Source organism: Heptranchias perlo, chromosome 24 (genome assembly GCF_035084215.1).
Source record: "Heptranchias perlo isolate sHepPer1 chromosome 24, sHepPer1.hap1, whole genome shotgun sequence".
In the NCBI taxonomy this organism is placed as follows: Eukaryota; Metazoa; Chordata; class Chondrichthyes; order Hexanchiformes; family Hexanchidae; genus Heptranchias; species Heptranchias perlo.
In genome coordinates, this window is record NC_090348.1 from 49,813,084 (window position 1) to 49,939,039 (window position 125,956).

At 48.7% G+C, this 125,956-nt stretch overlaps 2 protein-coding genes across 2 annotated transcripts; one reads left to right on the top strand and one right to left on the bottom strand.

Moving 5' to 3' along the window:
- Positions 1-40,227: 40,227 nt before the first annotated feature.
- sco2 (synthesis of cytochrome C oxidase 2) lies at positions 40,228-46,816 on the top strand. The gene has a single exon (XM_068005271.1). The coding sequence runs from the start codon at positions 40,533-40,535 to the stop codon at positions 41,520-41,522; it is 990 nt and encodes a 329-aa protein (XP_067861372.1). The 5' UTR covers positions 40,228-40,532; the 3' UTR covers positions 41,523-46,816.
- Positions 46,817-49,037: 2,221 nt separating this feature from the next.
- Positions 49,038-120,173, bottom strand: ncaph2 (non-SMC condensin II complex, subunit H2). The gene is made up of 21 exons (XM_068005270.1): positions 120,013-120,173; positions 115,313-115,440; positions 112,809-112,910; positions 112,408-112,463; positions 110,950-111,031; positions 101,609-101,680; positions 98,074-98,153; positions 92,668-92,822; positions 88,393-88,479; positions 86,676-86,761; positions 86,271-86,342; positions 77,000-77,066; positions 70,688-70,792; positions 70,096-70,149; positions 67,188-67,258; positions 66,284-66,401; positions 55,171-55,239; positions 54,997-55,052; positions 52,618-52,719; positions 51,832-51,981; positions 49,038-51,347 (listed from the first exon to the last, which is right to left on the bottom strand). Exons 2-21 carry the CDS (start codon positions 115,418-115,420, stop codon positions 51,207-51,209), a joined length of 1,833 nt encoding a protein of 610 aa, XP_067861371.1. The 5' UTR covers positions 115,421-115,440; positions 120,013-120,173; the 3' UTR covers positions 49,038-51,206.
- Positions 120,174-125,956: the final 5,783 nt, after the last annotated feature.

Genomic DNA, 125,956 nt, shown 5'->3' on the forward strand with positions numbered 1-125,956 from the left:
TTCAGACAATGATTAAATCCCAATAAACTGACAGAAAACACTGAACACCAGGAATGGGTTGGACTGCTGGCCTGTGACCAGTGACTTAGGAACAGGAGGAGGCCATTCTGCCCCTCGAGCCTGTTCGTCATTCAATTAGATCATGGTTGATCTGTATCTTAACTCCATTTACCTACCTTTGTTCCGTAACTCTTAATCCCCTCACCCAACAAAAATCCATCAATCTCAGTTTTGAAATTTACAATTGACCCCCTCATCAGTTTTTTGGGGGAGAGAGTTCCAGATTTCCACTCCCCTTTGTGTGAAGAAATGATTCCTGACATCACCCCTGAACGGCCTAGTTCCAATTTTAAGGTTCTGCCCCCTTATTCTGGACTCTTCCCCCACCAGAGGGAATAGTTTCTCTCTATCGACCCTATCACATCCTTTAATCATCTTAAACACCTCAATTAGATCACCCCTTAATCTTCTATACTCAAGGGAATACAAGGCTAGTCTGTGCAACCTGTCCTCATAACTTAACCCTTTAGCACTGGTATCATTCTGGTGAATCTGCGCTGCCCCCCCTCCAAGGCCAATATATCCTTCCTGAGGGGCGGGGCCCAGAACTGAATGCAATCTCCAGATGGGGTCTAACCAGAGCTTTAGATAACTGGAACATAACTTCCTCCACTTTGTATTCCAGCCCTCCTGAGATAAAGGCCAACATTCCATTAGCGTTTTTAATTATTTTTTGTATCTGTCCACTAGCTTTTAGTGATTTCTGCACTTGGATCCCTAAATCTCTCTGCTGATCCACAGTTCCTAGCTTCTCGCCACTTAGAAAATATTCTGATCTATCTATCTATCCATTGGCCACAGTTTTGCCCACTCACTTAATCTGTCTATGTCTATGCTAAACCTTTATGAAACACTGGTTAGGCCTCAGCTGGAGTATTGTGTTCAATTCCGGGCACCGCACTTTAGGAAGGATGTCAAGGCCTTAGGGAAAGTGCAGAAGAGATTTACTAGAATGGTACCAGGGATGAGGGACTTCAGTTATGTGAAGAGACTGGAGAAGCTGGGGTTGTTCTTTTTAGAACAGAGAAGGTTAAGGGGAGATTTGATAGAGGTGCTCAAAATCATAAACGGTTTTGACAGAGTAAATAAGGAGAAACTGTTTCCAGTGGCAGAAGGGTCGGTAACCAGAGGACACAGATTTAAGGTGATCGGCAAAAGAGCCAGAGGCAACATGAGGAAAAAATTTTTTACGCAGCGAGTTGTTACGATCTGGAATGCGCTGCCTGAAAGGGCGGTGGAAGCAGATTCAATAATAACTTTCAAAAGGGAATTGGATAAATACTTGAAGGGGAAAAATTTACAGGGCTATGGGGAAAGAGCAGGGGAGTAGGACAAATTGGATAGCTCTATCAAAGAACCGACACTGGCACGATGGGCCGAATGGCCTCCTCCTGTGCTGAACCTATTATGACACTATGTCCTTTACAACTTTCTGCTCCCATCTATACTATTCACTGTCCCTCCTAACCTAGTGTCATCTGCAAACTTGGATACACAACTCTCTACTCCTTTTTGTATACAGGAGCAGGAATGTCTTACTGCAATTATACAGGGCCTTGGTGAGACCACACCTGGAGTACTGTGTGCAGTTTTGGTCTCCTTACCTAAGAAAGGATATACTTGCCATCGAGGGAGTGCAGCGAAGGTTCACCAGACTGATTCCTGGGATGGCAGGGCTGTCGTATGAGGAGAGATTGGGTTGACTAGGCCTGTATTCTCTAGAGTTTAGAAGAATGAGAGGGGATCTCATTGAAACGTATAAAATTTTGACAGGGCTGGACAGACTGGATGCAGGGAGGATGTTTCCCCTGGCTGGGGGGGTCCAGAACGAGGGGTCAGTCTCAGGATACGGGGTAGGACATTTAGGACTGAGATGAGGAGAAATTTCTTCACTCAGAGGATGGTGAACCTGTGGAATTCTCTACCACAGAAGGCAGTGGAGGCCAAGTCACTGAATATATTTAAGGAGATAGATAGATTTCTAAACATAAAAGGCATCAAGGGGTATGGGGAGAGAGCGGGAATATGGTATTGAGATAGAGGATCAGCCACGATCATATTGAATGGCGGAGCAGGCTCGAAGGGCCGAATGGCCTACTCCTGCTCCTATTTTCTATGTTTTTATGCTTCATCCAAGTCATTAATAAATTGGTGAAAAGTTGTGGCCCCAGTACTGATCTTTGGGGAACCCCACTTGTCATATCCCATCAATCAGACTACGTTCCCTCTGTTCCCACTCTCTGTCTCCTACCTCCCAACCAATTTCCAACCTAAATCAAAAGGCTACCTCCTATTCCGTGCGCTTTCATTTTTGCCAATAATCTCGTGTGGAACCTTATCAAAGACCTTCTGGAAGTCCATATAGAAAACACTCAGACACCCCCTTATCTACCTTATTGGTGACCTCAAAATATTCAACTAGTCAAACAAAGCCAAGTCGGCTCTCTCTGATCTGCTCATATTTGTCTAAGTGCTCAGTCACTCTATCCTCAATGTCAGATTCTGGTAACTTCCCCACGCTGAACTGACAGGCCAGTAGTTACCTGGTTTCTCTCTACCACCCTTCTTAAATAATGGAGTGTCATTAGCAATTTTCCAGTCTAACGGCTCAATTCCCGAATCAAGAGAGCTTTGGAAGATTATGACTAACGCTTCTGCAATTTCCTCACCTACTTCTTTTAATATCTGGGAGTGGAAACCATCAGGTCCTGAAGATTTATTTATTCTAATTCCATTATTTTTAACTAATACTGAATCCAATAAGTTCCTCCCCTTGATTTATTTTTAGTTTCCCTTTTATCACCAGTGTTTTATCCTCTTCCCCTACTGTGAAAACGGGTACAAAGTACTGGTTTAATAAATCTGCCATTACCTTGTTATCTATAACGGAACACCTGTTTCTGTCTTTAATGGGCCCATTGGCCAGTCTCTTACTCTTAATCTATTTATAAAAACCAATACTATTAGTCTTTATATTACTTGCAAGTTTTTTTTTATATTCCCATTTTGCAGCTCTTAATATTTTCTTTGTGTCCCTTTGTTATTTTATATATTTCTCCTAGTCTGCTGGATTACCACTTTTCTTGGCATTTCTGTAAGTCACCCTGTGTCTTACCTCATATGTTAACTATGGTTGTTTGACTACAAGTGGAAGTTTTGCGCTTTAGGGGTATGTATTGGTCTTGTATTGTACTAAATACCCCTTTGAATACCCCCCACTGTTTATCTCTTAACAGCTCATCCCAGTTTAACATGTTCAGCTTACATCTCAAGCCACTGAATAAACTATTCCTCCCCATGTAACTCAGTCCAACGCAACTTTACTCCTATCTGTGTGAGGCACAGTGCCCCCACCTACCGCCTGGGCTGCCCTTTCTGCATGTTTAAGAGAGATGTATGTGTCAGCGAAGTTAGTGACATTTTTAGTTCCTCTGTTTTATGTCTCTGAACGTCATATCAATCAATCTGGTACAGTCCTCACGACCCAATTGTTTGAGTCCCTGATATAACGTCTCAATCGTCACTGGGTAGTTCGTCAACACGAGTAAAGTGGGCGACCAGTGAGTCTGCTTAGCCACAGCTAACAAGGCTTCGATGTCATGACTGGTGCAATCTGCCAGCTGCTCCATTAACCCTTTCCAGTGCTGACTGAGAGGATGTGATGGGTCCAAATGGCTGCAAAGATCTTCCAAGGTCCCGTGCATCAACCATCGCACACTGGCCTTCCACTGCAGACACATGAGAAGTGTGGCATCATAACCTGCCATTAACATGTCCCAGGGGTCTTCCTCAATGGCCAGAAACTTCGAGCAAAGTGTTAGCCCATCCCGTTCTGCTTGCAGGATCTGGTCTAGGGTGTAGGATGTTAGGTCTGAATGGGAGCCGTCCATCTTGTTACATAAATGCCTGGGACTGGAGTAGAATCTGCCCCACTCACAGTCAACATTGGTCTCTCGAAGCAGCCTCTCTATGTGGTCGGAGATTCCTTTGAGCAACTCGAAGCACTTTGGCCTAGTGTCTAAAGCTTGGCTGTTGAGGTTGGGAGGCCGGTACCCTCTGACACTAACACTGAGAGGGAGACCATCACTAGATACTTGCACCAGAGCCTCTGCCCGGTCAGTGCATTTAATCCCACCCTTCCAAATGACAAACAGTTCGTCCTGCTGGCTGTGAGCTGCTCTGCTCTCGCTGGCAGTCGAGGCCTCTCTTGTAAAATACTTCATTAAGTGCAGTTGAAGCCTCAGGAAAAAGGCTTGTGAGAAGAGGCCGAGCTGCCCGTTCAACCTGTACACCACTCCTCGGGACAGATTGAAGCAGTCCTCTCTCACCCATGCATCATTGGGTTTCTCTTTCCAAAGCCAGGCTGGGATAATAAACTGATCAGAACCAGCGTTAAAAATCAGCTCCAGCTTCACCAGGAGGTCCACAATCAGATGGAGGCACTTGTCCTGCTCCAGGTGCAGCTCGGACTCCAGTTCCTTCCGGCTCCATTTTTCTTTATTGTAGCACACGGGCGAGAAAGTGTAAATCCCGAACTTTCCAAAGATGTCCTGACAAAGCCACTGCAAGTTCAGGATAACCAGTCCTTCGTCCCACAGGGAGGATCCAGCCCCAATACGTGGGAAATATAACAACTGTTGGGCAGAGGAAAGGGACCAGGTTACACTTTAACCTGAGCCTTTTCATGCCTGGGATCAGACTGCTCCTCATTCACAGCCCCTCCCCCGACACAAGACCCCAGGGCCCCTCCCGGATACACTGACCAGATCCCAGATCCCTCCCCCCTCCCCGGGTTCACTTTGGTTAGTGTTCCATGACATTCGATTCCCTTTTTCTGCGGTCGTTTTGTGACCAGCCTCAAGACATAGCTAAGGGCTGGGGTTTGAGTGAGTGTTGAGATGGGCCTCCATACCTCGCAGACACTGTGCAGATACTCAATGTCTTCACAAACGTTTTCTCGCACAGCTGCATAGAACTCAGTCCAGGGCACAAACCGTGTCTGGGGGGAGAATAGAAAGTAGCAACAGCTGTTAACCCACATCCCAGATATAATGTGCCAGCACCTCTGGTCTCCTCTGCAGCGCACAGGCAAAGGGAGAAGGTTCCTCCATCACACAACCTCCCTCGCAGAGAACAATATCTGCTACCCACCCAAGACCCAGGTCCCCCATCAGAGAGTTGGAGACCTTCATCCTCCCCCTTGTCTGGGGCGAGATTTGACCCCAGGTCCCAGAAGTTGAAAAAGTCAGTGTCTGATCCACCCGAGTGCTGACAGCAAAGGATGGTGTTTATTTGACAGTGAAATATCTGAGAAATATTTGCTTCATACCTCCTTACTCCTGATGAAATTGACTTCGGTCAGAATTCTGCTGCAAAGTGTTGGGATGTGACTGACTGTGTCCTGAGGGAGGAGATTCAGAGACTCATTACCATCAGTCAAACAAAAAAACACCAAACACACACAGCCAACCATGGCCAGCGAAGAACAATCATCTCAACAGTTTACAAAGTAGTCAAACAGACATTTATCTGTCGCTGAGGGAGACGTGGCTAACCACCATGTCAGCCATGGCTCAGGGGTAACACTCTCAGAAAATCGTGGGTTCAAGTCCCACTCCAGAGACTTGAGCACATACTCTAGGCTGACACTCCAGTGCAATAGTGAGGAAGCGCTGTACTGTCGGAGGGTCAGTACTGAGGGAATGCTGCACTGTCGGAGGGTCAGTACTGAGGGAGCGCTGCACTGTCGGAGGGTCAGTACTGAGGGAGTGCTGCACTGTCGGAGGGTCAGTACTGAGGGAGCGCCGCAGTGTCGGAAGGTCAGTACTGAGGGAGTGCTGCACTGTCGGAGGGTCAGTACTGAGGGAGCGCTGCACTGTCGGAAGGTCAGTACTGAGGGAATGCTGTACTGTCGGAGGGTCAGTACTGAGGGAATGCTGCACTGTCGGAGGGTCAGTACTGAGGGAGCGCCGCACTGTCGGAGGGTCAGTACTGAGGGAGCGCTGCACTGTCGGAGGGTCAGTACTGAGGGAGTGCTGCACTGTCGGAGGGTCAGTACTGAGGGAGCGCCGCAGTGTCGGAAGGTCAGTACTGAGGGAGTGCTGCACTGTCGGAGGGTCAGTACTGAGGGAGCGCTGCACTGTCGGAGGGTCAGTACTGAGGGAGCGCTGCACTGTCGGAAGGGCCGTCTTTTGGATGAGACGTTAAACCGAGGCCCCGTCGGCCCTCTCAGGTGGACGGAAAAGATCCCACTGCACCATTTCGAAGAAGAGCTGGGGAGTTTTCCCTGGTGTCCTGGTCAATATTTATCCCTCAACCAACATCACTAAAACAGATGATCTGGTCATTTATCTCATTGCTGTTTGTGGGATCTTGCTGTGTGCAAATTGGCTGCCACATTTCCTACATTACAACAGTGATTACACTTCAAAAGTACTTTACTGGCTGTAAAGCGCTTTGCGACATCCTGAGGTGGTGAAAGGTGATATATAAATGCAAGTCCTTTCTTTTATTTCTTTACCACAACAATAATTTGCATTTAAAGAGCACCTTTAAGGTAGAAAAATGTCCGAAGGTGCTTCAAAGAGGCACATGGGGATAACAACACTGTCTGGTACTGGACACTTCAGTTTGGTAGCCAGCCTCCTGAGTGAACTCCAATCAGAGCAGCAGACAAGTTTTCGCAGGCAGTTTCCACTATAAATGTGGACATAGGAATTTAATAATGGGAATATTAAAAAAAAAGAACAGAAGGTATGACTTTAAAATGGGGACTCAGTTACGTCTGTGTTCCTTGGTCCAGTTACCCCTCCACCTGCCCCCACCCCAACCTTCAAACCCCACTTCCCATGAGACTACACTACAGGAGTGAGCTAACCCTGCCCCCTAACACTCGACTGTTACTCTTTGTGTTACTATCAGGTTTGTGTCCTGATTTCCTGCTCTGTTTTCTGTATCATATTTGAACTCAAGCTGAAATGTCCTACTTATTTCACTGTTACTGGGAGTCCAGAGGGATGGGTTTTGATGGGAGAGTTAGGGGACTAGAGGGATGGGTTTTGATGGGGGAGTTAGGGGACTAGAGGGATGGGTTTTGATGGGAGAGTTAGGGGACTAGAGGGACAGGTTTTGATGGGGGAGTTAGGGGACTAGAGGGATGGGTTTTGATGGGGGAGTTAGGGGACTAGAGGGACAGGTTTTGATGGGGGAGTTAGGGGACTAGAGGGATGGGTTTTGATGGGGGAGTTAGGGGACTAGAGGGAAGGGTTTTGATGGGAGAGTTAGGGGACTAGAGGGATGGGTTTTGATGGGGGAGTTAGGGGACTAGAGGGACAGGTTTTGATGGGGGAGTTAGGGGACTAGAGGGAAGGGTTTTGATGGGGGAGTTAGGGGACTAGAGGGAAGGGTTTTGATGGGAGAGTTAGGGGACGAGAGGGACAGGTTTTGATGGGGGAGTTAGGGGACTAGAGGGAAGGGTTTTGATGGGAGAGTTAGGGGACTAGAGGGATGGGTTTTGATGGGGGAGTTAGGGGACTAGAGGGACAGGTTTTGATGGGGGAGTTAGGGGACTAGAGGGACAGGTTTTGATGGGGGAGTTAGGGGACTAGAGGGATGGGTTTTGATGGGGGAGTTAGGGGACTAGAGGGACAGGTTTTGATGGGGGAGTTAGGGGGCTCGAGGGACAGGTTTTGATGGGGAGTTAGGGGACTAGAGGGACGGGTTTTGATGGGGGAGTTAGGGGACGAGAGGGATGGGTTTTGATGGGGGAGTTAGGGGACCAGAGGGACAGGTTTTGATGGGGGAGTTAGGGGACTAGAGGGATGGGTTTTGATGGGGGAGTTAGGGGACTAGAGGGACAGGTTTTGATGGGGGAGTTAGGGGGCTCGAGGGACAGGTTTTGATGGGGGAGTTAGGGGGCTCGAGGGACAGGTTTTGATGGGGAGTTAGGGGACTAGAGGGACGGGTTTTGATGGGGGAGTTAGGGGACGAGAGGGATGGGTTTTGATGGGGGAGTTAGGGGACTAGAGGGATGGGTTTTGATGGGGGAGTTAGGGGACTAGAGGGATGGGTTTTGATGGGGGAGTTAGGGGACTAGAGGGATGGGTTTTGATGGGGGAGTTAGGGGACTAGAGGGATGGGTTTTGATGGGGGAGTTAGGGGACTAGAGGGACAGGTTTTGATGGGGGAGTTAGGGGACTAGAGGGACAGGTTTTGATGGGGGAGTTAGGAGAGCAGAGGGATGGGTTTTGATGGGGGAGTTAGGGGACTAGAGGGACAGGTTTTGATGGGGGAGTTTGGGGACCAGAGGGACGGGTTTTGATGGGGGAGTTAGGGGACTAGAGGAACAGGTTTTGATGGGGGAGTTAGGGGACTAGAGGGACGGGTTTTGATGGGAGAGTTAGGGGACGAGAGGGACGGGTTTTGATGGGGGAGTTAGGGGACCAGAGGGATGGGTTTTGATGGGGGAGTTAGGGGACTAGAGGGACAGGTTTTGATGGGGGAGTTAGGGGACTAGAGGGACAGGTTTTGATGGGGGAGTTAGGGGACGAGAGGGACGGGTTTTGATGGGGGAGTTAGGGGACCAGAGGGATGGGTTTTGATGGGGGAGTTAGGGGACTAGAGGGACGGGTTTTGATGGGGGAGTTAGGGGGCTAGAGGGACAGGTTTTGATGGGAGAGTTAGGGGACGAGAGGGACGGGTTTTGATGGGGGAGTTAGGGGGCTCGAGGGACAGGTTTTGATGGGAGAGTTAGGGGACTAGAGGGACGGGTTTTGATGGGAGAGTTAGGGGACGAGAGGGACGGGTTTTGATGGGAGAGTTAGGGGACTAGAGGGACGGGTTTTGATGGGAGAGTTAGGGGACGAGAGGGACGGGTTTTGATGGGAGAGTTAGGGGACGAGAGGGACGGGTTTTGATGGGAGAGTTAGGGGACGAGAGGGACGGGTTTTGATGGGGGAGTTAGGGGACGAGAGGGACGGGTTTTGATGGGAGAGTTAGGGGACTAGAGGGACGGGTTTTGATGGGAGAGTTAGGGGACTAGAGGGACGGGTTTTGATGGGGGAGTTAGGGGACGAGAGGGACGGGTTTTGATGGGAGAGTTAGGGGACTAGAGGGACGGGTTTTGATGGGAGAGTTAGGGGACGAGAGGGACGGGTTTTGATGGGAGAGTTAGGGGACTAGAGGGACAGGTTTTGATGGGGGAGTTAGGGGACTAGAGGGACAGGTTTTGATGGGGGAGTTAGGGGACTAGAGGGACAGGTTTTGATGGGAGAGTTAGGGGACGAGAGGGACGGGTTTTGATGGGGGAGTTAGGGGACTAGAGGGACGGGTTTTGATGGGGGAGTTAGGGGACGAGAGGGACGGGTTTTGATGGGGGAGTTAGGGGGCTCGAGGGACAGGTTTTGATGGGAGAGTTCGGGGGCTCGAGGGACAGGTTTTGATGGGAGAGTTAGGGGACGAGAGGGACGGGTTTTGATGGGGGAGTTAGGGGGCTCGAGGGACAGGTTTTGATGGGGGAGTTAGGGGACTAGAGGGACGGGTTTTGATGAGAGAGTTAGGGGACTAGAGGGACGGGTTTTGATGGGGGAGTTAGGGGACTCGAGGGACAGGTTTTGATGGGGGAGTTAGGGGACTAGAGGGACGGGTTTTGATGGGGGAGTTAGGGGGCTCGAGGGACAGGTTTTGATGGGGGAGTTAGGGGACTAGAGGGACGGGTTTTGATGGGGGAGTTAGGGGACTAGAGGGACGGGTTTTGATGGGGGAGTTAGGGGACTAGAGGGACAGGTTTTGATGGGAGAGTTAGGGGGCTCGAGGGACAGGTTTTGATGGGGGAGTTAGGGGACTAGAGGGACAGGTTTTGATGGGAGAGTTAGGGGACGAGAGGGACGGGTTTTGATGGGGGAGTTAGGGGACGAGAGGGACGGGTTTTGATGGGGGAGTTAGGGGGCTCGAGGGACGGGTTTTGATGGGAGAGTTAGGGGACTAGAGGGACGGGTTTTGATGGGGGAGTTAGGGGACTAGAGGGACGGGTTTTGATGGGGGAGTTAGGGGACGAGAGGGACGGGTTTTGATGGGGGAGTTAGGGGGCTCGAGGGACGGGTTTTGATGGGAGAGTTAGGGGACTAGAGGGACGGGTTTTGATGGGGGAGTTAGGGGACTAGAGGGACGGGTTTTGATGGGGGAGTTTGGGGGCTCGAGGGACAGGTTTTGATGGGAGAGTTAGGGGGCTCGAGGGACAGGTTTTGATGGGAGAGTTAGGGGACTAGAGGGATGGGTTTTGATGGGGGAGTTAGGGGACTAGAGGGATGGGTTTTGATGGGAGAGTTAGGGGACTAGAGGGACAGGTTTTGATGGGAGAGTTAGGGGACTAGAGGGACAGGTTTTGATGGGAGAGTTAGGGGGCTCGAGGGACGGGTTTTGATGGGGGAGTTAGGGGACCAGAGGGATGGGTTTTGATGGGGGAGTTAGGGGACTAGAGGGACAGGTTTTCATGGGAGAGTTAGGGGACTAGAGGGACAGGTTTTGATGGGAGAGTTAGGGGACTAGAGGGACAGGTTTTGATGGGAGAGTTAGGGGGCTAGAGGGACAGGTTTTGATGGGAGAGTTAGGGGACCAGAGGGACAGGTTTTGATGGGAGAGTTAGGGGACCAGAGGGACGGGTTTTGATGGGGGAGTTAGGGGGCTCGAGGGACGGGTTTTGATGGGGGAGTTAGGGGACCAGAGGGACGGGTTTTGATGGGGGAGTTAGGGGACCAGAGGGATGGGTTTTGATGGGAGAGTTAGGGGACTAGAGGGACAGGTTTTGATGGGAGAGTTAGGGGACTAGAGGGAAGGGTTTTGATGGGAGAGTTAGGGGACCAGAGGGACGGGTTTTGATGGGGGAGTTAGGGGGCTCGAAGGACAGGTTTTGATGGGGGAGTTAGGGGACCAGAGGGACGGGTTTTGATGGGGGAATTAGGGGACTAGAGGGACAGGTTTTGATGGGAGAGTTAGGGGACTAGAGGGACAGGTTTTGATGGGGGAGTTAGGGGACCAGAGGGACAGGTTTTGATGGGGGAGTTAGGTGACTAGAGGGACAGGTTTTGATGGGGGAGTTAGGGGGCTAGAGGGACAGGTTTTGATGGGGGAGTTAGGGGACTAGAGGGACGGGTTTTGATGGGGGAGTTAGGTGACTAGAGGGACAGGTTTTGATGGGGGAGTTAGGGGACCAGAGGGACGGGTTTTGATGGGGGAGTTAGGGGGCTAGAGGGACAGGTTTTGATGGGGGAGTTAGGTGACTAGAGGGACAGGTTTTGATGGGGGAGTTAGGGGACTAGAGGGACAGGTTTTGATGGGGGAGTTAGGGGGCTAGAGGGACAGGTTTTGATGGGAGAGTTAGGGGACGAGAGGGACAGGTTTTGATGGGGGAGTTAGGTGACTAGAGGGACAGGTTTTGATGGGGGAGTTAGGGGGCTGGAGGGACAGGTTTTGATGGGGAGTTAGGGGACCAGAGGGACGGGTTTTGATGGGGAGTTAGGGGACTTGAGGGACGGGTTTTGATGGGGAGTTCGGGGACTAGAGGGACAGGTTTTGATGGGGGAGTTAGGGGACCAGAGGGACGGGTTTTGATGGGGGAGTTAGGGGACTAGAGGGACGGGTTTTGATGGGGAGTTCGGGGACTAGAGGGACAGGTTTTGATGGGGGAGTTAGGGGACCAGAGGGACGGGTTTTGATGGGGGAGTTAGGGGACTGGAGGGACAGGTTTTGATGGGGGAGTTAGGGGACTAGAGGGACAGGTTTTGATGTGGGAGTTAGGGGACTAGAGGGACAGGTTTTGATGGGGGAGTTAGGGGACCAGAGGGATGGGTTTTGATGGGGGAGTTAGGGGACCAGAGGGACGGGTTTTGATGTGGGAGTTAGGGGACTAGAGGGACAGGTTTTGATGGGGGAGTTAGGGGACCAGAGGGACGGGTTTTGATGGGGGAGTTAGGGGACCAGAGGGATGGGTTTTGATGGGGGAGTTAGGGGACTGGAGGGACAGGTTTTGATGGGAGAGTTAGGGGACCAGAGGGATGGGTTTTGATGGGGGAGTTAGGGGGCTCGAGGGACAGGTTTTGATGGGGGAGTTAGGGGACCAGAGGGATGGGTTTTGATGGGGGAGTTAGGGGACCAGAGGGACGGGTTTTGATGGGGGAGTTAGGGGGCTCGAGGGACGGGTTTTGATGGGGGAGTTAGGGGACCAGAGGGACGGGTTTTGATGGGGGAGTTAGGGGACCAGAGGGATGGGTTTTGATGGGAGAGTTAGGGGACTAGAGGGACAGGTTTTGATGGGAGAGTTAGGGGACTAGAGGGAAGGGTTTTGATGGGAGAGTTAGGGGACCAGAGGGACGGGTTTTGATGGGGGAGTTAGGGGGCTCGAAGGACAGGTTTTGATGGGGGAGTTAGGGGACCAGAGGGACGGGTTTTGATGGGGGAGTTGGGGGACCAGAGGGACAGGTTTTGATGGGGGAGTTAGGGGACCAGAGGGACAGGTTTTGATGGGGGAGTTAGGTGACTAGAGGGACAGGTTTTGATGGGGGAGTTAGGGGGCTAGAGGGACAGGTTTTGATGGGGGAGTTAGGGGACTAGAGGGACGGGTTTTGATGGGGGAGTTAGGTGACTAGAGGGACAGGTTTTGATGGGGGAGTTAGGGGACCAGAGGGACGGGTTTTGATGGGGGAGTTAGGGGGCTAGAGGGACAGGTTTTGATGGGGGAGTTAGGTGACTAGAGGGACAGGTTTTGATGGGGGAGTTAGGGGACTAGAGGGACAGGTTTTGATGGGGGAGTTAGGGGGCTAGAGGGACAGGTTTTGATGGGAGAGTTAGGGGACGAGAGGGACAGGTTTTGATGGGGGAGTTAGGTGACTAGAGGGACAGGTTTTGATGGGGGAGTTAGGGGGCTGGAGGGACAGGTTTTGATGGGGAGTTAGGGGACCAGAGGGACGGGTTTTGATGGGGAGTTAGGGGACTTGAGGGACGGGTTTTGATGGGGAGTTCGGGGACTAGAGGGACAGGTTTTGATGGGGGAGTTAGGGGACCAGAGGGACGGGTTTTGATGGGGGAGTTAGGGGACTAGAGGGACGGGTTTTGATGGGGAGTTCGGGGACTAGAGGGACAGGTTTTGATGGGGGAGTTAGGGGACCAGAGGGACGGGTTTTGATGGGGGAGTTAGGGGACTGGAGGGACAGGTTTTGATGGGGGAGTTAGGGGACTAGAGGGACAGGTTTTGATGTGGGAGTTAGGGGACTAGAGGGACAGGTTTTGATGGGGGAGTTAGGGGACCAGAGGGATGGGTTTTGATGGGGGAGTTAGGGGACCAGAGGGACGGGTTTTGATGTGGGAGTTAGGGGACTAGAGGGACAGGTTTTGATGGGGGAGTTAGGGGACCAGAGGGACGGGTTTTGATGGGGGAGTTAGGGGACCAGAGGGATGGGTTTTGATGGGGGAGTTAGGGGACTGGAGGGACAGGTTTTGATGGGAGAGTTAGGGGACCAGAGGGATGGGTTTTGATGGGGGAGTTAGGGGGCTCGAGGGACAGGTTTTGATGGGGGAGTTAGGGGACCAGAGGGATGGGTTTTGATGGGGGAGTTAGGGGACCAGAGGGATGGGTTTTGATGGGGGAGTTAGGGGACCAGAGGGATGGGTTTTGATGGGGGAGTTAGGGGGCTCGAGGGACAGGTTTTGATGGGGGAGTTAGGGGACCAGAGGGACAGGTTTTGATGGGAGAGTTAGGGGACTAGAGGGACAGGTTTTGATGGGAGAGTTAGGGGACTAGAGGGACGGGTTTTGATGGGAGAGTTAGGGGACTAGAGGGACAGGTTTTGATGGGGGAGTTTGGGGACCAGAGGGACAGGTTTTGATGGGAGAGTTAGGGGACTAGAGGGACGGGTTTTGATGGGAGAGTTAGGGGACTAGAGGGACAGGTTTTGATGGGAGAGTTAGGGGACTGGAGGGACAGGTTTTGATGGGGGAGTTAGGGGACCAGAGGGACAGGTTTTGATGGAGGCGTTTGGGGACTGGAGGGACGGGTTTTGATGGGGGAGTTAGGGGACTGGAGGGACAGGTTTTGATGGGAGAGTTAGGGGACTAGAGGGACGGGTTTTGATGGGAGAGTTAGGGGACTAGAGGGACAGGTTTTGATGGGAGAGTTAGGGGGCTAGAGGGACAGGTTTTGATGGGAGAGTTAGGGGACTAGAGGGACAGGTTTTGAGATAAAAATCTGGTAACGTAAACGTATCCACAAAGCTATCGGACTGTCATAAAAACCCAACTGGTTCACGAATGCCCTTTAGGGAAGGAAACCTGCCATTCTTACCCGGTCTGGGCCTATATGTGACTCCAGTCCCACAGCAACATAGTTGATTCTTAACTGTCCTCTGAAGTGGTCCAGCAAAGCACTCAGTGGCGCAAGAAGGGTAAGTGGGGATGGGCGAAAAATGCTGGCCTTGCCAGCACTGCCCACATCCCGAGAATGAATGTAAAACATGGTTTTTGTGGTGGGATTGTACAAACCTGCGGTATGTGAGCTGCACATTCCGCCAGCCGGTGTCTCAAAGGTTCTACATCTCTCACAGACGCACAGTTAATGTAAAACGCAGTAGGATCGATGTCCAGGTGTCTTAAAATCCTTCGCTCGACCGTTTATAATGTCAAAAAAACAGTTTGCTGCAAACTATTTTTAAAAAAATTTTTGTATCATTAATTATTTCTGCATTTTTCTTCTGCACATTCATCTCATTCCCATCAGCTCTCAGCTCCAGTGAACGCCCATCACTGGGAGGTAGGTGCTGAGTCCCCATCTTGTCCCAAAGCTCACTCACTCCACCTGGCTGTTGTCTTGATCTCTGCCTCACCTCATTCTCCAATTCTCACCCACCTGACCTGTGCCTCACTCTCTCCACTCCCTGCCCTGTGCCTCACTCTCTCCTCTCCCTGACCCTGACCTGTGCCTCACTCTCTCCTCTCCATGCCCCTGACCCGTGCCTCACTCTCTCCTCTCCCTGTCCCTGACCTGTGCCTCACTCTCTCCTCTCCATGCCCCTGACCTGTGCCTCACTCTCTCCTCTCCCTGTCCCTGACCTGTGCCTCACTCTCTCTTCTCCCTGTCCCTGACCTGTGCCTCACTCTCTCCTCTCCCTGTCCCTGACCTGTGCCTCACTCTCTCCTCTCCCTGTCCCTGACCTGTGCCTCACTCTCTCTTCTCCCTGTCCCTGACCTGTGCCTCACTCTCTCCTCTCCCTGCCCCGTGCCTCACTCTCTCCTCTCCCTGCCCCGTGCCTCACTCTCTCCTCTCCCTGCCCCGTGCCTCACTCTCTCCTCCCCCTGCCCCGTGCCTCACTCTCTCCTCTCCCTGCCCCGTGCCTCACTCTCTCCTCTCCCTGCCCCGTGCCTCACTCTCTCCTCTCCCTGCCCCGTGCCTCACTCTCTCCTCTCCCTGCCCTGTGCCTCACTCTCTCTTCTCCATGCCCCTGACCTGTGCCTCACTCTCTCTTCTCCATGCCCCTGACCTGTGCCTCACTCTCTCCTCTCCCTATCCTGACCTGTGCCTCACTCTCTCCACTCCCTGTCCCTGACCTGTGCCTCACTCTCTCTTCTCCATGCTCCCGACCTGTGCCTCACTCTCTCTTCTCCATGTCCCTGACCTGTGCCTCACTCTCTCCTCTCCATGTCCCTGACCTGTGCCTCACTCTCTCCTCTCCATGCCCCGACCTGTGCCTCACTCTCTCCTCTCCCTGTCCTGACCTGTGCCTCACTCTCTCCACTCCCTGTCCCTGACCTGTGCCTCACTCTCTCCACTCCCTGTCCCTGACCTGTGCCTCACTCTCTCCACTCCCTGTCCCTGACCTGTGCCTCACTCTCTCCTCTCCCTGTCCTGACCTGTGCCTCAATCTCTCCACTCCCTGTCCCTGACCTGTGCCTCACTCTCTCCACTCCCTGTCCCTGACCTGTGCCTCACTCTCTCCTCTCCCTGTCCTGACCTGTGCCTAGCTTCTATCCCTTACCGATCTCTGCTCTGTTCTGCACGTCCAACCTGTCGAAGTGACTGCCAATCACAAACACTTTGGGTCTTTGTTCCGTGCTGCACGTGGTGATGTTCAGGAATCTCAGCCAATACAGAATCTGTGAGTTTAAAACAAGGAATGATCTCACTCGAAGGTCTCAGACACACAACTCTTTGATAGTGAGAAGTTCAGGAGTAAAACACCTCAAACTGCACGAAGTCACAACTCCCTGCCGTCACTGGGCCGTGTTACATCCCCTCAGACACGCACTGAGCCGGCAGCAGCTTAAACGTCCAATGGGAGAAAGTCCCTTGAGTGTGTTTGACAGCCCAGCATGCAACACTTCCCTAGGTGTCCTTCCCTTCATTAACACCAGGTCCCTGAAATGAAAGGACATTGTGCAGGCCCCAGACTCAGTAAAGAAGTAATGAGAATTGTGTACAAAGCACTGGTTAGCCTACAGTTATCGGCCCCGGTATAGAAAGGACATTAAAGCCATAGAGAGCGTACAGTGTAGATTCACCAGGAGTGGGAAACTATAGTTATGAAGAAAGACTTGAGATACTCGGACTATTTCCACTGGAGCAGAGACGGTCAAGGGGAGAGTTAATGGAGGTTTTTAAAATGATTGTACAATTTTAAAGAGAGTACAGGAACACAGAGACCTTGGGGTGTACGTACACAAATCTTTGAAGGTGGCAGGACAAGTTGAGAAGGCTGTTAAAAAAGCATTTGGGATCCTGGGCTTTATTAATGGAGGCATAGAGTACAAAAGCAAGGAAGTTATGCTAAACCTTTATAAAACACTGGTTAGGCCTCAGCTGGAGGATTGTGTCCAATTCTGGTCACCGCTCTTTAGGAAGGATGTGAAGGCCTTAGAGAGGGTGCAGAGGAGATTTACTAGAATGGTACCAGGGATGAGGGACTTCAGTTATGTGGAGAGACTGGAGAAGCTGGGATTGTTCTCCTTAGAGCAGAGAAGGATAAGGGGAGATTTGATAGAGGTGTTCAAAATCATGAGGGGTTTTGATAGAGTAAATAAGGAGAAACTGTTACCAGTGGCAGAAGGGTCAATAACCAGAGGACACAGATTTAAGATAATTGGCAAAAGAACGAGAGGGGAGATGAGGAGAATTTTTTTTACCCAGCGAGTTGTGATGATCTGGAATGCGCTGCCTGAAAGAGCAGTGGAAGTAGATTCAATAATAACTTTCAAAAGGGAATTGGATAAATACTGGGCTATGGGGAGAGAGTGGGGCAGTGGGTTTAGTTTGTGATTGATACAGGGCTATGGGGAGAGATGGGCAGTGGGATTAGTTTGTGATTGATACAGGGCTATGGGGAGAGAGTGGGGCAGTGGGATTAGTTTGTGATTGATACAGGGCTATGGGGAGAGTGGAGCAGTGGGATTAGTTTAGAATTGCTCTAGCAAAGAGCAGGCACAGACAAGATGGGCTGAATGGCCTCGATCTGTGCTGTAAACTCCTTTGGAAGCATTCCCAATTGGATACACCTCTTCAAACACCAGATTCAAACATTAGATTTTTTTTTAAATGAGCTTTTAAAGGTGTGGAATTCGAAAGACAGAAGAAGGTCCTTCCACCGCTGGGCAGCTGCTAGTCTCCGTACCTGCCCCAGTGCCCGAGATTGGCTCTGTCCCAGTCACTGTGGTCTCCGTACCTGCCCCAGTGCCCAGGACTGGCTCTGTCCCAGTCACTGTGGTCTCCGTACCTGCCCCAGTGCCCGAGATTGGCTCTGTCCCAGTCACTGTGGTCTCCGTACCTGCCCCAGTGCCCAGGACTGGCTCTGTCCCAGTCACTGTGGTCTCCGTACCTGCCCCAGTGCCCAGGACTGGCTCTGTCCCAGTCACTGTGGTCTCCATACCTGCCCCAGTGCCCAGGACTGGCTCTGTCCCAGTCACTGTGGTCTCCATACCTGCCCCAGTGCCCAGGACTGGCTCTGTCCCAGTCACTGTGGTCTCCGTACCTGCCCCAGTGCCCAGGACTGGCTCTGTCCCAGTCATTGGCCATCTTCTCCAGGCTGAATACAATGCAGTAGATGACATTCTGATTGGCTGCAACCAGAAGCAACGAGTGAGTGAAGTAATATTCCATCTGACCCGCAAAATCCCAGATCACCAACTTCCCATCTGCAATCAGGAACAATCCCAGATTAACTTCCCATCTGCAATCAGGAACAAGCCCAGATTAACTTCCCATCTGAATCAGGAACAATCCCAGATTAACTTCCCATCTGACCACAAAATCCCAGATCACCACCTTCTACTTGGTTGGATGGACCAGTGTACCTGGTCAGTTGGAATCTGGTGGATCAGAATTCTTTCTCTTACTTCCTAACATCTCTTCTACTCACCTGCAAGGTCCGTGTGACTTATATCAACACCTCTAGTGGGAGCTGGTGCTGGTGACTTTAGGATTAGGGACTGAAATGTGGTCGGCAAGAGAAGGAAGCCTGAGAATCAAAATGTGGACAATAACCAGAACATTTCTTTGTTAGGTTTAATATAGGTACTGTGAGTCTCAGTATGTGTGGGTGCAACTATGAGCCAGAGACACATGCGTGAGGCCCACACCTATTATGGTATTGAGACCGTACTGATGCTCCTGTTAGAAGATACATTGCTGAGAGATGCAATGAGTTGCAGGAATACCCACCATCTGCAAAGTCTTACACAAAGTGGTTTTCCCGACTCCACAGTGGCCACAGACGAACAGCTTCACCTTCCCGCTGCTGAGCTCTCCACCAGTCTGCAGCAATCGGTGTTTCTGCATTTCCTAAAGGAGGAACAAAAGAAGTTAAGGACAATCTCAACAGGAGACACCATTTAACCAGGAGTCACTGCACCAATGCTGAGTGTAGAAAGCTGTGTTTCAGTGCACACATCCTGGAATACATTCTTTCAAAGTCCTGAAACACACTGCTGACTCACAGATACACCGGCACCTTTCCCACTACTTCCTATCCAAGAACCTCTAACCAGCTTCCACCCTGCCCGCAGCACAGAGACTGAACTGGACCAATTCGCAAACACTATCCTATGACTGATGTCCTTCATCCTCAATCTCTTGGTTGCCTTTGACACCAATGACCATTCTGTCCTTCTCCAAATCTTCCCCTGCAGTCTACCACCATGGTGCTGCTCTCCCATGCAACACCATTTGTCTCTAATGGTTTCTCCTCCCATACTCAGACTGTTACCTCCAATGCACGAAGGGATGAACCTTCATCATCATTATACCAACCCCTGTCAATATATTCCTGAAGCACAGCATCAGCTTCCACCAGTTTGCCGATGACACCCAGCTCGATCCTTCGGTCCCTCTCCCAAATTCTGCCATTCTCCCTTTCGATTCTCCTCAGTGCCCATGATAGTTACCTACACTTTGAGACATCGCTGTATGTGAGAAATGTAACTTGTTGCAAACTCAGCAGCAAGGCAGGGTCCTGTCACAGTGCCACTTGGATAAACCAAGCGACCAATATAACCAAAGCACCAAGGAGGTAAAACATGCAACACGCTGGGGTACAGTTCCTCAGACACTGACTCCCACTGGAGTACAGTTCACAGGGACTGACCCTCACTGGGGTACAGTTCCACATGCACTGACCCTCACTGGGGTACAGTTCACAGGGACTGACCCTCACTGGGGTACAGTTCCACATGCACTGACCCTCACTGGGGTACAGTTCCACAGGGACTGACTCTCACTGGGGGACAGTTCCTCAGACACTGACTCCCACTGGGGTACAGTTCCTCAGACACTGGCTCCCACTGGGGTACAGTTCCACAGGGACTGACTCCCACTGGGGTACAGTTCCACAGACACTGACTCTCACTGGGGTACAGTTCCACAGGGACTGACTCCCACTGGGGTACAGTTCCACAGACACTGACTCTCACTGGGGTACAGTTCCACAGGGACTGACCCTCACTGGGGTACAGTTCCACAGGGACTGACTCCCACTGGGGTACAGTTCCACAGGGACTGACCCTCACTGGGGTACAGTTCCACAGGGACTGACCCTCACTGGGATACAGTTCCACAGGGACTGACTCCCACTGGGGTACAGTTCCACAGGGACTGACCCTCACTGGGGTACAGTTCCACAGGGACTGACCCTCACTGGGGTACAGTTCCACAGGGACTGACTCCCACTGGGGTACAGTTCCTCAGACACTGACTCCCACTGGGGTACAGTTCCTCAGACACTGACTCCCACTGGGGTACAGTTCCACAGGGACTGACTCCCACTGGGGTACAGTTCGACAGGGACTGACCCTCACTGGGGTACAGTTCCACAGGGACTGACTCTCACTGGGGTACAGTTCCACAGGGACTGACCCTCACTGGGGTACAGTTCCACAGGGACTGACTCTCACTGGGGTACAGTTCCACAGGGACTGACCCTCACTGGGGTACAGTTCCACAGGGACTGACTCTCACTGGGGTACAGTTCCACAGGGACTGACTCTCACTGGGGTACAGAATTATAGAAAATTTACAGCACAGAAGGAGGCCATGCGGCACATCGTGTCCGCGCCGACTAAGGAACGAGCCACCCAATCTAATCCCACTTTCCCACATTTGGTCCTTAGCTCTGCAGGTTACGGCTCTTCAGGTGCACATCCAGGTATTTTTTAAATGAGTTGAGGGTTTCTGCCTCTCCCACCCTCTCAGGCAGTGAGTTCCAGACCCCCACCACCCTCTGGGTGAAAAAATTTTTCCTCAGCTCCCCTCTAATCCTTCTACCAATCACTTGAAATCTATGCCCCCTGGTTATTGACCCCTCCACCACGGGAAATAGGTCCTTTCTATCCACTCTATCTAGGCCCCTCATCATTTTATACCCCTCAATCAAATCTCCCCTCAGCCTCCTCTGTTCCAAGGAAAACAACCCCAGCCTATCCAATCTGTCATCATAGCTAAAATTCTCCAGTCCTGGCAACATCCTCGTAAATCTCCTCTGCACCCTCTCTAGTGAAATTACATCCTTCCTGTAATGTGGTGACCAGAACTGTACACAGTACTCAAGCTGTGACCTAACCAGTGTTTTATACAGTTCCAGCATAATCTCCCTGCTTTTATATTCTGTGCCTCGGCTAATAAAGGAAAGTATCCCATATTCCTTTTTAACCACCTTATCTACCTGTCCTGCTACCTTCAGGGATCTGTGGACATGCTCTCCAAGGTTCCTTTGTTCCTCTACACCTCTCAGTATCCTCCCATTTATTGTGTACTCCCTTGCCTTGTTTGCTCTCCCCAAACACATTACCTCACACTTCTCTGGATTGAATTCCATTTGCCACTTTTCTGCCCATCTGACCAGTCCATTGATATCTTCCTGCAGTCTACAGCTTTCCTCCTCATTATCAACCACACGGCCTATCTTCGTGTCATCCGCAAATTTCTTAATCATGCCCCCAATGTTTAAGTCCAAATCATTAATATATACCACAAAAAGTAAAGGACCTAGTACCGAGCCCTGCGGAACCCCACTGGAAACAGCCTTCCAGTCGCAAAAACACCCGTCGACCATTACCCTTTGCTTCCTGCCACTCAGCCAATTTTGGATCCAATTTGCCACTTTCCCTTGGATCCCATGGACTTTTACTTTTTTGACCAATCTGCCGTGTGGGACCTTGTCAAAAGCCTTGCTAAAATCCATGTAGACATCAATTGCACTACCCTCATCGACCCTCCTTGTCACCTCCTTGAAAAATTCAATCAAGTTAGTCAGACACAACCTCCCCTTAACAAATCCATCCCCTCTGTCCTTGATTACTCCGTGCCTTTCTAAGTGACAGTTTATCCTGTCCCTTCGAATTGATTCCAATAATTTACCCACCACCAAGGTTAGACTGACTGGCCTGTAATTACTCAGTCTATCCTTTGCTCCCTTTTTAAACAATGGTACAATGTTAGCAGTCCTCCAATCCCCCGGCACTATGCCCGTATCCAGTGAAGTTTGGAAAATGATTGGTAAAAGCCTCTGCTATTTCCTTCCTGGTTTCTTTTAACAGCCTGGGATACATTTCATCCGGCCCTGGTGATCTGGCCACTTTCAAAGATGCTAATCCCCTGAATACTTCCTCTCTCACGATGTTTATCCCATCCAATATTTCACACTCCTCCTCCTTAACTTCAATCTCTGTATCATTCCTCTCCTTTGTGAAGACAGACTCAAAGTATTCATTAAGAACCATTCCCACATCTTCCACCTCCACACATAGGTTACCTTTTTGGTCCCTAATAGGCCCTACTCTTTCCTCAGTTATCCTCTTGCTGTTAATATATTTATAAAACATCTTTGGGTTTTCTTTGATTTTACCTGCTAATATTTTTTCATGCCCTCTCTTTGCTTTCCTAATCTCCTTTTTAACTTCACCCCTGCACTTTGTATACTCCTCTAAGCTTTCTGTAGTAGAAGGGATTGACGATTCCACAGGGACTGACTCCCACCGGGGTACGGTTCCACAGGGACCTGACTCCCACCGGGGTACGGTTCCACAGGGACCTGACTCTCACCGGGGTACGGTTCCACAGGGACCTGACTCCCACCGGGGTACGGTTCCACAGGGACTGACTCTCACCGGGGTACGGTTCCACAGGGACCTGACTCCCACCGGGGTACGGTTCCACAGGGACTGGCTCTCACCGGGGTACGGTTCCACAGGGACCTGACTCTCACCGGGGTACGGTTCCACAGGGACCTGACTCTCACTGGGGTACGGTTCCACAGGGACCTGACTCTCACCGGGGTACGGTTCCACAGGGACCTGACTCTCACCGGGGTACGGTTCCACAGGGACCTGACTCTCACCGGGGTACGGTTCCACAGGGACTGGCTCTCACCGGGGTACGGTTCCACAGGGACCTGACTCTCACCGGGGTACGGTTCCACAGGGACTGACCCTCACCGGGGTACGGTTCCACAGGGACTGACCCTCACCGGGGTACAGTTCCACAGGGACTGGCTCTCACCGGGGTACGGTTCCACAGGGACCTGACTCTCACCGGGGTACGGTTCCACAGGGACTGACCCTCACCGGGGTACGGTTCCACAGGGACTGGCTCTCACCGGGGTACGGTTCCACAGGGACCTGACTCCCACCGGGGTACGGTTCCACAGGGACTGACTCCCACCGGGGTACGGTTCCACAGGGACCTGACTCCCACCGGGGTACAGTTCCACAGGGACTGACCCTCACCGGGGTACGGTTCCACAGGGACTGACCCTACGGTGCCCCCACTCTTCCTCCTCGCACTGTTGGCTTCTGGACTAAGAGTGGCAGGGCTATAGTGATAGGGGATTCAATTGTAAGGGGAACAGATTGGCGTTTCTGCGGCCGCAAACGTGACTCCAGGATGGTATGTTGCCTCCCTGGTGCTAGGGTCAAGGATGTCACGGAGCGGCTGCAGGTCATTCTGGAGGGGGAGGGTGAACAGCCAGTAGTCGTGGTCCATATCGGTACCAACGACATAGGTGAAAAAAGAAATGAGGTTCTGCAAGGTGAATTTAAGGAGTTAGGAGATAAATTAAAAAACAGGACCTCAAAGGTAGTGATCTCAGGATTACTACCAGTGCCGCATGCTAGTGAGTATAGGAACAGGAGAATAGACCAGATGAATGCGTGGCTGCAGGGATGGTGAAGGAGGGAGGGATTTAGATTCCTGGGACATTGGGACCGGTTGTGGGGAAGGTGGGACCTGTACAAGCGTGACGGGTTACACCCGAGCAGGACCGGGACCGATGTCCTCGCGGGGGTGTTTGCTCGTGCTGTTGGGGAAGGTTTAAACTAGAGTGGCAGGGGGATGGGAACGTGAGCAGGGAGACAGAGGAGGGGGAAACGAGGATAGAAACAAAAGACAGAAAGGGAAGATGCAATAGTGGAAGGCAGAGAAAACAAGGGTGAAAAACAAATAGGGCCATAGTGCAAAATAAAATTAAGATGACGAGCAATCTTAAAAAGACAAGTCTAAAGACATTGTGTCTAAATGTGCGGAGCATTCGCAATAAGGTAGATGAATTAACAGCGCAGATAGATATTAACGGTTAGGATATAGTTGCGATTACGGAGACATGGCTGCAGGGTGACCAAGGATGGGAACTGAACATCCAGGGGTATTCAATATTTAGGAAGGACAGGCAAAAAGGGAAAGGAGGTGAAGTAGCGATGTTAGTAAAGGAGGAAATCAATGCAATAGTGAGGAAGGATATTGGCTCGGAAAATCACGATGTGGAATCTGTATGGGTGGAGCTAAGAAACACCAAGGGGCAGAAAACGTTGGTGGGGGTTGTCTATAGGCCCCCAAACAGTAGTGGAGATGTAGGGGAGAGCATTAAACAGGAAATTAGAGACGCATGCAAGAAGGGTACAACTATAATCATGGGTGACTTTAATCTAGATTGGTCAAACCAAATTAGCAATAATACTGTGGGGGAGGAATTCCTGGAGTGTGTACGTGATGGTTTTCTAGACCGATGCGTTGAGGAACCAACCAGAGAACAGGCGATCCGAGACTGGGTATTGTGCAATGAGAAAGGATTAATTAACAATCTTGTTGTGTGGGGTCCCTTAGGGAAGAGCGACCATAACATGATAGAATTCCTCATTAAGACGGAGAGTGAAGTAGTTGAATCAGAAACTAGGGTCCTGAATTTAAATAAAGGAAATTATGAAAGTACGAGGTGCGAGTTGGCTAGGATAGATTGGGGAACTTTACTAAAAGGGATGATGGTGGATAGGCAATGGCTAATATTTAAAGAACGTGTGCAGGAATTACAACAATTATTCATTCCTGTCTGGCGCAAAAGTAAAACAGGAAAGGTGGCTCAACCGTGGCTTACAAAAGAAATTAGGGATCGTATTAGATCCAAAGAGGAGACATATAAAATTGCCAGAAAAAGCGGCAAGCCTGAGGATTGGGAGCAGTTTAGAATTCAGCAAAGGAGGACAAAGAGATTGATTAAGAGGGGAAAAATAGAGTATGAGAGGAAACTAGCAGGGAACATAAAAACCGACTGTAAAAGCTTCTATAAATATGTCAAGAGAAAAAGATTAGTGAAGACAAATTTAGGTCCCTTACAGTCAGAAATGGGGGAAATTATAATGGGGAACAGAGAAATGGCAGAACAATTAAACACATACTTTGGTTCTGTCTTCACAAAGGGGGACACAAATAACCTCCCAGAAATGTTAGGGAACCAAGGGTCTAGTGAGAGGGAGGAACTGAAGGAAACCAGTATTCGTAAAAAAAATAGTGCTAGGGAAATTAATGGCATTAAAGGCTGACAAATCCCCAGGGCCTGATAATCTACATCCCAGAGTACTAAAAAGTGGCCCTGGAAATAGTGGATGCATTGGTGATCATCTTCCAAAATTCTAGAGACTCTGGAACAGTTCCTACAGATTGGAGGGTGGCAAATGTAACCCCACTATTTAAAAAAGGAGGGAGAGAAAAAACAGGGAATTATAGACCAGTTAGCCTAACATCAGTAGTGGGGAAAATGCTAGAGTCTATTATAAAAGATGTGATAACAGAACACTTGGAGGGCATTAACGGGATTGGACAAAGTCAGCATGGGTTTATGAAAGGGAAATCATGCTTAACAAATCTACTGGAGTTTTTTGAGGATGTAACTAGTAGAATAGATAGGGGAGAACCAGTGGATGTGGTGTATTTGGATTTTCAGAAGGCTTTTGATAAGGTCCCACACAAAAGATTAGTGTGCAAAATTAAAGCACATGGGATTGGGGGGAATATACTGGCATGGATTGAGAATTGGTTGACAGATAGGAAACAGAGAGTAGGAATAAACGGGTCTTTTTCCAGGTGGCAGGCAGTGACTAGTGGGGTACCGCAGGGATCAGAGCTTGGGCCCCAGCTATTCACAATATATATCAATGATTTGGATGAGGGAACCGAATGTAACATTTCCAAGTTTGCAGACGACACAAAGCTGGGGTGGAATGTGAGCTGTGAGGAGGATGCAAAGAGGCTCCAATGTGATTTAGACAAGTTGGGTGAGTGGGCAAGAACATGGCAGATGCAGTATAACGTGGATAAATGTGAGGTTATCCACTTTGGTTGTAAAAACAGAAAGGCAGATTATTATCTGAATGCTGATAGATTGGGAAAAGGGGAGGTGCAACGAGACCTGGGTGTCCTTGTACACCAGTCGCTGAAAGCGAGCATTCAGGTGCTGCAAGCAGTTAGGAAGGTGAATGGTATGTTGGCCTTCATTGCAAGAGGATTTGAATACAAGAGCAGGGATGTCTTACTGCAGTTATACAGGGCCTTGGTGAGATCACATCTGGAGTATTGTGTGCAGTTTTGGTCGTCTTATCTGAGGAAGGATGTCCTTGCCATGGAGGGAGTGCAACAAAGGTTCACCAGACTGATTCCTGGGATGGCAGGACTGACGTATGAGGAGAGATTGGGTCGACTAGGCCTATATTCACTAGAGTTTAGAAGAATGAGAGGTGATCTCATCGAAACATATAAAATTCTAACAGGACTAGACAGACTCGATGCAGGGAGGATGTTCCCGATGGCTGGGGAGTCCAGAACCAGGGATCACAGTCTCAGGATACGAGGTATACCATTTCGAACCGAGATGAGGAGAAATTTCTTCACTCAGAGGGTGGTGAACCTGTGGAATTCCCTACCACAGAAGGCAGTGGAGGCCAAGTCATTAGATGTATTCAAGAAGGAGATCGATATATTTCCTAATGCTAAAGGGATCAAGGGATATGGGGAAAAAGCGGGAACAGGATACTGAGTTAGACGATCAGCCATGATCATTTTGAATGGCGGAGCAGGCCCGAAGGGCCGAATGGCCTACTCTTGCTCCTATTTTCTATGTTTCTTTGAATGTTATGGACAAAGTGACTACCTACAATCAGAGATTGTGTGACCTTCCTTCGACTGCAGCCTGGGCTGGAATGTTGCAGAATCAGTAACATGCTGTGGTATCCTGCCGGCCCAAGGGACAGGGCCCATTGCACAGCCCGTGAGGTGCGGGGTAAGTGGGCAAGGATGTCCAGCCCACCTCTTCTTACCTGAATTTTCAGCTGAATCTTTGTCCTGATTTACAGAGGAACTCTGAGCTGCAGAGCAACTTCCAGAACCGTCAATCCCTGCTGCAAAATCAAACATCATGTCAATGTGTGCGACCCGGAGCTCATGCCAGCGCTGACCCTACACAGCTATTTGCCATTCTGACCCTAGACATGTCCCCCGGAGCCCACAATTGGGCTTATATCAGGGCCAGGAGCGGGCTAATACCAGGGCCAGGAGCGGGTTAATATCAGCACCAGGAGCGGGTTAATATTAGCCCAGGGCAGTGGTCAACTCAATGAACAACATGCAGGTAACCTAACATTGAACTCACACAACTAGGGGGTCCTTTGCTAACGGTGGCAATGCCAAATGATTTGGCTGTGAATAGAAGTGTTCAGTGGAAATGTCCAGTCGATGGGATTCTTCTGTTAACAAGCTCAACTGTAGCCCCCCCCAGCCATGGCTGAGTAAGCCCAGTGCCTGGGGTGTTACTGGACCATTCAGAGCGGGAGGGCCATGAGGAACAAGTGCTGGGAGTGAGTCAGGATTCTGTAAAGTAATTGTGAGTTGAGGGTAGTACAATTCCTGTACACACACTGGTGAGCACTGTGTACAATTCCTGTACACGCACTGGTGAGCACTGTGTACAATTCCTGTACACGCACTGGTGAGCACTGTGTACAATTCCTGTACACGCACTGGTGAGCACTGTGTGCAATTCCTGTACACGCACTGGTGAGCACTGTGTGCAATTCCTGTACACGCACTGGTGAGCACTGTGTGCAATTCCTGTACACGCACTGGTGAGCACTGTGTGCACTTCCTGTACACACACTGGTGAGCACTGTGTGCAATTCCTGTACACGCACTGGTGAGCACTGTGTGCAATTCCTGTACACGCACTGGTGAGCACTGTGTGCAATTCCTGTACACGCACTGATGAGCACTGTGTGCAATTCCTGTACACGCACTGGTGAGCACTGTGTGCAATTCCTGTACACGCACTGATGAGCACTGTGTGCAATTCCTGTACACGCACTGGTGAGCACTGTGTGCAATTCCTGTACACACACTGGTGAGCACTGTGTGCAATTCCTGTACACATACTGGTGAGCACTGTGTGCAATTCCTGTACACGCACTGGTGAGCACTGTGTGCAATTCCTGTACACGCACTGATGAGCATTGTGTGCAATTCCTGTACACGCACTGGTGAGCACTGTGTGCAATTCCTGTACACGCACTGGTGAGCACTGTGTGCAATTCCTGTACACGCACTGGTGAGCACTGTGTGCAATTCCTGTACACGCACTGGTGAGCACTGTGTGCGATTCCTGTACACGCACTGGTGAGCACTGTGTGCAATTCCTGTACACACACTGGTGAGCACTGTGTGCAATTCCTGTACACACACTGGTGAGCACAGTGTGCAATTCTGGTACAAGTGTTAAAGACAATGCTACAGTTTGGCTTTTCCCACACTTTCTCCTTGCAATGACAATCAGACTGAAGCTGCTAGGAACTGAAACCTGTATCGTTATTCCCAGTTGTGTTGCCCAGGTCTAACAGCTTACCTCGAATTGGAATAAATCGCTCTCTGGAGATTACTTAAGATGCCGACCACTCTCTCCTGTCACCTCAAACATTGGAAAATACCCCACACAAGAGCCAGTGGAAATAGTGGGTAGGCCCCATCTGATTAACGGGGCATTTACAGGGCACAAAGTTCAAACTGCTTTGTCCTGATGCTAAAATGCTCCACCTCTTCGTTCACATCTGTCTCGCCTCCTTCACATCTGTCTTGCGAGTCTCTGCACATTCATTACTGTCTTTGTCATAGACAGCACTGATCATTTAGGATTTCAAAACTGAATTAAGGGAATGAGTGTCCAGGTTGGGATTTGTCCCGACTAACGGGAAGATTAGGAAGGAGGAGAGCTCGTTACACTCCAATCTTCAATATTTCCGAAGCAGGCACTAAGGCTTTAGGCTGTTAATAACCACATTCCCTAGACTGTAGACATGGAAATTCTCACCTTGTGTAAGATGTCCAGGGGCTGCTGCAAAAGACATTCCATCAGCTGACTGTGATTCTGCCTGTTTCTACCATCAATCCCTCGCACTGCACTGAATAAAACTGTCTCCTCATTCTGTTCCAGCGTGAAAACAAAGTTAAATCTGACAGTCACAGAGAAACAAGCAAAGAAAGACCCAGGTGAGCCAGCCAGCTGGGAATGTGCTGGAACCTTCCATGCTCTATCAATAAGATGGGGGAGATGGGGAGCGGGTAGGGTGGGGGAGACGGAGGGGCGCGGGGGAGACGGGGGGGCACGGGGGCGAGCGGGGGAGACGGGGGGGGGGGCGGGGGCGAGCGGGGGAGACGGAGGGGCGCGGGGGAGACGGGGGGGCGCGGGGGCGAGCGGGGGAGACGGGGGGGCGCGGGGGCGAGCGGGGGAGACGGGGGCGAGCAGGGGAGACAGGGTGGTGCAGGGGAGACGGGGGGGCGCGGGGGAGACGGGGGGCACGGGGGGGGAAACGGGGAGGTGCAGGGGAGACGGGGGCGCAGGGGAGACGGGGAGGCGCGGGGGAGACGGGGAGGCGCGGGGGAGACGGGGAGGCGTGGGGGAGACGGGGGGAGACGGGGAGGTGCGGGGGAGCGCGGGGGAGACGGGGAGGCGCGGGGGAGACGGGGAGGCGTGGGGGAGATGCGGGGGAGATGGGGAGGTGCGGGGGAGACCGGGAGGCGCGGGGGAGACGGGGAGGCGCGGGGGAGACCGGGAGGTGCGGGGGAGACCGGGAGGCGCGGGGGAGACCGGGAGGTGCGGGGGAGACCGGGAGGCGCGGGGGAGACCGGGAGGCGCGGGGGAGACGGGGAGGCGCGTGGTTGATGGGGAGGTGCAGGGGGTGCGGGGGAGACAGGGGGTGACGGGGAGGTGCGGGGGAGACAGGGGGTGACGGGGAGGTGCGGGGGAGACGGGGAGGTGCGGGGGAGACGGGGAGGTGCGGGGGAGACGGGGAGGTGCGGGGGAGACGGGGAGGTGCAGGGGGTGCGGGGGAGACGGGGAGGTGCGGGGGAGACGGGGAGGTGCAGGGGGTGCGGGGGAGACGGGGAGGTGCGGGGGAGTGCGGGGAGTCGCAGGGGAGACGGGGAGTCGCGGGGGAGACGGGGAGGTGCGGGAGAGACGGGGAGGTGCGGGGAATGGGGGGTGGGAAAGGTGCTCTGGAAGGAAGAGATGGAATGAGTTAAAAGACCATCTTCACCTGCCACTTTCTTGAGAGCGTTTGATTGGTGGAAGTTTCTCCCTGGGGGAATCCCTGCTGCTTGAGCTGAGGGTTTTCGCCAGTTGCGGGGAGGATGGGAGGTAGTTGGCAGGTTGGACTGCCATGTTCTTTACACAAGGTACCAACCACTGACTGCCTGAGAATCCCCATCACACTGACTGCTGCCGGCTTATCAAGATTCCAGTTCCACACCCCCCCCCCCGCCCCCCCCGCCCCCCCCCTCCCCCCCCCCCCCCCGCCCCCCCCGAGCAGTTCTGGGCACTGCACTTCAAGAAGGACATATTGGCCTTGGGGGCGGCTGCAGCTCAGATTCACCAGAATGATACCACGGCTAAAAGGTTTAAATTATGAGGAACTCTCTCCCCGTAAAGGCTGTGGATGCTGGGGGTCAATTTGAAATGTTCAAGACTGGGATCGATAGATTTTTGTTAGGTAGGGGTATTGAGGGATATGGAGCAAAGGCGGGTAAATGGAGTTGAAGTACAGATCAGCCGTAATCTAATTGAATGACGGAACAGGCTTGAGGGGCTGAATGGCCTCCTCCTGTTCCTATCAGACTAAGTGCAGAGTAATGGGACAGGGGCAGCAATGGGGAGGCAGGAGTAGGTTACTCTGATGCAGTTAATGCCTGTAGTGTTTCCATACCTTGTTTATGGCATTGAGTGAAGCTCCATTCTGGATGAGAAGCTGAGAGATGTGGAGAGAACCCTGGTTCACTGAGAGGTGCAGGGGGGAGTTTCCACACTGTGGAAAGACACAGAACAGAATCACAACATGGCCTACAGCTGAGGCTTTCAAACTGGGGTCCCCGAACCCTGCAGGGATTCCAAGAGGTCCTGTCGACATCAGTTTCTAGCTGTCCTTCAGATCTCCGTGTTTCTTTGTATTTGTTGCTGTATATTTCTGTTCCTGGTTATCAATTAAAACTGCTTTCTGCAATGATAGCAGAAAGATGCTCCTTCGGGTAACCGAAACAGTTACTTTCCGAAGTTAGGGGTCCCCAGGAGTATGCCTTTCCCCCACCCCCCTCAACAGTGTTTGAAAAGCTCTTACCTATATCCACTCCCAATCCCTTCAGAATTCCATCAGAAAACCACGAATCAATCCCTGAATACTCATTCCCAGGAATCAATAAGGATTTAATCCCCGGAATGTCACAGCCATTTTAAGGGTATCAAGGGACATGGAGCAAAAGTCGGGTAAATGAAGTTGAGGTACAGATCAGCCATGATCTAATTGAATGGTGGAACAGGCTTGAGGGGCTGAATGGCCTCCTGCTGTTCCTATAACCTCACAATTTAATCTTTAATTGAAGATCACTCATCAATTACTCGGATCTTGAGTTCAACACCCATACTTGGAGAAACAAGGAATGCTCTCAGTATCAGACCCACTGTACAGGGGACACCCAGTAAAGATTGTCAGTCCAATTCAGTCTGAGCTGCCACCCTGATTGTCGTTCGTTCCCAGGACTGGCCACACAGAGCGACCCTGTACCTCATTCTTTAATTCCACACGGGCCCCTTTATCGACTAGAATGCAAGAGATGCTCTCGGACCCCCCGAAGGCGGCAATGTGCAGCGGAGGAACAACCTTCCTGTTAAAGAAATAGAGGAATGAAGATCAGTGTCCTGGTGGTTAAAGGTCGATATGAACGACACAAAGCCCCATTCTCAGGTACCACGGCCTGCGTACGATAAACCTAACACACACGCAGGTTTGATCTTAACTCTGAGTAGCCAGCAGGAGATGTTCACACCTCAACATCCCATAACCAGCGGGAGGGGCTCACACCCCAACATCCCATAACCAGCGGGAGGGGCTCACACCCCAACATCCCATAATCAGCGGGAGGGGCTCACACCCCAACATCCCATAACCAGCGGGAGGGGCTCACACCCCAACATCCCATAACCAGCGGGAGGGGCTCACACCCCAACATCCCATAACCAGCGGGAGGGGCTCACACCCCAACATCCCATAATCAGCGGGAGGGGCTCACACCCCAACATCCCATAACCAGCGGGAGGGGCTCACACCCCAACATCCCATAACCAGCGGGAGGGGCTCACACCCCAACATCCCATAACCAGCGGGAGGGGCTCACACCCCAACATCCCACAGCCTGGAATTGCCAGGAGGAATTGAGCACTCTCTGTGGGATCCTCGGTACACAAACATCACTGAAACCCACTTCACACGGCCCCTGGGCCAGGAGTGCTCAGGTACCTTACTCCAGCCCTGGCTGCGATCAGCTAACTCACCACAGTCCAGGGATTGAATAGGGACCTTCCTGGTGTGTGTGCCTCAGGACCACAGCAGACATCTTTATTATCTGAGTGTGACTCTCTGTTGAAACTGCTCTGCTCAGCTTTAATTGTTAAGGTCACGTTTCCCAGTTGCAGGAACACATGATGATACTGACCTGATCCAGCAGATTGGGGTCAGCGTTCTCACTCAACAGGGTCTTAGCTGCACCAAAGTTCTTCCCACTCACTGCTTCATGCAAAGGCGAGGAGCCACACTGTGGGTTAGAACGGATTCTGATCAAACTTGGTATTATTCAGCACTTGGAAAACAGCAATCTAGTCAAAGTCATCCATTCAGTGTGGAGAGAAGGCTGGTACAGTATTGGTGCTCCGACACTAGGTCGCTAACGGGTGTGAGAACCTACAGAACATGCTGGCAACACCAGTCTGATCACTACAGGTGGCTGCACCTCAACACATCTGACCCTCTCCTGTCCACCAGCTGATCATTGGACACATTAGCAGAGTGAAGAAGGAGTCATCAATAGAGCCAATCAAAACTATCAATACGGCGAATCAATCAAGACTATCAATAGGGTCAATCAATCATAAGACCATAAGAGACCATAAGAGATAGGAGCAGGAGTAGGCCATTCGGCCCCTCGAGCCTGCTCCGCCATTTAATGAGATCATGGCTGATCTGATTTTTACCTCAACTCCACTTTCCCGCCCTTTCCCCATATCCTTTGACTCCCTTGCTGATCAAAAATTTGTCTAACTCAGCCTTGAATGTATTCAGTGACTCAGCCTCCACAGCTTTTAGGGTAAAGAATTCCAAAGATTCACGACCCTCTGGGAGAAGAAATTCCTCCTCATTTCCGTCTTAAATGGGCAACCCCTTATTCTGAGACTATGCCCCTAGTTTTAGATTCCCCCATGAGGGGTAACATCCTCTCAGCATCTACCCTATCGAGTCCCCTCAGAATCTTGTATGTTTCAATAAGATCTCCTCTCATTCTTCTAAACTCCAATGAGTATAGACCCGACCTGTTCAATCTTTCCTCATAAGACAACCCTTCCATACCCGGAATCAACCTAGTGAACCTTCTCTGAACTGCCTCCAATGCAAGTATGTCCTTCCTTAAATAAGGGCACCAGAACTGCACGCAGTACTCCAGGTGTGGTCTCACCAGCACCCTGTACAGTTGTATCATGACTTCCCTGCTTTTATACTCATCCCCCTAGAAATAAAGGCCAATATTACATTTGCCTTCCGAATTATCTGCTGCACCTGTATGTTAACTTTTTGCGTTTCATGTACGAGGACACCCAGATCCCTCTGTACCGCAGCATTTTGTAGTATTTCTCCATTCAAATAATATTTTGCTTTTTTATTTTTCCTCCCAAAGTGGATGACTTCACATTTTCCCACATTATATTCCATCTGCCAAATTTTTGCCCATTCACTTAACCTGTCAATATCCCTTTGCAGACACTTTGTGTCCTCATCACAACTTGCTTTTCCACCTATCTTTGTATCATCAGAAAATTTGACCACAAGACACTCTGTTCCTTTATCCAAGTCATTGATATATATTGTAAATAGTTGAGGCCCCAGCACTGATCCCTGCGGCACCCCACTAGTTACAGATTGCCATTTTGAAAATGATCTTTTTATCCCGACTCTTTGTTTTCTGTTAGTTAGCCAATCCTCTATCCATGCCAGTATATTACCCCCAACACCATGAGCTCTTATCTTGTGCAGTAATCTTTTATGTGGCACCTTATCGAATGTCTTTTGGAAATCCAAATATACTGCATCCATTGCTTCCCCTTTATCCACCCTGCCCGTTACTTCCTCAAAGAACTCTAATGAATTTGTCAGACATGATTTCCCCTTCGTAAAACCATGTTGACTCTCCTTGATTGTATTATGAGTCTCCAAATGTCCTGCTACTACTTCCTTAATAATGGATTCTAGCATTTTCCCAATGACAGATGTTAGGCTAACTGGTCTATAGTTACCTACTTTCTGTCTCACTCCCTTCTTGAATAGGAGTGTTACGTTTGCGGTTTTCCAATCCGCTGGGACCTTTCCAGAATCTAGTGAATTCGGGAAGATTACAACCAATGCATCCACTATCTCTGTAGCCACTTCCTTTAAGACCCTCGGATGCAAGCCATCAAGTCCAGGGGACTTGTCAGCCTTTAGACCTATTAGTTTACTTAGTACTTTTTCTCTGGTGATAGTTGTTTTTAGTTCCTCCCTCCCTTTTGCCCCTTGATTTTCTATATTATTGGTATATTATCAGTGTCTTCTACTGTGAAGACAGATACAAAATATCTGTTCAATTCCTCTGCCATTTCCTTGTTTTCCATTATTATTTCCCCAGTCTCATCCTCTAAGGGACCAATGTTTACTTTCGCTACCCTCTTCCTTTTTATATACTTGTCGAAGCTTTTACTGTCAGTTTTAATATTTCTTGCTAGTTTACTCTCATAATTTATTTTCTCCCTCTTGATTATTCTTTTAGTCATCCTTTGCTGGTTTTTAAAGTTTTCCCAATCTTCGGGCTTACCAGTAATCAATCAAAACATTAATAGGGTCAATCAATCAAAACTATCAATACAGCCAATCAATCAAAACTATCAATAGGGCCAATAAACCAAAACCATCAATAGAGCCAATAAACCAAAACCATCAATAGAGCCAATAAACCAAAACCATCAATAGGGCCAATAAACCAAAACCATCAATAGGGCCAATAAACCAAAACATGAATAGGGTCAATCAAAACATGAATAGGATCAATCAATCAAAACCATCAATAGGATCAATCAATCAAAACAGCAATAGGACCATCACTTCAAGAATTTCTGAAGTGTGTTCAGGAGAACTTTCTTGATCAGTGTGTTTCCGACCCAACGAGAAAGGAGGCATTGCTGGATCTTGTTCTGGGGAATGAGATGGGTCAAGTTGAGCAAGTGTCAGCGGGGGAACATTTAGGGAACAGTGATCATAATATCATAAGGTTTAGATTAGTTATGGAAAAGGACAAGGAGCAATCTAGAGTAAAAATACTTAATTGGAGGAGGGCCAATTTCAGTGGGTTGAGAACGGATCTGGCCCGAGTAAACTGGATTGAAAGATTGGCAGGCAAAACTGTAATTGAACAATGGGTGGCCTTTAAAGAGGAGATGGTTCGGGTACAGTCTAGGTACATTCCCATGAGGGGGAAAGGTAGGGCAACCAAAGCCAGAGCTCCCTGGATGACAAAAGAGATAGAAAGTAAGATGACGCAGAAAAAGGGGGTGAATGACAGATATCAGGTCATTAATACAAATGAGAACCAGGCTGAGTATAGAAAGTTCAGAGGGGAAGTAAAAAAGGAAACAAGAGGGGCAAAGAGAGAGTATGAGAATAGACTGGCAGCTAACGTAAAGTCTTCTATAGACGTATAAATAGTAAACGGGTAGTAAGAGGAGGGCGGGGCCGATTCGGGACCAAAAAGGGGATATACACATGGAGGCAGAGGGCATGGCAGAGGTACTAAATGAGTACTTTGCATCTGTCTTTACCAAGGAAGAAGATACGACAAAGCCACAGTAAAAGAGGAGGTAGATGAGATACTGTATGGGATAAAAATTGATAAAGAGGTGCTAGAAAGGCTAGCTGTACTTAAAATAGATAAGTTACCCAGTCTGGATGGGATGCATTCTAGGTTGCTGAGGGAAGTAAGGATGGAAATTGCAAAGGTACTGGCCATAATCTTCCAAACATCCTTAGATACGGGGGTGGTGCCAGAGGACTGGAGAATTGCAAATGTTACACCCTTGTTCAAAAAAGGATGTAAAGATAAACCCAGCAACTACAGGCCAATCAGTTTAACCTCGGTGGTGGGGAAACTTTTAGGAACAATAATCCAGGACAAAATAAACAGTCACTTGGGCAAGTGTGGATTAATAAAGGAAAGCCAGCATGGATTTGTTAAAGGCAAATCGTATTTGACTAGCTTGATTGATTTTTTGATGAGGTAACAGAGAGGGTTGATGAGGGCAATGCGGTTGATGTTGTGTATATGGACTTCCAAAAGGCTTTTGATAAAGTGCCACATAATAGGCTTGTCAACAAAATTGAAGCCCACAGAATAAAAGGGGCAGTGGCAGCATGGATATGAAATTGGCTAATTGACAGGAAACAGAGAGTAGTGGTTGTTTTTCAGACTGGAGGGAGGTATACAGTGGTGTTCCCCAGGGGTCAGTGCTAGGACCACTGCTTTTCTTGATATATATTAATGACTTGGACTTGGGTGTCCAGGTAACAATTTCAAAATTTGCAGATGACACAAAACTCAGAAATGTAGTAAACAGTGAGAAGGAGTCTAAGACTAGTGTTATAAACTTAAATAAGGGCAATTATGAGGGCATGAAGACAGAGCTGGCTAAAGTGAACTGGGAACTTAGGTTAAGGGATAGGTCAGTAGGGATGCAGTGGCTGACATTTAATGAGATATTTCATAACACTCAGCAAGAAAGATTCTAGTGAGAAAGACTCTAGGGGAAGGACGTACCACCCGTGGCTAACTAAGGAAGTTAAAGATAGTATCAAATTGAAAGAAAAAAGCATACAATTCCACAAAGATTAGTGGCAGGTCAGAAGATTGGACAGAATATAAAAAACAGCAAAGAATGACTAAAAGAATAATAAGGAGGGAGAAATTAGAGTATGAGAGAAAGCTAGCTAGAAATATAAAACAGATAGTAAGAGTTTCTACAGATATTTAAAAAGGAAAAGAGTAAGTAAAGTGAGTGTTGGTCCTCTAGAGAGAGTCTGGGGAATTAATAATGGAGAATAAGGACATGGCGGATGAATTGAACATATATTTTGTGTCCTTCTTCACTGTAGAGGATACAAATAACATGCCAGAAACAATTGTGAATCAAGAGGTGAAAGGGAGGGAGGAAGGAACTTAAAACATTTACAATCACCAGGGAAAGGGTTCTGAAAAAAATATTAGAACTAAAAGCTGACAAGTCCCCAGGTCCTGATGGACTTCATCCTCGGGTCTTAAAAGAAGTGGCTGCAGAGATAGTAGATGCATTGATATTAATTTTCCAAAATTCCCTAGATTCTGGAAGGGTCCCATCAGATTGAAAAATAGCAAATGTGTCTCCTCTATTCAAGATGTGGAGATGCCGGTGATGGACTGGGGTGGACAAATGTAAGGAATCTTACAACACCAGGTTATAGTCCAACAGTTTTATTTGAAAATCACAAGCTTTCGGAGCTTTTCTCCTTCGTCAGTTGTGTGAAGGTTTCCATAAAAGCACCGCATATATAGTCACAGAACAATGCCTGGTGATTACAGATAATCTTTCCAACTGCCTGTTATCACACCTCTGCATGGATGGTGTTCAGACAGGGGAACATTACACCCAAGACCACTGAATACGCAAGTGGTCAGATTACAAAGACAGAGAGAGAGAGAGAGAGAATGACCAGTTGTATTAAAAACAGATAACTTTTTTCCCCCCCTAGTGGGGTTACATGTAGCGTGACATGAACCCAAGATCCCGGTTGAGGCCGTCCTCATGGGTGCGGAACTTGGCTATCAATTTCTGCTCGACGATTTTGTGTTGTCGTGTGTCTCGAAGGCCGCCTTGGAGAACGCTTACCCGAAGATCGGTGGCTGAATGTCCTTGACTGCTGAAGTGTTCCCCGACTGGGAGGGAACTCTCCTGTCTGGTGATTGTTGCACGGTGTCCGTTCATCCGTTGTCGCAGTGTCTGCATGGTCTCGCCAATGTACCATGCTCCAGGGCATCCTTTCCTGCAATGTATGAGGTAGACAACGTTGGCCGAGTCACAGGAGTATGAACCATGCATCTGGTGGGTGGTGTCCTCTCGTGTGATGGTGGTATCTGTGTCGATGATCTGGCATGTCTTGCAGAGGTTACCGTGGCAGGGTTGTGTGGTGTCGTGGACGCTGTTCCCCTGAGAGCTGGGTAATTTGCTGCGAATGATGGTCTGTTTGAGGTTGGGTGGCTGTTTAAAGGCGAGTAGTGGAGGTGTGGGGATGGCCTTAGCGAGGTGTTCGTCATCATCGATGACATGTTGAAGGCTGCGGAGAACATGGCGTAGTTTCTCCGCTCCGGGGAAGTACTGGACGACGAAGGGTACTCTGTTGGTTGCGTCCCGTGTTAGTCTTCTGAGGAGGTCTACGCGATTTTTTGCTGTGGCCTGTCGGAACTGTCGATCGATGAGTCGAGCATCATATCCCGTTCTTACTAGGGCGTCTTTCAGCGTCTGTAGGTGTCCATCGCGTTCCTCCTCGTCTGAGCAGATCCTGTGTATTCGCAGGGCCTGTCCATAGGGGATGGCCTCTTTGACGTGGTTAGGGTGGAAGCTGGAAAAGTGGAGCATCGTGAGGTTGTCCGTGGGCTTGCGGTAGAGTGAGGTGCTGAGGTGCCCGTCTTTGATGGAGATTCGTGTGTCCAAGAAAGAAACTGATTCTGAGGAGTAGTCCATGGTGAGCTTGATGGTGGGATGGAACTTGTTGATGTTATCGTGTAGTCTCTTTAGTGATTCCTTGCCGTGGGTCCATAGAAAGAAAATGTCTCGAGGGGATGAGGGGGGGGGATGAGGGAGGGGGGGGGGGGGATGAGGATGGGGGGGATGAGGATGGGGGGATGAGGATGGGGGGGGAGGGGGGGCTTTGGGCGCTCTCTCCTCTCTCCCCTCCCCCTCACTCACTCACTCTCTCCTCTCTCCCCTCCCCCTCACTCTCTCCTCTCTCCCCTCCCCCTCACTCACTCACTCACTCTCTCCTCTCTCCCCTCTCCCTCACTCACTCTCTCCTCTCTCCCCTCCCCCTCACTCACTCTCTCCTCTCTCCCCTCCCCCTCACTCACTCACTCTCTCCTCTCTCCCCTCCCCCTCACTCTCTCCTCTCTCCCCTCCCCCTCACTCACTCACTCACTCTCTCCTCTCTCCCCTCTCCCTCACTCACTCTCTCCTCTCTCCCCTCCCCCTCACTCACTCTCTCCTCTCCCCCTCACTCACTCTCTCCTCTCTCCCCTCCCCCTCACTCACTCTCTCCTCTCTCCCCTCTCCCTCACTCACTCTCTCCTCTCTCCCCTCCCCCTCACTCACTCTCTCCTCTCTCCCCTCCCCCTCACTCACTCACTCTCTCCTCTCTCCCCTCCCCCTCACTCTCTCCTCTCTCCCCTCCCCCTCACTCACTCACTCACTCTCTCCTCTCTCCCCTCTCCCTCACTCACTCTCTCCTCTCTCCCCTCCCCCTCACTCACTCTCTCCCCTCCCCCTCACTCACTCTCTCCTCTCTCCCCTCCCCCTCACTCACTCACTCTCTCCCCTCCCCCTCACTCACTCTCTCCTCTCTCCCCTCCCCCTCACTCACTCTCTCCTCTCTCCCCTCCCCCACTCTCTCCTTTCCCGCTCTTACTGCCCTGGTGTCCGAGTCCCGCCGCCCTCTCACTGCGCCTGCGCGGCCGCGAAGCATCCTGGGATTTGTAGTTCGCTGGTACTGCTGGGTAAAGATTCACCTTCCCAGGTGCCGGGGAGAGGCCGAGGCCGAGGCCGGGCTCAGGTGCCGGGGAGAGGCCGAGGCCGAGGCCGGGCTCAGGTGCCGGGGAGAGGCCGAGGCCGAGGCCGAGGCCGGGCTCAGGTGCCGGGGAGAGGCCGAGGCCGAGGCCGGGCTCAGGTGCCGGGGAGAGGCCGAGGCCGGGCTCAGGTGCCGGGGAGAGGCCGAGGCCGAGGCCGGGCCCAGGCCCCGGGGTTCCGCCGCCTGCAGTCTGGGCGCTGAAGGTTCTGGCGATGCCGCTGTTGTGGGGAGTCGGTGCTCGGTGGCGGGAGCTGGCGGCCTGGAGCAGCCTGAGGCGGAGAGCGGGCGGATTGAGCGGCGGTGCGGGAGCTGCCCTGAGACGCGCCAAGTGTCCGGGAGAGGAGAGGCCGCGGGCCGGGGGCTCGGCTCACCCTCCTCCCCCCTTTGTTCCGCTGTTGTCAGTCACAGCGCTGACGGGAGAGACGCGGCTCCAGAGCGGGGCCTCCGGCCTGCAGCAGGTGGTAAAGACCCGCCGCTCGCCCGGTGCCTGCCTCCCAGCTCCGGGCACTCTAACCCTGCAGAGCCGCAGACTCTGCTCCCAGGCCTCGGACAGCAGCCCTCGGCCCAGACTGCGGACTAAGTTGCTGGTGAGCTGCCTCCTCGGGGGTGCGCTGATGGGATTGTGGTTCCTCGTCCACTTGGAGAAGGAGAGGCGGCGGCGGGAGCGGCGGCTGCAGCAGCTCCAGGAATTGGCACTGGGTCGAGGCGACTTCAACTTGCTCGATCAGACGGGAAGACCCAGAACCAAGAGCGACTTCTTTGGCCACTGGGCCCTGCTGTACTTTGGGTTCACCCACTGCCCTGACATCTGTCCAGATGAGCTGGACAAGATGTCCAGTGTGGTGCAGATGTTGGACAAGGACAGAACATTACCTCCAGTCCAACCCATCTTCATCACGGTGGATGCGGAGAGGGACGGGGTGCAGGAGATGGCGAGGTACATCAAGGATTTCCACCCTCGCATGATTGGGCTGACTGGGACCCCAGAACAGATCGAGGAGCTGGGGAAGGCGTATCGGGTGTACTACAGCGCCGGGCCCAAGGACCAAGATAATGACTACATTGTGGACCACACCATCATCATCTATCTTCTCAATCCAGATGGGCTGTTCACTGATTACTACAACAGGAGCAAAAATGACCAGGAAATTGCTGAGAGTATCCGGAACCACATGAAAACCTACATTAAACTCTTCAGTTAATGAAAATTGGGAGGTTATTTGAGAATGTTTGTGTCAGCATCCGTTACTGGAGTGGAATTTGTTAACTGGTGCCCCCCCCAAACACATTTGTGTACCTTTGACCCCATCCCTGCAATGGCTGACCCTGCTCACAACCTTTCACCTTATGCTCTAACACTGTCAAACCACACCCTAAATCTAACCCAAACCCTCGGTCCCACCCCGACACTCGACCTGTGCAGCATGATTAATGATCCTTCATTTACTCTTTAGAGTAAATCTGGATATCGACCTGCAGTACAGTGCGGGATCGGTTTCATGATCAGAAGTGTGAACGTCAGTCACTGCTGCTCACACTCTTACACAAGTGAGTGGGGCCAAGTAGAATCATAGAATGGCCCGTGCCAACCCGAGCAGCGTAAAAATGTTTTTCCTCATGTCGCCTTTGGTTCTTTTGCCAGTCACCTTAAATCTGTGTCCTCTGGTTCGCAACCTTTCCGCCAATGGGAACAGTTTCTTTTTATTTACTTTACCTAAATCCTTCATGATTGTGAACACTTCTATCAAATGCCCTCACAACCTTCTCTGTTCCAAGGAGAACAACCCCAGCTTCTCCAGTCTATCCACGGAACTAAAGTCCCTCATCCCTGGAATCATTCTAGTAAATCTCTTCTGCACCCTCTCTAAGGCCTTCACATCTTTCCTAAAGTGCGGTGCCCAGAACTGGACACAATACTCCGGTTGTGGCCAAACCAGTGTTTTATAAAGGTTCATCATGACTTCCTTGCTTTTGTACTCTTTGCCTCTATTTATAAAGCCCAGGATCCCGTATGCTTTTTGAACTGCTTTCTCAACTTGTCCTGCCACCTTCAAAGATTTGTGCACGTATACCCCCAGGTCTCTCGGTCCCTGCATCCCCTTTAGAATTGTACCATTTAATTTAGATTGCGACGACTCATTCTTCCTGCCAAAATGTATCACTTCGCATTTCCCTGCTTTAAATTTCATCTGCCATGTGTCCGTCCATTCCACCAGCCTGTGTCCTCTTGAAGTCTATTACTATCCTCCTCACTGTTTACTGCACTTCCAAGTTTTGTGTCATCTGCATATTTTGAAATTGTGCCCTGTACACCCAAGTCCAAGGCATTAATATATATCAAGTGGTCCTAGTACCTAGTAATTTTGTTGTCAAGCCATCAAACGCCTTTTGAAAGTCCATATACACAGCATTAACCACATTGCTCTCATCAACCCTCAATCAAAAAAAACCTCAATCAAGTTGTGAGGATAGAAGCAAAGTATTCATTAAGAATCATACCCACATCTTCTGCCTCCACACATATTTTCTATGTTTCTAAAAGGTAAACTAGGAGCAGGAGTAGGCCATTCGGCCCTTCGAGCCTGCACCGCCATTCAATATGATCATGGCTGATCCTCTATCTCAGTACCATATTCCCACTCTCTCCCCATACCCCTTTTGTGTCTCGAAATTTATCTAGCTCCTTCTTAAATATATTCAGTTTTTTTGGTCCCTAATAGGCCCTATTCTTTCCTTAGTTATCCTCTTGCTTTTTATGTATTTATAAAACATTTTTGGGTTTTCCTTAATTTTACTTGCCAGTATTTTTTCATGCCCTCTCTTTGCTTTCCTAATTTCCTTTCTAATTTCACCCCTGCACTTTCTATACTCCTCTAGGCTTTCTGTAGGTGTCTGACATAAGCTTCCCTTTTTTGCTTGATCTTACCCTGTACTGCTCCTTGTCATCCAGGGGGCTCTAGATTTGGCAGTCTCGCCCTTTTTCTTTGAGGGAACATGTTTACTCTGAATCTCTTGAATCTCCCCCTTGAATGCCTCCCACTGCTCTGACATTGATTTACCTTCAAGTAGCTGTTTCCAGTCCACTTTTGCTAAATCACTTCTTAGCTTAGTAAAATTGGCCTTTCCCCAATTTAGAACTTTTACTCCTGTTCTATCTTTGTCCTTTTCTATAACAATGCTAAATCTAACTGAATTATGATCACTACCACCAAAATGCTCTCCCACTGATACTCCTTCCATCTGCCCAGCTTCATTCCCTAAAATTAAATCCAGAACTGCACCCCCCCCCCCCAACCTTGTTGGGCTTGTTACGCACTGGCTAAAAAAGTTGTCCTAAATGCAATTTAAGAATTCTGCATTCTATACACCTCTTGCACTGATTGTATCCCAGTTAATATTCGGGTAGTTGAAATCCCCTATTATTACTGTCGTATTGTTTTTGCACTTCTCAGAAATCTGCCTACATATTTGCTTTTCTATCTCCCTCTGACTGTTTGGGGGTCTATACACTCCCAGAAGTGTGACTGCCCCTTTTTTGTTCTTCAGTTCAACCCATATGGCCTCATTTGATGAGCCTTCTAACATATCATCCTCCTCACAGCTGTTATTGTTCCTTTAACCAATATTATGACACCCCCCCTCCTTTTTTATCCCCCTATCTTGTCTGAAAACCCTGCAACCAGGAGTGTTGACATGCCATTCCTTAAGCCATGTTTCAGTAATAGCTAAGATATCGTACTTCCACGTATCTATCTGTGCCCTCAGCTCATCTGCCTTATTCACTATTTGCATTGAAGTATATACCATTAACCACTGCCAATCTTCTTTGTTGTCTAGTTTCTACCTCTGCCTTCCAAACTCACATACTAATTTTCTGCCTTCCGTTCCCAGCTCTGCTTCTCTCCCAAATCTACGCTCAGGTTCCCAACCCCCTGCCAAGCTAATTTAACCCCTCCCCAACAGCACGAGCAAACCTCCCCATGAGGATATTGGTCCCGACCCTGTTGAGGTGCAACCTACCTGGCCTGTACAGGTCCCATCTTGCCCAGAACTGCTCCCAATGCCCCAGGAAACTAAAGCCCTTCCTCCTGCACCATCTGCAGCCACGCATTCATCTGCTCTATCCTCCAATTTCTATACTCACTAGAGCGTGGCACTAGGAGTAATCTGGAGATTACTACCTTTTGAGGTCCTGCTTATTAATTTCTTTCCCAGTTCCTTAAAATCTGCCTGCAAGACCTCATCCCTTTTTCTGCCTATGTTGTTGGTACCGATATGGACCACGATCTCTGGTTGTTTCTCTTTTCTCCCCCCCCCCCCCCCCCCTCCCGAATGTTCTGCAGCTGCTCAGTGACAGCCTTGAACCTGGGGATGATGCAGAGATTGTAGTTAAGGAGGAGGAGTGTGAAATATTGGCTGGGATAAACATAGTGAGAGAGGAAGTATTAAGGGGATTAGCATCTTTGAAAGTAGATAAATCGCCAGGCCCGGATGAAATGTATCCCATGCTGTTAAGAGAAGCAAGGGAGGAAATAGCGGAGGCTCTGACCATCATTTTCTGATCCTCACTGTCTACAGGCGTGGTGTCGGAGGATTGGAGGACTGCTAACGTTGTACCATTGTTTAAAAAGGGAGAAAGAGATAGACCGAGTAATTACAGGCCAGTCAGTCTAACCTCGGTGGTGGGCAAATTATTGGAATAAACTCTGAGGGACAGCGTAAATAGTCATTTAGAGGCACGGGTTAATCAAGGACAGTCAGCATGGATTTTTTAAGGGAAAGTCGTGTCTGACTAACTTGATTTAATTTTTTGAGGAGGTAACAAGGAGGGTCAATGAGAGTAGCGCGTTTGATGTAGTCTGCGTGAATTTTAGCAAGGCTTTTGACAAGGTCTCACATGGCAGACTGGTTAAAAAAGGTAAAAGTCCATGGGATCCAAGGGAAAGTGGCAAGTTGGATCCAAAATTGGCTCAGTGGCAGGAAGCAAAGGGTAATGGTCGACGGGTGTTTTTGTGACTGGAAGGCTGTTTCCAGTGGGGTTCCGCAGGGCTCGGTACTAGGTCCCTTGCTTTTTGTGGTATATATTAATGATTTAGACATAAATGTGGGGGGTGTGATCAAGAAGTTTGCAGATGAAATAAAAATTGGCCATGTGGTTGATAGTGAGGAGGAAAGCTGTAGACTGCAGGAAGATATCAATGGACTGGTCAGGTGGGCAGAAAAGTGGCAAATGGAATTCAATCTGGAGAAGTGTGAGGTAATGCATTTGGGGAGGGCAAACAAGGCAAGGGAATACACAATAAATGGGAGGATACTGAGAGGTGTAGAGGAACAAAGGGACCTTGGAGTGCATGTCCACAGATCCCTGAAGGTAGCAGGACCGGTAGATAAGGTGGTTAAAAAGGCATACGGGATACTTGCCTTTATTAGCCGAGGCATAGAATATAAGAGCAGGGAGGTTATGCTGGAACTGTATAAAACACTGGTTAGGCCACAGCTTGAGTACTGCATACAGTTCTGGTCACCACATTACAGGAAGGATGTGATTGCACTAGAGAGGGTACAGAGGAGATTTACGAGGATGTTGCCAGGGCTGGAGAATTTTATCGATGAGGAAAGATTGGATAGGCTGGGGTTGTTTTCTTTGGAACAAAGGAGGCTGAGGGGAGATTTAATTGAGGTGTATAAAATTATGAAGGGCCGAGATAGAGTGGATAAGGAGGACCTATTTCCCTTAGCAGAGAGGTCAATAATCAGGGGGCACAGATTTAAATAATTGGTGGAAGGATTAGAGGGAAGTTGATGAGAATTTTTTTTCCCCCAGAGGGTGGTGGGGGTCTGGAACTCACTGCCTGAGAGGGTGGGAGAGGCAGAAACCCTCAACTCATTTAAAAGTACCTGGATGTGCACCTGAAGTGCTGTAACCTACAGGGCTACGGACCAAGGGCTGGAAAGTGGGATTAGGCTGAGTGGCTCTTTTTCGACTGGCACGGACACAATGGACCGAATGGCGGCCTCCTGTGCCATAAATTTTTCTTTGTTTTTGAGTTAAACACAATTTGCCTTTAACAAATCTGTGCTGGCTTTCCTTTATTAATCTGCTTGTCCAAGTGACTATTAATTTTGTCCTGGATTATCGTTTCTAAACGTTCCCCACCACTGAGGTTAAATGGACTGCCCTGTATTTGCTGGGTTTATCCTTGCACCCTTTTTTGAACAAGGGTGCAACATTTGCAATTCTCCAGTTTTCTGGCACCACCCCTGTATCTAAGGATGTTTGAAAGATTATGGTCAGTACCTCCGCAATTTCCACCTGGACTTCCCTCAGCAATCTAGGATGCATCCCATCCGGACCGGGTAACTTATCTACTTTAGCCCTTAATAAACTGCACTGGAACTGCTTCGAACAGCCCTGTACTGAAGCAAATTATTAATATCTCAACCTACTTTAACCTCTAAGAACAATAAATATTAACACATTCGCTGGGTAAGTGTATTTAAGAGTGTCAGAATGATTATTAATTTAAACCAGTGTAGGTGGCCATATACTGCACTGGAGTTCATTACTGCTCTGGCTCCTGGTCAGTGCTGGTTTATTTATTATGTGAATGGGTCAATTGTTCACAGCACACTCCTCATATCTATCCAATGGAGATACAATGCACTAAAGCGGACCCGAGAATCGGGAGTGATAGAGATCACAGCTCCTATATGGAATGGACTTTAGTAACAGGCAGCTTATTGGTCAGACAGAAATTGGCAACAGTTCCAAGATACTGAAGCAAACCTTTAGTTCCCTTCTGCACTGATCACAATTTCTGCCCGTGTGTACAGGTATTTAGTGCGAGCTCCACCCAGACCCCGAAACCTGATCAAAGGTGAAGTACATTTCCCAGCACTTTTAACATGAAATCACTAGCCAGGGAGCACAAGGCAGTGAACGAAGAGGCAGGGGTGAAACCCAGCACAGGGAGGTGAAGATTTACACTCCAAGGTTGTTGTTTGCAATCCAGCTCTCCTTTCACCCGCTTTCGAACCCTGGATTTGAAGTTGAACAATTGCGGGAGGTACTGTGCTACACTGTTTATGCAGGTTGGAGTATGTTCGTCCCGACTCAGACAGGAAGGCTGGCTGTTCCAACGCTGAGCAGACCACTCTCTCCAGATCTTTTGTTATTTCAAAAAGAAAGTTGTTTTAATAAATCTAAACAGAATCATGAATGTAACAATCCCAACATTAATAATGTGAACTTGATCAGACTAGTGTGTGACACGTTTATATGAAGGCTGCTTTCATCCAGGGTTTGTACACAGAATAAACAGAGCACAGATTTCAAATAACGAAGTAAAATGGTGAATTATGTAGAAGATGGAGGTTGAGGCAACAGATAATGCTTTTGCCAGGACGGTGACTGTGTTCCCAGCACCCAATTCTCACTCTGAGGAGTTTGGGAACAAGGCCAGGGCATCTCCAGTCACAGGAATTAATCCTCGTCGTAACCTGGTGTATTGTTTAAAGCAGATGTAAGTCCTGACTTCTAATACTGCTGTATTTCTACACTGACTAGCCTATACTGCATGTTTCTGCTGAAATTTCCAAATCAAACCAAGTGATCAAAGATAAAATGAGAAATGACAGCACAAGAGGGCATCTTCCAGCCTCTCTCTCCCACCCACGCAGTCCCCTTCCCCTACATGTTATCTTGTTTTTCAAATACTTATCCAGCTGGAGTATGGTGTACAATTCTGGGCACCACACTTTAGGAAGGATGTGAAGACCTTAGAGGGTGCAGAGGAGATTTACTGGAATGGTTCCAGTGATGAGGGACTTCAGTTATGTGGAGAAGCTGGGGTTGTTCTCAAGATTTAATAGCAGTGTTCAAAATCATGAAGGGTTTTGATAGAGTAAATAAGGAGAAACTGTTTCCATTGGCAGGAGGGCCGGTAACCAGAGGACCCAGATTTAAGGTAATTGGCAAAAGAACCAGGAGAATTTTTTTTTTAAAAAACGAGTTATGATCTGCATTCAATAATAACTTTCAAAAGGGAATTGGATAAATACTTGAAAAGGAAAAGTTTACAGGGCTATTAGGAAAGAGCAGGAGAATGGGACTAATTGGATAGCTCTGAGTCGGCACAGGCACGATGGGCTTGTGTATATCCTAAGATTACCCAGTTCCATTTGTTCTCATGATGTCAATGACTAGTTACTGAATCGCAGACCAATAGTCCTAAAATCTTCCGGTTCTGTAAGCCTCTTATTAGGTCCTTTTCTGCTTAAACTTCTCTTTTCGGGAAAAAAAGTTTTTTTTTTAAAAAAAAGAATTATTTTCTCTCACTCATAATTCTACTGAATCTTCACTGTCCTCTTTCACTGGCTCGAGTACCTTTTCTATAATGGGGTACAGAACCCAAGCAATAATGTAGCTGTGGCCTAACCAATGTACAAATTCAGTACCACCTTGTTTTTATATTCAATGCCCCTTTCTATAAAACCCAGAATCCCATTTGCCTTTTTATGGCCTTTTCCAGCTGTACTCCCACCGTTAACGATCCCTGTATCCCTAAATCGCTGTCTCCACTGTGTTATGGGTCTTATTCCTTTTCACTCTTTCGCTCCAGAGTGTGTTACTTCACAATTTCGCATGTCACTCATCTCATGACCTCTGTACCGCAGTGAATAGTTCATCAGTAATGGATAAATCAGCAACACCGCTCTTTCATTTTATTAAATTGCATTTTATTTGAGCAGTAAAGGGTACAGCTCAGCTACACAGTGAAAGAAAGACACTGCCTTGTTTGCTCCCCTGGAAGTAAAGTTCACTGGCCTGCACCAGAGGGAGAAAGTTCACTGGAACTGACACTGCACCAGTGGGGAAAACAAGCACCGTTATTTAACATATTTTGCTCTGTGTCTTAATTTTTTTAAAAACACTTCCATCCCCCTGAAAGCTGCCGCCTCCCAGCTGTGAGTTATCTTCTCAAGGGCCAGGAACCCTGTGGTACCTCCCTCAGATGCTCATTTATTTGTGTGTGACTAGTGACAGCAGAATATTCTATCCCGTCCCCACACACTCTCCAGAAGGAATTCCCTGGACAATGGCCCATTTTCCCCTGATCTTCCAATCCCAAATTGATTTTAAAAGTTTCAAACACACAAACATTGCGAGTGGGATCCATCCCAGTGATCCCCAGCACACGGCTCTTTACCATCCCAGTGATCCCCAGCTCACGGCTCTTCACCATCCCAGTGATCCCCAGCACACGGCTCTTCACCATCCCAGTGATCCCCAGCACACGGCTCTTCACCATCCCAGTGATCCCCAGCACACGGCTCTTCACTATCCCAGTGATCCCCAGCACACGGCTCTTCACCATTCCAGTGATCCCCAGCACACGGCTCTTCACCATCCCAGTGATCCCCAGCACACGGCTCTTCACCATCCCAGTGATCCCCAGCACACGGCTCTTCACCATCCCAGTGATCCCCAGCACACGGCTCTTCACCATCCCAGTGATCCCCAGCACACGGCTCTTCACCATCCCAGTGATCCCCAGCTCACGGCTCTTCACCATTCCAGTGATCCCCAGCACACGGCTCTTCACCATCCCAGTGATCCCCAGCACACGGCTCTTCACCATCCCAGTGATCCCCAGCTCACGGCTCTTCACCATCCCAGTGATCCCCAGCTCACGGCTCTTCACCATCCCAGTGATCCCCAGCACACGGCTCTTCACCATCCCAGTGATCCCCAGCACACGGCTCTTCACCATTCCAGTGAGCCCCAGCACATCTCCCCCAAAAACAAATAAAACAGGACAAGCCCCTCCGTCTACAAAGTTACACCCATCGCCAGATTAGACATTGGCACTTTGAAGTGTTTCCCTACTTCCCGAAGTCCCGCTGGGGGAGCTGCGGGCAGTCAGAGCCGGTAAACCTCTCAACGAACAGAGCAAGTGTCAGCTTGGCTCACTTGGGAACATTTTTGCTTCAATCAGAAGATCATGGGTTCAATCCCCACTGCAGAATGTGAGCATGTGATCCAGGCAGACACTCCAAGGCAGTACTGAGAGAGACAACAAACTCAAACCCACCTCTTCGACCAGGAATCCAAAGTTCACCAGCCTCAAAGACTGGGTTGGGAGATAAAAACAGAAGTTCAAATCGTGCTCCCCACCCCCCGGCCCCCCAGGTTTAGGAAAGTTGAACTTTATCAGAAAGCTAAATATCCACACTCAGGATAGTTAAGGGCAGGTGGAAAGAGAGTGAATGGAACCAGTTTGTACATAAACACAGTACAGGAGCAGCCCAAGGAACTGTACCCCAACTTCTGCCTGAGACACACAGGATATACTAACCATAATTAGAAAGAATATCGAGTAATTCAAATCACAATCCAGGAATTGTTTTTAGTGGGGGGCAGGAAAGAGGAAAAAGAGACAGAATCCACCAAAACATGAACATCTTGGCACGATACGCATTACTAGCCCGAGCAGTACAGGAAGGAGATACGCATTACTAGCCTGAGCAGTACAGGTAGGAGATACGCATTACTAGCCTGAGCAGTACAGGTAGGAGATACGCATTACTAGCCTGAGCAGTACAGGTAGGAGATACGCATTACTAGCCTGTGCAGTACAGGTAGGAGATACGCATTACTAGCCTGAGCAGTACAGGTAGGAGATACGCATTACTAGCCTGTGCAGTACAGGTAGGAGATACGCATTACTAGCCTGTGCAGTACAGGAAGGAGATACGCATTACTAGCCCGAGCAGTACAGGTAGGAGATAGGAGCACAGCCCTCTCTAAGCATAGCCATGTCTGATGGGTGTCAGTTAGAATTTGTAGTTACAGGGCTGTGAAAGCTGATCAAAGGTCTATGACTTCATTTGCTCGAGATGGATGGAGCCATGTACATCTTGAACCGATCATGAGCTCTTTGTTTGCTCAACAGCATGAGTTCCATCGTGTCGACTGATTCGTGCAGCCCGTCTTTCTGCCATATCTCCACCGTATAGTCATTGGCCTGTGAAGGAGAAGGGACAGATCTCACTATACAGGTGAGAAATAGACGAAGCAAATAATCCCAACCTGGCAGGTAAACTCCGCCACCAGACTAGATGAAAAGTCTCCTGACTCCTGAAATGTCACTCATGGGAGATTCTCTCTACTTCTAAACATTGCTAAGTTACAACACATTTCTCAGTCCTTGTTCATTGAGTTACCTGAACCATTTACTTGAGCTAGGACTGTAACTCATATCTGACTGGTTTATAAGATGTTCTCCGTCCCCCACCACCTCTGCACTGAGCTTCCTTTCAATTGCTACATTTAATATTTAAACATGTTCCTGTGTTGCAGTGTCGGAAGCCCGAGCTTTTGTCTGGCCCCTTGGAGCGCACACTCACCAGCTGTAGTGAGGCCAGCATGTATCGACACACCTCAGAGCGCACACTCACCAGCTGTAGTGAGGCCAGCATGTATCGACACACCTCAGAGCGCACACTCACCAGCTGTAGTGAGGCCAGCATGTATCGACACACCTCGGACGATTCCTTCCCAGCCACGATGCTCGCGAACGAACGCCTCTGTCTGACACAGTCAAATGCATCCATAATTGTATCCCCATAATCACGGATGTCAAAGGCAGCTCTCTCCTCCTGCAGGAGATCAGAAACATTAAGGGCACGTTGCAGCTGATCAGAATGTAGAAAGGGAGGGCAATCAGAATAGAATCATACAGCACGGAAGGAGGCCATTTGGCCCATCATGCCTGTGCCGGCTCTTTGAAAAAGCTAGCCAATTAGTCCCACTTCCCTGCAAATCTTTTCACTTCAAGTATTTATCCAATTCCCTTTTGAGAGTTTTTATTGAATCTGCTTCCACCATCCTTTCAGGCAGCGCATTCCAGATCATCACAACTCACTGCATAAAAACAATTCTCCCCCATGGCTTTTTTTGGCTAATTATCTTAAATCTGTTTCCTCCGGTTACTGACCCTTCTGCCAGCCCTTCGAAGAACTACCACAACTGAAAAGAGGAAAAGGTTCAGAGAGGAAGTCTTCAAAAGGAAAACCTGCAGTAAATGGAAATCAAACAAAACCTGAAATGCTGCAAACACACAGCATCAGAAAGACTTACGGTGGGTTCATGTTTCATAGGAACAGGAATAGACCATCCAGCCCCTCGAGTCTGTTTGCACTCTGAACCATCGGAAATGTTAAGCGATCTCCCATCATCGCCACAACCCCCAGCAATATTGCTACCTGCATTAGACCCAATTGAATCACTATTACCTGTTCCTCCAGTCTAGGGACAATCTTCTCCTCCCAGTCCTTCACACGGATGGAGAGTGCTGTCTCCTGGGCGTACTGCTGGGAGTTAGCGATAAACAGCTCCTGTAATACAAGAATGGGTCAATGCCAGAACATAGCTTAATCCAACAACCAGCATTCTAGGTGGAACTGCAGTGAATCCAGGTCAGGAGTTAACACTGGCCTCTTATATACAACGCAAGGCTTGCCTATGGAGCACGCAAGCAAATTGGAAAGGTAAAAACACCCCTTTACTCCTGAGAACATTGTTTCCTCCCCCACTATATAAAGTACAGAGTAAGGGGTATGTTATTCCAATACTCCCGATAACACTGTTTTCCACCCCCTCCCTCCCCTGTATAGAGAATCATAGAAAGGTTACAGCACGCTAGGAGGCCATTCGAGTCCGTGCCGGCTCTATGCGAGAGCAATCCAGCTAGTCCCACTCCCCCGCCCTATCCCCGTAGCCCTGCAAATTTTTTCCTTTCAAGTACTTATCCAGTTCCCTTTTGAAGGCCATGATTGAGTCTGTCTCTACCACCCCCTCAGGCAGTGCATTCCAGATCCTAACCACTCGCTGTGCAAAAAAGTTTTTCCCCATGTCACCTTTGGTTCTTTTGCCAATCACCTTAAATCTGTGTCCTCTAGTTCTTGACCCTTCCACCAATGGGAACAGTTTCTCTCTATCTACTCTGTCTGGACCCTTCATGATTTTGAATACCTCGATCAAATCTCCTCTCAACCTTCTCTGTTCCAAGGAGAACATCCCCAGCTTCTCCAGTCTATCCACATAACTAAAGACCCTCATCTCTAGAATTGTTCTAGTAAATCTCATCTGCACCCTCTCTAAGGCCTTCACATCTTTCCTAAAGTGCGGTGCCCAGAACTGGACACAATACTCCAGTTGTGGTTGAACCAGTGTTTTATAAAGTTTCACGATGACTTCCTTGCTTTTGTACTCTATGTCTCTATTTATAAAGCCCAGGATCCCGTATGCTTTTTTAACCACTTTCTCAACCTGCCCTGCCACTTTCAACAATTTGTGTACATATACCCCAAGATCCCTCTGTTCCTGTACCCCTTTTAGAATTGTGCCCTCTAGTTTATATTGCCTCTCCTCGTTCTTCCTACTGAAATATATGATTTCACATTTTTCTGCATTAAATTTCATCTGCCACGTGTCCACCCATGCCACCAGCCTGTCTCTATCCTCTTGCAGTCTATCACTATCCTCCTCACTGTTCACTACACTTCCAAGTTTTGTGTCATCTGCAGATTTTGAAATTGTGCCCTGTACACCCAAGTCCAAGTCATTAATATATCCCAAGGAAAGCAGTGGTCCTAATATCGACCCCTGGGGAACACCACTGTACACCTTCCTCCAATCCAAAAAACAACCGTTCACCACTACTCTCTGTTTCCTGTCACTTGGCCAGTTCTGTATCCACACTGCCACTGCCCCCTTTATTCCATGGGCTTCAATTTTGATGACAAGGCTATTATGCGGCACTTTATCAAACGCCTTTTGAAAGTCCATATACACCACATCAACCGCATTGCCCTCATTGACCCTCTCTGTTACCTCATCAAAAAACTCAATCAAGTTAAACACGATTTGCCTTTAACAAATCTGTGCTGGCTTTCCCTAATCAATCCCCTCCAAGTGACTGCTAATTCTGTCCTGGACTATCATTTCTAAAAGTTTCCCCACCACCGAGGTTAAACTGACTGGCCTGTAGTTGCAGGGTTTATCCTTACACCCTAGAGTACAGAGTAAGGGGTATATTACCCCTTTACTCCTGATAACACTGTTTCTCCGCCCTCCCCTCCCTTATAGACTACAAAGTACAGGGACTCTGAACCGCTCTCTGAAGGGTCTTACCAAGCCACTCAGTTGTACCAAACCGCTATAATGAATTTCGATCCAAGGCGGCCCACCCCACCTTCTCAGGGCAACTAGGGATGGACAATAAATGCCGGCCTTACCAATGATGCCCACCTCCCGAGAATTAATTTTTAAAAGTTTAGCTACTGGATCTATCCTGTTCATCACTCGTGGAATCCATCGCTGGCTGAAGATTCTAGTGGACTCCGTGCAGCTCAATACCCTCAAATCACTGTTCTGGGCTTCCTGGATTATAACTCTCAGCTACATTGAGACGGCATTGCACAGAATGCAGATTACCACACGTTTTGGTTCAGAACCCAGAGACCAGACTGTCCTTGAAACATTTATGCTGATTTAGGCTGGGGATATCGATTGTAAATACAGCAGGATATTAAACCTTTCCTGTACCATGACTGAATTAAAGAAGCTAAAACAAGACAAAGATATTTCATTAACACAGAATCTTTACATACCACATTCCTTCTGACGAGCTCCTCATAACTCACACATCCAGCTTCTACAAGAGGCTCTGCAAATAAATTAGAAAATCTAATTACAGGACATAAAAATGGGGCAAGGTTTAACTCCAGGGGCTGGAGCTACAGGGGGGCAGGGAGTTACCCGGAGTTACGGAGTTGGGGGGTTACCTGGATTTGGGGGGCCAATGTTGTCCAGAGCTGCGTCGGCTTCTTGTTCCAAGTTCAAGTCATAATCATCTAAAATAGAAGAAATACAGGTTAGAAATCATAGTATCTCAGTACGTTACAGCGCAGGCGGCCATTCGGCCCATTGTGCCTGTGCCGGCTCTTTGAAAGAGCTATCCAATCAGTCCCACTCCCCTGCCCTTTCCCGATAGCACTGTAAATGTTTTCCCTTCAAGTATTTATCCAATTCTCTTTTGAAAGTTATTATTGAATCTGCTTCCACCGCCCTTTCAGGCAGCGCATTCCAGATCAGAACAACTCGCTGCGTAAAAAAATGTTCCCTCACATCGCCTCTGGCTCTTTCGCCGATCACCTTAAATCTGTGTCCTCTGGTTACTGACCCTTCTGCCACTGGAAAGTTTCTCCTTATTTACTCTGTCAAACCCCCTCATGATTTTGAACACCTCGATCAAATCTCCCCTTAACCTTCCCTGTTCTAAGGAGAGCAATCCCAGCTTCTCCATCTCTCCACATAACTGAAGTCCCTCATCCCTGGTACCATTCTAGTAAATCTCCTCTGCACCCTCTCTAAGGCCTTCACATCCTTCCTAAAGAGCGGTGACCAGGATTGGACACAATACTCCAGCTGAGGCCGAACCAGTGTTTTATAAAGGTTGAGCATAACTTCCTTGCTTTTGTACTCTATGCCTCGATTAATAAAGCCCAGGATCCCATATGCTTTAACAGCCTTCTCAACTTGTCCTGTCACCCGCAAAGGTTTGTGTACGTACACCCCCCCCACCGGTGTCGCTGTTCCTGTACTCACTTTAAAATTCTACCATTTAGTTTATATTGCCTCTCCTTATTCTTCCGACCAAAAAGTATCACTCCTCCCGATATTCTCATCATCACAGAAACCAGTCTTCAGCTATTTCAATTCACTCCATGTGATATCAAGAAACGGCTGAGTGCACTGGATACAGCAAAGGCTATGGGCCCTGACAACATCCCAGCTGTAGTGCTGAAGACTTGTGCTCCAGAACTAGCCGCGCCTCTAGCCAAACTGTTCCAGTACAGCTACAACACTGGCATCTACCCGACAATGTGGAAAATTGCCCAGGAACGTCCTGTCCACAAAAAGCAGGACAAATCCAATACAACCAATTACCGCCCCATCAGTCTACTCTCAATCATCAGCAAAGTGATGGAAGGTGTCGTCGACAGTGCTATCAAGCGGCACTTACTCACCAATAACCTGCTCACCGATGCTCAGTTTGGGTTCCGCCAGGACCACTCGGCTCCAGACCTCATTACAGCATTGATCCAAACATGGACAAAAGAGCTGAATTCCAGAGGTGAGGTGAGAGTGACTGCCCTTGACATCAAGTCAGCATTTGACCGAGTGTGGCACCAAGGAGCCCTAGTAAAATTGAAGTCAATGGGAATCAGGGGGAAAACTCTCCAGTGGCTGGAGTCATACCAAGCACAAAGGAAGATGGTAGTGGTTGTTGGAGGCCAATCATCTCAGCCCCAGGACATTGCTGCAGGAGTTCCTCAGGGCAGTGTCCTAGGCCCAACCATCTTCAGCTGCTTCATCAATGACCTTCCCCCCATCATAAGGTCAGAAATGGGGATGTTCGCTGATGATTGCACAGTGTTCAGCTCCAGTCGCAACCCTCAAATAATGAAGCAGTCCGAGCCCGCATGCAGCAAGACCTGGACAACATCCAGGCTTGGGCTGATAAGTAGCAAGTAACATTTGCGCCAGACAAGTGCCAGGCAATGACCATCTCCAACAAGAAAGAGTCTATCCACCTCCCCTTGACATTCAACGGCATTACCATCGCCAAACCCCCCACCATCAACATCCTGGAGGTCACCAGTGACCAGAAACTTAACTGGACCAGCCATATAAATACTGTGGCTACAAGAGCAGGTCAGAGGCTGGGTATTCTGTGGCGAGTGACTCACCTCCTGACTCCTCAAAGCCTTTCCACCATCGACAAGGCACAAGTCAGGAGTGTGATGGAATACTCTCCATTTGCTTGGATGAGTGCAGCTCCAACAACACAAGAAGCTCGACACCATCCAGGATAAAGTAGCCCGCTCGATTGGCACCCCATCCACCTCCCTAACCATTCACTCCCTTCACCACCAGCACAACGTGGCTGCAGTGTGTACCATCCACAGGATGCACTGCAGCAACTCGCCAAGGCGTCTTCGACAGCACCTCCCAAACCCGTGACCTCTGACCTCTAGATGCACAAGGGCAGCAGGCACATGGGAACAACACCACCTGCACGTTCCCCTCCAAGTCACACACCATCCCGACTTGGAAATATATCGCCGTTCCTTCATCGTCACTGGGTCAAAATCCTGGAACTCCCTTCCTAACAGCACTGTGGGAGAACCTTCACCACACGGACTGCAGCGGTTCAAGAAGGCGGCTCACCACCACCTTCTCAAGGGCAGTTAGGGATGGGCAATAAATGCCGGCCTCGCCAGCGACGCCCACATCCCATGAACGAATAAAAAAATAAAAACATCCCCTTTACGTCAGTGTTTGCTGCGTCTAATGAAATCACCAACTCTCACAGGTGATTGGACAGTGACCGGGGGGAACTAGCTATCCCATGGCTGACCCGGTTTAACTGTAGTGTCCCAAATGAGATCAGGTGACTGAGCATACACCAAGAATCACTCCCAGATTATTTCGGGTTTGTGTATCTCGGTGCTGAATCAGGAATCACTCCCGGATTATTTGGCTTTGGGTATCTCTGTGCTGAATCCGGAATCACTCCTGGATTATTTGGCTCTGGGTATCTCGGTGCTGAATCCGGAATCACTCCTGGATTATTTGGCTCTGGGTATCTCGGTGCTGAATCAGGAATCACTCCTGGATTATTTGGCTCTGGGTATCTCGGTGCTGAATCAGGAATCACTCCCAGATTATTTGGCTCTGGGTATCTCGGTGCTGAATCAGGAATCACTCCTGGATTATTTGGCTCTGGGTATCTCGGTGCTGAATCCGGAATCACTCCTGGATTATTTGGCTCTGGGTATCTCGGTGCTGAATCCGGAATCACTCCTGGATTATTTGGCTCTGGGTATCTCGGTGCTGAATCAGGAATCACTCCTGGATTATTTGGCTCTGGGTATCTCGGTGCTGGACTCGATGTGACCAGTTTCTCCACACCTTAAGTGAAGTGGCTTTTGTTGCTCTTGTCTCTGAACTCGAACGTCCTGTGTCAGAGTTTGGAGTTGTGGCCAAGCACAGCCTCAATTCATCAGCGATAGTTTAAAATTTCTAACTCCCCAGTTTTGTTTGTACTCGAGACGGGTAAAGAAGAATCCCTTCCATTCTAGTTCAGGCCGCTACCTGCTGCTAACCGGTGGTAATCAGCGCTAACCATTGGTAACCCAGCCCTAACTGGAGAGCATTCCTGACTTTTACTTTCTTCCCACGCTGCAATTAATTTGCATTTGCAATTCCAGTGAGTCAGAGAGAGATTCGGAGAAGCCTCCTGACATGATTGAAGTTCTGTTTCTGCCACTGAGTTGAGGCTGAGTGGGGGAGGAAATTCATCCCACCTCCTACACAAATAAATTATGAAAATACAACAAATGCAGAACAACAAAATATGAAATTATTGCTCTGCAGCCCCAGCCGGGTCACTGTGTGGAACATCAACAAGTAATTATGCAGTCGGAGGATTACCTACAGCAGATCGGGCCAAACAGGACCAGCAGATATTGTTCTGGGCACGGCCCTTAAAAACACACACACAGCTGATCCCAGTCACTTCATCTTGGTAGGTACAGCATAGGAGGAGGCCATTCGGCCCATCCTGCCTGTGCTGGCTCTTTGAAAGAGCTATCCAATTAGTCCCATTCCCCTGTTCTTTCCCCATGGTCCTGTAAATTTTTTCCCTTCAAGTATTTATCTAATTCCCTTTTGAAAGTTATTATTGAATCTGCTTCCACCGCCCTTTCAGGCAGCACATTCCAGATCATCACAACTCGCTGCGTAAAAGAATGTTTCCTCATCTCGCCTCTGGCTCTTTTGTTGATCACCTTAAATCTGTGTCCTCTGGTTACTGAATCTTCTGCCACTGGAAACAGTTTCTCCTTATTTACTCTGTCAAAACCCTTCATGATTTTGAACACCTCGATTAAATCTCCCCTTAACCTTCCCTGTTCTAAGGAGAACAATCCCAGCTTCTCCAGTCTCTCCACATAACTGAAGTCCCTCATCCCTGGGACCATTCTAGTAAATCTCCTCTGCACCCTCTCCAAGGCCTTCACATCCTTCCTAAAGAGCGGTGACCAGAACTGAACACAATCCTCCAGCTGAGGCCGAACCAGTGTTTTAAAAAGGTTTAGCATAACTTCCTTGCTTTTGTACTCTCTGCCTCTATTTATTAAGCCCAGGATCCCATATGCTTTTTTAGCAGCCATCTCAACTTGTCCTGTCACCTTCAAAGATTTGTGTACATTCACCCCCAGGTCTCTCTGTTCCTGCACCCCCTTTAAAATTGGACCATTTCGTTTATTTTGCCTCTCCTCATTCTTCCGACCAAAATGCATCACTTCACACTTCTCTGTGTTAAATTCCACCTGCCATGTGTCTGCCCATTTCACCAGTCTGTCTCTGTCCTCCTCATTGTTTACTACATTTCCAAGTTTTGTGTCATCAGCAAACTTTGAAATTATACCCTCGATACCCGAGTCCAGGTTATTAATAAATATCAAAAAGAGCAGTGGTCCTAACACTGACCCCTGGGGAACACCACTGTAAACTTCCCTCCAGTCTGAGAAACAACCGTTCTCTTTGGTCTCTGTCCCGTAGCCAATTTTGTATCCACGCTGTCACTGTCCCTTTAATCCCATGGGCTTTAATTTTGCTAACAAGTCTATTATGTGGCACTTTATCAAATGCCTTTTGAAAGTCCATATACACATCAACCACACTACCCTCATCAACCCTCTCCGTTACTTCATCAAAGAATTCAATCAAGTTAGTCAAACATGATATTCTGTTAACAAACCCGTGCTGACTTTCATTTATTGCCCAGACTTTTCCAAGTGCCAATTAATTTTGTCCCGGATTGTTGCCTCAAAGTTTTCCCACCACCGACGTTAGACTGACTGGCCTGTAATTGCTGGGTTTATCCCCCTCCCCTTCTGTGAACAGGGTGTAACATTTACAATCCTCCAGTCCTCTGGTACTGTCCCCATATCTAAGGAGGATTGGGAGATTGTGGCCAGAGCCCCCACAATTTCCACCCTTACTTCCCTCAGTAACCGAGGATGAATCTCATCCGGACCGGGTGACTTTTCTACTTTGAGTACTGTCAATCTTTTAAGTACCTCCTTTATCTATTTTTATCCTGTCCAATATCGCTGCTATCTCCTCCTCTACTGCTACAATGGCAGCATCCTCTCTAGTCAGCTGATCCGTCACTTACACACACACACACACACACACACACACACACACAGTTGATCCCAGTCATAATTAGCCATTAAACGCAGAACATTCATTCATTGTTGAAATGTTTTGTTACAGTGACAACAGTCTCTGAATATTAATGTTTGTGGCACAGACCTACTGCGAAAGGCCACGGATGCAGCACATTCCCGACACCTCAGTAGAGCACAGACTGTATAATCCCTTCACACTCAATAACACGGAGACTAGTACAGAGCACAGACTGTATAATCCCTTCACACTCAATAACACGGAGACTAGTACAGAGCAGACTGTATAATCCCTTCACATACAATAACACGGAGACTAGTACAGAGCACAGACTGTATAATCCCTTCACACTCAATAACACGGAGACTAGTACAGAGCAGACTGTATAATCCCTCCACACAATAACACGGAGACTAGTACAGAGCACAGACTGTATAATCCCTTCACACTCAATAACACGGAGACTAGTACAGAGCACAGACTGTATAATCCCTTCACATTCAATAGCACGGAGACTAGTACAGACCACAGACTGTATAATCCCTCCACACTCAATAACACGGAGACTGGTACAGAGCACAGACTGTATAATCCCTTCACATACAATAACACGGAGACTAGTACAGAGCACAGACTGTATAATCCCTTCACACTCAATAACACGGAGACTAGTACAGAGCACAGACTGTATAATCCCTTCACACTCAATAACACGGAGACTAGTACAGAGCACAGACTGTATAATCCCTCCACACTCAATAACACGGAGACTAGTACAGAGCACAGACTGTATAATCCCTCCACACTCAATAACACGGAGACTAGTACAGAGCACAGACTGTATAATCCCTTCACATACAATAACACGGAGACTAGTACAGAGCACAGACTGTATAATCCCTCCACACTCAATAACACGGAGACTGGTACAGAGCAGACTGTATAATCCCTCCACACTCAATAGCACGGAGACTAGTACAGAGCACAGACTGTATAATCCCTCCACACTCAATAACACGGAGACTAGTACAGAGCACAGACTGTATAATCCCTCCACACTCAATAACACGGAGACTAGTACAGAGCACAGACTGTATAATCCCTTCACATTCAATAGCACGGAGACTAGTACAGACCACAGACTGTATAATCCCTCCACACTCAATAACACGGAGACTAGTACAGAGCACAGACTGTATAATCCCTTCACATACAATAACACGGAGACTAGTACAGAGCACAGACTGTATAATCCCTTCACATACAATAACACGGAGACTAGTACAGAGCACAGACTGTATAATCCCTTCACATACAATAACACGGAGACTAGTACAGAGCACAGACTGTATAATCCCTTCACATACAATAACACGGAGACTAGTACAGAGCACAGACTGTATAATCCCTCCACACTCAATAGCACGGAGACTAGTACAGAGCACAGACTGTATAATCCCTCCACACTCAATAACACGGAGACTAGTACAGAGCACAGACTGTATAATCCCTCCACACTCAATAACACGGAGACTAGTACAGAGCACAGACTGTATAATCCCTCCACACTCAATAGCACGGAGACTAGAACAGAGCACAGACTGTATAATCCCTTCACATACAATAACACGGAGACTAGTACAGAGCACAGACTGTATAATCCCTTCACATTCAATAGCACGGAGACTAGTACAGACCACAGACTGTATAATCCCTCCACACTCAATAACACGGAGACTAGTACAGAGCACAGACTGTATAATCCCTCCACACTCAATAACACGGAGACTAGAACAGAGCACAGACTGTATAATCCCTCCACACTCAATAGCACGGAGACTAGAACAGAGCACAGACTGTATAATCCCTTCACATACAATAACACGGAGACTAGTACAGAGCACAGACTGTATAATCCCTCCACACTCAATAGCACGGAGACTAGAACAGAGCACAGACTGTATAATCCCTTCACATACAATAACACGGAGACTAGTACAGAGCACAGACTGTATAATCCCTTCACATTCAATAGCACGGAGACTAGTACAGACCACAGACTGTATAATCCCTCCACACTCAATAACACGGAGACTAGTACAGAGCACAGACTGTATAATCCCTTCACATACAATAACACGGAGACTAGTACAGAGCACAGACTGTATAATCCCTTCACATACAATAACACGGAGACTATTACAGAGCACAGACTGTATAATCCCTCCACACTCAATAGCACGGAGACTAGTACAGAGCACAGACTGTATAATCCCTTCACATACAATAACACGGAGACTAGTACAGAGCACAGACTGTATAATCCCTCCACACTCAATAGCACGGAGACTAGTACAGAGCACAGACTGTATAATCCCTCCACACTCAATAACACGGAGACTAGTACAGAGCACAGACTGTATAATCCCTCCACACTCAATAACACGGAGACTAGTACAGAGCACAGACTGTATAATCCCTCCACACTCAATAACACGGAGACTAGTACAGAGCACAGACTGTATAATCCCTTCACATACAATAACACGGAGACTGGTACAGAGCAGACTGTATAATCCCTTCACATTCAATAACTCTGAAACCAGTTCAGTACTGGAATATATTAACTCTTTACCCCCGATAAGAATTCCATGTTCAGTACAGGAGTACCCTTTACACGAGGAACAATTATGTGACGTGGGCATTTTCTCACTAGAAAAAAGAAGTTTGATTGCTGTTTTTAGGATTCTAAAAGGACTAGCAAATGTCGACCATGACGAGCTATTTCACATTGTCCAGAACAGTAGAACCAGAGGACACGGCCTGCATTTGAAGAGGGGTAAATTCAAAATTAATCTGTGGGAACAATATTTCAGTGAGTGAGTGGAACAGGCTCCCTGGGGAGACGGTGGGAGCAGTTAGTATTGATTTATTAAAATGCAAATTAGATCGATTTCTTTCAGCAAGTAACATTTTGGGATGCAGTATCTGAGTAATTTGAGACATGACCTGTGGTGAGTGTAACAGGCTCGGGAGATCAGGTGACTTTGGACCCATGATTCCCAAAGCTCTCCACTATTGGGGTTTTCCTCGCCTCATGTCTGGGTCTGTTGGAGATTAATTGATCGAGATTGATTGCTGTGATTAGTCAGTAACTCCATTATCATCGTACTATGCGACTATCAGGATTGTAGAAGGTGAACTAGATGAACTTGGTCTTTTCTTGTATGTTCTTGTGAACATCCTGATCTCCCCATCTTGGAGAGGTGGTGGACTGGAGAGGTGGGGGTGGGGAAAGAAAGAGGGCGGAGGAGAGGGAACAATATTGAAATTTGTTGACGGCAGCAAATTGGGATAATTGCAAATTGTGAGACGGGCAGTAAAAGTTCAGAGGTCACGATAGGGGTGGGCAGATAGGGGGGATATGCAGTTTAATGTAGAAAAATGTGATGGTAATACATTTTGGAAGGTGAAAGAAATACACTTTAAATGGTGAGATTTCAAATGGAGTAGAACAGAGGGACCTTGGTGTGCAGATACACAAGTCATTAAAGGGATCAGAGCAGTGAGATACGGCTATTTAAAAGGAAAATGGAATCCTTGGTTTTGTGTCTGGAGGCAAGGAATACTAAAGCAGGGAGGTGATGTTAAACTTTTACAAAACTTTGGTGAGGCCACAGTTGGAGTTTTAGGCACCCTATTATAGAAAGGATATAAAAGCAATGGGAAAGGTGCAGCATAGATTCACTGGGAAGGTTCCACAGATGAGGGGCTACAGTTATAAAGGGAGACTTGAGTTAGGGCTCTTTCCCACTAGAATTGAGAAGATTGATCAAGGTCTTCAAGATTATGAAGAGGTAAACTGTTTCCACCGATGGGCGAGATCGTGACGAGAGGGCAAATTGAAGATAATTAAAGGAACAGTTAAACAAAAATTCTTTACACAGAGGGCGGTTCGAATGTGGAATTCTCTGGCAGTCCATAATTCTGTTAAAACGGAATTAGATAGTTGCTTGAAAAGGTAGAATATTAAAAGGTTTATGGAGCATGGGATTAGACTGAGTGTCTCATGCACAGAAACACTGGTGCGGATTTAATAGATCGAATGGCTCGTTTCCGTACTGGAATATAGCATGATTCTATCCAGCCAAAACAATGGAAAACAAGTTGGAGTAGGTCTTGCTTCCCAGGGCTCTGGCTAATCAAGCTCATGCATCATGTCTTGTTAGACCATAAGAGATAGGAGCAGGAGTAGGCCATTCGGCCCCTCGAGCCTGCTCCCCCATTTAATGAGATCATGGCTGATCTGATTTTTACCTCAATTCCACTTTCCCGCCTTTTCCCCATATCCTTTGATTCCCTTGCTGATCAGAAATTTGTCTAACTCAGCCTTGAATGTATTCAATGACTCAGCCTCCACAGCTTTTTGGGGTAAAGAATTCCAATGATTCATGTCCCTCTGGGAGAAGTTGTTCCTCCTCATTTCCATCTTAAACAGGCGACCCCTTATTCTGAGACTATGCCCCCTAGTTTTAGATTCCCCCATGAGGGGTAACATCCTCTCAGCATCTACCCTATCGAGTCCCCTCAGAATCTTGTATGTTTCAATAAGATCTCCTCTCATTCTTCTAAACTCCAATGAGTATAGACCCGACCTGTTCAATCTTTCCTCATAAGACAACCCTTCCATACCCGGAATCAACCTAGTGAACCTTCTCTGAACTGCCTCCAATGCAAGTATGTCCTTCCTTAAATAAGGGCACCAGAACTGCACGCAGTGCTCCAGGTGTGTTCTCACCAGCCCCCTGTACAGTTGTAGCATGACTTCCCTGCTTTTATACTCCATCCCCCTAGAAATAAAGGCCAATATTCCGTTTGCCTCCCAGATTACCTGCTGCACCTGTATGTTGACTTTTTGTGTCTCATGTACGAGGACACCCAGATCCCTCTGTACCGCAGCATTTTGTAGTATTTCTCCATTCAAATAATAATATTTTGCTTTTTATTTTTCCTCCCAAAGTGGATAACTTCACATTTTCCCACATTATATTCCCTCTGCCATCTTGTTCTGGACACAAAGGCACAAGGAAAATATTCAAGCCAAGGAGTTGGCCACAGACTGAGTCCCTGGCAGCGGAGGACCGAGTTACAGGGACAGATCAGAAACACAGCAGTCTCAGCGTGAAAGGACCTGGCAGAAGTGCAGATGGTGAATGGTGCAACTGTGCCAGTGGATTGGGGTAGAGACTTATGCACACACCCCATTATCATTTATTCCCTAAAACTACTGAAACCCACCTATACAGGATGGTCCAGCTTATACTGCGGCCTCTCAGAATGGCAGCCAATGCCATCATTCAAACCATCAGGAGAGCCGGTGACTTCCCCAAGTCCAAGTCCCACACTACAATTCCATTCCAAGACAACAGAGACCCTGCAGCTGCGAGAAAGGGAGAGCAGTGCCTGAGCCCAGAAGTGACCAATCTCCGAGGGGTGAGCAGGCTATCACCTGGTGGTCAGTTCCAGTTTGGGCAGATTCCCAGGAGCTCCTGCATTTGTCCTTTGTTTCCTCGAGGAGACACATTGTCAGTGTGGGAAGTGTATAAATGTGTGAAATCTCTTCCCTTTCATCACCTGCCACTCCATCGTGATCCAGATGGTCTTCAGCTTGCTCCTGCAAGTCGTTGAATTCTTCTTCCATGTTCCCTGTTTCAATCTCCAACTCCTCTATTACCCGCCCACGCACAGCAAGCTGCAGAGGAAAGACTTTATTAGCATAATCATATACACAAACAGCAGGAGCGCTGACACAAACCAGAATATATCAGCAAACACAAATCAGGGCAAAGTGCAGCACCTGAATCAGACTCATTATTCACCAACTCCCCTTTAGCCTGTGCCCCACATCAACCTGTGTGCCCCACAAACCACCTCCACTGGCCATTTATATCCCTCAAATCAGATTCTCCCCCGCTTACAACTCTTACTCCCAACTCATAGCTGAGACCTTCCCACAGACAGCTCACTCCCACATATCTGTGGGTCAAGGGCCAGCTTCAGCTCCCAGTCACACCACCCACGCACACCGTGCCCCCACCCACGTGTAATAATCGTGTGTGTGCAAACATTTCTAACTTCATTCTTCCCAGTGATAAATCCTCAGTCTGTGTCCCTAGTTACTGATTCACTGACCAGTGGGAACGATCTTTCACTGACTAGCAGTTCGCAGTAGTGGCTCACTGGATGATCAGGAGTAGGAACCCTGGCTGATATTTCCCCTCTCGGAGGGGTACTGAGGTCGATTGTAGTGCCCCTACTTGCTGCCAGCTGAGATGAGCGAACTCAGCGCAGACCTGGAATAATCCAAGACCTACAGTCACACCCTGACCCAATGAGGGAGCTCTTGCTGTTAATATTCCTGGTTTTCTCTGTACACGGCTTTTGAGGAGTGTCAAACCTCACACTGTTCAGAGAGTTTCTGATAATCCGCAGGACTTTCCCTCCTGACACTCACTCACGGGTCTCCCCAAACACTCACCATCCTTTGCTGATGTTTCCTTTGGGCCCTGAGTCTCTCCTTCATGTGTTGCCAGTACAGAACCTCCATGTCTGCAAAGAAGAGAGACCATTTTAAGAATCAGTCAGTCAGTAAAACACAACACAAGGCAAACTCACCAGCTGCCACCCTCAATAAAACATGATACTCAGAGAACCCCCCCACCTCGCCGCGTGAGCCCTGTTTGCCGTGATCCCCCCTCGCCCCATGAACCCCATTTAGAAATCCCCCTCGCCCCATGAACCCCATTTAGAAATCCCCCTCGCCCCATGAACCCCATTTAGAGATCCCCTCGCCCCATGAACCCCGTTTAGAAATCCCCCTCGCCCCATGAACCCCATTTAGAAATCCCCCTCGCCCCATGAACCCCATTTAGAAATCCCCCTCGCCCCATGAACCCCATTTAGAGATCCCCCCTCGCCCCGTGAACCCATTTAGAGATCCCCCCTCGCCCCGTGAACCCCATTTAGAGATCCCCCCTCGCCCCATGAACCCCATTTAGAGATCCCCCCTCGCCCCGTGAACCCCATTTAGAAATCCCCCTCGCCCCATGAACCCCATTTAGAGATCCCCCCTCGCCCCGTGAACCCATTTAGAGATCCCCCCTCGCCCCGTGAACCCCATTTAGAGATCCCCCTCGCCCCGTGAACCCCATTTAGAGATCCCCCCTCGCCCCGTGAACCCCATTTAGAGATCCCCCTCGCCCCGTGAACCCCATTTAGAAATCCCCCTCGCCCCGTGAACCCCATTTAGAAATCCCCCTCGCCCCGTGAACCCCATTTAGAGATCCCCCCTCGCCCCGTGAACCCCATTTAGAGATCCCCCCCTCGCCCCGTGAACCCATTTAGAGATCCCCCTCGCCCCGTGAACCCCATTTAGAGATCCCCCCTCGCCCCGTGAACCCCATTTAGAAATCCCCCCTCGCCCCGTGAACCCCGTTTGCCGTGATCCCCCCCTCGCCCCGTGAACCCATTTAGAGATCCCCCCTCGCCCCGTGAACCCCATTTAGAGATCCCCCCTCGCCCCGTGAACCCCATTTAGAGATCCCCCCTCGCCCCGTGAACCCCATTTAGAAATCCCCCTCGCCCCGTGAACCCCATTTAGAGATCCCCCCTCGCCCCGTGAACCCCATTTAGAGATCCCCCCTCGCCCCGTGAACCCATTTAGAGATCCCCCTCGCCCCGTTTGCAGAGATCCCCCTCACGATTCCATTTACAGAGATCAGTGGGAGGGAGAGGGAGAGGCGGAGTGGGGGGGAAAGAGGGGGAGGGAGAGTGTGGTTCCTCACACTGCATAGCACAAAGTCTGTGGTGAAAAGCTGGGAAGAAAACTGATCAGAAGAGCCCAAACCCAACAGGAGCCAGAGCCTGCATACAGTGGAGGCCTCAACGTATCTGGTGCACCACTGGTTTAGCCATGCATAGCCAGATCTGGCTGGACCATATCAAGCACTATCAGGTCCTGCTCTCCTCTGCCTAACTGCTCACTACTCTAGCATCATCCTGGAATGCAAAGATAGCCCCCAGCTTCTTGTCTCCACTCCAAACCCCTCTCCCCTGCCCCCTCCACCCTCATCTCCAACAAGTGCAAACAGCTCATGGACTACTTTGTTACTAAAATTGAGACCATCCATTCAGCTGCCTCGGCCACTTCCCTCCCTTCCCCTGGCCCACTGAGCCAAACTTCCTCTACGGTTCCCCACTGCCCTCGCCTTGAACTCGCATCTTTCTCTAGTTTCTCTCCTATCTCCCCTCACGCCCTCGATGAGCTCATCTTGTCCAGGAGACCCACCTCCTGTTCCCTTAACCCTATTCCCACCAAACTGCTGACCACCCAATCTCCCTTCCTGGCCCCCATGTTAGCTTGTATTATTAATGGTTCCCTCGCCTCAGGTACTGTCCCCCTCCTCAAAAAACCCACTCTTGACTCCTCTCTCCTAGCAAACTACCGTCCCATCTCTAACCTCCCTTTCCTCTCCAAAGTCCTTGGACGTGTTGTCACCTCACAAATCCTTGTCCATCTTTCCTTCAACTCCATGTTTGAGTCCCTCCAAATCAGGTTTCCGTCCCTGCCACAGTACAGAAATGGCCCTTATCAAAGTCACAATGACATCCTCTGTGACTGTGATGGTGGTAAACTATCTCTCCTCATCCTTCTCGACCTGTCTGCAGTCTCTGACGCGGTTGACCACACCGTCCTTCTCCAACGCCCCTCCTCCATCGTCCAGCTGGCTGGGACTGCCCTCGCCCGGTTCCATTCTTATCTACCCAGTCGCAGCCAGAGGATCTCCTGCAAGGGCTTCTCTTCCCACCCCCGCACCATTTCCTCTGATGTCCCCCAAAGATTTATCCTTGGCCCCCTCCTATATCTCATTTGCATGGTCGCCATGGCGACATCATCTGAAAACACAATGTCAGGTTCCATATGTTTGCTGACGACATCCAGCTCTACCTCACCACCACCTCTCTCGCCCCCTCCACAAACTCTGTTCACTCTCCGATTCCATCCCTCTTATAGGCCATTGACTCAGGCTGAACCAGACTGTTCTGTCCCGTGGGAGGATGCAGACCTGGCTTTGTGCGGTGGGGGGGGGGAAATGGGTAACATGAGGATGCAGTATTTTCCTCAGTAAAGGAGTGGGATTCAGTCAGGATATGGGGGATACACTGAGTCCGCCCGACTCACTCCGCCCGACTCACTCCGCCCGACTCACTCCGCCCGACTCACTCCGCCCGACTCACTCCGCCCGACTCACTCCGCCCGACTCACTCCACTTCTTATATTCAGTAAAGTTAAAGAAAACCGTCTGAATGGCAGGCCCAATTGCTGCAGGAAGGCAGACTGGCCCCGCCCCCACCCACAGCCCCCGCCCCTCAGCAGTGCCTCTCACCTGCAAACTTGGGGCCCCTTCTCCTGCTCTTCACATCGTTCCATCCACCGTGATCTGAGAGGGGGGGACAAAAAAGAGTAAGAGAGGGGACGAGGACGGGCGGACGACAGATGGTGGGCAACAGCCAGCGAGTGACAGACAGAGATCGGGTAGGGGGGGTGGTGGGGAGCGGGCGGACTGACCGAGAAGGCGGGCTGGGGCGGGGGGGGGGGGGGGGGGGAGGGGGAGGACAGACTGAGAGAGGGACAGAGAGACAGAAAGTAGGCTCAGGTGAGAAGGCAGTACAAAATGACAGCAGCAGTGAATGTTACTGTCGAGCGCACCAACACGAGCCACACTGTACAATAACACACGTGTAATGAGTGACACATGAGCACAAGAGCTGTGTTAATGTCACCCACACTGGAATGCAGTTCCATAAGTTTCAATGCGTGCTGGCGAGAGGGAAAAGTAATCATTGCTTCAGCTAAGATTTATGTTGCAGGTATTCGCGGCACGGGCGCGGACCTCGCACAGGGCACAGGCGCACGTGTGCAGCATGGACTCCATGGATTCAACGAACACGGTGAGGGCCAACTCAGGAGCTACTCACACGTTCCAGAGAGCCACCTCCCAAACTCTTTCAGCTTCATAAAGGTTTTCCGTTTCCGTTTGTTTCCTGTGATATCGACACAAGGAGGGATGACAAAGTGCTTTCCTGCAAAATACAAGGTCACAACGACAAGTCTGAGAATAGAACAGAGTAACAAGAGGAATCAATCACCCCAAACAAGTCCCCATTACACCCAAGGTCCAGTCTCACCCACACAGTGGCTCGCTTGATGACACATTGGTGTGTAGGAGGGTCTGTGTGTAACCGGGCAGTACAGGCTGTGTAGGAGGGTCTGTGTGTAACCGGGCCCTACAGGGTGCGTAGGAGGGTCTGTGTGTAACCGGGCCGTACAGGCTGTGTAGGAGGGTCTGTGTAACCGGGCCGTACAGGCTGTGTAGGAGGGTCTGTGTAACCGGGCCGTACAGGCTGTGTAGGAGGGTCTGTGTGTAACCGGGCCATACAGGGTGTGTAGGAGGGTCTGTGTGTAACCGGGCCGTACAGGCTGTGTAGGAGGGTCTGTGTGTAACCGGGCCGTACAGGCTGTGTAGGAGGGTCTGTGTGTAACCGGGCCGTACAGGATGTGTAGGAGGGTCTGTGTGTAACCGGGCCGTACAGGCTGTGTAGGAGGGTCTGTGTGTAACCGGGCCGTACAGGCTGTGTAGGAGGGTCTGTGTAACCGGGCCGTACAGGCTGTGTAGGAGGGTCTGTGTGTAACCGGGCCGTACAGGCTGTGTAGGAGGGTCTGTGTAACCGGGCCGTACAGGCTGTGTAGGAGGGCCTGTGTGTAACCGGGCCGTACAGGCTGTGTAGGAGGGTCTGTGTGTAACCGGGCCGTACAGGCTGTGTAGGAGGGTCTGTGTGTAACCGGGCCATACAGGCTGTGTAGGAGGGTCTGTGTGTAACCGGGCCGTACAGGCTGTGTAGGAGGGTCTGTGTAACCGGGCCGTACAGGCTGTGTCGGAGGGTCTGTGTAACCGGGCCGTACAGGCTGTGTAGGAGGGTCTGTGTTTAACCGGGCCGTACAGGCTGTGTAGGAGGGTCTGTGTGTAACCGGGCCGTACAGGCTGTGTCGGAGGGCCTGTGTGTAACCGGGCCGTACAGGCTGTGTAGGAGGGTCTGTGTGTAACCGGGCCGTACAGGCTGTGTAGGAGGGTCTGTGTGTAACCGGGCCGTACAGGGTGTGAAGGAGGGTCTGTGTGTAACCGGGCCGTACAGGCTGTGTAGGAGGGTCTGTGTGTAACCGGGCCGTACAGGCTGTGTAGGAGGGTCTGTGTGTAACCGGGCCGTACAGGCTGTGTCGGAGGGTCTGTGTGTAACCGGGCCGTACAGGCTGTGTAGGAGGGTCTGTGTGTAACCGGGCCGTACAGGCTGTGTAGGAGGGTCTGTGTGTAACCGGGCCGTACAGGCTGTGTAGGAGGGTCTGTGTGTAACCGGGCCGTACAGGCTGTGTAGGAGGGTCTGTGTGTAACCGGGCCGTACAGGGTGTGAAGGAGGGTCTGTGTGTAACCGGGCCGTACAGGCTGTGTAGGAGGGTCTGTGTGTAACCGGGCCGTACAGGCTGTGTAGGAGGGTCTGTGTGTAACCGGGCCGTACAGGCTGTGTAGGAGGGTCTGTGTGTAACCGGGCCGTACAGGCTGTGTAGGAGGGTCTTTTTTTTTATTTTATTCGTTCACGGGATGTGGGCGTCGCTGGCGAGGCCGGCATTTATTGCCCATCCCTAATTGCCCTTGAGAAGGTGGTGGTGAGCCGCCTTCTTCAACCGCTGCAGTCCGTGTGGTGAAGGTTCTCCCACAGCGCTGTTAGGAAGGGAGTTCCAGGATTTTGACCCAGCGACGATGAAGGAACGGCCGATATATTTCCAAGTCGGGATGGTGTGTGACTTGGAGGGGAACGTGCAGGTGGTGTTGTTCCCATGTGCCTGCTGCCCTTGTCCTTCTAGATGGTAGAGGTCGCGGGTTTGGGAGGTGCTGTCGAAGAAGCCTTGGCGAGTTGCTGCAGTACATCCTGTGGATGGTACACACTGCAGCCACAGTGCGCCGGTGGTGAAGGGAGTGAATGTTTAGGGTGATGGATGGGGTGCCAATCAAGCGGGCTGCTTTATCTTGGATGGTGTCGAGCTTCTTGAGTGTTGTTGGAGCTGCACTCATCCAGGCAAGTGGAGAGTATTCCATCACACTCCTGACTTGTGCCTTGTAGATGGTGGAAAGGCTTTGGGGAGTCAGGAGGTGAGTCACTCGCCGCAGAATACCCAGCCTCTGACCTGCTCTCGTAGCCACAGTATTTATATGGCTGGTCCAGTTCAGTTTCTGGTCAATGGTGACCCCCAGGATGTTGATGGTGGGGGATTCGGCGATGGTAATGCTGTTGAATGTCAAGGGGAGGTGGTTAGACTTTCTCTTGTTGGAGATGGTCATTGCCTGGCACTTGTCTGGAGCGAATGTTACTTGCCACTTATGAGCCCAAGCCTGGATGTTGTCCAGGTCTTGCTGCATGCGGGCTCGGACTGCTTCATTATCTGAGGGGTTGCGAATGGAACTGAACACTGTGCAGTCATCAGCGAACATCCCCATTTCTGACCTTATGATGGAGGGAAGGTCATTGATGAAGCAGCTGAAGATGGTTGGGCCTAGGACACTGCCCTGGGGAACTCCTGCAGCAATGTCCTGGGGCTGAGATGATTGGCCTCCAACAACCACTACCATCTTCCTTTGTGCTAGGTATGACTCCAGCCACTGGAGAGTTTTCCCCCTGATTCCCATGGATTTCAATTTTACTAGGGCTCCTTGGTGCCACACTCGGTCAAATGCTGCCTTGATGTCAAGGGCAGTCACTCTCACCTCACCGCTGGAATTCAGCTCTTTTGTCCATGTTTGGACCAAGGCTGTAATGAGGTCTGGAGCCGAGTGGTCCTGGCGGAACCCAAACTGAGCATCAGTGAGCAGGTTATTGGTGAGTAAGTGCCGCTTGATAGCACTGTCGACGACACCTTCCATCACTTTGCTGATGATTGAGAGTAGACTGATGGGGCGGTAATTGGCCGGATTGGATTTGTCCTGCTTTTTGTGGACAGGACATACCTGGGCAATTTTCCACATTGTCGGGTAGATGCCAGTGTTGCAGCTGTACTGGAACAGCTTGGCTAGAGGCGCAGCTAGTTCTGGAGCACAAGTCTTCAGCACTACAGCTGGGATGTTGTCGGGGCCCATAGCCTTTGCTGTATCCAGTGCACTCAGCCGTTTCTTGATATCACATGGAGTGAATCGAATTGGCCGAAGACTGGCTTCAGTGATGGTGGGGATATCGGGAGGAGGCTGAGATGGATCATCCACTCGGCACTTCTGGCTGAAGATGGTTGCAAACGCTTCAGCCTTGTCTTTTGCACTCACGTGCTGGACTCCGCCATCATTGAGAATGGGGATGTTTGCGGAGCCTCCTCCTCCAGTGTGCAACCGGGCCATACAGGCTGTGTAGGAGGGTCTGTGTGTAACCGGGCCGTACAGGCTGTGTAGGAGGGTCTGTGTAACTGGGTATAATGGGCTGGAGGCAAAGGAAGAGCATAAAAAACACTCAGCCAGGTACACAGGAACAGGAGGAGGCCACTCATCCGCTCGGGCTGTTCCACCATTCAATTAGATCATGGCTGATCTGTACCTGAACTCCATTGATACCCTTACCTAATAAAAATCTATCGCTCTCAGTCTTCAAAGCTGTAATTGACCCCCGGCATCCATGGCCTTTTGGGGGAAGAGAGTTCCAGATTTCCACTCCCCTTTGTGTGATAAAGTGCTTCCTGATTTCATTCCTGAACAGCCTGGCTCTAATTTTGAGACTCCTGAGCGCTATACCGCTGGAAAGTACCTGTGGTGCTGACGTTGAGAGGCCAGGATCAGGATCAGCTGTAGTGCCTCCCCCGGTTCAATAGACGACCAGCACTCTCAGCCCAAGTTGGCCTCCCAGGTGCAGGCAGTAACTGTGGCACTACATCCTAATGCTCTCAGGTCAGGAGCAGACTATCCCTCCCCCGATCCGATCTTGCAGCTTCCTCCACTCCCTGCTCAAACATTTCACAGAATCGTAGAAAATTTACAGCACAGAAGGAGGCCATTCGGCCCATCGTGTCCGCGCCGGCTGAGAAATGAGCCACCCAGCCTAATCCCACTTTCCCGCATTTGGTCCGTAGCTCTGCAGGTCACGGCTCTTCAGGTGCACATCCAAGTATTTTTTTTAAAATGAGTTGAGGGTTTCTGCCTCTCCCTCCCTCTCAGGCAGTGAGTTCCAGACCCCCACCACCCTCTGGGTGAAAACATTTTTCCTCATTTCTGCTCTAATTCTTCTACCAATTACTTTAAATCTGTGCCCCCTGGTTATTAACCTCTCTGCTAAGGGAAATAGGTCCTTCCTATCCACTCTATCTAGGCCCCTCATCATTTTATACACCTCAATTAAATCACCCCACACACTCCACTGTTCCAAGAAAAACAACCCCAGCCTATCCAATCTGTCATCATAAATCTCCTCTGTACCCTCTCGAGAGCAATTACATCCTTCCTGTAATGTGGTGACCAGAACTGTGCGCAGTACTCAAGCTGTGGCCTAATCAATGTTTTATACAGATCCAGCATAACCTCCCTGCTTTTATATTCTGTGCCTCGGCTAATAAAAGAAAATATCCCATATGCCTTCTTAACCACCTTATCTACCTGTCCTGCTACCTTCAGGGATCTGTGGACATGCTCTCCAAGGTCCCTCACTTCCTCTACACCTTTCAGTATCCTCCCATTTATTGTGTATTCCCTTGCCTTGTTTGCTCTCCCCAAATGCATTACTTCACACTTCTCCGGATTGAACTCCATTTGCTAATTTCCCTTGAATCCCATGGGCCTTTACTTTTTTGACCAATCTGCCATGTGGGACCTTGTCAAAAGCCTTGCTAAAATCCACGTAGACGACATCAATTATTGTGTGCAGTTTTGGTCTCCTTACCTAAGGATATACTTGCTATAGAGAAAGTACGGTGAAAGTTCACCAGACTGATTCCTGGGATGGCAGGACTGTCGTATGAGGAGAGATTGGGTCGACTCGGCCTGTATTCACTCGAGTTTAGAAGAATGAGAGGGGATCTCATTGAAATATATAAAATTCTGGCAAGACGAGACAGACTAGATGCAGGGAGGACATTTACCCTGGCTGTGGGGGTCCAGAACGAGGGGTCACAGTCTCAGGATACGGGTTAGGACATTTAGAACTGAGATGAGGAGAAATGTCTTCACTCAGAGGGTGGTGAACCTGTGGAATTCTCTACCACAGAAGGCTGTGGAGGCCAAGTCACTGAATATATTTAAGAACGAGCTAGATAGATTTCTAGACACAAAAGGCATCAAGGGGTATGGGGAGAGAACGGGAATATGGTATTGAGATAGAGGATCAGCCATGATCATACTGAATGGCAGAGCAGGCTCGAAGGGCCGAATGGCCTACTCCTGCTCCTATTTTCTATGTTTCCATGTTTCTAATTACGCTACCCTGATCGATCCTCCTTGTCACCTCCTCAAAAAGTTTGATCAAGTTAGTCAGACACGATCTCCCCTTAACAAATCCGTGCTGACTGTCCTTGATTACTCCGTGCCTTTCTAAGTGACAGTTTATCCTGTCCCTCAGAATTGATTCCAATAATTTGCCCACCACCGAGGTTAGACTGACTGGCCTGTAATTACTCCCTTTTTAAACAACCGTACAATGTTAGCAGTCCTCCAATCCTCCGGTACTACGTCTGTATCCAGTGAAGTTTGGAAAATGATTGTTAAAGCCTCCACTATTTCCTCCCTGGTTTCTTTTAACAGCCTGGGATACATTTCAGCCACACCTCCCCCCTCAGGTACCATGAGGCTGCACTTACACACCAGAGTTATACAGCAAGCTGTGACTCCTGCTCTGCTGCCAGCACACCTTTGTGGAGACCTGTTGATATCTACTGAAAGGGGGAATTGAGTCATTGGATATGAATAGCACTTCTGAAATTTTCATCACCAGCATTCCTTGAAGAAGGGATCAACAGGTAGTGGGGAAGGGGAGATACAGAGGGGAGCCCATGATAGAATAATCACACAGACTCTCGATAATCAGACAGCTAGCACTCAGTAACCCCTCCCCCCAGCTCATTTCCTGATGATGTCATCAGTATTCCCTGTTGAATCTAAGAAAGGTTTCTGGTTTACTTGTGTTCATGTCCCCATGTCCAGACTCCCCCTCTCCCTCCCAGGAGGGCTCTGGCACAGCACCAAGACAGGAGGCGGCACATACTCAACAATGTACCTTTCTTGAATGGCTTGTCTTCAGTGGCTTCAAAAGGGTCGAGGCTCCTCCAGGGATCAAGGACTTCCTGCAGCACAAACAGGCAACAAGTCAGTGAGGGGGGGCGAGGGAGAGGGCGAGGGCGAGGGCGGGCAGGGGAGAGGGCGAGAACTTGCATTTATATATCACCTTCCACAACCTCAGAACGCCGCAAAGATATCGCAGGCAATTAATTGCGATGTAGTCACTGTTGTAATGTTGGCAAACACAGCAGCTAATTTGCACACAGCAAGGTCCCACAAACAGCAATGAGATACATGACCAAATTATCTGTTTTTAATGTTGGTTGAGGGATAAAGACAGCCCCTCCGACAGTGCAGCACTCCCTCACCACTGCACTGGAGTGTCAGCCTGGATTATATGCTTAAGTCTCTGGAGTGGAACGGGAGACCACCAAATGCCCTGTCCTCCACTCTCGGACCACTTGAGCCAGCAACTTCCTCGGGGATTAACCCCTGTCCCAATCACTCAACTCATTACTGTGTTTGAGGCCACACCAGCAGTTCGATCACCACCATTTGTCTCCATAGTTTACTCCAGAATGTCAGCTCACTCACCCGAGGCACCTTGATCTTACTGTGGAGATGTATGGCTCCCAGGTACTGAAACATGGCTCACGGGTGTTGAATCTTTCTCCATACAGAAGCTTCCCTTCTGGCTTTGCTCATCACCATTTGCCCCGCCCAAGCTGCCATGGACATCATCTTCAAGTCTTCTCCCTCATCTCCTCTGGCTCTTCCTCCATTGTACTTTGCCTTTCTCCATACCTCTCGCCTTTCAGTTAAAATCCCTGTTGTCCATCACCGACTCCAAGCCCAAATTGACTATCTCTGAAACGTCCTCCCTTCTCTCGCCTTACACACCAACCGACTCCTCACTCTCGGTGATTTTAATTTTCATCTCAACTCCCTTTGCCTCCTCGCCTCTGAAATTCACGACACTCCCGTCCCCCCTCGCTCTCACCTTCCATATTAATTCCCTGACCCACATCTCGGACCACCCCAACGTCACCATTTCTAGTGATCTCTTTCCACCCAAAGTCCTGATCACCAATAAGGCAATTAACCACTTCCATGCTTCCCTAATCACCCACATACCCCCATCCATCTACAATCTCACTATGGTAGATAAATCTCCGGGACCTGATCAAATGTATCCCAGGACGTTATGGGAGGTTAGGGAGGAAATTGCGGGTCCCCTAGCAGAGATATTTGAATCATCCACCGCTACAGGTGAGGTGCCTGAAGATTGGAGGGTAGCAAATGTTGTGCCTTTGTTTAAGAAGGGCGGCAGGGAAAAGCCTGGGAACTACAGACCAGTGAGCCTGACATCTGTAGTGGGTAAGTTGTTAGAGGGTATTCTGAGGGACAGGATCTACAGGCATTTGGAGAGGCAGGGACTAATTAGGAACAGTCAGCATGGTTTTGTGAGAGGAAAATCATGACTCACGAATTTGATTGAGTTTTTTGAAGGGGTAACCAAGAAGATAGATGAGGGCTGTGCAGTAGACGTGGTCTACATGGACTTCAGCAAAGCATTTGACAAGGTACCGCATGGTAGGTTGTTGCATAAGGTTAAATCTCATGGGATCCAAGGTGAGGTAGCCAATTGGATACAAAATTGGCTTGACGACAGAAGACAGAGGGTGGTTGTAGAGGGTTGTTTTTCAAACTGGATGCCTGTGTCCAGCGGTGTGCCTCAGGGATCGGTGCTGGGTCCGCTGTTATTTGTTATTTATATTAATGATTTGGATGAGAATTTAGGAGGCATGGTTAGTAAGTTTGCAGATGACACCAAGATTGGTGGCATTGTGGACAGTGAAGAAGGTTATCTAGGATTGCAACGGGATCTTGATCAATTGGGCCAGTGGGCCGATGAATGGCAGATGGAGTTTAATTTAGATAAATGTGAGGTGATGCATTTTGGTAGATCGAATCGGGCCAGGACCTACTCCGTTAATGGTAGGGCGTTGGGGAGAGTTATAGAACAAAGAGATCTGGGAGTACAGATTCATAGCTCCTTGAAAGTGGAGTCACAGGTGGATAGGGTGGTGAAGAAGGCATTCGGCATGCTTGGTTTCATTGGTCAGAACATTGAATGCAGGAGTTGGGATGTCTTGTTGAAGTTGTACAGGGCATTGGTGAGGCCACACTTGGAGTACTGTGTACAGTTCTGGTCACCCTATTATAGAAAGGATATTATTAAACTAGAAAGAGTGCAGAAAAGATTTACTAGGATGCTACCGGGACTTGATGGTTTGACTTACAGGGAGAGGTTAGACAGACTGGGACTTTTTTCCCTGGAGAGTAGGAGGTTAAGGGGTGATCTTATAGAAGTCTATAAAATAATGAGGGGCATAGATAAGGTCGATAGTCAAAATCTTTTCCCAAAGGTAGGGGAGTCTATAACGAGGGGGCATAGATTTAAGGTGAGAGGGGAGAGATACAAAAGGGTCCAGAGGGGCAATTTTTTCACTCAAAGGGTGGTGAGTGTCTGGAACGAGCTGCCAGAGGCAGTAGTAGAGGCGGGTACAATTTTGTCTTTTAAAAAGCATTTGGACAGTTACATGGGTAAGATGTGTATAGAGGGATATGGGCCAAGTGCAGGCAATTGGGACTAGCTTAGTGGTATAAACTGGGCGACATGGACATGTTGGGCCGAAGGGCCTGTTTCCATGTTGTAACTTCTATGATTCTATGATTCTTCTATGGTCACTTTCTGCCCAAGGAAAGAAACTCTCAGTCACTTGCAGTTGCACTCTTGAATTCTCAAATCTCTCACCCTTGACCCTCTGAAGCTGTCAGCCCATTTATCCCCCCCCCCCTTTGATTCTTTCAATGGCCTTTCCTCCAGAAAAACCATCAATATCCCCCAGATACAGTCCACATCTTTGTTCCCTCAAGTTGGAGAGGGACACTCTAGACCACACCTGGTCTAGCCAGAAATCATTAACTTCTGTTCCCCCACCCACCAACACCTTCAGAGTCTGAGCAATCTATCCTTGGGGCCCCTCCAATTCTTCACCGACATGCTGCCAACCTTCTTTATCACAAAGACTACCAACTTCCACCTCCACAACATTGCCCACCTCCACCCCTTTCTCAGTCCCTCTGCTGCTGAAATCCTCACACTGGCCTTTATCACCTCCAGACTCGACTATTCCAACATTCGCCCCCCGCCTTCATCCTCCGCCCCCTTATAAATTCTAACATTCGAAGCTCTGCTGCTCTATCTTGCCCTGTACTAAGTCCTGTTCGATCACTGCTCTCCTCACTGACCCACACCGGCTCCCATCCACCCCAGATGCCTTAAATTTAAAATCCTCATCTTTAAATCCCTTCAAGGCCTTGCTTCTCCTTATCTTTCCAACCTCCTCAGCTCCCTCAGCCCCCCCACCCCAAACACTCCGTTCCTGACTCCAACCTCAGTGCATCCCCTCTCCCTTTGCCCTACTGTTGGTTACTAGGCTTTCTGCTGCCTAGGTCCTACTCTCTCGAATTGTCTGCCTAAACCTCTGTTTGATAAAATTTTCATCACTCTTCTTAATCTCTCCATTCCTGCTCCACAATCATTTTCCACAAACTTATTGTGTCCTGTTCAGAATATCTCGGGATTTTGTTAAAACATTGAAGGTGCTATATAAATTTAAGCTGTGTGAGCACAATCTAGGCCGACACTGCAGGGCATTACTGATGTAGTGCTGCATTTTGCTAAATTAAGGCCCCATCTGCTAATTCAGGTGGACTTAAAAGATGCCATGGCACTATTTGAAAACAAGCAGAGAGGTCTCCTGGCCACATTTCCAACAAGCACTACAACTACAGATTAACCAGTCTTTCATCTGATTGCTGTTTGTGGAATCTTGCTGTGTGCAATTTGCTGCCATGTTCACCTATCTAACAATGAATACACTTCAAAAGTAACTCATTGACTGTGAAGCACTTTGGGACATCCTGAGGATGTGAAAGGTGCTGTATTATCAGAGGTTCCTTCCTTCTTATTTACAAGAGACCAAACAGAACAGACACAATACACCAGGCTCCCCAATACACACACCAGGAAATTAACGTGCACCAAATAGACCCGACTCCCCAATACACACACCAGGAAATGAACGTGCACATAGTTAATTTCCTGGTGTGTGTATTGGGGAGTCGGGTCTATTATGTGCACAAGTGTGGGAGTTTGGTGAAGTGGGGGAAGGAGGTGCTGCTTTGCCTTGCTTTTCCAAACTTTTCCTGCAGAGCGGTAGTGGACCTGAGAGTAGAAGACTGAGATTGTGAAATAAAAGCAGCAGCAGACCTGCACCAAGAGACAACTACTGTGCGACATCACAGCGACTTAACTCCTGGACCTAAGATAAATAAGAAGCAAAAAGTAATCCAAGTGGGACGTCACCAAGGAAGAGGTAAGTGATTGGCTGGTGAGTATTTTTCTGCTGAATTTGTCTAAGGTTAGAGTTTGTGGATTCTAGGGTCTCTGTTGTGTAGTGGGGGACTGCTGTTCAGCAAGGGCCCTTGAGTATACCTTTTAATTGAAGTGAAATTGGTGGGATTCATTTAATTTGAATTAATTAGTTAAAGGGTAAGTCATGTCAGGACAGCCCAGCCCCGTGTTATGCTCTTCCTGCTCTATGTGGGAAATCAGGGACCCTTCTGGTGTCCCTGACGACCATGTGTGCGGGAAATGTATCCAGCTGCAGCTACTGACAAACCGCATTGTGGCACTGGAGCTGCGGATGGATTCATTCAGGAGCATTCACGATGCTGAGAACGTCGTGGATAGCACGTTTAGTGAGATGGTCACACCGCAGGTAAAGGTTGTCCAGGCAGGAAGTAATTGGGTGACCACCAGGCAGAGTAAGAGGAGCAGGCAGGCAGTGCAGGGGTCCACTGTGGCCATCCCCCTCTCAAACAAATATACCGCTTTGGATATTGTTGAGGGGGATGACTTATCAGGGGAAGGCAGCAGCAGCCAACTTCCTGGCACCAGGGGTAGCTCTGCTGCACAGGCTGGGAGGAAAAAGAGTGGAAGAGCTATAGTGGTAGGGGATTCTATCGTAAGGGGAACAGACAGGCATTTCTGTGGCCGTAAACGTGACTCCAGGATGGTTTGTTGCCTCCCTGGTGCCAGGGTCATGGATGTCACTGAGCGGCTTCAGGGCATTCTCAAGGGGGAGGGTGAGCAGGCAGAGGTCGTGGTCCACATTGGGACCAACGACATAGGTAGGAAGGGAGATGAGGTCCTGCATCAAGAATTTAGGGAGCTAGGTAGCAGATTAAAGAGCAGGACCTCAAAGGTTGTAATCTCTGGATTACTCCCAGTGCCACGGGCTAGTGAGTATAGAAATAGGAGGATAGAACAGATGAATGCGTGGCTAAAGAGTTGGTGCAGGAGGGAGGGTTTCAGTTTCCTGGATCACTGGGCCTGCTTCTGGGGAAGGTGGGACTTGTACAAGTCGGACGGGTTGCACCTGAACCAGAGCAGGACAAATATCCTTGCGGGGAGGTTTGCTAGCACTGTTGGGGGGGGTTTAAACTAACTTGGCAGGGGGATGGGATACAGAGTGGAGCTACAATAGGGGGTGATGTGCAGCCAAATATAGAGAAAAAAACAAGTCAGCTTGGAAGACAGGGCAAATATGTGAGGGCAAGGCTGGATGGCATCTATTTTAATACAAGGAGTCTTGCGAATAAGGTGGATGAACTGAAGGTGTTGATAAACACATGGGAGTATGATATTGTTGCTGTCACAGAGACATGGTTGAGGGAGGGGCAAGACTGGCAGCTCAATATTCCGGGGTACAGAATCTTCAGGCGAGACAGAGGGGGAGGTATAAGAGGAGGGGTGGGGTCGCAATATTAATTAAAGAATCAATTACTGCCATAAGGAGGGATGATATATTAGCAGGTTCCTCTAATGAGGCCATATGGGTGGAGCTTAAAAACAAAAAGGGGGCAAGCACTTTGATGGGAGTGTACTATAGGCCCCCAAACAGTCAGGGGGAGATAGAGGAACAGATATGTAGGCAAATCTCAGAAAATTGTGCAAATAATAGGGTAATAATAGTGGGGAATTTCAACTTCCCCAATATTAACTGGGATACTCAGAGTGTAAAAGGCTTAGAGGGTACAAAATTCTTAACGTGCATCCAGGAGAGCTTTTTGAGCCAGCATGTAGAAAGTCCTACAAGAGAGGGGGCGGTACTGGACCTAATTCTAGGGAATGTGGCCGGCCAAGTGGAAGAAGTGCTAGTAGGTGAGCACTTTGGTGACAGTGACCATAATTCGGTGAGATTTAAGGTGGTCATGGAAAAGGACAGGGAGGGGCCGGAAATAAAGGTTCTAAATTGGGGGAAGGCCGATTTTAATAGGATAAGGCAGGATCTGGCCAAAATGGACTGGGATCAGCTGCTTGTAGGAAAATCCGCATCGGAGCAATGGGAGTCTTTCAGAAGGGAGATTGAGACCATACAATGGCAACATGTTTCCGTAAAGGTCAAGGGTGGTTCCAAGAACTCCAGGGAACCTTGGATGTCAGGGGATATACGAGAATGGATTAGGAAAAAAAGGAAGGCTTTTGGCAGATACAAAAGGCTAAAGACGAAGGAAGCCCTAGAGGAGTACAAAAAGTGCAGGGGGATACTTAAAAAAGAAATTAGGAGATCAAGGAGGGGCCATGAAATAACACTGGCGAGCAAAATAAAGGAAAATCCTAAGATGTTTTATAAGTATATTAAGGGTAAGAGGATGACTAGGGAAAAAATAGGGCCCATTAGGGACAAAAATGGCAATCTGTGTGTGGAGCCGGCAGATGTAGGAGGGGTTCTAAATGAATTTTTTGCATCTGTTTTCACTATGGAGAAGGACGATGTAGACATAGAAATACGGCAGGGGGACTGTGATATACTCGAACATATTAACATCGAGCGGGAGGAGGTTTTGGCAGTTTTAGCAGGCCTAAAAATGGATAAATCCCCAGGCCCGGACGAAATGTATCCCAGGCTACTGTGTGAGGCAAAGGAGGCTCTAACACATATATTCAGAACCTCTCTGGCCACAGGGGATGTGCCAGAGGACTGGAGAACCGCTAATGTAGTACCATTATTCAAGAAGGGGAGTAGGGAAAAACCGGGGAACTACAGGCCAGTGAGCCTAACATCAGTGGTAGGAAAATTATTGGAAAAAATTCTGAAGGACAAAATTAGTCTCCACTTGGAGAAGCAAGGATTAATCAGGGATAGTCAACATGGCTTTGTCAAGGGAAGATCATGTCTGACTAATTTGATTGAATTTTTTGAGGGGGTGACTAGGTGTGTGGATGAGGGTAACGCAGTGGATGTGGTATACATGGATTTCAGTAAGGCCTTCGATAAAGTCCCCCACAGGAGACTGGTCAAGAAGGTACGAGCCCATGGAATCCAGGGTGCCTTGGCACTTTGGATACAAAACTGGCTTAGTGGCAGAAGGCAGAGGGTGATGGTCGAAGGTTGTTTTTGTGACTGGAAGCCTGTGGCCAGTGGGGTACCACAGGGATCGGTGCTGGGTCCCTTGCTGTTTGTGGTCTACATTAATGACTTGGATATGAATGTAAAAGGTATGATCAGTAAGTTCGCTGATGATACAAAAATTGGTAGGGTGGTAAATAGCGAGGAGGATAGCCTCAGTCTGCAGGACGATATAGATGGGTTGGTCAGATGGGCGGAACAGTGGCAAATGGAATTTAACCCGGAAAAGTGCGAGGTGATGCACTTTGGAGGGACTAACAAGGCAAGGGAATACACAATGAATGGGAGGACCCTAGGCAAGACAGAGGGTCAGAGGGATCTTGGTGTGCAAGTTCACAGATCCCTGAAGGCGGCGGAACAGGTAAATAAGGTGGTAAAGAAGGCATATGGGATACTTGCCTTTATTAGCCGAGGCATAGAATATAAGGGCAAGGAGGTTATGATGGAGCTGTATAAAACACTGGTTAGGCCACAGCTGGAGTACTGTGTGCAGTTCTGGTCGCCACACTACAGAAAGGATGTGATCGCTTTGGAGAGGGTGCAGAGGAGATTCACCAGGATGTTACCAGGGCTGGAGCGCTTCAGCTATGAAGAGAGACTGGGAAGATTGGGTTTGTTTTCCTTGGAGCAGAGGAGGCTGAGGGGGGACATGATTGAGGTGTACAAAATTATGAGGGGTACAGATAGGATAGATACTAAGGAGCTTTTTCCCTTCGTTGAGGGTTCTATAACAAGGGGACATAGATTCAAGGTAAAAGGCGGGAGGTTTAGAGGGGATTTGAGAAAGAACTTTTTCACCCAGAGGGTGGTTGGAGTCTGGAACTCACTGCCTGAGAGGGTTGTGGAGGCAGGAACCCTCACAACATTCAAGAAGCATTTGGATGAGCACTTGAAATGCCATAGCATACAAGGCTACGGACCAAATGCTGGAATATGGGATTAGAGTCAACAGGGCTTGATGGCCGGCGCGGACACGATGGGCCGAAGGGCTTCTATCCGTGCTGTATAACTCTATGACTCTATAATAGACCCGACTCTCCAATACACACACCAGGAAATTAACGTGCACACGATAGACCCGACTCCCCAGTACACACACCAGGAAATTAACGTGCACACGATAGACCCGACTCCCCAGTACACACACCAGGAAATTAACGTGCACACGATAGACCCGACTCCCCAGTACACACACCAGGAAATTAACGTGCACACGATAGACCCGACTCCCCAGTACATACCGCCAATTGGGAGCACGGTGCCATAAAATTAGCCCCAGCATTCCACACAAGGTAGCACAGCTTAACAGAGAACCTCGTCTTCTCTAGGTTTCCTTGTGCAGGTACCATAAAAAGGGGCCCTGTAACCTGAATATTGTAAACAATTTTACAACACCAAGTTATAGTCCAGCAATTTTATTTTAAATTCACAAGCTTTCGGAGGCTTCCCCCTTCGTTCACCTGACGAAGGGGGAAGCCTCCGAAAGCTTGTGAATTTAAAATAAAATTGCTGGACTATAACTTGGTGTTGTAAAATTGTTTACAATTGTCAACCCCAGTCCATCACCGGCATCTCCACATCATAACCTGAATATGCCAGTTACAATGAGAAGCCCCACCCCATTAATCAGCCGTTTCTCTGGTCAGGTACTGACAGACTTGTGTACTTCCTGCACCCCTGTTTTAATTGAAACACTGTGCTGTTCACAGGGTTTACTAACGTTACCTTGGTGTGCAGAGTGTCGGGTGCTGTAAGCCCTCTCTCACGCAGCAGGTAACCCCGTTCTTCAGGCACAGCCTGCAGGGACATGAAGTGGAAATGTTACACTTACACAAAGAGGTCGTACATCACAGCCTACTCTGCACGCCTCACCATACTGCACAGACCCCGCTCTGGACCATTTCTACAACATGTTTCTATGTCCCGAAAGCTACAGTACATGGGGCACCAGTGAGCAATCTTCAGGAACACGTGCAGCTTCATCTCTGTGCCATTCATTACCTGAGCTACAGGTGACTGCAATTTAGTCCTGTCGACGTGGCTGACCAATTGCCCTGTTGACCGACGTAACCATTCCGCATGCCCCCCACCCTTCTCATTGCCTCATTCAGTTAGTACCCCCTCTCCTACCTTGTGTTGTGTAACGTGCTCCGGATCCACCTCGCCCATCGCTAACGGCAGGAGAAAGCCGCCATCATCATCACCTCCTGCGGGACCTGAGGCAACAGCACACGTCGAAAGTGTTTAGTTGAGAATATTCTCACAGGGCAGCTACTAAAGGAGAAAGAGAATGGGGGATGGGGAGAAGATTTTCAATGTAACACATCCCCTTGTCTCGTTATTCCAAAAACCAGAGAGAGTCTCCAGAATTAGGCATGACATCACCATCTGCCTGAGGAGCTCCTCAGTCCCGGACTTGCATCGACTGTTTGCCAACAGTCCACAATGTTGGTATCGACCAGAAGCTTTCAGCAAACAAACTCAAACCAGGGTCTCCGTGGAACGGTAAAGATCAATAACTATGGATAGGGAGATATCAGAAGCATCCTCCCTGAGCGCTCCCAATAGGCGAGCAATGCTCAGTGTAATACTGTGTGTGACCGAGTACAAGGTCCCAGGTGGGATTCCTGGCCTAAGCGGGCAGTTACAACTGGTATCAGAGACCCCGGAGGAGAAACTAAGTCAGGGATCCTGCTCCATCACCATGCAGTGACTCCGGCTGGAGTGTGTTTGTGGACAGTCACTCGTGATGTTGAGATAAACAGCCTCCAACACTCTGGGAGAATCGCTACTTGGAGGAGGTGCTGAGATTTTGCCAGCTCCCAAGAACCAAACCCCAGCAAGAGAGTCAAGAAAGGAGGGGAGAAAATGAATATAAAAAGAGCAAAGGCATGTAATGGACCCCAAGGATCCATCTCGTTTCAGATAAGATTGTCTACATTACATTTATTTAATAGGAATGGGTGGCCTGGTTGTGCTGCAGCAACTTTAAAATGGCTTCTGCAACTGCGCTCTGGGAGTTTGTCTTCTGCCTGTTTTTCTACACTTTGAGGGGGGGGGGGGGGGGGGGGGGAGGAAAGAGAATCCATAGCCCATCCTGGGCCACAATACAGACTGCTTGAGACGACAAACCATCCGATTATTTCAGAGCAGTGAGAGTCGAGGTTGGGGGGTACCAGTTTACCAGACTCTCAGCTGAAGAGCTGTGGATCGGGTGTCTGAACAGCTGCCTGTTACCTGGGACAACGTGCTTTGCACCAGGTGTTGCATGGTGGGTTAGCTGTGATTAATAGTGAACAGTATCAATCTTATCCCGCTGAGAGTACTAGTGAGAAAGCAGGTATCCTGTTACCGTGCCCATCCTGCATATTGTAACAGATCTCAGTATCCCTGAACTGGGCAGGTTGGGCAGAGTTAGAATCATTCAAGGCTCCTGCTCACTGTGTCCTCACTCCACTTTCCAGGGGTGAGTGGACAATCAGGCTTGGCTGTGATCCTCCCTCCTCTCCCCAACCTCTACAAGTGAAGCGACTGATACCCACTGTCCCAGTTGAGACATGAATAATAGCCCCTTGTGAGAGTGGCCAGCGGGTGAACAGTCAGAGCCAGAGAATTGACAATCTAATCTAGTGTGAAATTAACCACTGAGATTTCTGTAACACACACCTGGTGAACCCGTTCTTTCTGCATCAATTAGTGTGCAACACCAGACTGGTCTGTCAATCCCCAGCGATGCTGAAATATACTCAGCAAAACTCCACACGGGAACTGCTGTTTTCCTCATCCACAAATCCTTTTTGTTTAAACTTAAAAGAAGCTGCATCAGATTTGAGGGCAGAATACCTACACGCTTCATCCGAAAAGTGCAATACTGGAACTGGAGCCTCACAGTCGCTGCTCTCCATCCCCATGTCCTGGGGACGGTCCTGCTGGCCTGTAAACAATGAAAGACACTGTAATGAGCAGAATCCCGATGTGTAAGCTGCCTGTACCAACACCACAAAGCCTGCTGTGCTCTCAGCAAGCACCGGATTCAATCTCAGGAGACATCTGTCCTCCTTATAATCACCAATGTCACAGACTCATACAGCACAGAAGGAGGCCAGTCAGCCCATCATGCCTATGCTGGCTCCTCGAAAGAGCTACCCATTTAGCCCCACTCCCCTGCTCTTTCCCCATGGCTCTGCATGACACTATGAAATCACAGACGACAATCAGAAAAAATGCAGCCAATCCCACACTTGGATTATACGGACATTCTCTGGCAGAGGGACAGAGTATTTAAGGGCTGTATTAATGGTGTTGGTCAGACCCCAGGTCTGGGCACCTAACCACAGGAAGGAAACTATGGCCATCGAGAAGGGTCAGGAGGGACAAGAGTGAGCCCAGTTCTGAAGGTTAAGGAAGTCAGGCTAGTCTTCTTTGGAAGAGAGGGCTTTAGGTGATCGAGTTGAAGTTTTTAAAATTATCACAGAACCGTTACAGTTTACAGCAAAGGAGGCAAAACCTCCCATAGTGTCTGTACTGGCTCTGCTGGAGCAATCCCAAACTAATCCCACTGCCCCACTCACTCCCCATAGCCCTGTGTCAATCCCAAACTAATCCCACTGCCCCACTCTCTCCCCATAGCCCTGTATCAATCCCAAACTAATCCCACTGCCCCACTCTCTCCCCATAGCCCTGTGTCAATCCCAAACTAATCCCACTGCCCCACTCTCTCCCCATAGCCCTGTATCAATCCCAAACTAATCCCACTGCCCCACTCTCTCCCCATAGCCCTGTATCAATCCCAAACTAATCCCACTGCCCCGCTCTCTCCCCATAGCCCTGTATCAATCCCAAACTAATCCCACTGCCCCGCTCTCTCCCCATAGTCCTGTATCAATCCCCAAACTAATCTCACTGCCCCACTCTCTCCCCATAGCCCTGTATCAATCCCAAACTAATCCCACTGCCCCACTCTCATCATAGAAATTTACAGCACAGAAGGCTGCCATTCGGCCCATCATATCTGTGCCGGGCGAAAGGAAGCTATCCAGCTTAATCCCACTTGCCAGCACTTGGTCCGTAGCCCTGTAGGTTACGGCACTTCAGGTGCATATTCAAGTACTTTTTAAATGAGTTGAGGGTTTCTGCCCCTCCCACCCTTTCACGCAGTGAGTTCCAGACACCCACCACCCTCTGGGTGAAAAAAATTCTCCTCAGCTCCCCTCTAATCCTTCTACCAATTATTTTAAATCTATGCCCCCTGGTCACTGACCCCTCTGCTAAGGGAAATAGGTCCTCCCTATCCACTCTATCTAGTCCTGTCATAATTTTATACACATCAATTAAATTTCCCCTCAACTTCGTTTGTTCCAAAGAATCACAACCCCAGCCTATTCAATCTTTTTGCATAGTTAAAATTCTCCAGCCCCAGCAACATCCTCGTAAATCTCTTCTGTACCCTCTCTAGTGCAATTACATCTTTCCTGTAATGTGACCAGGCTGTATGCAGTTCTCAAGCTGTGACTTAACCAGTGTTTTATACAGTTCTAGCATAACCTCCCTGCTCTTATATGCTATGCCTCGGCTAATAAAGGAAAGTATCCCATATGCCTTTTTAACCAACTTATCAACCTGTCCTGCTACCTTCAGGGATCTGTGGACATGCACTCCAAGGTCCCTCTCTTCCTCTACACCTCTCAGTATCCTCCCATTTATTGTGTATTCCCTTGCCTTATTTGCTCTCCCCAAATGCATCACCTCACAATTCTCTGGGGTTGAATTCCATTTGCCACTTTTCTGCCTATCTGACCAGTACATTGATATCTTCCTGCAGTCTACAGCTTTCCTCCTCACCATCAACCACATGGCCAATTTTTGTATCATCTGCAAACTTCTTGATCAAGTCCCCCACATTCAAGTCCAAATCATTAATATATATCACAAAAAGCAAGGGACCTCGTACTGAGCCCTGCAGAACCCCACTGGAAACAGTCTTCCAGTAGCAAAAACACCCGTCAACCATTGCCCTTTGCTTCCTGCCACTCGACCAATTTTGGATCCAACTTGCCACTTTCTCTCGGATTCCAATGGCTTTTACTTTTTTGACCAGTTTGCCATGTGGGACCTTGTCAAAAGCCTTGCTAAAATCCATGTACACTACATCAAATGAGTCACCCTCATCGACCCTCCTTGTTACCGCCTCAAAAAATTCAATCAAGCTAGTCAGTCACAACCTTCCCTTAACAAATCCATGCCCTCTGTCCTTGATTAACCCATGCCTTTCTAAATGACGATTTATGCTGTCCCTCAGAATTGATTCCAATAATTTGCCCACCACCGAGGTTAGACTGACTGGCCTATAATTACTCGGTCTATCTCTTTCTCCCTTTTTAAACAACGGTACAACGTTAGCAGTCCTCCAATCCTCCGGCACCACGCCTGTATCCAGGGAGGATCGGAAAATGATGGTCAGAGCCTCCGCTATTTCCTCCCTTGCTTCTCAACAGCCTGGGATACATTTCATCCGGGCCTGGCGATTTATCTACTTTCAAAGATGCTAAACCCCTTAATACTTCCTCTCTCACTATGTTTATCCCATCCAATATTTCACACTCCTCGTCCTTAACTACAATCTCTGCATTGTCCCCCTCTTTTGTGAAGACAGGCACAAAGTATTCATTAAGAACCATACCCACATCTTCCGCCTCCACACATAGGTTACCTTTTTGGTCTCTAATAGGCCCCACTCTTTCCTTAGTTATCCTCTTGCTCTTTATGCATTTATAAAACATTTTTGGGTTTTCCTTAATTTTACTTGCCAGTATTTTCTCATGCCCTCTTTTTACTTTCCTAATTTCCTTTTTAATTTTACCCCTGCACCTTCTATACTCCTCTAGGCTTTCTGCAGTATTGAGCTCTTGGTGTCTGACATAAGCTTCCCTTTTTTGCCTTATCTTACCCTCTACGCTCCTTGTTGCCCACGGGGCTCTAGATTTGGCAGTCTCACCATTTTTCTTTTTGTTTACTCTGAACCCCTTGAATGCCTCCCACTGCTCTGACACTAATTTACCCTCAAGTAACTGTTGCTAAATCACTTCTCAGCTTCGTAAAATTGGCCTTTCCCCAATTTAGAACTCTTATTCCTGTTCTATTTGTCTTGTTGGGCTCGCTACGTATTGGCTAAAAAAGTTCTCCGAAGATTCTGTTCTCACTATACCTTTCGCCACTGATTGTATCCCAGTTAATATCAGGGTAGTTGAAATCCCCAACTATTACAGCCCGATCACAGCCCTGCACCAATCCCAAACTAACCCCACTGACCCGCTCTCTCCCCATAGCCCTGTACCAATCCCAAACTAACCCCAATGCCCCGCTCTCTCCCCATAGCCCTGTACCAATCCCAAACTAACCCCAATGCCCCGCTCTCTCCCCATAGCCCTGTACCAATCCCAAACTAACCCCACTGACCCGCTCTCTCCCCATAGCCCTGTACCAATCCCAAACTAACCCCACTGACCCGCTCTCTCCCCATAGCCCTGTACCAATCCCAAACTAACCCCACTGACCCGCTCTCTCCCCATAGCCCTGTACCAATCCCAAACTAACCCCACTGACCCGCTCTCTCCCCATAGCCCTGTACCAATCCCAAACTAACCCCACTGCCCCGCTCTCTCCCCATAGCCCTGTACCAATCCCAAACTAACCCCACTGCCCCACTCTCTCTCCCCATAGCCCTGTATCTTCTTCTGCTTCAAATATTGATCCACTTTTCCTCTGCAAGTTGCAATGGTCTTTGCCTCAACCACTTCCTGTGGTAGAGCATTCTATGCTCCAACAACCCTCTGTGTTGAAATTAAGGGAATTGACAAAGTGTTCAGCATGGTGCAGGGTTCAAATCCCAGGAGACAATTTGAAAAAGAGAGAGAATTAGTCGGTCCAAACACCATAACTAACATCTCATTTCAATATCTGAGTCACAGCAGCAAACCACAAATTCAGGGAATAGGGGCTGTCCAATCAGACAATAATCAAGCTACTGAGGTAAAAACAGTACTGTGGATCACAGTGACACTCTCACTGCGTGAACCTTCAACACTACATCGTGTCACTAGCTCGCTGACACACAGCGCGTTACCGTTGCTATTGTGCTCTGCGTTGTCCTGCTGTTGCCTGTTCAGATAGTGCATCGGTGACACATTGGCTAGTTCCAACATGAAGGCCCCAGTGGCGTGCGGAGTGCAAGTGTTCATTCGGAAATCCTTGCGGCTGCCCAGGATCTCTCCTCTCCGGCTAGTGAAGAGGAAAACCGGTTAGGTTGGTAACTGAGGATTGGACACTCGTATTTTCTTCAATTCCTCCTCTCCTCTCCGGGGGCCCCGTCCTCTTCCCCCCCTCCCCCCCCCACTCTGCGGGGGCCCCGTCCTCTTCCCCCCCCCCTCCCCACCCCCTCTCCGGGGGCCCCCTCCCCCCCGGGGGCCCCGTCCTCCCCCCCCCCCCCCCCCACCACCCTCTCCGGGGGCCCCATCCTCTCCCCCCCCCCCCCCCCCCTCTCCGGGGGCCCCGTCCTCTTCCCTCTCCGGGGGTCCCCCCCCTCCCCACCCCCCGGGGGCCCCGTCCTCTTCCCTCTCCGGGGGCCTCCCCCCCTCCGGGGGCCCCGTCCTCTCCCCCCTCCGGGGGCCCCGTCCTCTCCCCCCTCCGGGGGCCCCGTCCTCTCCCCCCTCCGGGGGCCCCGTCCTCTCTCCCCCCCCCCCCCGCCTCTCCTCTCCGGGGGCCCCCCCCTCCGGGGGCCCCGTCCTCTCTCCCTCCCCCCCCCCCCCCCCCGCCTCTCCTCGCCGGGGGCCCCATCCTCCCTCCCCCCCCCCTCCCCTCGCCGGGGGCCCGGTTCCATGGGTCTCGACCGCAAACATCAGCAGCATAAACATGGAGGGATAACAGCCAATCCAGATCCTCACCCAACATCCACACGTACACTTTCCATAACCGGTCACCAAGATCGGTGTCCTTGTTCCTGTTCATTAACCTAACGAGACACTGGACTGAGATCGGTGCACAGGAGCTAACCTGGGATCTTCCTGCTCCATGCGATTCAGTATCACACCAGTCAGAGGGTTTTAAAAGAAGAGGTGGCTGCAGAGATAGTGGATGCATTGGTTTTGATCTTCCAGAATTCCCTAGATTCTAGAACGGTCTCCGTGGATTGGAAAGTAGCAAGTGTAAACCCGCTACTCAAGGAAGGAGGGAAAACAGGGAACTACAGGCCAGTTAGCCTGACATCAGTCGTCGGGAAAACTCTAGAATCTATTATTAAGGACGTAGTAACAGGACACTTAGAAAATCATGTGATTCGGCAGAGTCAACACAGTTTTATGAAAGGGAAATTGTGTTGGACAAATCTATTGAGATTTTTTGAGAGTGTATCGACCAGGGTAGTTAAGGGGGAACCAGTCGATGTAGTATATTTGGATTTTCAAAAGGCATTCGATAAGGTGCCACATGAGGTTAGGGCTCATGGGATTGGGGTTAATATATTAGCACAGATTGAGGATTGGTTAACGGACAGAAAACAGAGAGTAGGAATAAATGGGTCATTTTCGGGTTGACAGGCTGTAACTAGTGGGGTGCCGCAGGGATCAGTGCTTGGGCCTCAGCTATTTACAATCTATATTAATGACTTAGATGAGGGGACCGAATGTAATGTATCCAAGTTTACTGACAATAAAAAGCTAGGTGGGAAAGTAAGCTGTGAGGAGGACACAAAAAGTCTGCAAAGGGATATAGACAGGTTAAGTGATTGGGTGAGAAGGTGGCAGATGGAGTATAATGTGGGAAATGTGAAATTATCCAGTTTGGTAGAAAGAAAGAATATTTTTTAAAAAGTGAGAGACTAAGAAATGTTGGCAGTCACAGGAATTTGGATGTCCTTGTAAATGAATCACAGAAAGTTAACATGCAGGTACAGCAAGCAATTAGGAAGGTAAATAGTATGTTAGCCTTTATTGCAAGGAGGTTGGAGTACAAGAGTAACGAGGTCTTGCTGCAATTACATAGGGCTCTGTTGAGACCATACCTAGAGTACTATGTACAGTTTTGGTCTCCTTACCTAAGGAAGGACCTACTTGCCTTACAGAGAGTGCAACGAAGGTTCATTAGATTGAATGGGATGAGAGCTTTGTCCTACGAGGAGAGATAGAGTAGAATGGGCCTATACTTTCTGGAGTTTAGAAGAATGAGAGGTGATCTCATTGAAACGTATAAAATTCTTAGAGGGCTTGACAGCATAGATGCTGAGAGGCTGTTTTCCCTGGCTGGAGAGTCCAGAACTAGTGGTCATAGTCTCAAGATAAGGGGTCGGCCATTTAGGACCAAGATGAGGAAAGATTTCTTCACTCAGAGGGCTGTGAATCTTTGGACTTCTCTATCACGGGGCTGTGGATGCTCAGTCGTTGAGTATATTCAAGACTGAGATTGATGGATTTTTGGACATTAAGGGAATCAAGGGAAATGGGGATAGGGTGGAAAGTGGAGTTCAGATGGAAGATCAGCCATAATTTTATTGAATGGCGGAGCAGGCTCAAGGGGCCGTATGGCCTACTCCTGCCCATATTTCTATGCTCTAATGTTCTTATCACCTGCCTCTAACTCCTGAAATTCGGCCTTAGAGCTCCCTGACAACGATCTGGATATTGAACATCCAATGTGAATGTATCCTTAAGCTGGGAAATTTACTGTTCTCAGCAAGGTATGGGATGTCAACGCTGGTAATTGAAGTAAGCTTCCACCTGGGACCCTATATCAGCATCAAACACTCCCAGGTCAGGTGTAGCACGGGTTATATAGAGTGAAGTTCCCTGTAAACTGTCCCAACTCTCTCTCACCCCAGATTCTGCACTATAGCAATGTGACATCTCCATAACAATCATAGAATGGTTACAACACAGGAGGAGGCCATTCGGCCTGTCGAGTCCATGCCAGCTCTCTGCAAGTGCAATCCACTCCCCCGCCCTTCCCCCGTAGCTCTGCAAATTTTTTCCTTTCAAGTATTTATCCAGTTCCCTTTTGAAGGCCACGATTGAATCTGCCTCCACCACCCCCTCGGGCAGTGCATTCCAGATCCTAACCACTCGCTGTGTAAAAAAGATTTTCCTCATGTCACCTTTGGAAATCTATGTCCTCTGGTTCTCGACCCTTCCGCCAATGGGAACAGTTTCTCTCTCTCTACTCTGTGTAGGCCCTTCATGATTTTGAATACCTCGATCAAATCTCCTCTCAACCTTCTCTGTTCCAAGGAGAACAACCCCAGCTTCTCCAGTCTATCCACGTAACTAAAGTCCCTCATCCCTGGAATCATTCTAGTAAATCTCTCTGCACCCTCTCTAAGGCCTTCACATCTTTCCTAAAGTGCGGTGCCCAGAACTGAACACAATGCTCCAGTTGTGGCCAAACCAGTGTTTTATAAAAGTTCATCATGACTTCCTTGCTTTTGTACTCTATGCCTCTATTTATAAAGCCCAGGATCCCGTATGCTTTTTTAACCACTTTCTCAACTTGCCCTGCCACCTTCAATGATTTGTGCACATATATCCCCAGATCTCTCCGTTCCTGAACCCCATTTAGAATTATGCCCTCTAGTTTATATTGCCTCTCTTCATTCTTTCTACCAAAATGTATCACTTCACACTTTTCTGCGTTAAATTTCATCTGCCATGTGTCCACCCATTCCACCAGCCTGTCTATGTCCTCTTGCAGTCTATCACTATCCTCCTCACTGTTCACTACCCTTCCAAGTTTTGTGTCATCTGCAAATTGTGCCCTGTATACCCTAGTCCAAGTCATTAATATATACCAAAAAAAGCAGTGGTCCTAGCACTGACCCCTGGGGAACACCAATGTATGTCTCCCTTCAGTCCGAAAAACAACCATTCACCACTACACTCTGATTCCTGTCACAATTTTGTATCCATGCTGCCACTGCCCCCTTTATTCCATGGACTTCAACTTTGTTGACAAGCCTAATATGTGGCACTTTATCAAACGCCTTTTGTAAGCCCATATACACATCAACCGCATTGCCCTCATCGACACACTTACCTCATCATAAAACTCAAATCAAGTTAGTTAAACACGATTTTCCTTTAACAAATCCGTGCTGGCTTTCCCTCATCAATCCACATTGTTAATTTTGTCCCGGATTATTGTTTCTAAAAGTTTCCCCACCACTCAGGTTAAACTGACTGGCCTGTAGTTGCTGGGTTTATCCTCACACCCTTTTTTGAACAAGGGTGTAACATTTGCAATTCTCCAGTCCTCTGGCACCATCCCCATATCTGAGGATGTTTGGAAGATTATGGCCAGCACCTCTGCAATTTCCACCCTTACTTCCCTCAGCAATCTAGCAGGCATCCCATCCGGACCAGGTGATTTATCTACTTTCTAGTACCTCCACTTTATCAATTTTTAGTCTATCCAGTATCTCAACTACCTCTCTTTTACTGTGACTTTGGCAGTATCTTCTTTCTTGGTAAAGACAGATGCAAAGTACTCATTTAATACCTCAGCATGCCCTCTGCCTTCATGAGTAGATCTCCTTTTTGGTCCCTAATCAGCCCCATTCCTCCTCTTACTACCTGTTTATTATTTATATGCCCATAGACGATTTTTGGATTCCCTTTTATGTCGGCCGCCAGTTTATTCTCATACTCTCTCTGCCCCTTTGATTTCCTTTTTCACTTCTCCTCTGAACTTTCTATATTCTGCCTGGTTCTCGCTTGTATTATCAACCGGACATCTGTGATATGCACCTTTTTCTGCTTAATCTTACTCTCTATCTCTTTTGTCATCGAGGGAGCTCTGGCTTTAGTTGCCCTACCTTTCTCCCGCGTGGGAATGTACCCAGACTGTACCCGAACCATCTCCTCTTTAAAGGCCACCCATTGTTCAATTACAGTTTTGCCTGCCAATCTTTGATTCCAATTTACCCGGGCCAGATCAGGTGTCATCCCACTGAAATTGGCCCTCCTTCAATTGAGTATTTTTACTCCAGATTGCTCCTTATCCTTTTCCATAGCTAATCTAAACCTTATGATACTATGATCACTGTTCCCTAAATACTCCCCTTGACACACCTCATTCCCCAAAACCAGATCCAGTAATGCCTCCTTCCTAACCCTTCCAGAAACAGTACTGGCCAAGAAAATTCTCCTGAACACACTTCAAAAATTCCTCCCCCTCTTTGCCCTTTACATTACTATCCCAGTCTATATTAGGATAGTTGAAGTCCCCCATTATCACGACTCTATGGTTCTTGCATCGCTCTGTAATTTCCCTGCAAATTTGTTCCTCTATATCCTTCCCACTAGTTGGTGGCCTATAAAATGCACCCATTTCTCCAGCCAGCCTCAATAGTCAATTTAGTACCACTTCTGTCCTAAACTCCTAAAACCCTCACAGCTGGCAGAGAACGCTTTTCATCCCATATGTCTGGGACACACAGAGTGGGTATCAGCCTTGATTTGTTTTCAGTGGGTGGTAGCACATACAATACCTGAGCAGTGGGTTGTTCTTTTTCTCTATTTCCTCTGGTGGTATCAGTGCCATAGGCGTTAGTGGGATAATGTTCACAACCTGAAGCATTAAGCGAAGAAAGCACATGGCAGTCAGTCAGAGCAAAGCTCAGAGGCAGCAGGCAGGTACTCTCCAAACACTGCAACTGCTGCTGCGTTTCTGCTTCTAAATATTTATACATAGTATTAAAAATATTGCATATAGCATAGACTTCCTATACACAAGCCTCACTTTGTTTTGATTTTTGAGTTTTCAACAATGTAAATATTTATAATGGGAATCCCTATGTAAACAGTTGTCTATTACGATGCAATGCAGGCCTCCCACCATTGGTGGCACAAGTCCCCGGGTCCACTTGCCATTTTCTTTCTCTACCACATCACTATTGTTAATTCAGGCTCCCCAAGTAGTGGTGAACGGTTGTTTTTCAGACTAGAGGGAAGTATACAGTGGTGTTCCCCAGAGGTCGTTGTTAGGACCACTGTTCTTTTTGACATATATTAATGACCCGGACTCGGGTATAATTTCAAAGTTTGCAGATGACATTGAACTCGGAAATGTGGTAAACAATGCGGAGGATAGCAACAGACTTCAGAAGGACGTAGACAAACTGGTGAAATGGGCAGACACACGGCAGATGAAATTGAATGCAGAGAAGTGTGAAGTGATGCATTTTGGTAGGAAGAATGAGGAGAGGCAAAATAAACTAAATGGTCCAATTTTAAAGGGGGTGCAGGAACAGAGAGACCTGGGGGTGAATGTACACAAATCTTTGAAGGTGACAGGACAAGTTGAGAAGGTTGTTAAAAAGGCATATGGGATCCTGGGCTTTATTAATAGAGACGTAGAGTACAAAAGCAAGGAAGTTATGCTAAACTTTTATAAAACACTGGTTAGGCCTCAGCTGGAGTAATGTGGCCAATTCTGGTCACCGCTCTTTAGGAAGGATGTCAAGGTCTTAAAGAGGGTGCAGAGATTTACTAAAATAGTACCAGGGATGAGGGACTTCAGTTACATGGAGAGACTGGAGAAGCTGGGGTTGTTCTTAGAGCAGAAAGTTAAGGGAGATTTAATAGAGGGGTTCAAAATCATGAACGGTTTTGATAGAGTAAATAAGGAGAAACTGTTTCCAGTGGCAGAAGGGTCAGTAACATGGAAGGCAAATGGCATGTTGGCCTTTATTGCAAGGGGGTTGGAGTACAAGAGTAAGGAAGTCTTGCTACAATTGTACAGGGTTTTGATGGGACCTCACCTGGAGTACTGTGTACAGTTTTGGTCTCCTTATCTAAGGAAGGATATACATGCCTTAGAGGCAGTGCAACAAAGGTTCACTAGATTGATTCCTGGGATGAGAGGGTTGTCCTATGAGGAGAGATTGAGTAGAATGGGCCTATACTCTCTGGAGTTTAGAAGAATGAGAGGTGATCTCATTGAAATATAAAAGATTCTGAGGGGGCTTGACAGGGTAGACGCAGAGAGGTTATTGCCCATGGCTGGAGAGTCTAGAACTAGGGGGCATAGTCGCAGGATAAGAGGTCGGCCATTTAAGACTGAAATGAGGAGGAGTTTCTTCATTCAGAGGGTTGTGAATCTTTGGAATTCTCTACCCCAGAGGGCTGTGGATGCTCAGTCATTGAGAATATTCAAGGTTGAGATCGATAGATTTTTCGATTCTAGGGGAATCAAGGGATATGGGGATTGAGCGGGAAAGTGGAGTTGAGGGCAAAGATCAGCCATGATCTTATTGAATGGTGGAGCAGGCTCGAGGGGCCCTATTGCCTACTCCTGCTCCTATTTCTTATGTTCTTAGCCAGAGGACACGGATTTAAGGTGATTGGCAAAAGAATCGAAGACGACATGAGGAAAAACCTTTTTACGCAGCGATTGGTTAGGATCTGGAATGCACTGCCTGAAAGGGTGGTGGAAGCAGATTCAATAGTAACGTTCAAAGAGAATTGGATAAATACTCGAAGGGGAAAAATTTGCAGGGCTACAAGGAAAAGGGTGATTGGGACTAATTGGATTGCTCTTTCAAAGAGCCGGCACAGGCACAATGGGCTGAATGGCCTCCTCCTGTGCTCTATCATTCTATGGTCTGGTGATGTCCCAGTCCGATGCGACCTCCCATTGCTCCCGAGTGTTATTCGTACGTCAATACTGCTCTGCAAATACCTGACCACCGTCTTCTTCATCTCTCGTGGCCTTCAGCTCCTGCTCCCAGCCTCCACTACTCTTCCCAGCCCATTCCTCTGTATCTCCTCCCGCAGACTCCTGCTACCTTTTGCAGATTCTCCCGATGGCACAACTGGCCTTCGCCAAATTACCAGCTCCAGAACTCCACTCTTCAGCACAGGCAAGTTAACTTTTCTTTTCAATTGTTCATCCTGCTGTTGCTTCAGGTCCCACTCCCTTCTCCAGCTTTGCTTGCAGATGGATTTCTTTTAAATTCCTACCCCCCTCCCTCTCCAGGTCCAAACCACCCCCCACCCCGGTCTCCCTGTAGTGAACCCTGGTGTCGGACTGCAGCCCTCACTCCCTGTAGTGAACCCTCGAGTCAGGCTCCAGCCCTCACTCCCTGGAGTGAACCCTGGTGTCGGACTGCAGCCCTCACTCCCTGGAGTGAACCCTGGTGTCGGACTGCAGCCCTCACTCCCTGGAGTGAACCCTGGTGTCGGACTGCAGCCCTCACTCCCTGTGGTGAACCCTGGTGTCGGACTGCAGCCCTCACTCCCTGGAGTGAACCCTGGTGTCAGACTGCAGCCCTCACTCCCTGTGGTGAACCCTGGTGTCGGACTGCAGCCCTCACTCCCTGGAGTGAACCCTGGTGTCAGACTGCAGCCCTCACTCCCTGTGGTGAACCCTGGTGTCGGACTGCAGCCCTCAATCCCTGTAGTGAACCCTGGTGTCGGACTGCAGCCCTCACTCCCTGTGGTGAACCCTGGTGTCGGACTGCAGCCCTCACTCCCTGTGGTGAACCCTGGTGTCGGACTGCAGCCCTCACTCCCTGGAGTGAACCCTCGTGTCAGACTGCAGCCCTCAATCCCTGTAGTGAACCCTCGAGTCAGGCTCCAGCCCTCAATCCCTGTAGTGAACCCAGGTGTCGGACTGCAGCCCTCAATCCCTGTAGTGAACCCTGGTGTCGGACTGCAGCCCTCAATCCCTGTAGTGAACCCTGGTGTCGGACTGCAGCCCTCACTCCCCGTAGTGAACCCTCGAGTCAGGCTCCAGCCCTCACTCCCTGTAGTGAACCCTGGTGTTGGGCTCCAGCCCTCACTCCCTGTAGTGAACCCTGGTGTTGGGCTCCAGCCCTCACTCCCTGTAGTGAACCCTGGTGTTGGGCTCCAGCCCTCACTCCCTGTAGTGAACCCTGGTGTTGGGCTCCAGCCCTCACTCCCTGTAGTGATGATTGCAGTGAGCTGAGCTAGGTTGGGAGTTGGGGGGCTGACCCATAATGCTAACTGAGTACCACATCACATCATTAAGAGTCTGGGGAATCACAAATAAGGATTACGAACGGTCGAACTGTGCTCCTTCTGCAAGTCAATGCTGGTTTTTGCTGGACACGCGATATCATCAAGCGACAAAAACTGGAAAACAAGAATTTCAGCAGTTAGTGACATCTAACGTAGAAAGACAGAAGCTCAGAACTGCCCAATACTTTTACACCACATTATAGGAGCAGAATCACACACCAGTGCTGGAACCCGAAGGCACGCGAGCCGAGACCCGCCCAGCAGAGCCGAGACCCTGGAGGATTTAAATTAATAATCCCATTTTTACCACTTCAGGGAGAATATTATTTGTTCATTTCAACCCCACAGAGTAATTAATCGCACTGCGTTCCAGACTCAATTTACACATCTCCTTGTGTAACTCTGGTGCCCCCACACCAGTGTTCACTATCGGAATCACTGCTTCCATCCCACGGAAAAGCTTGCCAATATCACAGTCACGGCACTTTGGGACATTTCGAATTCACAATATCATAGTAGGTACAGCACAGGAGGTGGCCATTCGGCCCATTGTTCCTGTGCCGGTTCTGAAAAAGCTATCCAATTAGTCCCATTCCCCTGCTCTTTCCCCATGGCCCTGTAAATTTTTTCCCTTCAAGTATTTATCTAATTCCCTTTTGAAAGTTATTATTGAATCTGCTTCCACCGCCCTTTCAGGCAGCGCATTCCAGATCATCACAACTCGCTGCGTAAAAGAATGTTTCCTCATCTCGCCTCTGGCTCTTTTGTTGATCACCTTAAATCTGTGTCCTCTGGTTACTGAATCTTCTGCCACTGGAAACAGTTTCTCCTTATTTACTCGAGCAAAACAGTTCATGATTTTGAACACCTATTAAATCTCCCCTTAACCGTCTCTGTTCTAAGCAGAACAATCCCAGCTTCTCCAGTGTCTCAACATAACTGAAGTCCCTCATCCCTGGTACCATTCTAGTAAATCTCTTCTGCACCCTTTCTAAAACCTTGACATCCCTTCCTGAAGTGTTTTATAAAAGTTTAGCATAACTTCCTTGCTTTTGTACTTTATGCCTCTATTGATAAAGCCCAGGATCCAATATGCTTATTTTTTTTTTAAAAACAGGCTTCTCAACTTGTCCTGCCACTTTAAGATCTGAGTATGTACAACCCCAGGTCTCTCAGTTCCTGCACCCCCTTTAAAATTGTACCATTTAGTTTATTTTGCCTCTCCTCATTCTTCCTACCAAAATGCATCACTTCACACTTCTCTGCATTCAATTTCATCTGCTGTGTGTGCCATTTCACCAGTCTGTCTACGTCTTCCTGAAATGTTACTATTCTCTGCATTGTTTACTACATTTCCAAATGTCGTGTCATCTGCAAACTTTGAAATTATACCGTTTACCCAAGTCCGTGTTATTAATATATTATCAAAAAGAGCAATGGTCCTAATACTGACTTCCTGGGGAATACCACTGTATACTTCCCTCCAATCTGGGAAATAACCGTTCACCACTACTCTCTGCCTTCTGTCCCTTAGCCAATTTTGTATCCATGCTGCCACTGTCCCTTTAATCCCAGGAGTCTATTATGTGGTATGTTATCAAATGCCTTTTGAAAGTCCATTTACACAACATCAACCACACTACCCTCATCAACCCTCTCCGTTACTTCAAAGAACTCAATCAAGTTAGTCAAACATGATTTTCCTTTAACAAACCCGTGCTGACTTTCATTTATTAGCCCAGACTTTTCCAAGTACCAACTAATTTTGTCCCGGATTGTTGCCTCTAAAGTTTTCCCACCATTAGACTGACTGGCCTGTAATTGCTGGGTTTATCCCCCTCCCCTTTTTTGAACAGGGTGTAACATTTGCAATCCTCCAGTCCTCTGGCACCATCCCCATATCTAAGGAGGATTGTGGCCGGAGCCTCCGCAATTTCCACCCTTACTTTCCTCAGTAACCTAGGATGCAGTTAAGACCAGCGTGAGAGCAGTGGCAAGAAGTGTATATATAAAAAAAACACCTATAGTGATGTTAGCACACGGGAACGAGCTGATTGGTGAGTAGCTGGTGAATGTTTTTCTTTTTTTTGTCCAGATCAGGGATAAGCCTTCAATTTATTTCTGGTAAGTTTATTTATTAGCTAATAAATCGAGGCATGGCAGGGCACCTCAGTCCCGTCAAATGCACATACCGTGCCACGTGGGACCTCCAGGACGCCTCTCATGTCCTGGACAGCCACATGTGCAGGAAGTGTCCTCAGCTGGAGGAGCTTGAGCTGCAGGTTTCGTAGCTCGAGCAGCGGCTGGCGTCACTGCAGTGCATCCGCGAGGCTGAGAGCTATGTAGATAGCACGTTTCAGGAGGTGGTCACTCCGCAGCTTAAGAGAATGCAGGCAGAGAGGGACTGGGTGATCGCCAGACAGACAAGTAGAACTAGGCAGGTAGTGCAGGAGTCCCAAATGCATCGCACTCTCTAACCGGTATTCCGTGAGGGCAATGTTTCTTCTGGGGAGTACAGCCAGAGCCAAGTCCACAGCACCATGGTGGGGGGGGGGCTCAGCTGTACAGGAGGGCGGGGGGAGGGGGGAGGAGGAGGGTGGTCAGGAAAGCAATAGTGATAGGGAAGCAGACAGGGGATTCTGCGACCATAGACGTGATTCCAGGATGGTATGTTGCCTCCCTGGTGTCAGGGTCAAGGATGTCATTGAGCGGCTACAGAACATTCTGGGGGGGGGGGGGGGGGGGGGAGGAGGAGGAGAAGAGAAGAGGAGAAGGGTGAACAGCCAGACATCGTGGTCCATATCGGTACCAATGACATAGGTAGGAAGAGGAATGAGGTCCTGCAGGCAGAGTTTAAGGAATTAGGAACGAGACTAACAGGACCTCAATGGTAGTAATCTCCAGATTACTCCCACTGCCACACACTAGTGAGTATAGAACTAGGAGGATAGTGCAGATGGATGCATGGCTGGAGAGATGGTGCAGGGGGAAGGGCTTTAGATTCCTGGCGCATTGGGACCAGTTCTCGGGGAGGGGGGGGCAATATTGGCAATAATATGATACGTTAGAAGAATTATCAAATGACACCATGTGGGAAATAGAAGACCAAATATGTAGGCAAATTTCTGAGAAGTGCAAAAACAATACGGATTGTCGTAAAAACCCATCTGGTTCACGAATGTCCTTTAGGGAAGGAAACCTGCCGTCCTTACCCGGTCTGGGCCGATATGTGACTCCAAAACACAGCAATGTGGTTGATTCTAAATTCCCCTCTGAAATGGCCCAGCAAGCCACTCAGTTGTAAAATCTTGCTACAAAAAGTCACAATAAGAATAAAACCGGACAGACCACCCGGCACCGGACACGACAAAGGCAAACCAAGCCCAGTCGACCCTGCAAAGTCCTCCTCACTAACATCTGGGGACTTGTGCCAAAATTGGGAGAGTTGTCCCACAGACCAGTCAAGCAACAGCCTGACATAGCCATACTCACAGAATCATACCTTTCAGCCAACGTCCCAGACTCTTCCATTACCATCCCTGGGTATGTCCTGTGCCATCGGCAAGACAGACGCATTAGAGGTGGCGGTACAGTGATATACAGTCAGGAGGGAGTGGCCCTGGGAGTCCTCAACATTGACTCTGGACCCCATGAAATCTCATGGCATCAGGTCAAACATGGGCAAGGAAACCTCCTGCTGATTACAACCTACCGTCCTCCCTCAGCTAATCAATCAGTCCTCCTCCATGTTGAGCACCACTTGGAGGAAGCACTGAGGGTAGCAAGGGCACAGAATGTACTCTGGGTGGGGGACTTCAATGTCCATCACCAAGAGTGGCTCGGTAGCACCACTACTGACCGAGCTGGCCGAGTCCTGAAGGACATAGCTGCCAGACTGCGCCTGCGGCAGGTGGTGAGCGAACCAACACGAGGGAAAAACCTACTTGACCTCGTCCTCACCAATCTACCTGTTGCAGATGCATCTGTCCATGACAGTATTGGTAGGAGTGACCACCGCACAGTCCTCGTGAAGATGAAGTCCCGTCTTCGCACTGAGGACACCATCCAACGTGTTGTATGGCACTACCACCGTGCTAAATGGGATAGATTCAGAACAGATCTAGCAGCTCAAAACTGGGCATCCATGAGGTGCTGTGGGCCATCAGCAGCAGCAGAATTGTATTCCAGCACAATCTGTAACGTCATGGCCCGGCATATTCCTCACTCTACCATTACCAACAAGCCAGGGGATCAACCCTGGTTCAATGAGGAGTCTAAAAGAGCATGCCAAGAGCAGCACCAGGCATACATAAAAATGAGGTGCCAACCTGGTGAAGCTGCGACACAGGTCTACATGCACGCTAAACAGCGGAAGCAACATGTTATAGACAGAGCTAAGCGATTCCACAACCAACGGATCAGATCAAAGCTCTGCAGTCCTGCCACATCCAGTCGTGAATGGTGGTGGACAATTAAACAACTAACGGGAGGAGGAGGCTCTGCAAACATCCCCATCCTCAATGATGGCAGAGTCCAGCACGTGAGCGCAAAAGACAAGGCTGGAGCGTTTGCAACCATCTTCAGCCAGAAGTGCCGAGTGGATGATCCATCTCAGCCTCCTCCCAATATCCCCACGATCACAGAAGCCAATCGACAGCCAATTCAATTCACTCCACGTGATATCAAGAAACGGCTGAGTGCACTGGATACAGCAAAGGCTACGGGCCCCGACAGCATCCCAGCTGTAGTGCTGAAGTCTTGTGCTCCAGAACTAGCTGCGCCTCTAGCCAAACTGTTCCAGTACAGCTACAACACTGGCATCTACCCGACAATGTGGAAAATTGCCCAGGAATGTCCTGTCCACAAAAAGCAGGACAAATCCAATACGGCCAATTACCGCCCCATCAGTCTACTCTCAATCAGCAGCAAAGTGATGGAAGGTGTCGTCGACAGTGCTATCAAGCTGCACTTACTCACCAATAACCTGCTCACCAATGCTCAATTTGGGTTCCGCCAGGACCACTCGGCTCCAGACCTCATTACAGCCTTGGTTCAAACATGGACAAAAGAGCTGAATTCCAGAGGTGAGGTGAGAGTGACTGCCCTTGACATCAAGGCAGCATTTGACAGAGTGTGGCATCAAGGAGCCCTAGTAAAATTGAAGTCCATGGGAATCAGGGGGAAAACTCTCCAGTGGCTGGAGGCATATCTAACAGAAAGGAAGATGGTAGTGGTTGTTGGAGGTCAATCATCTCAGCCCCAGGACATTGCTGCAGGAGTTCCTCAGGGCAGTGTCCTAGGCCCAACCATCTTCAGCTGCTTCATTAGAAACATAGAAAATAGAAGAGTAGGCCATTCAAAATGATCATGGCTGATCGTCTAACTCAGTACCCTATTCCCACTTTTTCCCCATATCCCTTTAGCATTAAGAAATATATCGAACTCCTTCTTGAATACATCTAATGACTTGGCCTCCACTGCCTTCTGTGGTAGAGAATTCCACAGGTTCACCACTCTCTGAGTGAAGAAATTTCTCCTCATCTCGGTTCTAAATGGCATTCCCCATATCCTGGGACTGTGACCCCTGGTTCTGGACTCCCCAGCCATCGGGAACATCCTCCCTACATCTAGTCTGTCTAGTCCTGTTAGAATTTTATATGTTTCGATGAGATCACCTCTCATTCTTCTAAACTCTAGTGAATATAGGCCTAGTCGACCCAATCTCTCCTCATACGTCAGTCCTGCCATCCCAGGAATCAGTCTGGTAAACCTTTGTTGCACTCCCTCCATGGCAAGGACATCCTTCCTCAGATAAGGAGACCAAAACTGCACAATACTCCAGATGTGGTCTCACCAAGGCCCTGTATAACTGCAGTAAGACATCCCTGTTCCTGTACTCAAATCCTCTTGCAATGAAGGCCAATATACCATTCACCTTCCTAACTACTTGCTACACCTGAATGCTCACTTTCAGCGACTGGTGTACAAGGACACCCAGGTCTCGTTGCACCTCCCCTTTTCCCAATCAATCACCATTCAAATAATAAATCTGCCTTTCTGTTTTTACAACCAAAGTGGATAACCTCACATTTATCCACGTTATGCTGCATCTGCCAGGTTCTTGCCCACTCACCCAACTTGTCTAAATCACATTGGAGCTTCTTTGCATCCTCCTCACAGCTCACATTCCACCCCAGCTTTGTGTCGTCTGCAAACTTGGAAATGTTACATTTAGTTCCCTCATCCAAATCATTGATATATATTGTGAATAGCTGGGGCCCAAGCACTGATCCCTGCGGTACCCCACTAGTCACTGCCTGCCACCTGGAAAAAGACCCGTTTGTTCCAATTCTCAATCCATGCCAGTATATTCCGCCCAATCCCACGTACTTCAATTTTGCATACTAACCTCGTGTGTTGGACCTTATCAAAAGCCTTCTGAAAATCCAAATACACCACATCCACTGGTTCTCCCCTATCTATTCTACTAGTTACATCCTCAAAAAACTCCAGTAGATTTGTTAAGCATGATTTCCCTTTCATAAACCCATGCTGACCTTGTCCAATCCCATTAATGTCTTCCGAGTGTTCTGTTATCACATCCTTTATAATAGACTCTAGCATTTTCCCCACTACTGATGTTAGGCTAACTGGTCTATAATTCCCTGTTTTTTCTCTCCCTCCTTTTTTAAATAGTGGGGTTACATTTGCCACCCTCCAATCTGCAGGAACTGTTCCAGAGTCAAAAGAATTTTGGAAGATGACCACCAATGCATCCACTATTTCCAGGGCCACTTTTTAGTACTCTGGGATGTAGATTATCAGGCCCTGGGGATTTGTCAGCCTTTAATGCCATTAATTTCCCTTACACTAGTATTTTTTAAACTAATACTGATTTCCTTCAGTTCCTCCCTCTCACTGGACCCTTGGTTCCCTAACATTCCTGGGAGGTTATTTGTGTCCTCCTTTGTGAAGACGGAACCAAAGTATGTGTTTAATTGTTCTGCCATTTCTCTGTTCCCCATTATAATTTCCCCCATTTCTGACTGTACGGGACCTACATTTGTCTTCACTAATCTTTTTCTCTTGACATATTTATAGAAGCTTTTACAGTCAGTTTTTATGTTCCCTGCTAGTTTACTCTCATACTCTATTTTTCTCCTCTTAATCAATCTCTTGGTCCTCCTTTGCTGAATTCTAAACTGCTCCCAATCCTCAGGTTTGCCGCTTTTTCTGGCAATTTTATATGTCTCCTCTTTGGATCTAATACGATCCCTAATTTCTTTTGTAAGCCACGGTTGAGCCACCTTTCCTGTTTTATTTTTGCGCGGACAGAAATGAATAATTGTTGTAATTCCTGCACACATTCTTTAAATATTAGCCATTGCCTATCCACCATCATCCCTTTTAGTAAAGTTCCCCAATCTATCATCGCCAACTCGCACCTCATACTTTCATAATTTCCTTTATTTAGATTCAGGACCCTAGTTTCGGATTCAACTACTTCACTCTCCATCTTAATGAGGAATTCTATCATGTTATGGTCGCTCTTCCCTAAGGGACCCCGCACGACAAGATTGTTAATTAATCCTTTCTCATTGCACAATACCCAGTCTAGGATCGCCTGTTCTCTGGTTGGTTCCTCAACGTATTGGTCTAGAAAACCATCACGTACACACTCCAGGAATTCCTCCCCCACAGTATTATTGCTAATTTGGTTTGACCAATCTATATGTAGATTAAAGTCACCCATGATTATAGTTGTACCCTCCTTGCATGCGTCTCTAATTTCCTGTTTAATGCCCTCCCCTATATCTCCACTACTGTTTGGGGGCCTATTCATCAATGACCTTCCCTCCATCATAAGGTCAGAAATGGGGTTGTTCGCTGATTGCACAAGTGTTCAATTCCATTCACAACCCCTCAGATAATGAAGCAGTCAGCATGCAGCAAGACCTGGACAACATCCAGGCTTGGGCTGATAAGTGACAAGTAACATTCGTGTCAGGCAATGAACATCGCCAACAAGAGAGAGTCTAACCACCTCCCCTTGACATTCAACGGCATTACCATCGCCGAATCCCACACCTACCACACTTTCAGGCAGTGAGTTCCAGACCCCCACCACCCTCTGGGTGAAAAAATTTCTCCTCAGCTCCCCTCTAATCCAATTACTTTAAATCTATGCCTCCTGGTCACTGACCTCTCTGCTAAGGGAAATAGGTCCTCCCTATCCAATCTATTTCGTCCCGTCATAATTTTATACACATCAATTAAATCTCCCCTCAGCCTCCTCTGTTCCAAAGAAAACAACCCCAGCCAATCCAATCTTTTCTCATAACTGAAATTCTCCAGTCCTGGCAACATCTTCGTAAATCTCCTCTGTACCCTCTCTAGTGCAATCACATCTTTCCTGTAATGTGGTGTCCAGAACTGTACACAGTACTCAAGCTGTGGCCTAACCAATGTTTTATACAGTTCCAGCATAACCTCCCTGCTCTTATATTCTATGCCTTGGCTAATAAAGGAAATATCCCATCTGCCTTTTTAACCACCTTATCTACCTGTCCTGCTACCTTCAGGGATCTGTGGACATGCACTCCAAGGTTCCTTTGTTCCTCTACACCTCTCAGTATCCTCCCATTTATTGTGTATTCCCTTGCCTTGTTTGCCCTCCCCAAATGCATAACCTCACACTTCTCTGGATTGAATTCCATTTGCCACTTTTCTGCCCACCTGACCAGTCCATTGATATCTTCCTGCAGTCTACAGCTTTCCTCCTCACTATCAACCACATGGCACATTTTTGTATCATCTGCAAACTTCTTGACCAAGCCCCCCACATTCAAGTTCCAAATCATTAATATATATCACAAAAAGCAAGGGACCGAGTACTGAGCCCTGCAGAACCCCACTGGAAACAGCCTTCCAGTCGTTATCTATTTTCATCCTATCCAATATCGCTGCTACCTCCTCCTTTACTGCTACAATGGCAGCATCTTTTCTAGTGAAAACGGATGCAAAGTGTTCATTTGGTGCCTCAGCCACGCCCTCTGCCTCCACAAGAAGATCTCCTTTTTTGTCCCTAATCAGTCCCACCCGTCCTTTGACTACCGTTTTACATTTTTATAAAAGACTTTTGGGTTCCCTTTTATGTCAGCCGCTAATCTATTCTCATTCTCTCTCTCTTTGCCTCTATTATTCCCTTTTTTCGATCTCCTCTGTACTTTCTGTATTCAGCCTGGTCTCTACTGTAATATCAACCTTACACTCGTCCATAAGCCTCCTTTTTTGGTGGTGATGTGTAAAGGCAAGTTTTTTTTATATCTAATTAATTTCACTGAGTTAATTAACAGTAAATTCTGACATTCAAAGCTCCTTACTTCCTGATCAGCCTTCTGATTAGCCAAGGACACATCATTATCTGTCCCATCATCCCCGATAGATGTAACCTTTTGATTCCGCCTGAAATAGCAAACATGAAAACAACAATTCAAACAGCTTCAACAGCGAGGACATTATCCGAGAAACATTTCCATTTACAGAAAATATAGACAGCAATCCTCTCCTTTTAACAACCTTCCAAAATTCCGCATCTAGTGATAACACAGCACATTACTGGGTGTAACAGAATCACAATAACACAGCCTGTTACTGAGTCTAACAGTCCCATAATAACACAGCCTGTTACTGAGTCTAACAGTCCCATAATAACACAGCCTGTTACTGAGTCTAACAGTCCCATAATAACACAGCCTGTTACTGAGTCTAACAGTCCCATAATAACACAGCCTGTTACTGAGTCTAACAGTCCCACAATAACACAGCCTGTTACTGAGTCTAACATTCCCACAATAACACAGCCTGTTACTGAGTCTAACAGTCCCACAATAACACAGCCTGTTACTGAGTCTAACAGTCCCATAATAACACAGCCTGTTACTGAGTCTAACAGTCCCACAATAACACAGCCTGTTACTGAGTCTAACAGTCCCACAATAACACAGCCTGTTACTGAGTCTAACAGTCCCACAATAACACAGCCTGTTACTGAGTCTAACAGTCCCACAATAACACAGCCTGTTACTGAGTCTAACAGTCCCATAATAACACAGCCTGTTACTGAGTCTAACAGTCCCACAATAACACAGCCTGTTACTGAGTCTAACAGTCCCATAATAACACAGCCTGTTACTGAGTCTAACAGTCCCACAATAACACAGCCTGTTACTGAGTCTAACAGTCCCATAATAACACAGCCTGTTACTGAGTCTAACAGTCCCATAATAACACAGCCTGTTACTGAGTCTAACAGTCCCATAATAACACAGCCTGTTACTGAGTCTAACAGTCCCATAATAACACAGCCTGTTACTGAGTCTAACAGTCCCACAATAACACAGCCTGTTACTGAGTCTAACAGTCCCATAATAACACAGCCTGTTACTGAGTCTAACAGTCCCATAATAACACAGCCTGTTACTGAGTCTAACAGTCCCATAATAACACAGCCTGTTACTGAGTCTAACAGTCCCATAATAACACAGCCTGTTACTGAGTGTGTTGCCCCTGTAATAACAGCGTTAATTGTATAACCCTGCTATATAACACTGTGCCCATGGGTTTAGTAATTGTCTATATATAGCCCACTTGTATAGAAATATTACTCAACACTGTTCTACTGGGTGTATTTGTATTAATATAAACCTGCTGTATACACTATATAACACACCATGCAGTACTGAGTATAATGCCCTTGTGTGTATAGCATTCTCGGTATAACCTTCCTGCAGGCATTAATCCATGGCCAGTACTGGTTAGTTATAACAATAATTCTTTACTTTTTGTTGGAGATGAAGTCCAGCGCTTGGTACACCAAAGAATACAGGTATTCCACCTGTGGAGAGAAAGGAAAAACATCCTCAGACCCTGTTCAGTCTCATCAATCCTAACAAGCCAGTCTACTGCCAGTCTGCAGCAACACTGGCTGCCATCAGACTGACACCCACAGCATCACTAGGCCGGGTACCTTTCCAAGTCTTGGATTAAATTCCTTCATATTGAAAGTTTTTAAAGCCCTTTAAGCTTTGCCCCTTGTTAACCACACTTCTCCACCTTAATACTCCTGGACCAAGAATGAGTGGGCGATCAGCCCCCCAACCCACGCAACTCCCCGACCCTCAACCCCACTCCCCACAAACCCTCTGCGCACCCCCCCCACCCCTCCCTGGGATGAACTGACCTTCCTGCTGTAAATACAAGCCGAGCCCTGGATCAGCAGTGCAGCTTCTGCAAAATTCATTGTCGTTTTCCCGCCATCGAAGGAAATGCAGATCTGGTCCAACTGGAAAAGAGAGATTCCACCGAACATTATACACCATAGCTGTAGCTACACGGACATAAAGATATTGGCAGACAGGAAGCAGAGTGAGGGTAAACGAGTGTTGCTCGGATTGGAGAAGGGTTGGAACTGGGGTACCCCAAGGGCCCACTGCAGGGATATACATGGTTAGGACTTGGGTACAGGGAGCATAATCTTTTCAAACATCCTAAGGTTTAGAACAGCTATGGAAAAGGAGTCTGACCACTCTAAAGTAAAAATACTCAATTGGAGGAGGCCAATTTCAGTGGGATGAGAACAGATCTGGCCCGGGTAAATTGGAATCATAGATTGGCAGGCAAAACTGTAATTAAACAGTGGGCGGCCTTTAAAGAGGAGATGATTCGGGTAGACAAGGTACATTCCAACGAGGGAGAAAGGTAGGGCAACTAAAGCCAGAACTCCCTGGATGACAAAGGAGATAGAGAGTAAGATGAAGCGGAAAAAAGGGGCGTATGACAGGATTCAGGTTGAGAACACAAGGGAGAACCAGGCAGAATATAGAAAATTCAGAGGGGAAGTGAAAAAGGAAATAAGAGGGGCAAAGAGAGAGAATGAGACTAGACTGGCGACCAACATAAAAGGGAATCCAAAAGTCTTCCACTGATATGTTAACAGTAAACGGGTAGTAAGAGGAGGGTGGGGCCGATTAGGGACCATAAAGGAGACCTGCTCATGGAGGCAGTGGGCATGGCTGAGGTATTAAATGAGTACTTTGCATCGGTCTTTACCAAGGAAGAAGATGCTGCCAGAATCTCAGTAAAGGAAGATATAGTTAAGATAATGAATGGGCTAAAAATTAATAAAGAAGAGGTACTAGAAAGGCTAGCTGTACTTAAAGTAGATAATTCACCCAGTCCGGATGAGATGCATCCTAGGTTGCTGAGGGAAGTAAGGGGGGAAATTGCAGAGGTGCTGGCCATAATCTTCCAGACATCCTTAGATACAGGGTTGGTGCCAGAGGACTGGAGAATTGCAAATGTTACACCTTTGTTCAAAAGAGGGTGTAAAGATAAACTATAGGCCAGTCAGTTTAACCTCAGTGGTGGGGAAACTTTTAGAAACGATAATCTGGGTCAGAATTAACAGTCAATTGGACGAGTGTGGATTGATTAGGGAAAGCCAGCACGGATGTGTTAAAGGCAAATCATGTTTAACCAACTTGATAAGAGATTTTTGATGAGGTAACAGAGAGGGTCGATGAGGGCAATGCGGTTGATGTGGTGTATATGGACTTTCAAAAAGCGTTCGATAAAGTGCCACATGGTAGGCTTGCTATTAAGATTGTGGCCCATGGAATAAAGGGAGCAGTAGCAACATGGATACAGAATTGTCGAAATGGCAGGGAACAGAGAGTAGGGGTGAACGGTTGTTTTTCGGACTGGAGGGAGGTGTGCAGTGGTGTTCCCCAGGGGTCGGTGCTGGGACCACTGCTTTTCTTGATATAATGTGGAGATGCCGGTGATGGACTGGGGTGGACAAATGTAAGGAATCTTACAACTGTTGGACTATAACCTGGTGTTGTAAGATTCCTTACATTTCTTGATATGTATTAATGACTTGGACTTGGGAGTACAGGGCACAATTCCAAATTTGCGGATGACAACAAAACTTGAAAGGGTACTGAACAGTGTGGAGGATAGTGATAGATTTCAAGAGGATATAAACACTCTGGTGGAATGGGCGGAAACGTGGCAGATGACGTTTAACGCAGAAAAATGCGAGGCGATGCATTTTGGTGGGAAAAATGAGGATTGCCAGGGTTCAATATAAGGTTTGCAACAAAATAAAAAGACATAAAAATTATATACTTCACAGCAACATGATGAAACTTAACTAACTGAAATGACCTTATTAACTCTGAGTAGCGTCACTGTTTTAACAACACGCTGAGCTTGGACCTGATACTTTTGCCCACGCTATTTAGTGAAAATTATTCCAACGAGTTTAATCTTAAATGTTATTATTCTAGTCATCACTATAAAGAGCTGCGCCCTAAATAGTCCATTCTGGACATTCTGAAACCTTTTAGATGAACAGATAGGGAGATTAAATCGGGGGGGGGGGGGGAACGAACTTTGAATCTACATATACACAAGTTAATGAAAATACAGCATGTCTGGTGCAGAAATGCCACATCACACCTCGAAAGGTGAAATAATTAACGGTGTGAAAATGTTTTGGATCATTGTGTTAATGATTTTATATGATTGACGGATAATGCCCAGAGAGGGAGACATACAGAAAGAGAAAAAAAAAGGATAAAGAGAGAGGAAGACAGAGAATTGGAGAGTGGCAGGTAAACAAAGGCTAGTGAATCATGTCACAGGAGTGCAACTGATCTTTAACAGTACCCGAGAACTCACCTCTTCCAAATACTCCCCCAGCTGTGTTGCCACGTCAATCTCCCAGTTCTTAGTCAGCTCTCTGATGGGCTGAAGGAGATGTGTGAATCGTGACTCAACATCCTCCATCTTCTACTCAGCACAGAACCCTGGAGACAAGAAATTAAAACAGAAACACTCAGCGCACAGCAGGGGGGGGGGGGGGGTCGGGGGAGAGGAAGGAGGGGGCTGCGTGCGTGTGCAACGGAGGGGGGGGGGGGGGGGAACGTGTGCGCGCGACGGGAGGGAGGGAGCCCTCAGAAAAAAATTCTCCTCATCTCTGTCTTAAGTGGGAGATCCCTTATTTTTAAACTGTGGCCCCGAGTTCTGGTCTCTCCCACAAGGGGAAACATCCTCTCAGCATCGACCCCTTCTAGTCCCCTCAGGATCTTATATGTTTCAATAAGATCACCTCTCACTCTTCCGAACTCCAGTGTGTACAGGCCCAACTCATCCAACCTTCCCTCATAAGATAACCCCCTCATCCCAAGAATCGGTCAATGGAACCTTCTCTGAACCGCCTCCAAAGCAATTATGTCCTTTCTTAAATACGGCGACCAAAACTGCACACTGTATTCCAGATGTGGTCTCACCAATTCCCTGTACAACTGCAGCAAAACATCTCTACTTTTATATTCCATTCCCCTTGCAATAAATGACAACATTCCATTTGCCTTCCTAATCACTTGCTGTACCTGCATACTAACTTCTTGTGATTCACGTACGAGGACACCCAGATCCCTCTGTACCTCAGAGTTCTGCAATCTCTCTCCATTTAGATAATATACTGCTTTTCTACTCCTCCTGCCAAAGTGGACAAGTTCACATTTTCCCACATTACACTCCATTTTTAAAAATTCATTCACGGGATGTGGGCGTCGCTGGCGAGGCCGGCATTTATTGCCCATCCCTAATTGCCCTTGAGAAGGTGGTGGTGAGCCGCCTTCTTGAACCGCTGCAGTCCGTGTGGTGACGGTTCTCCCACAGTGCTGTTAGGAAGGGAGTTCCAGGATTTTGACCCAGCGACGATGAAGGAACGGCGATATATTTCCAAGTCGGGATGGTGTGTGACTTGGAGGGGAACGTGCAGGTGGTGTTGTTCCCATGTGCCTGCTGCTCTTGTCCTTCTAGGTGGTAGAGGTCGCGGGTTTGGGAGGAGCTGTCGAAGAAGCCTTGGCGAGTTGCTGCAGTGCATCCTGTGGATGGTACACACTGCAGCCACTGTGCGCCGGTGGTGAAGGGAGTGAATGCTTAGGGTGGTGGATGGGGTGCCAATCTGCCAAATTTTTGCCCACTCACTTAACCTATCTATATCTCTTTGCAGACTCCTTATGTCCTCTTCACCATTTAATTTCCTACCTACCTTTGTGTCATCAGCAAATTTAGCAACCATACATTCGGTCCCTTCATCCAAGTCATTGATATAGATTGTAAATTAGAGTCATAGAGTTATGCAGCACGGATAGAGGCCCTTCGGCCCATCGTGTCCGCGCCGGCCATCAAGCCCAGTCTCATCTAATCCCATATTCCAGCATTTGGTCCGTAGCCTTGTATGCTATGGCATTTCAAGTGCTCATCCAAATGCTTCTTGAATGTTGTGAGGGTTCCTGCCTCCACAACCCTCTCAGGCAGTGAGTTCCAGACTCCAACCACCCTCTGGGTGAAAAAGTTCTCTCTCAAATCCCCTCTAAACCTCCCGCCTTTTACCTTGAATCTATGCCCCCTTGTTATAGAACCCTCAACGAAGGGAAAAAGCTCCTGAGTATCCATCCTATCTGTGCCCCTCATAATTTTGTACACCTCAATCATGTCCCCCCTCAGCCTCCTCTGCTCCAAGGAAAACAAACCCAATCTTCCCAGTCTCTCTTCATAGCTGAAGCGCTCCAGCCCTGGTAACATCCTGGTGAATCTCCTCTGCACCCTCTCCAAAGCGATCACATCCTTCCTGTAGTGTGGCGACCAGAACTGCACACAGTACTCCAGCTGTGGCCTAACCAGTGTTTTATACAGCTCCATCATAACCTCCTTGCTCTTATATTCTATGCCTCGGCTAATAAAGGCAAGTATCCCATATGCCTTCTTTACCACCTTATCTACCTGTTCCGCCGCCTTCAAGGATCTGTGAACTTGCACACCAAGATCCCTCTGACCCTCTGTCTTGCCTAGGGTCTTCCCATTCATTGTGTATTCCCTTGCCTTGTTAGTCCCTCCAAAGTGCATCACCTCGCACTTTTCCGGGTTAAATTCCATTTGCCACTGTTCCGCCCATCTGACCAACCCATCTATATCGTCCTGCAGACTGAGGCTATCCTCCTCGCTATTTACCACCCTACCAATTTTTGTATCATCAGCGAACTTACTGATCATACCTTTTACATTCATATCCAAGTCATTAATGTAGACCACAAACAGCAAGGGCCCCAGCACAGATCCCTGTGGTACCCCACTGGCCACAGGCTTCCAGTCACAAAAACAACCTTCGACCATCACCCTCTGCCTTCTGCCATTAATTGTAAACAATTTTACAACACCAAGTTATAGTCCAACGATTTTACTTGGTTCCGCACCCATGAGGACGGCCTCAACCGGGATCTTGGGTTCATGTCACACTACACGTAACCCCACCAGCGAACAAATGTTATCTGTTTTTAATATAACGGGTCATTGACTGTCTTCGTTCTGTCTCTCTCTTTTTTTTTGGGGGGGGTTGTATATTCAGTGGCCTTTTAGATGACACCTTGCTGTCTGCTCACTGTGATTGCCTTGGCAACAGGCAGTAATCACCAGGCTTTGTTATGTGATCTTAAAATGCGAAGGATTCGAAATTGTCATTTCCACACCGCCTGAGGAAGGGGAAAGCCCCCGAAAGCTTGTGGGATTAAAAATAAAATCGTTGGACTATAACTTGGTGTTGTAAAATTGTTTACAATTGTTAACCCCAGTCCATCACCGGCATCTCCACATTCTGCCACTAAGCCAGTTTTGTATCCAAAGTGCCAAGGCACCCTGGACTCCATGGGCTCAACCAAATTGTTGAGGCCCAAGTACTGATCCCTGTGGCACTCCACTCGTTACATCTTGCCAATCTGAAAATGACCCATTTATACCTACTCTCTGTTTCCTGTTGGCTAACCAATCCTTTATCCATGTTAATATGTTACCCCCTACACCATGAGCTCTTATTTTGTGTAGTAGCCTTTGATGTGGCACCTTGTCAAAAGCCTTCTGGAAATCCAAGTACACCACATCCACAGGATCCCCTTTATCCACGTTGCTTGTTACTTCCTCAATGAACTCCAAGAAATTAGTCAAACACGATTTCCCTTTCACAAAGCTGTGTTGACGCTGCCTGATTGCATTGAGATTTTCTAAGTGCCCTGCTATAACTCCTTAATAATAGATTGTAGCATTTTCCCTATGACAGATGTTAAATTTAACTGGCCTGTAGTTTCCTGCTTTCTGTCTCCCTTCTTTCTTGAATAGAGGAGTTACATTCGCTATTTTCCAATCTGATGGGACCCTTCCAGAATCTAATTAATTTTCCAAAATTCCCATCAATTAATAATAAAATCTACTATCTCTGCAGCCACTTCTTTTAAGACCCTAGGATGAAGTCCATCAGGACCTGGGGACTTGTCAGCTTTTAGTTCTATTTTTTTCAGAACCCTTTCCCTGGTGATTGTAAATGTTTTAAGTTCCTTCCTCCCTCCCTTTCACCTCTTGATTCACAATTATTTCTGGCATGTTATTTGTATCCTCTACAGTGAAGACGGACACAAAATATCTGTTCAATTCATCCGCCATTTCCTTATTCTCCCTTATTAATTCCCCAGAATCTCTCTCTAGAGGACCAACGCTCACTTTACTTACTCTTTTCCTTTTTAAATACCTGTAGAAACTCTTACTATCTGTTTTATATTTCTAGCTAGTTTTCTCTGATACTCTAACTTCTCCCTCCTTATTCAGGTGGGGGGGGGTCACCATTGACCAGAAACTTAACTGGACCAGCCATATAAATACTGTGGCTACGAGAGCAGGTCAGAGGCTGGGTATTCTGCGGCGAGTGACTCACCTCCTGACTCCCCAAAGCCTTTCCACCATCTACAAGGCACAAGTCAGGAGTGTGATGGAATACTCTCTACTTGCCTGGATGAGTGCAGCTCCAACAACACTCAAGAAGCTCGACACCATCCAGGACAAAGCAGCCCGCTTGATTGGCACCCCATCCACCACCCTAAACATTCACTCCCTTCACCACCGGCGCACTGTGGCTGCAGTGTGTGCCATCCACAGGATGCACTGCAGCAACTCGCCAAGGCTTCTTCGACAGCACCTCCCAAACCCACAACCTCTACCACCTAGAAGGACAAGAGCAGCAGGTACATGGGAACAACACCACCTGCACGTTCCCCTCAAAGTCACACACCATCCCGACTTGGAAATATATCACCGTTTCTTCATCGTCGCTGGGTCAAAATCCTGGAACTCCCTTCCTAACAGCACTGTGGGAGAACCTTCACCACACGGACTGCAGCGGTTCAAGAAGGCGGCTCACCACCACCTTCTCAAGGGCAATTAGGGATGGGCAATAAATGCCGGCCTCACCAGCGACGCCCACATCCCATGAACGAATACATTTTTTTTAAGTCGCCAGGTCCTGCTGTAGCGCGGGTCCTACTCACCCCACGATGGGCCCGGGTGCTCTCCGGCTCTCGGGTGCCCGCTCCCGGTGCCCGGTTCCAGCCGTCTCGCCTCTTATCTCCGGTTCTGTTATTTCTCCCGTTTTGAGGCCTGCGCCATTTTTTGTTTTTCCCGCGCCCGCCCAGAGCCGAAGGCGCATGCGCGCGGCCCCTGTCCTTGCTCTCTGGCCACAGGGGGCGCTGCGGAGTCCGGACCCAACCACCCGGCAATGGGGGGGAAACACAGCTTCAATCTCGGATTAAACGCAATTTGAGAGAAGTTCTTTGAAGATAAAATCTGTAATTAAATTAGACCCGTAGTTGTCGAAGAGACTGTCTGCTCAAAGCAACTCAATTGTTGCAGCAAGTTAAATATAAAATGACTAGAGAAATGTTCCCCCATTGCCCTCACGGTACGGGCTCCAAGCAAATGAAAGACGTGAGGTTTTAGAGCAGTTCATTTTGAGAATAGGGGTGTTTAACTTAGAAAAACTTTCAAAAAAGACAAACAAGTTTAAGCCTATTTTAAGGCAGATACTTATTTCATAAACCATTAATAGTTCTGGCAGTATTAATTAGTAGCTCATGTCGGTTCTCTTGTGGATCATTATCATTGAGGTGGTTTGGATTCCTTTCCTCGTCCCCCCCCCGGGGGGTGGTCCTGGTCGAGCCCGGGCCTTGTCCGCTCGGTGCAGCGTAACCGGGGCCTGGCGCTCGATCTGCTGCAGCTCAAGGATGGGGGAAATCAGGCTGGCTCGCGGCGCGTTTCTTTGGGGCATCGCTGCCATCTACCTGTGCGCATTCACCTCATTTTATGTACAAATCCCAGGTAACAGCGGTGATTGGTACCTGACAGTCTGCGGGGTTAAAGCTTGGGATCGTGCGAGGGGCCGGTGTGACTGGAATAGTGCAAGGGGCCGGCGTGACTGGAATAGTGCAAGGGGTGGTGTGACTGGAATAGTGCAAGGGGCCGGTGTGACTGGAATAGTGCAAGGGGCCGGCGTGACTGGAATAGTGCAAGGGGTGGTGTGACTGGAATAGTGCAAGGGGCCGGCGTGACTGGAATAGTGCAAGGGGTGGTGTGACTGGAATAGTGCAAGGGGCCGGTGTGACTGGAATAGTGCAAGGGGCCGGTGTGACTGGAATAGTGCGAGGGGTGGTGTGACTGGAATAGTGCAAGGGGCCGGTGTGACTGGAATAGTGCAAGGGGGTGGTGTGACTGGAATAGTGCAAGGGGCCGGTGTGACTGGAATAGTGCAAGGGGCCGGTGAGACTGGAATAGTGCGAGGGGGCCGGCGTGACTGGAATAGTGCAAGGGGCCGGCGTGACTGGAATAGTGCAAGGGGCCGGCGTGACTGGAATAGTGCAAGGGGCCGGCGTGACTGGAATAGTGCAAGGGGCCGGCGTGACTGGAATAGTGCAAGGGGCCGGCGTGACTGGAATAGTGCAAGGGGCCGGCGTGACTGGAATAGTGCAAGGGGCCGGCGTGACTGGAATAGTGCAAGGGGCCGGCGTGACTGGAATAGTGCAAGGGGCCGGCGTGACTGGAATAGTGCAAGGGGCCGGCGTGACTGGAATAGTGCAAGGGGCCGGCGTGACTGGAATAGTGCAAGGGGCCGGCGTGACTGGAATAGTGCGAGGGGCCGGCGTGACTGGAATAGTGCGAGGGGCCGGCGTGACTGGAATAGTGCGAGGGGCCGGCGTGACTGGAATAGTGCGAGGGGGCCGGTGAGACTGGAATAGTGCGAGGGGGCCGGTGTGACTGGAATAGTGCGAGGGGCCGGTGTGACTGGAATAGTGCAAGGGGGTAGTGTGACTGGAATAGTGCAAGGGGCTGGTGTGACTGGAATAGTGCAAGGGGTGGTGTGACTGGAATAGTGCAAGGGGGTGGTGTGACTGGAATCGTGCAAGGGGCCGGTGTGACTGGAATAGTGCAAGGGGCCGGTGTGACTGGAATAGTGCAAGGGGCCGGTGTGACTGGAATAGTGCAAGGGGTGGTGTGACTGGAATAGTGCAAGGGGCCGGTGTGACTGGAATAGTGCAAGGGGTGGTGTGACTGGAATAGTGCAAGGGGCCGGTGTGACTGGAATAGTGCAAGGGGCCGGTGAGACTGGAATAGTGCGAGGGGGCCGGTGTGACTGGAATAGTGCGAGGGGCCGGTGTGACTGGAATAGTGCAAGGGGGTAGTATGACTGGAATAGTGCAAGGGGCTGGTGTGACTGGAATAGTGCAAGGGGGGTGGTGTGACTGGGATAGTGCGAGGGGCTGGTGTGACTGGAATAGTGCAAGGGGGTGGTGTGACTGGAATCGTGCAAGGGGTGGTGTGACTGGAATCGTGCAAGGGGTGGTGTGACTGGAATCGTGCAAGGGGCCGGTGTGACTGGGATCGTGCGAGGGGCCGGTGTGACTGGGATCGTGCGAGGGGCCGGTGTGACTGGGATCGTGCGAGGGGCCGGTGTGACTGGGATCGTGCGAGGGGCTGGGGCAGACATGAGAGTGCAAGGTTCTGGGGTGGATGTGAGGGGCCGGTGTTTTTCGTGCATGGAAGCCATGTGCTTATGGGGTAGTGTAAAAAGCAATTTGTTTGAAATAATGTAAAGTGTGTGTGTGCGATAGGATATTGAAAAGAATACTTGCAGTTATCAGCTGGTGCAGTACAAGAGTTCACACCTTGGTTTAGCGGCTTTGTGATTTTTTTTAACAAAGTAACGTCCCAGCTGCTCGTTTTATTGGAGTACACACATTAACCACATGACCCGGCTTCTCCCCGTGTCCCCCCCCCCCCCCCCCCCCCCCCGCCCGGCTTCTCCCCGTGTCCCCCCCCCCCCCGCCCGGCTTCTCCCCGTGTCCCCCCCCCCCCGCCCGGCTTCTCCCCGTGTCCCCCCCCCCCCCCCCCCCCGCCCGGCTTCTCCCCGTGTCTCCCCGCCCCCCCCTCCCGGCTTCTCCCCGTGTCCCCCCCCCCCCGCCCGGCTTCTCCCCGTGTGTCCCCCCCCCCCCCCCGCCCGGCTTCTCCCCGAGGGGGAGGCGAGGTGTGGGGGGAGGAGGGGGAGGCGAGGTGTGGGGGAGGAGGGGGAGGCGAGGTGGGGGGGAGGAGGGGGCGGCGAGGTGTGGGGGAGGAGGGGGAGGCGAGGTGGGGGGGGAGGAGGGGGCGGCGAGGTGAGGGGGAGGAGGGGGGCGGCGAGGTGAGGGGGAGGAGGTGATTACTTTGCGTCAGTATTTACAGTAGAAAAAGAGGATAGCATGCTGGAAATCCCAAGAAAACTAATATTGAATCGGGGACAGGGACTTGATAAAATTAACATAAGTAAAGCAACAGTAATGAAGAAAATAATAGCACTAAAGAGTGACAAATCCCCAGGACCAGATGGTTTCCATCCCAGGGTTTTAAAGGAAGTAGGTGAGCACATAGCGGATGCCCTAACTATAATCTTTCAAAGTTCTCTAGATTCAGGAACTGTCCCTCTGGATTGGAAAATTGCACGTCACTCCGCTTTTTAAGAAAGGAGAGAGGGAAACCAGGGAATTATAGACCAGTTAGCCTAACATCTGTTGTGGGGAAAATGCTGGAGTCTATAATTAAGGACAGGGTGACTGAACATCTCGAGAATTTTCAGTTAATCAGAGAGAGCCAGCATGGATTTGTGAAAGGTCGGTCGTGCCTGACGAAGCTGATTGAATTTTTTGAAGAGGTGACTAAAGTAGTGGACAGGGGAATGTCAATGGATGTTATTTATATGGACTTCCAGAAGGCATTTGATAAGGTCCCACATTAGAGACTGTTAGCTAAGATAGAAGCCCATGGAATCGAGGGAAAAGTACGGACTTGGTTAGGAAGTTGGCTGAGCGAAAGGCGACAGAGAGTAGGGATAATGGGTAGGTACTCACATTGGCAGGATGTGACTAGTGGAGTCCCGCAGGGATCTGTCTTGGGGCCTCAATTATTCACAATATTTATTAACGACTTAGATGAAGGCATAGAAAGTCTCATATCTAAGTTTGCCGATGATACAAAGATTGGTGGCATTGTAAGCAGTGTAGATGAAAACATAAAATTACAAAGCGATATTGATAGATTAGGTGAATGGGCAAAACTGTGGCAAATGGAATTCAATGTAGACAAATGTGAGGTCATCCACTTTGGATCAAAAAAGGATAGAACAGGGTACTTTCTAAATGGTAAAAAGTTAAAAACAGTGGATGTCCAAAGGGACTTAGGGGTTCAGGTACATAGATCATTGAAGTGTCATGAACAGGTGCAGAAAATAATCAATAAGGCTAATGGAATGTTGGCCTTTATATCTCGAGGACTAGAGTACAAGGGGGCAGAAGTTATGCTGCAGCTATACAAAACCCTGGTTAGATCACACCTGGAGTACTGTGAGCAGTTCTGGGCACCGCACCTTCGGAAGGACATATTGGCCTTGGAGGGAGTGCAGCGTAGGTTTACTAGAATGATACCCGGACTTCAAGGGTTAAGTTATGAGGAGAGATTACACAAATTGGGGTTGTATTCTCTGGAGTTTCAAAGGTTAAGGGGTGATCTGATCGAAGTTTATAAGATATTAAGGGGAACAGATAAGGTGGATAGAGAGAAACTATTTCCGCTGGTTGGGGATTTTAGGAGTAGGGGGCACAGTCTAAAAATTAGAGCCAGACCTTTCAGGAGTGAGATTAGAAAACATTTCTACACACAAAGGGTTGTAGAAGTTTGGAACTCTCTTCCACAAACGGCAATTGATACTAGCTCAATTGCTAAATTTAAATGTGAGATAGATAGCTTTTTGGCAACCAAAGGTATTAAGGGATATGGGCCAAAGGCAGGTATATGGAGTTAGATCACAGATCAGCCATGATCTTATCAAATGGCGGAGCAGGCTCGAGGGGCTGAATGGCCTACTCCTGTTCCTATGTTCCTAACAGGAACATTTTAAACAAAGTAGAGGAGCAGAGGGACTGAGCAGTTCACATATACAAACCTTTAAAAGTGGGAGGATAAGTCGATACAGCATGAAGATGGGATTGTAAGTGGAGCAGCGAGTACAAAAGCAAAGAGATGCTAAACATGTGCAAGTCACTGGTCAGGTCACAGTTACAATATTGAGTGCGGTCGCTTCAGGAAGGATGTCAAGGCCATGGAAAGGGTGCAGGAGAAATTCACTGGAATGGTACCAAGAGCGAGGGACTTCAGTTCTGGGGACAGATTGGAGAAACTGGAACTCTTCTTATTAGGACAAAGGAGGTTAAGAGGAGAGTTGATAGGAGCTATCTGGCGTCATTGCAGTGCATCCGCGAGACTGAGATCTACGTGGAGAGCACGTTTCAGGAGGTGGTCACCCCACAGCTTAAGAAAGTGCAGGCAAAGAGGGACTGGGTGACCGCCAGACAGACAAGGAGGACCAGGCAGGTAGTGCAGGAGTCCCCTGACGGCATCTCACTCTCTGACCAGTATTCAGTGAATAGCAGCGTAGTTAGCTCAGCTCTACGGTGGGGGGAGGGGGGAGGAGAAAGGTCAGTAGAGTGATAGTGATGGGGATTCTACAGTTAGGGGAGCAGAGAGGCGTTTCTGCGGCCGCAGACGTGATTCCAGGATGGTCTGTTGCCTCCCTGGTGTCAAGGTCAAGGATGTCACTGAGCGGCTGCAGAACATTCGGGGGGGGTGGGGGGGGAGAGAGTGAACAGCCAGAGGTCGTGGTCCATATCAGTACCAACGACATAGGCAGAAAGAGGGACGAGGTCCTGCAGGCAGAGTTTAGGGAGTTAGGAAAGAGATTAACAAGCTGGACCTCGGGTATTAATCTCCGGATTACTCCCGGTGCCATGCGTTAGTGAGTATAGAAACAGGAGGATTGAGAAGATCAATGCGTGGCTGGGAGAATGGTGCAGGGGGGAGGGCTTCAGATTCCTGGGGAATTGGGGACCGGTTCTGGGGGAGGTGGGACCTGTACAA

Excerpts from the sequence above, each read along its gene's own strand:
- sco2 (XM_068005271.1), top strand. The coding sequence starts at position 40,533 with ATGCCGCTGTTGTGGGGAGTCGGTGCTCGGTGGCGGGAGCTGGCGGCC.
- ncaph2 (XM_068005270.1), bottom strand. The coding sequence starts at position 115,420 with ATGGAGGATGTTGAGTCACGATTCACACATCTCCTTCAGCCCATCAGA. Across the intron at positions 55,240-66,283 it reads GGATCACGATGGAGTGGCAG|ATGATTATGACTTGAACTTG; the intron begins GTGATGAAAGGG and ends CTTCTATTTTAG. Across the intron at positions 52,720-54,996 it reads AGCTCGTCAGAAGGAATGTG|GAGCTGTTTATCGCTAACTC; the intron begins GTATGTAAAGAT and ends CTTGTATTACAG.